This window comes from Ovis canadensis, chromosome 3 (genome assembly GCF_042477335.2).
Source record: "Ovis canadensis isolate MfBH-ARS-UI-01 breed Bighorn chromosome 3, ARS-UI_OviCan_v2, whole genome shotgun sequence".
In the NCBI taxonomy this organism is placed as follows: domain Eukaryota; kingdom Metazoa; phylum Chordata; class Mammalia; order Artiodactyla; family Bovidae; genus Ovis; species Ovis canadensis.
Genome location: NC_091247.1, coordinates 90,564,723 through 90,708,901, shown reverse-complemented (window position 1 = coordinate 90,708,901; position 144,179 = coordinate 90,564,723). Strand labels below are relative to the sequence as shown.

At 40.3% G+C, this 144,179-nt stretch overlaps 1 protein-coding gene across 10 annotated transcripts; it reads left to right on the top strand.

Moving 5' to 3' along the window:
- Nucleotides 1–27,398: 27,398 nt before the first annotated feature.
- Nucleotides 27,399–142,621, top strand: RASGRP3 (RAS guanyl releasing protein 3). 10 transcript variants are annotated; one of them, XM_069580484.1, is made up of 19 exons: nucleotides 27,445–27,710; nucleotides 96,457–96,589; nucleotides 101,247–101,281; nucleotides 101,372–101,562; nucleotides 102,789–102,891; nucleotides 104,713–104,775; nucleotides 105,522–105,653; nucleotides 107,213–107,360; nucleotides 108,840–109,013; nucleotides 109,401–109,517; nucleotides 111,492–111,767; nucleotides 119,380–119,457; nucleotides 123,743–123,856; nucleotides 127,633–127,748; nucleotides 130,493–130,640; nucleotides 136,254–136,290; nucleotides 138,466–138,591; nucleotides 138,931–139,295; nucleotides 140,836–142,621. In XM_069580484.1, the coding sequence occupies exons 4-19, from the start codon at nucleotides 101,493–101,495 to the stop codon at nucleotides 140,842–140,844; spliced, it is 2,076 nt and encodes a 691-aa protein (XP_069436585.1). In that variant the 5' UTR covers nucleotides 27,445–27,710; nucleotides 96,457–96,589; nucleotides 101,247–101,281; nucleotides 101,372–101,492; the 3' UTR covers nucleotides 140,845–142,621. The 10 variants fall into 10 exon arrangements, with proteins under 10 accessions (XP_069436582.1, XP_069436577.1, XP_069436585.1 ...); XM_069580479.1 differs by lacking the exon at nucleotides 27,445–27,710 and adding an exon at nucleotides 61,501–61,596 and having other exon boundaries at nucleotides 123,740–123,856; XM_069580481.1 differs by lacking the exon at nucleotides 101,247–101,281 and having other exon boundaries at nucleotides 27,399–27,710.
- The last annotated feature ends 1,558 nt before the right edge of the window (nucleotides 142,622–144,179 follow it).

The window sequence follows — 144,179 nt, the reverse complement described above, 5'->3', positions numbered from 1 at the left end:
GGGATAACTTGCACTTACTACTGCACAGGAGTGTAGAAGGGATCAAAATAAGATCATATAGGAAAAGCTTTAGAAAGAAAGATTCATTGTGTGCAGATAAGGAATGATTGCTCTTTGCCCCATGTCACTAAACACTTTAAAACCTCAACTTTTCTACATGATCCTTTTACTTCAGCAAATAATTAGTCTGGGTTTCTTCTTCTCTCTTCCCTTCTTCAGCTGCTTTCTTCCAAATCTGAGGGCTCCTTTGCATACACTTTTATTTAAACTCCGCGTATCTCTAGAATCTGGAAATGCTATTCCTAACCCAGAGACTGAAATGATTTTTTTGGAGGAAATTGCTGCAATGGAGCATCAGAAACAGTAGATCTTGGAGGGTCAAATGAGAAAAGTTATATGTAAATTTAGAATTCATCTAAACCTCCAGAGAAAAAGACATGGTGTAGCACAGGGAACTCTGATCAAAATTCTGTAATAGATGGGGGAATTTTCTAAAATGGGAAAAGAATTTTTTAAATAATACATGTATATGTATAACTGAAACACTTTGCTCACACCTGAAACTAATACAACATTGTTAATTTCAAAAAAGGCACGGGATTTTGGAGGCAGAATCAGTGTTAGTAGGTGTGGGAGAAAAGTAAATTGACTGCATGAGTTGGCTGTGTCATTTGAGAGTTTAAAGTATTTAAAAGTATTAAATGTTCAAGGTTTTCTTGGATCCTCTCTTTCCTGGAGAAAAATGGCCACGCTAACTCGTATAATCTCAAGTGTACCCAAGGCTTTATTCTCCCACCCCGAATGAGATCCTGAGGCTCAGCTAGGGCCCCTAGGAGGTTGGCCTTCCCATCAGCGTAGCAAAGTCCTGGTGACTGAGTGGGAATAGACCAGAAGCCCTGCTCCACCATGCAGCCACACAGAGCTAATGGGCAGGCAATTCCTGGATAGGTGATAGCCTCTGTCTAAGGGCACCCATCTACTTTTCCTGGGACACCCTTCTTCCCAGAAAGGCCATGACATTGAGTTCAAGGACTAAGAAACTGTATGAGAAACAACATGTTGACTAGAAAAGCAGTCAAATCATTCAGTCCAAGAGCCAGTTATGCTTTTCAAGCCCTAATTGCAAAATGACTTAGCTGGACAAGGGCTGGGACACCTGCAGACTACTTTCGCTTTTGGACATTGAATTGAAAACACTGTAGTTTATACAAATTGACTACAGAGTAGTTAAATCTCCTCCAAAGTCTTCCCAGCCTGGTTGATGGAGCAGAAACTCACTTCTTGAGATATATCACTGCTTCCCTCCTTCTCAATGCTTTCTCCACCTCCTCATTAGTTCTCTGGACCAGCACTATCTCATAGAACTTCCTGCCGTGATGGGAAGGTTCTACATCTGAGCTGTCCCGTGTGATATCCACTAGCCACATGTGGATACTGAGGATTTAAAAAGTAGTACAACTGAGGAATTGAGTTTTGGATTTTAACTGCTTTTAGTTAAATTTAAATAGCCACATGTGGCTGGTTGTGGGTAATACAGACCTAGGGTCTGATCATTCACTGGCCCTCACACTCTGAGATGATCCATTCTCTCCCAATTCTATTCCTCAACCTGTGGTTTCCCAGTGAAACATGGGAAGAAAGTTGTTTATGGCAAAGAAAACAATGTCATTGTGGCTACAACTGCCCTCCGAAGCAGATTTACAATCCATGTTCAAGAAAAATAATAAATGAGCACACATAAATCATCTTGCCTTACCTTCAGAGATCACTGCCTCCTGCCATATGTAATCAATCATCTTTGGCCCAGCAGCAAAGAATGGCAAGAAGAGGATTAGATTCCTGAACCCTGTAGTATGAGAGCCAGAGATGCCTGCCGAGACAGAGAAAACTCCATCTCTAGCTCTTCCGGCTGCTAGTGCCATAACTCAGGTGTTCTCCAAGTGTGAGCCCCAAACAGGGGCATTGGCATCACCTGGGAACTTGGTAGATACGCAAATTCCTAGTTCTACCCCATACCTACTAGATCAGAAACCCTGGGCTTGCAGCCAGCAATCTGTTTTAACAAGCCCTCCAGAAAATTCTGATGCATGATAGTTTGAGAAACACTGCCATAGATAACCCATCTGTTGGGTGCCCACCAGGCTCCAGAAATCGTGGGACTTTTTTCAGGAAGATGCCCTCCTATGCACACATATTGAGATAGGAGCTCAGTTTCATTCTCTTTTTCCTATTTTTCTTCCCCACTCCACCATCTTTTTGTCAGTTAACTGGCCTAAACTTCACCCCCCACCAAGTGGGCCTAAAATAAATACCTTTTTTGGCACCTCGTCCAATAGGTGTTTTATTTACTGATGCTCTACTAGAGCACACCATTAATTATTTTTCATACATTTCACATTTAATCATCGTAACAACCCTGTAACCTGAGTATCAAGAGGTGTTACTGGAGCCAGCTATTACCAGCTCATGAGAACTAATTGTGTATGTCTATTCCCAACCCACTGGTGGCTAGAAATTGGCCATGCTGAGAGTATTTACACCACAGAAATTGGCAAATGGAGAGTGAATTGTTAAGCATTTACCAGTGTACCACTGAATTAGCCTTTCTTATAAAAGAGGGAAATAGGATCAAGGAGGCTGAGTTGGCCAAGATTGCATATATAGGAATTTAAACCCAGGTCCTGTAACTCTCAAACCACCCTGTTTTTGGTACAAGGCTCTCCTGGGGATGCTTGAGTTTGCGTCAGTCAAATGGGAGTCGGGGGCATCCAGAAGGCACCAGGCTCAAAGTACCCTTGTGTTGGGCAGAAAGGGCTCTAAAGGCTCAAACTGATACAATTTGGTGGGGGTAGAAGGGGAAATCTATTAGTTAGAAAACAATAAAGCCCTGCTTTCGAGGACAGCCTTAACTGTTTTTCCAATCAGTCCACTTTAAGAAGGTCTTTTATGCTGAAGTTTTTCTTGGCTTCTCTCTTAGAAAAACTGGCCACACTGACCTGCAGTGATCTCAAGTTTAACAGGGATCTGCTCTCCCATCCTCAACAGGATCTGGAGACTTAGACAGGGATTTTGATAGGAATTGCACTGAAGGTGTAGATCAATTTGGAGAGCAAATTAAGTCTTCCAAACCATAACTATGAGACATCTTTCCATTTATTTAAATCTTTAATTTGTTTCAACAATTTTATGTAGCTTTCACAATGTAAACTGTACACTAGTTTGTTAAATTATTCTTAAATATTTTATTATTTTTGATGATACTTAAATGGAATTGTTTTATTAAGTTCAATTTCAGTTTACTTGCTACTGCATAGAAAACACAGTGTGTTTTACCTATTGACCTTATTGACCCTACTCCCAGCAAAACGCTTTCAGTCCCAGCACATCTGCATTAACTCTCCCTTTCTATGCTATCCACTTCTGATCTCCTTTTCCAAACAATAAACTTGCTATCTATTGATTCTTTGTTCTGTGTCAAGCCTGACATCCAATTTTCATGAGACTGTAACTCCATCTCCATGTTACAGATGAGGAACTGTGGTTTGGAGAGGTTAAAGAAAGGCCCAGGTATCCACAAGAATATTACCCAGAATATCACCTGTATTCCCAGGCCATAGTCCCTTCCACCATGCCTGAATTGCCCACAGTCTTGCATACTCTTGCTTAGAAGGAAAACATACACTTCTCAGTTTACAACAGGAAATTTAAGTGAGTGTAGAGGAGATTCTCCTGCAGAATCCCTTGTTGTTTAATCACTCAGTTGTGTCCAACTCTTTGCTACCCCATGGACTTTAGCCCACCAGGCTCCTCTGTCCATGGGATTTCCCAGCAAGGATACTGGAGTAAATTGCCACTTCCTTTTCCAGGGGATTTTCCCAATCTAGGGATCAAACCTGCATCTCCTGCATTGACAGATGGATTCTTTACCACTGAGCCACCAGGGAAGACCTTCAGAATCCCTTAGGACAAGTCTTCTATCAGACTCATGGTTACTTAGCATTAATGAGTCCCAGGTCACAAAGGCTGAAGCAGAAAGTCAGGCTCAAGTGTATATATCTTACTCATTCATTCCTTCAATAAATATTTACTGAGTACTGGTAGGTGCTGGGCAGTATATGAGGTGCTAGGATCCAGCTGCAATCTTATAAACAACATTCCTTATTTTCTTAGAACTTCCATTCTAGTGAGGAGACAGTAATATCAAGTATAATGTCATGTTAGTGAAACTCTCTAAGGTTAGGTGGAGAGTGATGGAGAGAGGCTATTTCCCATAACATTAAGGAAGGCATATCCTGGAATTATATTTGAGCAAAGGCCTCAGAGAAGTAAGGGCGTGAAAAGCCTGCAAATATCTTGGGGAAGGAACTCCTCTGTCTTAGAGGAAGTACAAAGAACGTCTGTTGTGGGAGTCTGGGGAACTTTGGGGCCAGCAAGGCCAGTGTGGCTTCAGTGGAAGGAGCGCTGGGTGGAGCAGTAGGTGATGGATGGCTTCAGAGAGGCAAAGGGAACTCTTATCCTGTAGGATTTCAGGCCTGGGTAAGAAAGTGTTCCTAAGGAAGCACCTAAGATTTTTAAAAAATTCTCCTTCAACCTGTAGGCATCTCAACTTTTCATCCCATTCCCAGACTCAAATGCCCTTAAATGATGAATCATTTTTCTGCTATTTGTTATCAAACTCCTCTTCCTCTCTGAAGGGGTGATCCCTGCTGGTTCCTTCCCCTGTGGCTTTAATAGTCCCCTACAGATTATTCTGAGCTATAAAAACCCTGGGGCCTCCTGGGGCACACACACAACAGGATGTCACGTTGCTCCTGAGCCCCAGGTGGAATGTCCCGCTCTTAGAAGAGAAAACAGCCCTTTCCTCCCACCCTTTGGAAACCCAGAGAGAAATTGCAAGGGGTGGGTCTTGGGAAACACACCCAGCAGGGTCCATTTTAGCCCCTTTCCTTTGAGAACCAGAAGTGCCTACCAGGTGGTATCCTTGAGGGGTTGTGTCCGTCTCCTCCACAGGTGGGCAAGGAACAGAGGGAAAGCAGTTGAAAGTGGGAAATGATTTGTATAGATTTTATCCACATAGAATTGGAATGACACTAATTAGCCTCAGCTAAGATTTTAAAGGCCAAAGAAAATTGTCATTATTTCATCTTTACAATAAACATGGGCTCAATGCTTATTTTACCAGGCACTGTGCTTGACCCTGGGAAGACAGACATGAGTAACTTGTAGTGCTTGACTCCACAGCTAGCTCAGAAGATGTGAGCCAAACTAACCGTGTTACAACAAGGTAAGTAATTCAGCAGAATCTAGACCGCAGTGCTGTGGAAACAAAGAGGACCCAATTGATTCGGCCTGCTATGCGGGTGGGGTGGGATGGTGTAGAGACTCTAGGCAGAAGATGAGCTGATTGGTATTGTACTGGCCTTAAATTTCACTAGGGACAAGAAAGCAACATCACAGCCACTTCACCTGCCCTTCCTTAGAGCTCTGAACTTGGAATCTTAGACTACCTTCCTGATCCTGATATCTGGCTCTTCCACAACCAACTACGAGACCTTGAACAAGGCTCTGTACCTCTTGTAGCTTTGTTTATTTCATCAGTAAAATGAGCTCTGAGGTCCCTACCATGTCAGAACTTGTCTAATTCTTTGATTTCGAGAACAAGATGGCAGAGGAGTAGGTGGACATGGAGTACATCTCTCTTCATGGATACATAAGGAATATATCTTTAAAAACAGAAGTGCGTGCAGAACACCAGCTCATAATGGACAGGAGTACCTGATCAGAGAAAAATAATAATATAGACCCACGCAAAACTCGAAGGACAAAGGAACTGGGTGGGGGGGGGGTGGCGGGGAGCAGGAGTGTTAGCAGGACTGGACCTGCCCTCAGCAGGTGGGGGAACTGAAGCAGGGGTCTGGTCCCCACATCGGGACAATTGTCTGAGTCAGAGGAGAAACATTTAAGGGGGGGAATAAAACAGCTGATCTGTGGCAGCCTAAATGGAATGAGAATCAGAAGTCCTTGCCACAGCCATACATACCCTAGACAGGGATGCAGGTCTCCTGGAAGGCACAGCAGCTAGGAGCTGGAATTTAGGGATCGTGCAGCAATCCCACAGAGAAGGCAATGGCACCCCACTCCAGTACTCTTGCCTGAAAAATCCCATGGATGGAGGAGCCTGGTAGGCTGCAGTCCATGGGGTTGCTAAGAGTCGGACACGACTGAGCGACTTCACTTTCACGCATTGGAGAAGGAAATGGCAACCCACTCCAGTGTTCTTTCCTGGAGAATCCCAGGGACGGGGGAGCCTGGTGGGCTGCCGTCTATGGGGTCGCACACGACTGAAGCGACTTAGCAGCAGCAGCAGCAGCAGCAGTCCCAGGGCGAGGGCTGCTGTTGACTGCTGAGAGATGGATCAAGGGGATATGAAGGAGGAGATTGTTGTGCAAAATGCCTGTGGAGGAAAGCCAGGCAGCCATGGAAGCAAGGCGATACTGCTGAGTCATGTAGAGGGGGTGGAGCCATCACCTTAGCCTCTCTCTCCCTACATGCCAGCACTGGCAGCTGAACAATAGAGGCTGGCCTGCCAAATGCCTGACTCTCTGAACTACAGAGTAGGACCCACCCAGGGTGCTTCTTTAAGTGACTGATGTGCCAAACTATAGAGTAGGACCCTATCTTTGATTTCCTTTTATCAAAATGCCTTCTGTTTCCCAGTCTGAGTTTTTGCTCATGTAAGGTGTGAGCACATCCAAGATTCCCTATTGGTTTAGAACACCTTAACCAATCTCAAGTAAAGTCGATAGAAAGCTGGGTGTTTGTATGCTCCATAGATGCATAAGAACAGGTGGTGAGTGTTCTAACAATACACGGGCATCCTGAAGATTAGACCTTCAACATTTAGAAGACTTAATCTGAAAAATATTGGTTAGATCCTAAACCCACAACTTTATGATGAAAAGTTTCAACTTTGCATTTGTCAATGTGAGAAAGGAAGAGCTTCTTTAAGTACAACTTAAAGGGTCAAATTTTTGAATGATTTTTAGAAGATTTAAACATTTTTGGCTATCTGTGCAAATTTTTCACTGAAGGTGACTGTTACAAGTCTGAGAGATCAAAGTAAAAGTCTTGATAAGAATTACAGGCAGTAATTTAAAAGATAAAACATGAAAGTTTGCAGCTGCAAGCTCAAGTTCCTCAGTGAAACTTTGAACAACATTTTATTAAGAATGGTTAGGAAAATTGTTCTATATACTTAATATCATACCTGCCACTTCATATTTTATCTTTCTTAAAATGAATACATGTATAATATAGAAAAATCCTAATGAGTTTTTTTTTTCATCATGCTCCACTTAGAGGCCTCAAATTTCCTCCCTCTTATACCAGAGTGCCAAATAAATATCTGTGAAATAGGCTTTTTTGCCATCATGTGAAAAACATTAGGAAGCATGATTGCAGGGTGTATTCTTGTGGATGGAAATGATCGTTTTATTTAATGGTCACCCTTCACCCCACTGATTTGCTGTGACAGCTCCGACACAGGTCAAGTTCCCACGATGCGTGGCTCTATTTCTGACCTCTCCATTCAATTCTGCCACTTTCAGTTTATCTCTGTGTCTGTGCCATAGTGTTTTCATTACTATAGCTTTTTCTTAAAGCCTTCATTTTTGGTAAAGTCAATTCTTCCACCTTTTTTTTTAGGAGTACGTTCACCTTGGCTTTTTTTTTTTAATTATTATTATTAATAGACTTTAGGAGCAGTTTTATGTTTATTGAAAAATCGAGAGAAGGACATAGGCTTCTTGTCCAGTGAATTAGTTAAGACCTCCAGTACAATATTGAACTGTAGAATGGTGGGAGCAGGCATCCTGATTTGAAAGAAAATCCTTTTTACTGTCATCCTATTTAATATGATGTGTGCTTAAATGTTTTTATGTATGTCTTTTATCTGGTTAATATTCCTTCCTATTCCTATTTGCTAGGGGCTTAATATGAATATACATGTTGAATTTTATTGAATTATTTTGCCACTGAAGAAAATATACCTTTTGGTTTTGTTATCAACAGAAACCTCATGCAACTTAGGAATAAATCTCTAAGTCTGAAATATGTCTGAACTGGCCTCTGTTTGGAAGGAATATTCAGTAGGTCATCCAAGAAATCCAGGTCCCATAGGATTCTAAAAATGTTCATTGATTGATTGAGATAATAAAATCTTTTATTATTCTTCCTTTAAGCAGGTAACTAAGTTAGCCAATTACTGGATGTTATAACTTGTCTTCTCAAACTGTATACAACTCCAAGTATGTACCTTGGTGCAAAATTAAAAGCATGATTACACTGCATTTCCAGAGGGGCTTATCTAGGAAATCTTCAGTTCAGAGGCATAGAACAGCCAAATGTAGTGTCCTAGCACCCAGGAGGCACAGAGGTACTTTATTTCCTCTGGCAGCATGTATCCTCCCCACACCATCCCTCAATGTACCCATATGAAAAATGAAACAGCCAACAACATAGAGAAGAAAGAAGGAAGGGCAGAGTAAAAAGCAGAGAGAGACTAGCAGCAACGAGATCTCTTAGGAGAAGAACACAGAGATACTACCTCAGAGCAAAGTGGATACTGTCCATCTAAGAGCCTTGCTGTAATGTTAGTGTCAAGCGTTTGCACTAGAATCCATTAATTTTTCTTCTGTTGTTTATAGCATACAGTCAGCCCTTCATATCCACAGGTCGTGTATCCTAACATTCAAAAGTTTAATCCTCTGGGATATGGGACCCACAGATATGGAGGGCCAATGGTCCTATGTCATTTTATATAAAGCGTCTGAACATCTGCCAGAGTCCTGGAACCAGTCCACTACGGATACAGAGGGACAACTGTACCAATATTCAGTGAAATGTTTTCTTTTACTGTAGGTATGAGTGTAAAGTGGGCATTCTTTCCCATTTATTTTCTTGTTTTACGTTTTGCACCAAATTCTTACTGACCCCTTTGGCTACTGTAAAGGAAATTATTCTTAAGTACTCTGTTTTGCTAGTTGATTTGTATTCGTTTGTGTAAAAATTTATTCAAATTTATTTCATGTTGTTGTTAACATTTGGTTTCCAGTATTTGTTGGAAGAGTGTATTGATATCCTTCTATACAGTATTCCATTTGAGATATGGGATTTCATTTACCAGTAAATTTGTTGTTTTATAGCCTACTCAGTACCAAATGTCACTGATATATTTCTTTTTAATTGTGTGAATGTATACTTTTTCAATTTTAGTAGAATATTCATGCATAATCAAAATCAATCATTTTCATCTATTTCTGTATATAGACTACTGTGGCTACAGAACCCCTTTACAAATCTTTTTAAAACAAGTGAGATGAAAACAGTTTCAATTTTTTCTCCCACAGTCCCCTCCACCAAATTTTATTGTAAAATTGGCATATGTCATCTGTCAGTAAATAAATGCATACTGACCTTTTGTTGTATGCCAACTTCTCGCTTAGGTCTTTACACCATTATGAATGATATAAGTGGAGCTTACACAGCATTCTCGGGAGGTGGTTTGGGATTTTTTTTTTTCGTCTGTTTGTTTTTTGTTTTTCATTTTTGAATTTTCGTCTGGGCTGGTTCCTGGAAGCCAGCTGCTCAAGCCTGTGGATATAAGCAAAGCCCGCTGTCTCCTCCAGCCCTTACCCACTGGCACCTCTACAATGGACTACAAACCTGCAGGAGAAAGGACACAGATCTGGGTGGTGCTTGTTTTTAGAGTCAAGGAATGACATCACTGCCAGTGATTATGACTTTGGACAAGCCAGTGTGTGGGCTTGGATTTACAGCACAGAAAGGTCAAACTTTGGTTAACAGGCCACATCATTAGCACACAGAGAGCACTATATGTAAGGTTTAAAAGTAGCAACATTAACACTTTTATGAGCTTCGTGTAAACTGGATGGTGTTCGTCAAGACCAAAAAGTTTGCTTTATATAAAACTTACATGATATGCTTAGGCCAATTTTTTTTTCTTTTATTCTAAATCTTGTGATAGCATTTCTCTTTTTTTTTTTTCCCTCCAGTGGGCAAAGGCTCTTGCTAGGTTAAAATCAATGAGTTGGGCTTTGGCCAATTCCCTATCTTTTTTCCCATGGGCTCAAAATAGTCGGTCAGGGTCTTCCCTGGTGGTGCAGTGGTTAAGAATCTGCCTTGCAATGGAGGGGATGTGGGTCTGATCCCTGGTCAGGGAAAAAAGATCCCACATGCTGCGGAACAACTAAGCCTGCACATGCCAACCACTAAGCCTGCATGCCTCAGCTAGAGAGTCTGTGCATCACAACAAAAGATCCCACGTGCTGCAACTAAGACTCAATGCAACCAAATAAGGAAACATTTTTAAAAAATAGTCAATGTAGGAGGTCACAATTAAAAGAGCACAGATAAAAGGATGACTTGGAAATGTCCAGTGGGACTGAAAAGTGAATCAGTGACGTTCACTCTCTGTAATGGTATGTAAATGGAGTGAGCTAGGGAGAACAGAGCAGGTGATTGGGGTGTTACCAAGGCAAGGTCTCTAATGGGCCAGATTCTCTCCACATTGAGCATACTCTCAGAGTAAACTGGTTGTTATGGAAGCTTATGAATTCTTAAGGACCACAAGAAGACAAAATGAACTTATTACTTTAAAATCAGGAAAACATAATACAAATTTCATGGCAAGTTAGCATTGCAGTTTAATCGCTAAGCTTGAATGAACGGTATTTGGGTCTTTGCAATGGAAAACAGGGATTAACGATGGGCTTTGAACAATCTTTGTCTGAGAGCATGACCACTGGATGGCAGTAACAATTCTTGGATGCCCCCCGCCCCCCGCTGACACCCTTTTTCCTTCTTTCCCTTCTACTCATTAGCTGGTCATTCTAGTCCACTTAAAAATGCCTTGCTTTTAGAGTTAACTTTTTCCACAACACCTTAATGTGATATGCTTGTGACTTACTAGGCTGAAGTTCAAAAATTTTTAAATAGAAAAAGGAAAGACAATTATGTGTATTATGGTCAAAACAGGATAAAGAAATCTGGATGCCAACAAAAGTCAGGCAATTTCTCCATCATTTAAAGTCAATATCCAGTCTCATTTAAAATATCAAATTATTTCAAAAGTGATGAGATATTGTTTATACGAGGTATCATAGGGACTTCAAACTTCTAAATGCTATGGAGAAAAAAACGGCCTCAAAAAAGGACACAGGAGTTATCTTTTTACTGGTTACCTTCAGAATTGAGCAAAAGGTTATACAGTCCCTAGAGTAGACTTTCAAAATCGGACTCGTGGGCCCTCAAAAGTCTCCATATCCAAAACTGAATTCATTATCTCAATTTACAAGGTCACCTATTGACTCATTCATTTACTAAAATATTTGTTGAATACCTACAGACTGGGGCTGAGTACTGGAAATATAATAGTACCCAAGGGATTCTGAATCTCTTGGAATGGTATTAGGTCTGGTCATTTTACTTTGGTATTTTTAAATTTTGATATAAATTCAAACTTTCAGAAAAATTGCAAGAAGTCTATAAACTCCATAGTTTTTACCCAGGTTTTCCAAATATTTCCATTTTGTCCTATTTTCTTCTTTTTCTCTGATCCTCCACCTCTCCGTGCACAATTTTTTAAAATCATTTGAGATTGAGTCGCATATATCATGTGCCTTCATTCCTGTTTTTGCCAGTGTATTTCCTAAGAACAAAAACATTCTCTTATATAAACACAATATATTATGATCAAACTCTTGAGAGTCCCTTGGACAGCATGGAGATCAAACCAGTCAATCCTAAAGGAAATGGAAAGACTGATGCTGAAGCTCTAAAACTTTGGACACCTGATTCGAAGAGCCAACTTAATGGATAAGACACTGATGCTGGGAAAGACTGAGGACAAAGGGGATGACAGAGGATGAAATGGTTGGATGGCATCACTGACTCAATGGACATGAATCTGAGCAAACTGCAGGATACAGTGAAGGACCAGGAAGCCTGGCTTGCTGCAGTCCATGGGGTCGCAAAGAATTGGACACGATTTAGGTATTGAAGAATAGTTAAAAAAAACAATTAAAACCATTTTTAAAAATCAGGAAATTTAACACTGGTACAATCCCATTATCTAATCAAGAGTCCATATTCAAATTCTATGATCTGCCCCGATGATGTTTTTGTAGTAGGTGGGTTTCTTAGGAAGCAAACTCTGGGTTGGATATTAGTGTGGAGAAATTTTTATAGGGAGCACTCTCAGGATTGGGCTTCCCTTGTGGCTTAGCTAGTAAAGAATCTGCCTGCAAAGTGGGAGACCTGGGTTCAACCCCTGGATTGGGAAGATCCCCTGGAGAAAGGAACTGCTACCCACTCCAATATTCTGGCCTGGAGAATTCCATGGACTGTATAGTCCACAGAGCCGCAAAGAGTCAGACACGACTGAGTGAATTTCAATCTCAGGATCAACATCATGGAAAGGAATAGAAGGAAGCAGAATTGGACCCGGGAAAAACTTGCACTGTGATGTAATCTCAGCAAAGGCTAGGCCAACCCTTTAGGGACCCTGAAGCTGTGATGCCCTTTAATGTTGTCCTGGAATAAGGTGAGGGATTTGGGTCTTTATATTATACATTGATTAGTTATCAGATTTGAGCTGCCTTGACAAAAGAAGCATGGGAAATTTGTGTAAGCAGAACTCTCCAGCTTATGATAATTTCTGATGACCATCAACCAATGGTGCCATCAGTAGCTGGAGGAATGTACTTCAGTCTTCTAGTGGACAGAGTGGCAGATCAGATCTTTCCCTACGGCTCACCATTTGCACTACTCAGATCCACTTCATATAAATTCTGAGAAGAGTTCTTCCAAGATTCTGTTGTATCTTTTTTCCTGGGGGAAATAGACAGACAGTTAGGGATAAATTATAGCCCTGGCTATAAGCAGTCAGAGCCCAAGCACTTGGGACCAGAACTAATATTCATCATATACTACCCATTCTAGATTGCCTCATTCTCAGCCACTGCCTTGCTGAGTAGATGGTTTCCCTGTTGGCATGACTCAGATCTTGTTTTGAGGCCTCTGTGCTCCTGATCTCCACACCTTTCTGATGTATGACTGCTGTGCTTATCCATTTATCATCAAGATGAGCAAAGGAATGTCAAGAGGCACTGCTTATGGATCGACCATAAGTACCATCACCTTCTTCTCTGTTGCATTATGTAGAGCAGCCCTCCTCCTTCTGATGATCAGGGTCCTCACTTTGAGATGGCTGGCAACTTCAGAATCCCTCATGAGCATCTGTTTTCTTGGACCACCCCTGCCACTACTGCAGGTTAAGTTTCCCAGGAAGCAGACCCATCACACGGGAACTGAACGGGGCCATGTTCTTGGGAAACATGCCTGTAGAAGGGAAGAGAAGAAGGTGTTATCAGGCAGGAGAAGAAAATGGATTTTCAATCTCAATAGACTTCCTATCTCCTTACAATCTTGTAAAGTTCTACTGTTTAAATGTTTTCAATCAAATTAATCACATCAGTGGCATCAAGTAGTATCATGGGCACTTCTAGCCTCAATTTCTTCACTACCTTAGCTATCCAAGGGATGAACACTGCAGAGATGAACATCCTTGTCAAGGTTTCCTAAAATCCTTATTTTATTCCTCGGCAGGAATACCTTCATTCTTCTGAATTCAGTGGCTCCACTTCAATGGGTTTCCCATAAAATCTTTTTTTTTTTTAATTTATGAAATCATTTATCACTAGGATAGCAATAGGATTTTTCAGTACTATATTTTAAGTGCCTCACCAAAAAAAGAAGTTCTTTGGGAATGTAACTATTGAAATGGAATCTAACAAGCACCATAAATGGAGACATGTTACAAACATTTGTACTATCACCCAAATGCATGGCCAATCCGTTCTAATGTTCGTTTCTTCGTATGTTCAGCAATGTTTCTATGTGACTTCCCTAAAAATGTGCTGACAAAGAAATGCTTTTGAATTTGTTGGTCCTTTGTTTTATAATTATTTCAAACAGTTTTTACTGTGGCAAGAACTAGAGACCCCGATGGTTCGTGACTTTTGTTCCTTAATTGTTAATTGAAAGGCCTCAAGAAAGGCTTCTAAGCAATTATTAGTAGGTTTCATGAGATTTGTCAAGAACTAGGTTTGTTCCATATAACTTTAAGTATCTCTGAAAAACTGCTGAAGTTTGTCTTCCTGTTCTGAATGCTTAGCTTTTAAATGTCTGGCTAATCACCGGAATTCATAGTATTACTATTTAATATCTCAGGACATAATATGCTAACCAACTACCATTAATGGAGAAGTCCATTAATATAAGTGGATGTAAACCATATTTCAAATGGTTTTCTTGAAAACTTTAGATTTGGAGGGATTCCTTCTTATATGTGCTCAGTCACTCAGTTTTGTCCAACTCTTTACTACCCTTTGAACTGTAGCCCACCAGGCTCCTCTGTCCATGGGATTTTCCAGGCAAGAATACTGGAGTGGGTTGCTATACCCTCCGCTAGGAGAACTTCCTGACCCAGGGATCAAACCCATGTCTCCTGCACTGATTCTTTACCCCTGAGCCATAGGACTATTCTAATTACAAATATTACTTCTTTTTTTTAAACCATAATGCAGCTGATTTGTACTCAAAGTAGAAAGGTTTGCTCTGCCATTTTCTTTAAGTTCATTTAGCCGTTAACCTTCTATTACCTGTTTCTTTTTTGAAGAAATATTTTAAAGCCATTTTTCCAATGTGAGTGTTAACTTAGTTAAAACGGAGTTATTAGCTGAAACTCCCCTTACTGGGCAGACATTATTGGAATGTCTGGAAACCTGCTAGAAGCAATCAATTGACTGAGCCAGGACTATCATCCCTTTGGCACTTCTTCCTCCCTAGGATATCTTAGAACCACTGAGTCCTGGGAATTAAAATTATAGTCATTAGCATACCCTGACTAACGTAACATCAACAGCAAGTTTGAAACTATGGGGTCCTGTTAAGCCATGTCTCCCCATTCTGAACATGTGCAACTGGGTTTGTTAACATCAGTGTAGAATTTTACTTTTGTGCCTACTCATTTCACTTTCTGTCATTTGTCCTTTTACTTTAGCCTATCAAGATCTTTTGAAATTCTGATTCTATCATCCAGTATGGTTGCCATCTCTTGTAAGCTTGCATACTTTCTACATCTTTATTCAAGATTTTCATATGTGTATTAAGAAGGATATTTCTTTAAGACAAAAATAAAACAGTACCAAAAAAAGCAACTTCCTTCTGCTCCAGTTGCTCAGCCCCTGGGGCTGACAATGGCAGGATGGTGTAGTCTGTATTCTCTACACAGGGTTTCCTGTCAAAGGACTTCTGCATTTCAAAATCAGGCAACCGAAGTCAAACAACTCTTCGAATTTTTGTTCTCAAACTCCTGCAGTTCCGAGCTAGAGTTCTTTAGAATTCTCTCTCCATGTTCCTAATCACCAGCTCCACCCTCCGTTTGCTCACAATTCCCTTCTAAGAGAGACATTTGAATATTATAAAAGTCTTTCCCAGATTTGCCTTTTAATGATTTTTTTTTTCCAATTAGGCAACAAAGCTTCTTTAATTCACTGGTATTCCACATAGATTCTCTAAGCGGTCTGAAGCCAGTAAGACAAAGGAAAAGGGAAAATTCTAGGATGACACCAGATTTCTGATTTCAGGGGCTGCTTTGAAGGGAGCTAGTGCTTCTCACCTACTTCCTATGAAAAAAAATGAATGGGAAAGAAATGGAATCCAATCTTAACATGATGAACTTGAGATGCCCAGGAATACCCATGTGGAGATGTTGAGCCTCCATGAGATGGACCAGTCTGGAGCCAAGATAGCCACCAGGATTAGTGCTCTGCCGTGTGCAGATGGTAATTCTGAAGACACGTTGAGTATGTGCTCTCACAGCTTTGGTCTCAAGGCAGTTCTGGTCCTTGCAGTAGACATGGTGGGCCAGAAAGGGACACAGGCAGAAACTGCCCTCTTCTTCAGGTATATCTCACTCTGTGACCACAGACAACATACATCAGGAATCGTTTTGCAAGCTGCCTTTGGAATTCATCAACCCCAAGTGTAGACAAATGGGGATTGCTACCAGAAGAGTTAGTTTCCATATTCAGCCTACACAGCTCCAGCGGCCAACTGTGAGCTACAATAGCTGGTTGTGGTCACTGCTCTCTGCTGCCACCTTCTGGTGGGCACGTTGTTGTTCAGTCTGTAAGTCCTGTCTGACTGCGACCCCAGGGACTGCAGTATGCCAGGCTTCCCTGTCCTTCACTATCTCCCTGAGTTTGCTCAAATTCATGTCCATCGAGTCAGTGATGCCATCCAACTATCTCATCCTCTGTCACCCCCTTCACCTCTTGCTGTCAATCTTTCCCAGCATCAGGGTCTCTTCCAATGAGTCAGCTCTTTGCATCAGGTGGCCAAAGTATTGGAGCTTTAGCATCAATCCTTTCAATGAATATTCAGGTGGTCACAGAGCTATTCGTGTATTGTACAGGGGCATGTCACATTACATACGGGTACTGGTCTGAGCAGCGCACATCTGCTACTGGGAAAATGAGACTGGCCAGCCAACACCCACACAGATCAGAACAATCAGTGCCCACCTCCAGGTTTAAGCCATAGTAAAATCAGAGACGTCTAATAGCATCAAATTTTTCATATATGATTTGGGAGTAGCAATTGAGTTGGGAGGGGGAGCTAGGGAGTCTCTCATTTAACTGCTTTTGTATAACAAGAATTCTATTTTTACTTAGATGGTATGCTCATTTGGAATGACTTTGGGTGTGGAGGCTAATAAACGTCCTGGGAGCTTAATGGCCCTCTTAAGACACCCTTTGTTTCCATGACTTGGACCATCACTCTGCTATGAAGGCCAGGCCATGGCTTAGGGAGCCCAATAACCTTTAGCCAAAGTTACAGACCTCTCAGGCTTCCATATACTTCCCAGACTTTCTTTTTCCTTCTCAGCCTTAAGATCCTTACCACACCCAATTTTTAGCAGGAGGCTTTGGTGGCTTAGATGGTAAAACATCTGTCTACAATGCAAGAGACCTGGGTTTGATCCCTGGGTCAGGAAGATCCCCTGGAGAAGGAAATGGCAATTCACTCCAGTACTATTGCTTGGAAAATCCCATGGACAAAGGAGCCTGGTAGGGTACAGTCCATGGGGTCGCAAAGAGTCGGACACGACTGAGTGACTTCACTTTACTTTTTTCATCACTGAGAGGAGAGAAATGCGCCTCTGCACCAGGAGAGCATCTTCTTGTTATATGGCATTTGACTCATGTCCTTGCCCAGTAGCAAGTTATTGTTAGAATTTGAGTATAGATAGGGAAATTGATATTTGGTTTAAAGGTCCTCCAGATGGTAAGCAGAAGTAGAATTTGAGGCCAGGTGCCTCTGGCTTCAAAGTATAGGATCTTTCTGCTTTTTCCATGCTTCCTTTCCTGAAGCAGATCTCAGATGAGCTTCAGAGCCACCCCAGCATATACAGTAGAAGATGTGTCTAGTCCTCCAGATTGATTAGTTTAATGCCTTGGAGGACACCTGCATATACCTTCTTGACTTCCCTCAGGGCATCTCCCAACCCTCTTGGATGCATGCATGCTAAGTTGCTTCAGCCATGTCCAACTCTTTGTGATCCCATGGACTGTAGCCCACCAGGCTCCTCTATCCATGGAATTTCCCAGGCAAGAATACTGGAGTGGGTTGCTGTTTCCTTCTCCAGGGGATCTGCTCACCCCAGGGACTGAACCAGCATTTCTTATATCTCCTGCATCAGCAGGTGGTTTTTTTTTTTTTTTTTTTTTTTCTTTTTTTTTACCCCTAGCACCACCTGGGAAGCCCCACCTTGTTGGATAATCATGGTCTGCTCAATCCATTAACCATGGCCCTTTATAACTGCTAACGGCTCTGTATTTAGACTACTGCCTTTGACATTTGGGCTTCCCTGGTGGCTCCGAGGTTAAAGTGTCTGCCTCCAGTGTGGGAGACCTGGGTTCGATCCCTGGGTCAAGAAGATCCTCTGGAGAAGGAAATGGCAACCCACTCCAGTACTCTTGCCTGGAGAATCCCATGGATGGAGGAGCCTGGTTGGCTACAGTCCACGGGGTCGCAAAGAGTCGGACACGACTGAGCGACTTCACCTTACCTCACCTTTGACATTTAATTCTACTGACACCTGTGCCAAGAAAGCAGAGACCCTCAGTGCCCTGGGGCCTGCCTCAGCCACTCCAATCCTAGTGAACTATCCCGGTGAGCTTTATCACAGATCTGCTTCTCTCTCAAGTCTGCCGCAAATTTTGGAAGTGGCAAATATCCCTTAGTCTTCATCCCTGGTCTTCATCCTCTGACCTTCTTCTCAGCTACTTTCGTCATAGCCCATTTGTTCCCCAGAGATGTAGGAGGATTATCGGGTATCTGACAGTGACTTCCAGGCGGTATCTGGCTTCGGAGAGCACATGTCTCTGGCACCCAACACCCATAAGCCAGAAGGCCAACCTGTATCAACTCACTTCTGGAAAATGCCTCTGCTTCTGCATCCATCTGTCTTTGCTTTGCTCCTTCCTTCTGCTTTATGATCTCATTTGAAAAACCTCATTCCTGGTTTTGGTGTTTGGATTCAACTCTACTTGCTGTCTTTTCCTTAAACCCAACACCGTCATGGGATCATGTTTTAAGAATGGCGACTTCATTTTAGAAAGCAACATGGTGGTTGCCAGGGCATGAAGGAAAGCAGAAAGGGGGAGTTGTTGTTTTAAGGGTGTAGGGTTTCAGTTTTACAAGATAAAAATTTTCTGGAGATCTGTTTCATGACAATGTGAATATATTTAACACTTCTGAACTTTATACTTAAAAATTGTGAAGTCTGTAAATTTTATATTAGGTTTTTTTTACTGCAATAAAAAAATGCAGAAAAAGAATTTTTTTTTAGTGCCCAGAAAAACCAAATGGTCTCTCCATCCTTACTTTTTCTGAGAAATACAAATTCAATTTGCTACCAGTAGGCACACACTGGGCTTCCCTGGTGGCTCAGATGGTAAAGAACCTGCCGGCAATGCAGGAGACCAGGGTTCTATCCCTGGGTTGGGAAGATCCCCCAGAGAAGGAAACGGCAACCCACTGTAGTATGTTGCCTGGAGAATTCAGTGTACAGAGGAGCCTGGTAGGCTGCAGTCCATAGCGTGGTAAAGAGTCAGACACGACTGAGTGACTAACACTTTCACCTTCAGGAACAAATTAGAACTGGTTTTAAGGGAATTTTATGCTGTAGCATGTATTCCATATGGAACCTTGATGTTGGCTACAACTGTAATCAGAATTCACACAGTAATTACATAACCTGACCCTTTGGGTCACTCTCTTGTTTTACTTAAAAATATGTTTTGACCCCTGGATCATGGGTTCTGAAATTTACAGACTTATTATATATGTGTATTCCATGGCTTACTCTAGACCTATGGAATTAGAAATCCTCTGAGTCTGAGGCCCAGAAATCTGCATGTTAAATAAACTCTACGTTACGTTGAAATAGGCTGTTACTGTATCACAGTTTGAGAAATTCTGCTTTAGAAGGTATGCTGCTTTTAAGGCAAAGACCAAATGTTTAATTTTTTTCTTCTGTAGGCTCAAGCTCAGAGCTTTGTACTCAGTAGGGACTTACATGTGGTTGCAAAAATACAGTTAAAAAAAAAAAGAAGCATTTTGCTGGACTTGTCCAAATAAAATACAATCTGGAGCATGTGGATTATTTCAGAATTAATTATGCATTAATATGTATTTGAGCAAGCCATATATAATAATAAGGAGCTATAATGTGAAGCTATCTCCAAAAATGTGGTTTTAGTGTTTTGAAATCCAGCCTCTCAGAGCCTCTGATCTCATAGAGCTCTAAAAAGTCATTTCCTTTTTTGAAATTTTTATCCCTCTTCAGCCTCTAGATGGAAATGAAGCATTCCTAGTTTCAACCTGACTTACAACTTTCAGTGTGTTCTCAATGAAGTGTTAGAGAACATTTATAATGTTCATTTCATTGTGTAGTCTGTCCACACAACTGTGAAGATACTTTTTAACTCCATATGTTTTAGAATTTAATGTTTTGCTGAAGGAAAAGTTTCATTTATCTAGTCAGCAAAGCAATTCGGAGTTGCCTCATTCAGATTAAATTCATAATTTTATTTTTAATAGCCATTTACATTTTGATATCACAAGTAGATACAATGGCAGTCTTTTCACTTAGAAATTAATAAGACAATTTCTTCTTCATATTCTGGAGAATTTTTGCCCATTAGATGGGTGGTTAGATAAACGTCTGTAAAGGATCTCTCTAACCCCTACTAAAGTCTGTGAATTTATATTGCCAAAGTAATTTTTTGATACACTCAGTATTACTTGGATGTAATTTGAAATGTAGTTTGTTCCCCAGAGAGAACATACTTTTAGCCCCAAGTTTGCCTGTACAAAAAGAATTGCCGATAGTTTTATCTTCATGTGTTTTTAGAATGGCATCATGCTTTAGAAATATAAACATCCAAATAGAAAATCAAAAATTAGATCAGATAGTAACCCCCCAACTGATCTATCTTTTAACTTTTCTAATGGACTAATCTATTATGCATGCTCTCTTCCCCCATAAGTCAACAGTAGTAACACAGCGGTCACCAAACACCTTGTATGCATGCAACCAGGACTTGTGGCATTCCAAAATGTCTTGAGAGGCTTGAAAGGGCAGGTCCAAAGTCACAGAAGCTTAGAACTGAAAGGACCTCAGAGATGGAGCACGGCTTCTGTGCTGGCTCAGATGGTAAAGAATATGCCTGCAATGCAGGAGACCCGGGTTTGATCCCTGGGTTGGGAAGCTTCCCCAGAGAAAGGAATGGCAACCCACTCCAGTATTCTTGCCTGAAGAATTCCATGGACAGAGGATACAATTCATGGTGTCGCAAAAAGTCAGACACGACTGAGCAACTAACACAGCAAACAGCAGAGATGGAGCAGGAAATTAATTAGGTTACTGAATTGCTGAATAGCGTATAATAGTGGAGAGATAACATGTTTCTCTCTTGAGGTAATGTATTTCTCACTGCTTTGAAGAAGGAGAAATTAAGAAATTGTTTTGTCAGGACTTCCCTGCTGGTCTGCTGCTGCTGCTGCTAAGTCGCTTCAGTCATGTCCGACTCTGTGTGACCCCATAGACGGCTGCCCACCAGGCAAGAGTACTGGAGCGGGTTGCCATTGCCTTCTCCACCCCTGCTGGTCTAGTGGTTAAGAATCTACCTTCCAATGCAGGGGAAGCAGGTTTGATCCTTGGCTGAAGAACTAAGATCCCGCATGCCCTGCGGCAACTATGCCCATGAACCGCAACTACTGAGCCCCCCACTAGGGCAGCCCATGCTCCACAATGAACGGCTTGTGCACTCAATGAAGTAAAAAAAAAAGAAAAAGAAATTGTTTTGTCCATTCTGCCTGTGAATGATACTGTGCTCACTCTGCTTTGGAAATCCACCTGGTATTGTGTCTACTTACTTCGTCTTTCTTGGTTCGGTATCCACTGTGGCAGACAGACTAGGGCAGCCCCCATGATCCTCGGCCTCTTGGGATTCACACCCTTTTATCCCCTTCCCCTGAGTAAAGTCAGAACTAATAGAATGCAGCAAAGACGACACGATATACTGGTTGTGTGTACGTGATGACCTCACACGTGACCATAAAACATCTTGATAATAGACCTCCTATAGCTTGCCTGGTCAGATATGGTTTAGCCCGGTCCACTGATTCAGAGTCTTACAAGGATCCAATCAAGTAATCAGCGGAAGCTTTGGTCTCATCTGAGGCTTGATTCTGGGGGAAGGGGCTGTTGACAGCTGCTCTGATTGTTGGCAGCCTCCAGTCCTTTGCATGCTCTTGGACCTAAGGCCTCTGTAGCTGGTTGTTGGCGGGAGACTACCTTGCCATGTGGTGCCCTCTAGAGGCACTCACAACGTGGCAGCTTGCTTCTTCAGAGCCAGCGAGGGAGAGTCTTTGGGTCGTACTGTATACAACCAGAAGACTCAGTTATTTTAACTTGCTTCATCTAACTGGGGTGAATTTGCACCTGCAATTTATGTTAGGATTCTAAAACTTGTGACTGTGTTTACCTTGACAACATCAATATAAATACAGTTTTTTCATTAATTGCATAATCATACAGTTCAGGGGATTATGGAGTACACTGACTCTTATGAATTCAAACTAACCTATTGTATAAGCAAGGAACCTGTATAAACTATTAAATCAGCCACCAACCTACCACTTGAACTTCCTTGGACCAGAGTGTCTGCCAAAGCAATAAATTTTACCTTGGAGGGGTAAATCAATTTCACTGCCATGTTCTATCTCCTACTTCCTTCCCTTCTTCTTTCCAAATGTTGCGCAAAAATGGTATTTGGGCACCAAATCTCTTGGGTCCCATGATAACCTCCTTCTGTCTTCAGAAGTGTGCTGTGCATGGTGCCTACACTGACCTGCATTCTTGTCTACACATGTTCCTCCCAGGGATGGCTTTGTTCATCCTGATTCCATCAGTGATCAGCTTCACAAACACAACTGACAGAAACCATAACATGAAAGTGTCCGTATTTTTAAACTAACAGAAAAAAACTTTACCACAACACCAATGAGAATTTCCTTTGGCTATTATGATATCAGATCTTAGCCTTGACAAAACTGTAAACTCCAGGCATTCATTACTGGAAGGGTTCAAGATCCATCTTTCTGTGGAAACTAGGGTTGCTTCATCTTAGGTGCATGGTGAACTGACAGAAGAGCAATCAAGGCCAAAGTCAAATTCAGTGAGGGAAGTCTGGTTTAGATTTCCCCACTGAATTTTTAACCAAAGCTGCACTTCTGCTTGGAAATATTGCGAATGGTTTGATTTGTGCCAGGATTACTGTAATTTTGCAAGGTAAATTTAACATTGTTAGATTAAGTAAAAATAAACAGCTGACGAACAGAATTTACAGAGGTTAATGGAAAAGGTTCACGTTTATCCCCTTAAATCTTATAATTCCTTCAAAGAGTTGTTGACTTTTCTATTTTATTTTCATAATGTAGAACTCCTTCCTGACTTCCCACCATCTTTTCAATATTCCTGCTAAAATGTATAAACCCATCCTTTACTTATGTTCTTTGGACTATTCATTCCAGCAGCTCTGATATATTTTTTATTAGTTTAATACAACAATTCAAGTCAAAGGAACACAGTTCCCCGCAATTTGATAGCACCTAGAACTTCACTTTGTGAACAAAGATAGAATACTTTAAGAAATACCTACAAGGCATCGAGACTCAGATCCATGCAATGCATTGGGTCATTTGAGAAATAATATGCAGGCTTTTTTCACATCTTCCCTGAGGACTTTTGTTTGGGTTTCCTTTACACGGTATACATTGAAATTCTTTGTAGATGGCTGCAATTTAAAAAAAAATGTATTTTCCTCCACTTGCAAAACCAGAAGAAATTGGCACATTACTTTTCCTCATGAGGTCTTTGACTTTCTCCCCTAATGCCTGTTAAGAGAGTCTACTGCTAATTTTAGATTAAGAGTACAGAGCTTTTCTGTTTCCATAAATGTTTTAATGCTTCATTCCCATAGACAGGCTATTTGGGGAGCTCTGTGAAGCTGTTCTTCTTGAGAAGTAAAATATTTCCCCACAAAAAGAGAAGGGAGGTTTCCAGTGAACAATGAAAGCCTGGTGAGTGTACTTGGAGCTCCTTAGAAGAGTTCATTCTCACATGGAGAATGGTTTGCTCCCAGAAACTTATTCCCTGCTTGCCAGTCCTTTTCCTGCCAATGTCAACGCGTACACCTTTCAGCCACTTCAATACACTGCAGCTGTTATATCCTGACCACCATGGACTTCCTTCTTCCTTTCTGCTACCTCAACGAGGTCATTCACTCCTTTCTCTCTCTCTTTTTAAAAGAAACCTTTTCCTCTCCATCTGTGCCTGGGATGCAGACACTCTTGCTTTTCCCTCATCACTTCTGGCTGAGCTCATTGTTCAATCTATTGTTTCTTATGGATAGGGCTTTGCATTAGAAAACCATAATCAAATCACTAAACAAAAACAGGGAGTGGAATGTTTTGTTTGCATTTAAGAGGCTTTTCATTTACTTTTGTCATATTTTCTTTATTTTGTTAACATTCGTATTTTCAAACATCCATATTAGTAAAGTCTGCTTTGAATTCGTCCATTTTAACTATGGGTGCCCACAATGAGACAGAGATTTTGTCTCTCCCTTAAATACCATCAGTTTGCTCTTTCCACTGCTTTTGCCCTGCTTCAGGTAGCTCCTCAAAATTAACTGGGAAATCAATTCGACTTTTTAACCTTTATGTGTAAAAACTCTTATGGTATTATTAATCGGAGTCACTGGTATGGTGTTTAAAGTTACCCTTATTTTTCCATAAAACGAAATCATTTGCCTCAAATCTTTTTATTTGTATTCATGTCTTATTTTAATTGAGGTATAATTGATATTTAACATTATATTAGTTTCAGGTATACTACATGGTTCCAAATAGGAGTATGTCAAGGCTGTATATTGTCACCCTGCTTATTTAACTTATAAGCAGAGTACATCATGAGAATCGCTGGGCTGGAAGAAGCACAAGCTGGAATCAAGATTGCTGGGAGAAATATCAATAATCTCAGATATGCAGATGACACCCCTCTTATGGCAGAAAGTGAAGAGGAACTAAAAGGCCTCTTGATGAAAGTGCAAGAGGAGAGTGAAAAAGTTGGCTTAAAGCTCAATGTTCAGAAAACGAAGATCACGGCATCCGGTCCCATCACTTCATGGGAAATAGGTGGGGAAACAGTGGAAACAGTGTCAGACTTAATTTTGGGGGGCTCCAAAATCACTGCAGATGGTGATTGCAGCCATGAAATTAAAAGATGCTTACTCCTTGGAAGAAAAGTTATGACCAACCTAGATAGCATATTCAAAAGCAGAGACATTACTTTGCCAACAAAGGTCCATCTAGTCAAGGCTATGGTTTTTCCAGTGGTCATGTATGGACGTGAGAGTTGGACTGTGAAGAAGGCTGAGCGCCGAAGAATTGATGCTTTTGGACTGTGGTGTTGGAGAAGACTCTTGAGAGTCCCTTGGACTGCAAGGAGATTCAACCAGTCCATTCTGAAGGAGATCAGCCCTGGGATTTCTTTGGAAGAAATGATGCTGAAGCTGAAACTCCAGTACTTTGGCCACCTCATGCAAAGAGCTGACTCATTGAAAAAGACTCTGATGCTGGGAGGGATTGGGGGCAGGAGGAGAAGGGGACGACCGAGGATGAGATGGCTGGATGGCATCACTGACTTGATGGACGTGAGTCTGAGTGAACTCTGGGAGATGGTGATGGACAGGGAGGCCTGGCGTGCTGTGATTCACGGGGTCGCAAAGAGACATGGCTGAGCGACTGAACTGAACTGAACATACTGGTTTGATATTTGTGTGTATTAGGAAATAATCGCCACAATCAGTCTAGTTAACAATCTGCCAACATTCATGGTTACAGAAAATTTTCCTGTTAAAATAAAATGTTTGTTTGAAAAATATGTAGTCCTAACACAACATTGTAAATCAAGTAGATTTCAATAAAGAATTTAAAATATGAAAAAAAAAAAGAAAGAAAATTTTCCTTCTTGTGATGAGGACTTTAAAGATCTACTCTCTTGGCAACTTTCAAATATGCAATATGGTATTAACTCTGGGCTTCCCTGGTAGCTAAAGAATCTGCCTGAAATGCAGGAGACCCCAGTTTGATTCCTGGGATGAGAAGTTCCTCTGGAGAAGGAACAGGCTACCCACTCCAGTATTCTTGGGCTTCCCTGGTGGCTCAGAAGGTAAAGAATCTGCCTGCAGTGTGGAAGACCTGGATTCTATCCTTGGGTTGGGAAGATCCCCTGGCGGAGGGCATGGCAACCCACTCCAGTATTCTTGCCTGAAAATCTCTATGAACAGAGGAGACTGATAGGCTACAGTCCATGAGGTCACAAAGTGTCAGGCATGACTGAGTGACTAAGCACAGCACATTATTAACTCTGGTCACAAAGCTGTAATCTCAAATACTTTTTAGAGGGTGGGATATTAATAAACAAAATAATTCTGTAGACTGATGCTTCTTATCCTTTAGTGAGCATGAGAATCATCTGGAGTTAAAACACAGATTGCTGGGCCCAGCCACGGAGACTTTGATCACAAAGTGCCACTGCTTCTTGAAGTGTTACCAGTGGAAACCAATGTAAAGAGAAGCTTGTTGAGGTGTTAAGTGTATAATCATTAACATGATAGGTAATTGAATCCTATGAATTCTATGTTACTACTTATTATTTAAATAATAGCAGTTTTAAAAACTTTATCCCTTAATAAGTTTTTAAAGCATGGCATACACAATATAAACGTTAAAAAAAGGCACAAAATATGTATATCAGAAATTAAACTGTTCCTTCTTTCCAGATCTCCACACCCACTTTGAAGAATCAAGCATGTTTAATATCTTGTTAGAGTATGTGCACTGAACATTTTGCAAGAAGCTGGGAACTGCCCTCTATCAAATAGTTTATGCCAGTTTCTACTTCCATCTACTATTATATGGATGCTTATTTCTCCACACTTCAATAGTATCGAACAATATCCAAAATTTTGATCTGCCAATGTGACATGTAAAAAATGGCATCTAATCTTTATTTTACTTTGTGTTGCATTAAATTATGGCAGAAGTTAAACAACTTTGAGTAGCAAGACTGTGGGCAATCTATTAATTTTGTGCAAAAGCTGATTGGTTTTTAAATTCAACTTCATGCTTTCATCCAAGCAAAAGTATCTGCTTTTCTTGTTCACCTCTGGTTGAATCTTGCTTCAAAAAGTGCTGCTTCACCTCCTTTTGAACATAAAGAACAACTATGGTAACCCTCCTTGTCTGCCCTTTTCCTCCTTTCCCCCAGGAAATTTGATTTTTTTTTCGGACAATCTTTTGAAAAATGAAGGCTTAGATGTAATTTTTTTATGGTCTGTATAGAAAATAATACATCTCCAAACCCAAGCCCTGCTTACGGAAAATGACAGCTGACAGCTAAACGGAGGTTATAGGAAATCAAAGAAAATGTTCACTATGGTGCAATGTACCAAAGCTGAATTTTCCTTAAATTGTTTATTGGTGCTCACTTGAAAGAAACACACGCACACACACCCCTAAGACTGCTTTTTGAAATCAAATGTATTTCCTGCCTTCTTCTTTCCTCTGGACTCTTACCACCAGCCTATTTATAGCCCAGGAAAGGAAAAAGCACCCCTGGAGGCAGGAAAACTAAGTTCAGAAAGAATAGGAGGAAGTGTGCCTGCCATTTAGCCAAACAACCTTTAATTCATTGAGCTCAAAGCTTAGCGGCTTCGCTGTTGTCGTGAGGCGTAAACAGCTCGCAAATTAGAATTTTTTTTCTCTCCCCACGTTTGAATTGGATTTGGGCAATGGAGATGAAGGCAGCATTTTAGAAGAGAGAACAGAAATCTCTAGGTGTTTAGACACGTGCAAGAGGAACTGGTGAGGGGTTGGTGAAGCAGACAGGAGAGGATGAGCTGGAAATGATTCCATGCCTGCGAGTTAAGGTAAGTGTTCTTTTCAAGGCAGTCTGCTGTTGCGTCTCCGTGCATATCAGGTGCTATGGAGATTAGCTGCGGATGGTGTGTATAATTTGAGGGCAGAGTCTCTTGAAGAGCTCATGAGCTTTGCTTTTATCGCTGAAGAAATGGGGAAATTTCTTTCAGCCTTAGTTGTGACATCTTCGGTTTTTAACAATGTTTTAAAGTTATTGTTTCTTTAAAATAGTTTTGTCTCCACTAAGTTTTCTTTGGTTTCTTTGTCACCAGAGGATTAAATAGTATAAATAATTTCATTGAAGGTCATTTTTGAAAAATCATTTCTTGATATTTGTCTGTTTTTCTATCCTTTTCAAAGTACCGATTAATATTCCACATACCAATTTTTTGGTTTTAGAATACATTGAACAGAGAAGCCCTCAATCAAAAGTGGTCTATTTTAGAAAAGTTATTTTAACTAAAATTTAAACTTTGTATAACATTCAGTGAAGATTGAATTTTTTAATGCAAAGCTTTTCCTAAACATGCATTTTCAGACTAAGGAAAACCCTCTAGAAGCATTAAAATAAAAAACCCAGCACTTAATAGCTCCAGTGATAGAAAGTGTTCACAATAATTACTTACATTTAAATTATTATTTCAAAATATTCATTCAACATATATTTTCTGAGTGACCTGAAAAATCGTTCCTGGGTTTGGAAGTGGAAAGGTCAAAAGGGAATGGATTATATCCAAGAGCAGCTGATGCCGCCCACAAAAACTTGGAAAGCTCCTAGGGACATTCCAACTCTTTTAACATTTTTTTGCCATCACACAAGTACATTTATTTAGATGATCCACCGTATTTGCATCCCCCACTGATTATATTCACAAATGTCCTGGAAAAACTTGATTAATGTTTCTATGATGTCAAACAAAGGAATAAGGTTCTGGTGGTTTATTGAAAAGAAAAAGCAGAAGGAAATGTGTCGCTGTTATTTTGGTTTATCCCCGTTTGAGATTGGTATGTTTAGAATCTGTCCTAAGAAGATAGCAAAACTGGAAGCCAGAAAAGCTGAGCCAGCCAGATTGAGACTAACGCAGGAGGCCAAGGCTGAGTTCTGTCTCGATGTGGATTTTATTGCCTGTTCTCCTTCCTGGAAGAATTTAAGGGTTATTTTCTTCTGATTAGAAAATTATAATTCATTTCATGGAAAGAGCAAAGTATAATATCCTTGAGTAGAAAGAGCAATATTTCTTAGTTAAAGCTAGGTAGTAAAAAATAGAGGGAAATAAAATTAATCTGGACAAATATGATGAGTCTGAAGAAACAGAACAAACTCTTAGCCCTTGTTTCCGGGACACTCTAATTCTGCAAAGTCCTGAATTCAGTGCTGAATCCATTTTATTATTTCCGCAACATAAAGTCTAAGGTAACCTAATTAATTGCCATTCCATGCGGGTCTAGTGATAAACACTGCTTACAGTGATTCTGATTTCTCTGTGTATGTTGAACTTTTTCTTCTTGCAATTTCAAAACAACATTCTCATTTGACATATTCGTATGTTTACATTATGAGAATAAAATTGTTATAAACACTGTTGAAGACTTAAATAATAAAACTATGAGCTATGTATTTTATTCTAAGAATATGTATCTTTTCCAATTTTAAAAGTTCTGTTTTTAGTCGTTAGTTTCTGGATGCCCATAGATGCTTATAAATGTATCCATGAAGTGCCAGCTATTTAAAATAGTTATCTTGAGAATTGCTTAATAGTTTCACAGTTTTCTTGATGTATTCTCAAGTTCCTGAGACTATAGTATATTATTGTTGTTTACTCACTAAGTCATGTCCCACTGGGACCACATGGACTGTAGCCTACAAAACTCTATTCCTGGGATTTCCCGGACAAGAATACTGGAGTGGGTTGCCATTTCCTTCTCTAGGGAATCTTCCCTACCCAGGGATTGAACTCGCATGTCCTGCACTACAGGCAGATTCTTTACTACTGAGCCACCAGGGAAGCCCATAGTACATTACTAGAGTTAGCTAATTCTGAAAACAAACAAACAAACAAAAAGCCAACTCTTTTAGCTTCTCTATTAATTAAACAGCCATTTATTTCTTGGCTTCCAGCATAACTCCTACAACCACTATGTGTTTACAGGTTACATAGTATAGCCACCACTTTGAAATGTAAATGAGATCAGATTGCTGAAGAGATAGAGTGGAGTTTTAAGAAAGGTAGATTTCGCAAAATCCACCACTTGTAATCCACAATTTGTAGGACGTATTGAAGGAGGACGTGGGGAGAAGCGTCCCACGGCCAGGCAGCCATACCCACCTGGCCTGATGCTATGGGAGCGTCATGGGTCTGTGAGCACCTTAAATCCAGATTAGTGACCTCTGGAGTTTCTTTTTCTCCTATACTCTTACCCCTTCACATCCTATATTACAGATCAGCAGTAGCACCACCAAAGCATATTTATTAAGTTCTTCTACTTATAATCTCTACCTTTGATAAACTCAACATTAACTTGGAGAGTTGGAATTATACAGAACACAAGGCATCCTGTATATGGAATCAAATGAATGATGTGGATAATGGTTACAGGTAAGGAAGTTCTGATCCTGGCAGGCTTCTTGGAGGGAAGAGGTTGAGCTGAGACTTGAAGGGCAGATCTGATGGGTATGGCTAGAGATAAAAGCCTCCAAGAATGGAACCTTGTGCATGGGAAGAGATAGGAGAGTACTTGGGTTGCCAAATGAAATATAGGATTCCCACTGAAATGTGAATTTCAGATAAACAACATATACTTTTCCTAGTAAGAATATGTACATGAGGTCTGTTGCATGATATATACAAAGTATATTTGTTGTAGGTCTGGTTCACATTTAACTGGGAGTCCTGTGTGTTTTATTTCCTAAATCTAGTCACCCTACCAGGGAACTCTGTGTCAACCAGCTTGATAGGAGCAGAAGCAATGCACATATGGAAAAAGTGAAAAGTGTCTGGAGGAGATTGAGGTCAGACTGTGGTGGGACAATAACGCTAGACTAAGGAATTTAGAATCTAATTTGAGGATACTGAGGAGACACTGAGGGTTTTGAAATGGGAAATGACATCAATAAGATCTGGTCATTCAAGTCAGGACCTGCTGGGGTAAAGAGAGCAGCTCACCGAGGTCTGGGTGCTGGTGACGAGAGAGAGAAAGAAACCAGTCACATGAAGACATGTTAGAGAACAAATCCACGTGTCTTGTAAACTAATTGGGTGTGGATCTGGGAGGAGAGGAAGTGTTAGAAAGGATATTATGTTTAATTTAGAGTCCATTCAGAGAGACAGTCAGAGATAGCAGCAGGTCAGGGAATTGGTGAGGGAGGCAAGGATTTTGGTCTCAGACATTAAATTTGAAGGAATGGTCGGATAATCAGTAAGTGAACACTGGAAATGGGAAGTAGCTTAGGAGAAAGGTAAAGGCTGGAAAGAATGACAATGCCAACACTGATGGAGATTTTCTTTATGACAAGCCTTTTTTTTTTTTTTAATATCCATTCTCTATTTAATGCTCACAACTACCTATGAGCAGACTCCATTGCCAGCCACATTGTACATATGAGAACACTGAGGCTCAGAGAGGTTAAGTGACTTGTCCACAATTGCCTGGTTAGAGACAGACAATAGAACCCAGGTGTCCATGTGCTCAAAGCCATGTTCCTGCTTATTCCCATGGAGAATGTTGAGTATCTTCTGTGGATTCACTTCCTCCATCTACAAAGATCTAAAGGCACAATTGTTCATGCTGTAACGCAAATCTTCTTCTTCTTTTTTAAAAGTTTATTTATTTAATTGGAGGACAGTCACTTCACAACACTGTGGTGGCCCCTGTTGCATGCACATCAACACGGATCAACCAGATGCCTGGTCTTTGTGGCTCACTGCGGTAGCCCTCAGGATTCTGCACCTTTTGGTTAATCTCTCTGAGGAAAAGGGAATAGCTGATACACAGAAAATTTATCATTTATTTATTTGTATCTTTATTACCCAAATTGTTTTTCCCTTCAGTGCCTTGTTTTTAGATGTTTCCTCGGTTGTTTGGTGAAATAAAATTTACCCTGAAGGGAAAACAGGACGAAGGGTGTTAAACTCCTCTCCCTGTCTCGGGCTGCCCTCTAGTGGCAGAATCAGGTAACAACGCTTAGCTCAGGTCTGGGTACCTTAGCTCCTTAGGAAACCAAGTCAGAGTTAACAGAAACATCTGTGGGCTCCTGAAAGGTTTGGAGGCTAGTTGTGCTAAGGGATTCTGGAAATGGACTTCATAGAGTTACTTACACCCTTCCGGATGGCTGGCTTGAAGGGTATCCTGTTCTGGATTTATTAAACTTGGTAATCATTAAAGGTATTTCACTTGTTTATCCTGTTAGGAAAGAAAAAGCTGAAAGTCTCTCAGCCATGACTGACTCTTTGAGACTCCGTTGACTGTAGCCTGCGAGGCTCCTCTGTCCATGGCATTCTCCAGGCCAGAATACTGGAGTGGGTTGCCATCCCCTTTTCCAGAGGATCTTCCCAACCCAGGGATCCAACCAGGGTCTCCTGCACTGCAGGCAGATTCTTTACCATCTAAGCCACCATCAAGTTTGGTTATGAAATTTTTAATACACAATTGTGCCTTGATTGTTAAGAAAATTTCCTAGACCTTTTATTCTAAATGTTTATTTAAAGATACGTCATATGTTTTCTATTAAAATATAGTCTATCTTTTAGGAATGTATCCTAAGGAAATATTCATATATTGAGACAAAAATATATGTAAAAGAAAGTTTGTCTACTTGAAACAGAAAAGTTTTGGAGAATATACAAAGTTGGGGAATTGACAAATAATAGTTCATAATATGGAATTACAAATAGCCATTAAATTACATTAAAATATTTAATGGCAACTGTAACTGTTTGTAGTAAATGTATATATGAAAAAGAAAAGACAAAAATGTTATATTCGTGGCACAATCCCATTTTCTTACAAATTATAAATGTATATATGAAAAAGAATTAAGAACTAAAAATCTATATACTAAAATGTTAGCAGTAAGAATCTCTGGTCAATGGGGGGAATGGTGATTTTTATTTTCTGCTTTCTCTCTGGGATAAGCATGTACTACTTTTATAATCAGGTATGAAAACCAATATGTTTTGAAACAGTGGAGAACTAAGTCCCGATGCTCTAATTTCTTGCTTTCATGACTGACAACCAGGTTTGTGCTAATTCAGTCCCATTTAGGCTTCTCTGCCCAGCAAGGAGCTGTATCCTGTTTGTGACAGCATAATTCATTGTAATGGAAAAGATTATGATGCACTAGTCTGGTCTATGACTTCACTGTATTCACTGGCAACGGAAACAAAGACAGACACTTGTTTTTTTTTCATAATTGTTTTAGCAATAATTGACAATTGGAGGAAATGAATGGCAGAAAACAATTATGGGCAGACAAGACGGTCAGCAAATCAGACTGGGGAAATGCAACGGGGCCCGTCTTAGTTCTATTTGTGCAACAATTTCAGAACATTACAAAGATATTATTGTTTTGTTTTCAGCCTACTTCTGAAATCACTATTGTTTTTAGTAGCAGTTACACAACTCTTTGCTGGCAGCAATGACCCCCAATGTGTTTTAAATTCAGCAAACTGGTAATCGCACATCAGGGATTTGGGACTGAATTTTTTATCTATGTTAATATTCAGGATCAGTGTGAACTTCTCAATGTGCACCATGTGTCAGTACTCCTATAATAATAACTAGCCCCCTGTTGCCCATACACAGGCTCTGACAAGCTTTATTTTCCAGTAAATTTAAAAAAAATCAAATTCGTGTTTCTATTTTCTGTGAAAAGATCGCTTGTCTTTGTTTTAGCAGCAATGGTGAGGGAAACAACAAAAAGTCAAAACAAATGAATTCTTGATTCACTGTCTTGTTTCCGTGCTGTGAAATGAGTACGATTAACAGAGACTGAGACGAAAATGGATGTGTTATCAGCTGGGAAGGGGCTTCAGTAAGGCAGGTATTACATACACTGCAGTGACGTTTATTTCAACCAGTGGCTTGTGTAGCTAGACATGACTTAACTGTCCTGTTGGGTATTATTAAATGTTCGGATGAAAACACTAAACATGAAGGAGCTGCTTTAACCTTTACTCCTTTACTATTCTCCTCTGATTAGTCTGATTTGGAGTAAAATTCTGCAGCAGCTCTGACTTCCAGTCTGAAAGACCAATTATTGGTCACGTGACTCAATGAGGCCGCCTCTAGACCAGACAGTGTCCACTAGAAATGTAAAGTGAGCCCCAATGTGGGCTGTATGTGCCGGTTTATGTTTTCTGGTGGCCACGTTAGGAATTTAAATCGAGTCAGGTAAAAATTAATTTTAAGAATCTCATTTGTTGAACCCATTATATCCAAAACATTATCATTTTGACTTGCAATCAATATAAAAGATTAGCAATGAGACACCTTACCTTCTTCTTTGGTACTAAGTCTTTGAAATCCAGGGTGTATTTTATGCTTGCTACAACTCTCAGTTCAGATGGGCCTATATCATGTGCTCAGTGGCTTCAGGTGCCCTTGTGGCTACTGTATGTAGTGGGCAGTGCGGATCTCAACAGCAGAGCTTCCACGGCTTCATAAATGGCCTGTGAGTTTTGGACTGTGAGATTCCGCTATCTGTTCAGGACTCATAGTCTTCTCCGTTCTGATGCACTCATTAGGCCAATCTTACATGTATCAGCTGAAAATGAATAACTGAAAAGCAAGCAAAGGATTGACACTTTCTGACTTTTGTCCTCTTAAAACAATCCAACTGTTTGTTGCATCAGCTGGAATGTTGCCTAACTATAGATTCCTCAATTGAGAATAAGGGTGAGAGGTTTTAAAAAACTCTCAGACTTTGAAATCTGGATTATGTGATTATAAGAAACTTTATTTTATCATGATGTTTCCAAGTGAATTTAGGCATGTGAACAGATGACATTACACAGCTTAAAATAAACTTCTAGAAAGCATTATAGGTACTCTCTTAATAATGTGTACAACAGGACAAAGAAAGAAATCTTTAGCAGTTCTCATACGCACGCATACACAGACTTCTACCATTGTGACCATTTCTGATGTCTTCTCTGCATTCTGCATTGTCTTATTTGAAGGGGAGGAAGTGTGCTTAAATAATCTTGTATAGCTACTATGCCCCGGGGACTCTCATGCCAGTCAGCTGGAGTGATAAAGATAGCCCTGTGTGCTAAGTATGGAGATGCAAAAATAGAACTGATGGAAGTGGATAGAACTAAAAGACACTGTAGTTTTTTAAGGCCCCGCCAACGGCAGAGACCTGGAAACAAGGGCTTCTGAAGTCCTGGCAAGGAGTCACAGTCAACTGAAACCATCATATTTTAGGTTCGTTGCTTATCCCATGAAGGTTTGGTTATGCAGTTAGACTTAAAACAATCAGAAAATTCTAAAATCATGATAAAAGTTAAAGACATTTAAAATATAAGTAGTAACCATCCATTGCATGATATATAAATCAGAAGTGTTTCAAAAGCATATTTTTTAAGAATGTTCTCGGTTCCCTGAATTGACTTTCCATTTTTCCCAAAGAAACAAAGTTACAAAGAGTGACTGGTATGTGCACCTAAAATATCAGATGGTTACCGTGAAATCATTACAGTGTATTTAGAATGTACTACATTAAATTATTGTGCTTTATTTCTCCAATGCATTTACAATGAAATATAATTATTAACATTTTGTTTCTACATTAATACATTATACCATACAGCACTATGTTGATAATTATCTTAATACAGTAATAATATATTAATAATTAACCCAAACAGGGCTTTCCAGGTGGCACTAGTGGTAAAGATCCCGCCTGTCAATGCAGGAGACATAAGAGATGTAGGTTTGATCCCTGGGTCAGGAAGACCCCTGGAAAAGGACATGGCAGCCCACTCCAGTGTTCTTGCCTGGAAAATCCCATGGACAGAGGAGCCTGGTGGGCTACAGTCAGTAGGGTTGCAAAGAGTCTGGGGTGACTAAAGCAGCTTAGCATGCAAACAGCAAAATAGTATATCGAATCAATTTACAGTCTCCATCTACCCAAAGCAAAAGCACTGATGGAGAATCTAGGAAGTGTCGGGAGCTCTGTCAGGTACCAGGACAAGCATAAGAGATAAATTGTATTTATTTTGTTTGTCATTGTCAGTAGGACAGCAGCTTCACTAGAGAAGAATGAGGAAATAGATGGAATTCTTTCCTACAGAGACAGCCTTGTTATCTGCGTTAGTCCTAGGTGGAGAAGACCATTTCATTTCTGTGTCTAATTTTAACTTCTTAACTTTGGATTTGCCTTTTTTTTTTTTTCCGTCCTTACGACCAAGGACCTCTCTTCAGGGTGTAGCCACAATTAGGAGCTTTTTTGGTTCCCATATAGGGCGTGATTTTCCTAAGTCACATTTGGCAGAGAGGTAGAAGAGACGAAGGTGAGAGGAAGGTTGTGGTGAAAGAGAGCATGGGGCCGCATGAGGAACAGCGTTCGCCAAACTGGCTTGGTTCTCCTTGCGGGGTGGGGACAGGGGGAAGGCAGAGGGGAACCAGGATTTGGATCATTCTGTGAATTTTCCTCTGCAGCTTCCAGAAGGGGAAAAGCAGGGGTGGAGGCCTGTGCAACTGACCTTTGCGTGTAGAGCGTGCTTTCCAAGTCAGGGTTTTGTATCTTGGTGAGCGCCATAAACTGCTGGATTCTGAGTACTGCCGTTGCTTTTGGTCATCACTAGCAAATGAGAAGCAGGTGCAAGGTCAGGGATTCACTGGCCTTTAGGTGAAGTCAAGGAGTCTGGGACGAGTGGGGCCACTGATTGTGCCCACAAACCAGCAAGAGAATTCAGGGAAGTACAGGTGAGTTGAGATTACCCCGTTCCTCCCTTCCCGTCAGCACTGCTTCTGTGTTTGCTCCTTTTCACAAGGACTCACTCCAGGGGACTTCCCTGGCAGTCCAGCGGTTAAGACTTCGCCTTCCAATGCGGGGTGCAGGCTTGATCCCTAGTCGGGGAGCTAAGATCTCATATGCCTAGGGGCCAAGAAACCGAAACATAAGCAACAGAGCAATATTATAATTCAATAAAGACTTAAAAAATGGTCCACATTAAGAAAAAAAGTCTTTAAAAAAAGGTGGGGGGACTCACTTGAGCTGATTTCCTTTCCTCAGAGTCTTCTATCCACAGGAGATTGGTTGCAAGACCCCTCTGAGGTACCTCAAGTCCTTTATGTAAAATGGCATAGAGTTTGCATTTAATGTAAACATCCTCTACTTTAAATCAACACCTCTAGATCTTGTAATACCTAATACAGTGGAAGCGCTGTGGAAGTAGTTGTTGGTTTGTGGCAAATTCAAGTTTTGCGTTTTGGAACCTTCTGAAAAAGTTTTTTTGAACCCACAGATACAGCATAACTGACCGGCTGTAATCTGTCTTGGGAGTTGTTGTGACTTTATTGAATTAACATTTGTTAAGTAGAATCCCAGGTGTAGGATGGTAAGCAAAACACAAGACCATAAGAGAAACTGAAGTAGGTTTATCGTGAAGATGTACATGGCAGGCCTGAAGGGAGAGGTCAAGGAAGGGCGCAGGCTCACGACCTGGGGCACAAGCTTTTATTAGGGTGGAGTCTGTGGGTACACTGCTTTGAGGTTCCTGAGCTAAGCTCAATCCAAACCCCAAAGGCAGGATTTTGGTAAGTTCCACGGGGTGTCTTAACTCAGTGACATGGGGGAGGGCTCTTGGAGGCTGGGGAGACTGCTGATCACAGGGGTAATTGGGGAAGTCATATGGGCTCCCTTGAAAGCTCAGTTGGTAAAGAATCTGCCTGCAATGCAGGAGACCCTGGTTCAATTCTTTGGGTTGGGAAATCTGCTGGAGAAGGGATAGGCAATCCACTCCAGTATTCATGGGCTTCCCTTGTGGCTCAGCTGGTAAAGAATCCACCTGCAATGCGGGAGACCTGGGTTCGATCCTTGGGTTGGGAAGATCCCCTGGAGAAGGGAAAGGCTACCCACTCCAGTACTCTGGCTTGGAGAATTCCATGGACTGTATATCCCACTGGGTCAAAAAGAGTAGGACACGACTGAGTGACTTTCACCCTTACCAGGAAGTTACATTTGCCTGTGGCTCTTTTGGCTGTTTTCTAGGGCACACCCTTGTGTGGGGGGCTAGTGTGAATTTAAGGCACCCTGCAGGCCTCTTTAGCCAAGCAAAATGGATGGAAGGCAGCAATACCATGGAGTAGCTTAGGTGAACACTTGCCAGAGGACAACACACTACCTGGGGTCTTAGCCAAGTTATGATGAATAGAAATACATTCAAAATAAGCTTTATTGGTTATAAGAAAAAAAGTGTACCTCACAGAAGCACAGGAAATGAAGCTGAGGCTGCCGGGGCCTCTACCCAGAAACCAGCTGACCAGGGGCCTGGGACCCGACAGGAGAGCTTGATGGTTCCGAACCTCCAGTCCTCCTGGGAGGTTCTGCTTCTCTCTCCCTCTGTCTCTCTCTCTCTGACTCCCTCTCTCTCTCTCCAGCTTTCCCTGTCTCACCAAGCACAGGGAGGAAGAGGATGTCCATCTGTGTGAATGTCCTCTGAATGTTCAAGCGCTGGTCGTTCTAAAGTGCAGACTCGCTTGTAAAAAAAAAAATCGGATTATCCGACTGGCCTATACTTGCCTCAGGTTTCAATATCTTGTCTAGTCATTGATGGCTTTGGGAGTGGAGGTCACAAGACTAATCCTGCGGATGGGGGCAGTTTTCAGCAAAAAGGGGCTTGAGCTGGGATGCCCCAAAGCTGTTACACACCTGGCATTGAGGTGTAACAGGGCTCTTGATTTTTTTCTGACCTCTCTCTCTCTCAGGCCCTAACCAATGTGTCTCCTAATTTTCCATGAAATTGCCATGTATTTTCCCTCTCTGTAGACTTTTCCTGTGCTGACCTGGCCAGTTAGGGTTATGCCACCCCTGTCCTTTCTGTCAATCCAAAGCCTCTGTCTGTTTCCAGACGCTGCACAGAATCGCTCTCTTTGATAAAACTATTACCAGTCTTATGTGACCTCACCCACTTTCAAAATACTGTATCACATGGTCTATTGTCTAATATATTTAATCACATGATGTTTACTGGTATTTCTTTCACTTATTCAGCTATTATTTGACTTATAGTTAACTTTCCAGGAATTTCTTCTCTCTTCAACCTAATTATGAATTCCTTTAGGTATGAGCCATGTTTTGTTTTTGCTTTTCTAAAACTCCCTCTGGAGTAGGTCAGTGTTCAGAGAAGCATAATTCACAATAGCCAAAGAGTGGAAACAACTCAAGAGTCCACCAATAGATGAATGGATAAACATATAATGGTATAAAATGTTTGATGGAATATTCTTCAGCCATAGGAAGGAATCAATTTCTGGTATATACTGCAACATAGGTGTATGTTGAAAAAAATATGCTAAGTGAAATAATCCAGACACAAAAGGAGAAATATCATATAATTTCACTTAGGTTAAATATCTTGAATAGGCAAATCATAGAGACAGGAAGAAGTCGTTGGAGGCTGGGGACAGGAATGAGTGGAGAATTATTCCTTAATGGTTGTAGAGTTTCTAATACGGGTGGTAAAATGTTTGTGGAAATAATGGTGGTGGTTGCACAACATTGTGAGTGTGGCAAATCCTACTGAACTGTAAACTTAAAAATGGTTAGGGTCAGAGTAGCCATTTTTTGTTCCATATATCTTACCACTATTTAAAAATAATAACAGTGCAATATACGGAAGTCAATGAGTTGTATGGTATTTAAATTATGTCTCAATAAAGCTATTTTTTAATAATAACTTCTGGGAACCAGATACTATGTATAATAAGTGAGTGCTTAAGTAACACTTGTATCATTTGTTGTGAGTTAACATAACATTATTATTTGCAATGTGAGATTCATTAAGACACAAATTTACATGTGATGGAGAGCAGGTGTATTTCCTCAGTTATATATACACCAGATATAACACGATTGCTCTGCACTTGGTTCTAAGGTAGGTGTTGAGACACATGTCAAGTGCTGTCCAGGTATGATTTGAGACCCTAAATTCTTTCAATCATTTTTACCTTTTGTGGAGTACCTGCTATAAGGGATTACACACCAATATATGAATTTTATGTTTGGTGAAAGAATAAAAATATTAACAAAGTATAAAGTAATAGAATTTCCACTCATACATATATATTTTTCTGCCACCAACCAAATATATATATTTTACCATCTCTAGGGATTCATTCTTTAGGGATGAGACATTGTTTTCCAAATATCTGCTTTTATGACAATATATTATAGAAGAAGTTGATTTGTGAACTAGGTTCCTGCTTCTCTAGTCTCTGGTCATTTAATAAAGCTTGTGTGGTTTCAGTCTCAAAAAAAGACTTATTGTTGGTAAGATGGAACATTGTGCAGCCATGGGAAAAGTCATGTTTTAGAGGAATATTTGATGACATTGGAATCTTTAAGAATATTGAATGATGTTGAAAATATTTATAATACTTAAAGAGGCAGACTAAAAAGCTATCAGTTCAGTTCAATCGCTTAGTTGTGTCTGACTCTTTACGATCCCAGGCACTGCAGCACGCCAGGCTTCCCTGTCCATCACCAACTCCCGGAACTTACTCAGACTCATGTCCATTGAGTCAGTGATGCCATCCAATCATCTCATCCTCTGTCGCCCCCTTCTCCTCCCCCCTTCAATCTTTCCCATCTTCAGGGTCTTTTCAAATGGGTCAGTTCTTTGCGTCAGGTGGCCAGAGTATTGGAGTTTCAGCTTCAGCATCAGTCCTTCCAATGAATATCCAGGACTGATTTCCTTTAGGATTGACTGGTTGGATCTTCTTGCTGTCCAAGGGACTCTCAAGAGTCTTCTCCAACACCACAGTTCAAAAGCATCAATTCTTCGGTGCTCAGCTTTCTTTATGGTCCAACTCTCACATCCATACATGACTACTGGAAAAACCATAGCTTTGACTAGATGGGACTTTTGTTGGCAAATAATGTCTCTGTTTTTTAATATGCTGTCTAGGTTGGTCATAACTTTTCTTCCAGGGAGCAAGCATCTTTTAATTTCATGGCTGTAGTCACCATCTGCAGTGACTTTGAAACCCACCAAAATAAAGTTTCACTGTTTCCACTGTTTCCTCATCTATTGCCATGAAGTGATGGGATCAGATGCCATGATCTTAGTTTCCTGAATGTTGAGTTTTAACCCAGCTTTTTCACTCCTCTTTCACTTTCATCAAGAGGCTCTTTGGTTCTTCTTCGCTTTCTGCCATAAATGTGGTGTCATTTGCATATCTGAGTTTATTGATATTTCTCCCAGCAATCTTGATTCCAGCTTGTGCTTCATCCAGCCCACCAATTCTCATGATGTACTACTCTGCATATAAGTTAAATAAGCAGGGTGACAATATACAGCCTTGACGTACTCCTTTTCCTATTTTGAACCAGTCCGTTGTTCCATGTCCAGTTCTAACTGTTGCTTCCTGACCTGCGTACAGATTTCTCAGGAGGCAGGTCAGGTGGTCTGGTATTCCCATCTCTTGAAGAACTTTCCACAGTTTGTTGTGATCCACACAGTCAAAGGCTTTGGCATAGTCAATAAAGCAGAAGTAGATATTTTTCTGAAACTCTTTTGCTTTTTCCATGATCCAGTGGCTCTTGGCAATTTGATCTCTGGTTCCTCTAACAGCTTGAACATCTGGAAGTTCATGGTTCAGGTACTGTTGAAGCTTGTCTTGAAGAATTTTGAGCATTACTCTGCCTGTTATAAATTTTATAAAACACAGGAAAGATATGTATTATTTGCCTGTCTCTATGTAACAAGTCACTCCCTAACCAAGTGCCTAAAGGGTGGGTTGCAATCAGGCATCAGGTGAGGCTCCAGTCATCCAAAGACTTGATGGGAACTTGAAGACCTACTTTTGAGGCTGGTCATGCCCATGGCTGAAAAGTTGCTATTTACTATTGGCTGGGACCCCCAGGTCCTCTCTTGTGGGATTTCTCTGTGGACTGCTTGGATATCTTCATGACCTGGCATGTGACTTCTGAGTGAGAAATCCTTGACTAAGATGAAAGCTGAAATGCTTTTTATGACCTTGCCTTGGGGATAACACTCCGCTATGGCCCTTGTATTCTAGTAGTCATGTGGGGCCAGCCCTGAGACAGCGTCAACAAGGACTACAGAGGGCATGTGAGGATCACTGGGACCATTGGCAGGTGACTGCAAATACACACTGAAATAAAAGTTTTAAGAATGGTTAGAATTGATCTTATTTTTGGGGGGAGCTTTACTTAAAAAAAAATTTTATGGTGAAGATACACAAGTTTTGGAATCACACACATCCAAATCAATGCAAGTTATTTTTTCAAGACCAGAACTATTCCAGTGAAGACAAGATCATCCCTGATACCTTGGTATAAAGTTGGGTTATCTATGCTTTTCTTTCTCTGATACAATCCTGTAATTAAGGAAAGGAAAATCTCTATCAAAAGAGGAGTAGTTTTGAAATATAGGGCACATGACTGGGAAGATGTGGCCAAAGTAGAGAGCCTGGGGTAAGCATAGCAGTACAGGGGTCCCAGAGCCAGAGAGACATCGCAGAGGGTTAAGAATATTATAAAGAGTGACAAGTGCATTGAAGAGACCTTGAGCTTGCAGGTAAAGGTGGGTTTAGCATACACTTTTACTTACCTCTGCTTCCTTCTGAGAGCCTGTTAAGGCAAGATCAAAGGATTTGTGTTTCTTAAAGTCACAAATACACTATGACAATATTTTGGAAGCTGGAAAGTAGATGATGACTAATTCAATAGTGGAAACCAGATAATCAACCCAATTTGCCCTGGTTGTGGTGGTGGTTTTAGTTGCTAAGTTATGTCCAACTCTTGCAACCCTGTGGACTGTAACCCACCAGGCTCCTCTGTCCATGGGATTTCCCAGGCAAGAATACTGGGGTGGGTTGCCATTTCCTTCTCCAAGGAATTTGTACTGGAGAACTCTTCAAAGACTTGAGAATTAGTGGCACCAAGTACTGTTAACATTGTAGGTGAAGGTGAGACTAAAGGGAGGGAAACTGGTTGAAAATCTTCCTAGGAAACAGTTAGATTCCCAGGTCCTCTCCCCTGCTTTACACAGTACCATGATACCGGAGGTTTACTCTCTCAAGAGGATAAAACATAGGTGTTTATATTGCGGGACCCTGGTCTTGGGATGAGGTCCAGCTGCAGGTAGACACATTCTAGGTAAAACCAGAGAATTATTTAAAAGTTGAAACCCAGCCCTCTTCTCCCACTTGACTCCCAGAACACAGTAGGCAAAGCAGAAAATATGATTGCTAATAGGTTCTGGGTTTTATATCTTAAGACTTGGCGAAAGAAAAAGAATGTTCTGGCTCCATGTCTGAAAAATATGGGGAAGGGATCCATTAGGTTGGGGAATCAATCTGCCTGAATCAGGTGCCTACCCCTGAAACACTCCAATTTGGCCAAAGTGAGAGAGGTACTATGACTAGCCTGGTTAGGATCACATGCCCATCCCTGGGCCAGTGAACCTTGCTCAAAAGATCAAGAAGTTCCAAAGGTCATAGGGCCAGATGGGTTTGTGGTTGAAGAGGGTGATAGAGAATGGGCATATTAGAGAGACAGTGTCCTAGATGACAACTAAAACTTCTCAGCCTCCTCTGTAGGAGGTGATGTCATGTAAGGAAAGGACCACAGCTTAAAATTCTTAAGTAGTGAGAAATGAGTACACTTTACATTTCTACAATACATTATGGGTTTTCAAAGTACTTTTTCTCTATATTTATTTCCTTTGTTTTCCAAAAAAATCTGTGAGACAGATATTGCTATTCCCACTTTCTTGATAATTAAGGGGGACTCATCATGGTAAAGGTGGTGGCCTCACTCACTATACCTTAACTAGATGAAGGCAGAGCTGCTATGAGAAATCCTGTCTTTTGATTCTTAGTCTTGAGCAGTTTATTTTTTAGCATCGCAGCGATCAGCCCAACATCACAAACTCCTAGATGACTGAGCAGGGAAGGACATTTGGAGATGCTATGTACGGGCAATAAACTGCAAGACTGTCCACAGTCTCCTATCGTCTGACCCACAATTCCCCTGCACATCAACCCCAACAAGTGTAAGATCAACAGAGGCTGGGAGAGTATAGCCAAATGCACACAGCTTGAAGGAGCCACATGACCTCCTTTTGGAACAAGACTAAATAATTAACTTCTGGGGAGAATTTTCCATCTGTTTTCCAGATAAGATTGATTAAAACGCAGTTTCAAAGATTCCATGAAAGGATGGATGAGCTGCGCCTTCTGGCCTGGTTAAGTTTGGTTCACACTCCTCTGCAGGGTTCCAGCTCCACCACACGAGGAAGGCCACTTCTTTACCTTCAGACCTCCTGGGGAGAAAAGGAGTGGAGGTCCCGGATGTGAGCCCTACCCTGCACTGAGCACTTTGCTCTAAGTAGGAAGGGTGGCACCTTTGCTGCAGACCAGCTGGGTAACAACATCATATGCATTTTTTTACCATTTTGATGAGGAAAGAGCAGGGAAGTGTATTTCTCTTTGCCAGTTCTTGTCTCCCACTTCACTCATGCTCTTTCCTCCTGATCTAGTTTTTTCAGTTCCCTTTGTTATTTTTAGTATAAAGAACTTTCATTCAATCACTTTTAAGGCTTCAGAAAAATAGTTAAAAGAAGTTGAGTTGGGGAGCATTGTCTGATCCTCTTATCTGTGTGTGTAAACTCAGTCCTGAGTATTCACTGGAAGGACTGATGCTGAAGCTGAAACTCCAATACTTTGGCCACCTGATGTGAGGAATTGACATTGGAAAAGACCCTGATGCTGAGAAAGATTGAAGGCAGGAGGAGAAGGGGACGACAGAGGATGAGATGGTTGAATGGCATCACTGACTCGATGGATATGAGTTTGAGCAAGCTTCTGGAGTTGGTGATGGACAGGGAGGCCTGTCGTGCTGCAGTCCATGGGGTTGCAAAGAGTTGGACACAAATGACTGAGTGACTGAACTGAACTGAACTGAAACACACACACACACTGTTGCACACACATATCCGACACCTGGGGAACTGAATGGATTAAAAATGGATCCATCTCTTGTTTGTTATTTAATGATAGTCTTTGCATTTTCATGGTGAATTCAGACAATTAACACTGTGATTCTTTAGGTATTTCTTATTTTCTGTTTACCATTCTTTTCCTTTCCTGCTTTCCTTTGGATTTTTCAAGTTTTCTGTATTCCAGTTTCTCCCCTCTAGTGTTTTGAGCATAATGTTGTCTATTTCTTTTCTTTTAGTAGTTATACTTAAAATTTTAAAACATATATTTGATTGAGCAAAGCCTAATGTGAATATCTTCATATTAACATCCTAACATCTTCTAAATAACATAAAGATATCTTCTGAATATCATGTCTTAGAAGCTTGTAATTATGCTCTCATGCTCCCATTTCTCATGTTATTACAGTTGAAAATTTTAGCCCAATATGAAAAACCAATTTTGTTGAGGTATAATGGGTATATAATAAATGGCACATAATAAAAATATACAATTTGATGTCTTGACGTGTATATATCCATGCTATGTATCACCACAATAAAGATAGTAGTCATTCACTTGAAAATAAAACTCTGATCGAGTTCACACACGAACTTACCTGGTTGCATGTAAACTTGTTTTACTTAAGGAGTTCTGTCACTTCTGAACAGAAGGAACTGAGATAATCACTGTTCATCCAAGCCCACTAGGCATTCTGCTAAATTCTTTACGTCAATTGTTTCTCCTTTTTTTCTTTCTTTTTCATTAAAAAACTTCTTCAAATTATGAAATATTATAACACATTTACAGAAGACTTGGAATAAATGGAACAAAGTTACATATAGTTCCACTATATCATTTCTTTATTGTCATTACTTTTTAATTATATAAAAAAGCAGGTTTAGTATAAGTGAATATACTCAATATCAAATGAATAGTATAAAAGAGGGAAGACTTGCAATCCTCTTTTTTTGTTCAGAATAGTTACATGTTTATTGCTGGTTGTTACTGTAGATATTTTCTATGCAGTTGAAAACACAAATACATTATGGAGATTTTTTTTGGCTTAAAAAATAATTTATGCATGCTGTTTTTATACAGCTTGCTTTTGTCATTCGTTACATCAAAGCCATCTTCCCATCCATCCTTCTCATGGCTGCATGATTTATTCAGTGTTGAATTAATGTATTGTGATTATTTTGATCAGTCGTCACCAACTCAATGGACATGAGTTTGAGCAAGCTCCAGGAGATGGTGAAGGACAGGAAAGCCTGCTGTGCTACTGTCCATGGGGTCACAAAGAGTCAGACTGAGTGACTAAACAGCAACAACCCCTTGTTTTTGGTTGTTTCCCTTTTATTGTTGTTATTATAGGTGTTGTATTAAACTTGTCTTATGTCTAGAGACAACAGGAGACTTCCCTGTAGCTCAAACAGTAAAGAATCTGCCTGCAAGGGAGGAGACTAGGGTTCGATCCCTGAGTTGGGAAGCTTCTCTGGAGGAGGGAATGGCAATCCACTCCAGCATTCTTGCCTGGAGAATTCTATGGACAGAGAAGCCTGGCAGGCTATAGTCCATGGGGTCGCAAAGAGTCAGACGTGACAGAGTGACTAACACATTATGTCTATCCTTGTGCATTTATTGAATATTTTTATAGGATAAAACTCTGAAGTGCAATGCATTATTCCAACCCACATAGCCACCCTTTGAGCTGGGTATTATCATTTCCTTTTTACAATTGAGGAATCTTACACAGGTCTTCCTCTGCTTACAATGGGGTTATGTCCCAATTAGCCCAATATAAACTGAGAATATCACAAGTGGAAAATGGATTTAATACACTGCACTTCCTGAACATCATAGTTTAGCCTAGCCTAACTTAAACGTGCCGAGACCACTTACATTAACCTACAGTCAGGCACAATCATTTAACACACAGCCTATTTTATACCCAAGTGTTGAGTGTTTCATGTAGTTGATTGAATAGTGTATGGAAAGAGGAAAATGAATGGTTGTAGAAGTTCAGAATGGTGTTAAGTGTATGGGTTATTTCCTCTTGATCACTCAGCTGGCTGGGAGTTGCAGCTCGCCACAGCAGCTCAGCATCACTAGAGAGTATCAGAGTGCATACTGCTAGCCTATTGTTGTTCAGTCACTAAGTCGTATCCAACTCTTTGCGACCTCATGAACTGCAGCACACCAGGCTTCCCTGCCCTTCATTATCTCCCAGAGTTGGCTCAAACTCATGTCCATCGAGTCGATGATGCCATCCAACCATCTCATCCTTTGTCACCCCCTTCTCCTGCCCTCAATCTTTCCCAGCATCAGAGTCTTTTCCAATGAGTTGGCTCTTTGCATCAGGTGGCCAAAGGATTGGAGCTTTAGCTTCAGCATCAGTCCTTCCAATGAATATTCAGGGTTGCTTTCCTTTAAGATTGAGTGTTTGATCTTGCAGTCCAAGAAACTCTCAAGAGTCTTCTCCAATACCACAGTTCAAAAGCATTAATTCTTCAGCACTCAGCTTTATTTATGGTCCAACTCTCACATCCATACATGACTACTGGAAAAACCATAGCTTTGACTATGTGGACCTTTGTCAGCAAAGTAATGTCTCTGCTTTTTAATATGCTGTCTAGGTTGGTCATAGCTTTTCTTCCAAGGAGCAAGCATCTTTTAATTTCATGGCTGCAGTCACCATCCACAGTAATTTTGGAGCTCAAGAAAATGAAATCTGACAGTTTCCACTTTTTCCCCATCTACTTGCCAAGAAGTGATGGAACTGGATGCCATGATGTTAATTTTTTTGAATATTGAGTTTTAAGCCAGCTTTTTCACTCTCCTTTTTCACCTTCATCAAGAGGCTCTTTAGTTCCTCTTTACTTTCTGCCATAAGGTCAAAACTTAGAATTCAAAGCATGATTTCTACTGAATGTATATAGCTTTCACAACACCATAAAGTCAAAAATTTGCAAGTCAAGCCATCATAAATCAGGGGGTGCCTGTACTTGAAGGGTTAAGTGACTTATTCAGCTAGTGAGTGACTGATTAGGGAATGAGCATCCTGATTTTCCAGTTCTCCAATGTGCCAAAATCCTCACCGCTCACTGTACTGCCTCTCCTCCTACTTTGGAAAATGGCTAAAAAAGAAAAAAACTTATTAATGTTGGAATTGTCAGGAGGAAAACTGGGGATTTTCAGCTAATAGTAGTCCTATGGAATTAGATTGCAGGGGACATATTTCAGGCAACTTAGAGTTTCACTTGGCCCCTCTGCTGAGGACACTAATGTCAGAGTTGCGGGGCTATTTTTAGCAGGTTACTTTTAAGCACCCCTGGAGGGGTTGTGAAATAACCTGTCTTTCACAGGCAGCTAGGAATTGCTTGCCTACATTTTTGTTCTCAAGGAAAGGACACAGATCATCTAGGCCAGTAAGTTGGGTCAAAAATTGGACTCATGCTTATTTTACTTAACAAATGTGTTCTTGAATAATATGAGTTGAATTTTGGTTGGTCGAATGCCATTTTTAATGAACCAGGGCACACACATTTCTTGTAATCCTGCAATGACTGGCTTTCTAAAACAAAGAATGCTTTGGTAATGTGAACAATTTTCCTTTAATTCATGTTGAATAGAACTTTTTTTTTCTTTCCTTTGGGCAAGGAACTCTATGCTCAGTTGCTGGTATCTTAAATTGTGTTGGCTGGTATAGCCATATTAGTTAATGGTCATGTGGAATATTTATGCTGTTAAAATACAGACTAACATAGTCCAAACTTTCACTCCAAAATCCCAAACCAGATGACATGGTGAAACTATACAATTTAGAAGAGGTGGTTTGTGATAAACATCTAATGCCAGAAAGAGTGTAGTTGTAGACCTGGGGTGCTCCTACTGTTCTATTTGGATTGCGGGCCCCATCCCTCCCTCACTGAGGTGGCATGTGGAAGAGCTGGCCCTTCAGTTACTAAGGCCACAGTCCAGAAAACAAGATAGAAATAAGTGAGGGCGCTCCTGACCCTTTTCCACCAAGTGCTAATTTCTAGTCCAACATTAACATTTATGTTCTTCCTAACATATCAGTTCATTTTTGCTCATACATTAAAAAAAATCAATCAGCAAGAGATTCTGCAACTGGAATGGGCTCTAGAGTTCATGGAATTTTTGGTGTATGCAGATAATAAGGGTTGAAGTGAAGTGAAAGTCATTCAGTCATGTCTGACTCTGTGACTCCCTTGGATTGTAGCCTACCAGGCTCCTCTGTCCAAGGAATTCCAGGCAAGAACACTGGAGTGGGTAGCTGTTCCCTTCTCTAGGGGATCTTCCCAACCCAGGGATTGATCCCAGGTCTCCCACATTGTAGGCAGATTCTTTACCAACTGAGCCACCAGGGAAGCCCAAGAATACAGGAATGGGTAACCTTTTCCTCCTCCAAGGGATCCTTCCAACCCAGGGATCAAACTGGGGTCTTCTGCATTGCACTCCAATACTTTGACTACCTGATGCAAAGGACTGACTCATTGGAAAAGATCCTGATGCTGAGAAAGATTGAAGGCGGGAGGAGAAGGGGAAGACAGAGGATGAGATGATTGGATGGCATCACCTACACAATGGACGTGAGTTTGAGCAAGCTCCGAGAGTTGGTGATGGACAGGGAAGTGTGGCGTGCTGCAGTCCATGGGGTCTCAAAGAGTTGAACAAGACTGAATGACTGAACTGAACTCAACTGCATTGCAGGCGGATTCTTTACCAGCTAAGCTATCCAGGGAAGTGAGAGAAATAGATTCTAACTCTTAACTTTGGCCAGTTTTAGTGATTTGGCTTAATATGCTTTGGTTTTTTTAAAAAAGTTATTATTCTACATGAAAATCAAGCAAAATATTCAACACAAATGATTTAGTTAATATGCCTGGTAGGACAGGATTCTGCAAATGAATAGTCTTGATCCTCTAAGTTTACAATTATCAGTCTTTTAAAGGCCTTGACCCTTGCATTGCTTTCAGTTTAGTCTTGGGAAAATAAATGAGAGTTCAGAGTAAAATGAATAACTTTGAAATCCCAATAATTCCATTCTGGAGATCTATACTTTGGAAATAAGAGCACCAGAAACTAAGATGTATGTGCTAGAGTGTTTAGTGCAGCACTGTTTATAGAGACAAAACACTAGGAGCATCTTTAGTGTTCAGCAATAAGGTGAATCGGAGAAGGTAATGGCACCCCACTCCAGGACTCTTGCCTGGAAAATCCCATGGACAGAGGAGCCTGGTAGGCTGCAGTCCATGGGGTCACTAAGTCGGACATGACTGAGCGACTTCACTTTCACCTTTCGCTTTCATGCATTGGAGAAGGAAATGGCAACCCACTCCAGTGTTCTTGCCTAGAGAATCCCAGGGATGGGGGAGCCTGGTGGGCTGCCATCTATGGGATCGCACAGAGTCAGATGCAACTGAAGTGACTAAGCAATAGCAATAAGGTGAATAAACTATATAATTACAGTATGAAGGAGTACAAAACTGTTAAGAAAATAAAGTATGTTACTGATATTGAAGCCAGTATATGTAACCATGGTACACTGTGATGGGGGAAAATCAAATTACAGATTATTTTTTAATGGACAAATAGAGCCCTATGTGTGTATGTATGCATCAGATGCATTTCTCATAGGTGTGTGTCATCTCAGTGAGAGAGAGGAGTTCTACAATAACATATTTTATTTATTTTTTGTAGTATTTCCCTTACATATATCTGTATTTATCTGTGATGGGCATTATTGCTTTTTTAAGTTTAAATATTTTGTAAGTTAAAAAATTCACACAGGCATCTGTTTCTCTTATAGTGTAAAAGGAAACAAGAGCATTCTTCCAAGTGATAAGGTAGTTTTCCTGACCATTAGAATATATATTTTTAAAAAAGTGTTCATAAGCATTCAAATACCTATTGAAGCCTCACCACTTAGGTTGCTATTTTCAGCTATATTAACCTATGCTCTCCTGCATTGATTGCTCACTACCATGTGTTTATTTCCACAAGCCAAGACGCTGTGGCTGACTTTCTTACTTCCTATGGTTCTATTAAGGAAACAGCACCCGCCTCTCAGCTCTGACCCTTCCCCTGTACTTGCCTCTCAGTTTGAGAGTTTACCACAACATAAATGGATCTATTGCCTTTCACTAATAAGAATGGCAATCACCAAGAAAAGCCCTGAGAACAAACACTCCTTATTTAATTAAAATATGAAGGTAAACTGGAACCGTTGCTACCACTTTTTAATGTGCTTCTAAAAGGGCTTTCTTAGTTGACCCCCTGTGATCTGCAAATAAGAAAATCCTATAGCAAGAATGTTAGATCCTCATTTCGCAGCAGGTTCCCACTCTTGTGGTTGCCTTTTTGTTTTTCCAGGAAGTCCTAGAAAGGAATATCTTATCCAAAGGCATTCTACGCACAAAGGGTATAAGTAAGCCTGAGATGCAGTCAAAAGTTTCAGCAAAGAGAGTGCAAGTAAATCATGGCAATATTTGATCAAGCGTATGATAAATGGAAATGAGGTTAGAAGCTCAGGCCTCACAGATTTAGAACCTACAGGTGGTGGTGGTTGGATTAAAGCTTGAGCAAGTAGTTTGGCACTAAAGACTGGAAAATAGGACTTGTAGTCGGCCAGCTGGGTTTGGGTAACATGGTAAAGTAAAGAGCAGAAGTGATTTAAGTAAAACATTGACACTGGTTAGAATTATGTATAATTTTGAGCAAATGGATTTGGTATCAAAATAGTACGGCTAATGTATAGTATAACCATGGTGTAAAAATAAATTCATTCATTCATTCCGAAAGTGTCCACTGACCATCATCTTCCAGCCCAGGCCAGCGGGCTGTGATGTGAACTCAGGACAGCTTAGCAGATTTACAGGAGTCCAGCAAGGGCAAAACAACGAGAGAGTAGACAGAAGTGGGTCCGAGGGGTCCTATAGTTTGCATATAAGAATAAGAGGATTTGGAGTTTCTAACTATGCTTTTCCTGTGATTCCTAGGAAGATCAAATTGTGCCCCACTTCGTGCATTTGGCTATCACATAACAAGAAAAACAAATAAATTTGAATATTTTCTTTGCCTCATTTATCCCTGAATCAGCTTTGTGTTTTATACTTTGATATAACAATGATGCTGACACAAATAGGAAGGAAACCATAAATGTGAAAACGGCCCTTTTATTATTTTCTACATACCAAATGGTTCTCAGGAAAATGCATTGGGACAGCCTTGGGGATTTTATCTATTTATATTTATTTATCTGCTTATTTTTTACTCTAAACAAATTTTTTCAAGAACTAAAAAAATTCTGGAAACTGCAGTGGCATTTTAGAAGATTTAAAGTTAATATTATCATTAATCTGTGGTATATAGTGATGAGAGCTTCAAAGACTGATGAAATTTGCTGTCAAGTCAGGGTTTTGAAAGAAGACTCTTAGTGGGGGAAGTTATTGTATAAGCAGTTATGCTAAGTAAGGTGTTTCGTGCCACGAATACTTAATTTTCCTTCCTGTGTTTTTTTTTTTTTAACTGAATATAGCTTTAGCTAGCATGGTCTAAGAAGCTACACTAAGAGATCCGAGAAGCTTAGATGGAGGGGAAAATGTTGCCATTAAGATAAATTTAAACAGATTGAGTTAATGCAACTCTACCAATATGTAATGTGTTTTTAAAAAGTAAATGAAATTTTATAGAAAAGAGGGAAAAGAGAGAAGAGATTGGCAGGAAAAAGAGATACTGAAAGGGGAAGGCTATTTTTAATCTGGATTGATTTGTACAGAAATTCCTCCTGGGATGGTGCGTAAAATGGGGGCACAGGGGATGAGGTTTGAGGGCACCTTCTGTTGAGGCCTCCTCTGCTAGAGACTGTCCTTATTCATTCTCCTCTTTGTTTTTCTACAGCCCTATCTCTAGTTTATGAATGGCTGGCTTCCAAAGGCTCACTTGTAAATCAGTTATTGGGAACTCAAGATATTTTCAACCCAGAGAAGTATTATGCACAGAGACAATGGTTTTAAAAAATATTTCTTTTCCTTATTTGGCTGTGCCAGGTCTTAGCTGTGGCACTCTGGGTCTTCACTGCTGCATGTGGGATCTAGTTCCCTGACCAGGGGTTGAACTCGGGCCCCCCTGTGCTGGCAGCATGGAATCTTAGCCACTGGGAAGTCCTAGAAGCAATGTTATAAATGCCACTCAGTCTAGCAGACCACCTCACGACCACTGAACCACTATCACTGGCTGAAATAGCACACGTTTGCAATGCACAAGGGTAGCAGGCTACTGTTGTGATGCCAATGATTAGATCTTAAAGTGCCATGCAGTTTACTTGGCTGTTATGCTTGAGGATAAGCAGGGTAAGCTAGAAAAGGACAAGCAAGTCTCTGAAAACTTCTCTGACTGCCAAATCATTTTGTGGGGTAAATGTGCAGGGTTTGGAGTCAGACGGTCACATTCAAAATGTCTCTTTCTTTGCTGCTTTCGGAGAAGGCAATGGCACTCCACTCCAGTACTCTTGCCTGGGAAATCCCATGGACAGAGGAGCCTTGTAGGCTATAGTCCATGGGGTTGCTAAAAGTCGGACACGACTGAGCGACTTCACTTTCACTTTTCACTTTCATGCATTGGAGAAGGCAATGGCAACCCACTCCAGTGTTCTTGCCTGGAAAATCCCAGGGACAGAGGAGCCTGGTGGGCTTCCATCTATGGCGTCGTGCAGAGTTGGACACGACTGATGTGACTTAGCAGCAGTAGCAGCAGCTGTGGGCAGGCTAGTTAATCTTGTTAAAGGTCCTCTGGGGATAATAGTATCTCCATAGAGCATTGCTGTGAGAATTAAAGGAGCATTTTAAGCACGTGATAATTTGTTATAAACTATTAACAATATTAAGAGATGCTGATTGTTGTGATAAATATTTGTTGTTATTCCTTACATATGGCTTTCTACATGTTCCACTTTTCTCCTGGAGGTATTATAAACCTTGAAGGTAAGAGATTTTTGTCACACACTTTGATGAATCCCTAAATGCAATGCACATTGAACACAAGACATTTTATTTTCTCATTTATTGACAATGGTTTACTTAGTTCAAGGGCTTTGGCAGTTAAAAACTCTACTCTGATTCTTCACAATTTCCTTCTACTCTGATTTTTCACAAGTTCTCTCTGTAACTGGCATGTAGTGTGCGTGGTTCTTACAGCTGATTGTGATTATCTATTTATTTTTACTCACACATGGTGAAAAAGGGGGGGGAAAAGGGAAGAACAAGGTGAAAGAAGATCCCCTATAATTCTTAGACAAACGGTGAAAGGGAAAAAAAGGAGATAAAGGGCCCCCAAAGTAAATGTATCTGAGGAAGCAATGACCAGGTAGAATTTACTAAACCCAAGAAATACAAGAGTAACATTGCATATGAGGTTCCCTGAAGATAAGGTGGGGTGAGGATGCAGCATGGCGGTGGGACCTCAGGTTGACCAGCAGGTGGTGTGTCACCAGCTTGGAGCAGCTTGTATGGAGCCTGGCACCTAGCAGATGGATGGGGGGCAGCTGGCAGGGCTGAGTAAGTAAGGGTGGTGGTGGTTCATGCTCTCTGATCTGGGCATGGGATGGATACCATCTGGGAATTTCTGCTTGTGGGAATGCCTCTAATAGGCACAAAGGCCCATCAGGATGTCTCTGAGAAACTGAATCCAAGGTGCTTAAGCCAGGCCATGTTTCCCTCCTCTTCCTTCATCCTTTGAACCTCCTTTGAAGTAGTTCCACCACTTCCGGTGACTTGCTGTCAGTTATTACATCCAGGAGCACCAGTTTAGAGAATCAAGTCTTAGTTGGGAGGAAGTGGCTGGCTTTGTTAATGGATGGGGAGGCTTTCCTGCTCTGGGTCCTTTCTTCTTAATCATGTTTCTTATCAAAGGCTTTCTCTTGTTCATGTAGATGATTAAAATACTTCAGTATGTTTATAAGCCTAGTATACTTTTTCTTATATAAAAAAGATCTCATTTGAAAATGAACAACTGCTACATATTTATCATGGAAACACTAGAAAAGAGCTGATAAGCAAAAGAAGGGGGGAAAACTGAATGTGACCTCAACTCCCAAAGATAATTGCTGTTAAAAATTGGGTGTCAAAAGTTTCAGTTTTCTACATGCTCACATATTTTCTTAGAAAAGTGACATCACACTGAATAAATTGTTTTGTAATTTGTGTTTTTCACTTAATCTATACCAAATATTTTCCCACATGAACATATTTTGACATTATCTTATAATGACTCCATAGTGCTGCATGTTATGAATGTGTTATAATTTATTCTACTACTTTTGGCACATAGATTGTTTCAAAATTTTCACTAGTAGAAACAATTTTGTTAAAAACACGCTTATATATGAATATCTATATTTTGGGGCTATATCTCTAAATAGAAACTGAAGAATTTTAAAGTATACATATTTTAAAAAGCTTTTGCTACATATCACAAAATTATCTTCCTCAAATGTTGTAGCAATTTATATTCTTGCCAGTAGAGTATGAAGGTGCCATTTTCTAAACCTCCTGCCAACATTGGAAAGTATCAATAATCCATCTTTGTCAAGTTTTTAGAAAATAAATGGTATCCTATTATTGTTTAGCTTATATTCATTTTTAGGAAACAGTATTTTTCAGATGTGTATTGGCCATTTATATTTCTTCCCTTGTGTATCATTTATAATATCCTTTGTCTTGTTGTTAACTATAAGTGCTATTCATACGTTAAGGCTCTTAACCCTTTAACATACAGGTTTCATTTTTTAATCTCATTTTGACATTTCTGATTTAATTTTGGTTATGGTGGGGTTATTTCTGATGTATACAAATTTTATTCATTTAAATAGTAAAATTTTTTTCTTTGTGATTTCTGCTTTTCTGATCATAGAATAATTTTCTTAATAAACATATTTAACCATGATTTACATGATTTTTAAGATTATAAAAACAATTACATCATTTTCTCCAAGTGTGTGGTTTTATTCTCATGTTTCACTCTTTGGTCCACTAGGCATTTACTTTGTATATGATGTGAGGTAATAATTACATCTTTATTTTTCCTAATAATTAACTATTCAACCATAATAATTTCTCCCCACTAAGTTTAAACACCATATTTAACAGATAGACATTTTATTATAGTGCTTGTATTTATAGTTCTGGGCTTTCTGCTCTGTTCCATTGCTCTGCCTCCCTTGGCATCAGTATCAAACTATTAAATTCCTGATTTTTTCTTGTTAGCCTATTTAATATCCAGGACACACCCCTTCATTGTTTTCTAAAAATTTCTTTACCATTCTGTATTTCATTCTTTCAAATAAACTTCAGGAGTTCTTTTTTAAGCTGTTTGAAAAATCTCTTTTGAGATTTTAACCAAAAATTAATTATATTTATAAATTAAATAGGGAAAATTGACATTTTGAGAATTTTGAATCTTCTGTTCCAAGAAAATCATATAACTTTACTTATTGAAATATTTTCTCAATATAGTTTTATAAATTTTAAAATATAAGTTATTCACTTTTTTGGTCATTTCTAGAAACTTTGCTGCTATTAAGCTTTTTTCCTCCATTATGTTTCCCAACAGTTTTTGTCTGTTTTATGGGAAGTTCTTTTATTTTGTGAATTTTTTTTTAACTGTTCACCTCCCTGACATTTCCAGTTATTTAAAAACTTTTTAAAAAGCTAACTCTTTTGAGTAAATGATGATAACATGTACAGTTTAGATAATTCTGTCTCCTGCTCTTTCATGATTCTTTTTTTAGTTTCTTTTTCTTATCTGGTCCAGAATAGTATGCTAAAATAAATGACGGTAGTGATAATGAGCATTCTTTTCTTGTTTGTTTCTGGTTTTAATGTTTATACTCCTAGTATTACACCTTGAGGTATGATGCCTGTGTTTGGTTTGGGATACACAATCTTTATTGTGCTAAGAAAAATTCTCCTATTCTATTAATTTAAAAAAAATTATATTTAGTTTTATCAAAAGACTTGTTATGATTATCTATTGTGCTAAATCAAAAGTTTTTTTCTGTTGACTTATTTATGTTACTATGCTAATACATTCCTTAATTTTGAGATTTTTTTTCATCTCAAAGGTTAACTATGTTTACACAGGAATTTAGCTGTGGTTTCCTTTATTATGTTCTATCAGTTTGTTTGTTTGTTTTTAAGTCAAGAGTATTATGTTAGCTTTCTGTTATTTTTGTCCACTTGAACATTTTGTAAAGCCTGGGAATTATCTGTGGCTTCAAGCCACAAGAGAACTTGATTGTATGAGTAATTTGGACCAAAAAGTTTTCTTGGAACAATTTCTTAATACCTTTTGCATTTTCCCATGATTATTGATCTATTGTTTTTTAACTTCTTCTTAAGTCAACTTGTCTCTGATTAACTCTTTTGCTTTGTGCATACTGTTTGATATGTGGTGTTCTCATTACTGAAATTTCTAAGCGTTCTGTAATTGTTTTTTCTTCTTTTCCAATCAATGATTCTTTTTAAGACAAATTATAAATCTTTCCAAGAGCTTGGCTCTTTTCTGGCTTTTGTAATTGTTTTACAGTTTTACTACAGTGTTGTCAAAGAATGTGGAGAAAATAATTTCTTTTGGGAGGAAATTGCTTAGGATGGTTTGATGAACTAATATAAAATCTATTTTTGCAAACTTGAAAAATTATCTTCTCTTAAAGGAATAGGCAGATGACCTTTCTCTTCAGTCATTCATTTATTTATTCAGCATGGTTACAGCCACATATCTGTTATATATCAGACATTGTACTAGGCATTGCAGGATGTAAAATGAGTAAGTTATACGCTTTCTCTAAGGTAGTTGAAGTTTGGATGCAACATAGACACGTGAAGACCTAACTATAACACAGAGTAAGAAATGAAACAGCAGTGGGAAATGCAAGAGAAAAATTCAAGCCCAGTCACAGGTTCTGGTAATATAAAGGTACCAAAGCCACCGCCATGGCCCCTGAGAAGCTTTTAGTGTAAAAACAATAAATAGACTGAAGGTAGAGACAGGCTTTTGAAGGAAATGCAACTAATTAGGAAACTGGTAATCAGTGAAGACACATGCAAGATGTAAGAAAACAGGAAGAAAGGAGGGGATTTTCACATTTAAGGGGCAAGTAGAAGAAAAGTCCACACAGGAGGCTGAAGGAAGCAGGAGTAAAATTTTATAGAAGTCACAGGAGAAAATTTTAAGGAGTGTTTGGTGAGTTGTGTCAAATACAGCTGAGAAGTTGAGTAAAATACAAGTGAAACCAATAACTTTGGTCTTTGGTGACTTGGGGGAAGATTTTATGTGTTATGTATGTTTTTACTAAAAGTGAAACATATGCTATTTTAATGTTGGAGAAAGATAACTGACATGTGTACTTAACGATTTGTTGTTGTTACATTAAAACTGTAGATTTGTATATTTATGTAGTTTCTCTATCAACATTCCTATTTATAGCTTTTTTCTTCTTGAGCTATATAATCTTTCTGTACTTTGGATTGTCTTGATTTGGTCAGAATTTTGATACATATTAGTCACTTTTAACAACTAATTTTATTTGATTTATATTATAAGCTTTTATAGTTTTTGAATACATCTAGCCTGCTTTCCAAGGGACTCTCAAGAATCTTCGCCAACACCACAGTTCAAAAGTATCAGTTCTTCACCACTCAGCTTTCTTCACAGTCCAACTCTCACATCCATACATGACCACTGGAAAAACCATAGCCTTGAGTAGATGGACCTTTGTTGGCAAAGTAATATCTCGGCTTTTCAATATGCTATCTAGGTTGGTCATAACTTTCCTTCCAAGGAGTAAGCGTCTTTTAATTTCATGGCTGCAGTCACCATCTGCAGTGATTTTGGAGCCCCCCAAAATAAAGGAGATCCAACCAGTCCATCCTAAAGGAGATCAGTCCCGGGTGTTCATTGGAAGGACTGATGCTGAAGCTGAAACTCCAATACTTTGGACACCTCATATGAAGAGTTGACCCATTGGAAAAGACCCTGATGCTGGGAGGGATTGGGGGCAGGAGGAGAAGGGGATGACAGAGGATGAGATGGCTGGATGGCATCACCGACTCAATGGACATGAGTTTCAGTGAACTCCAGGAGTTGGTGATGGACAGGGAGGCCTGGCGTGCTGTGATTCTTGGGGTCACAAAGAGTCGGACACGACTGAGTGACTGAACTGAACTGAGCCTGCTTTCCCTAAAAAAAAAAAAAAAATCATTTCAGTGAAACTGATGGAAGAAGCCAGACTGTAAGCAGGTTGAGACTTAAAATGGGATGCAAGACCATACAAGTATTTCTCCAGAAGTTTAGTCATGAAGGGGATGAATGGATTAGTGCAGGAGTTAAAGAAGCAAATGATCAAAAAGGATTGTTTTTAGGACACAGAAAACCATGAGCATATTTAGATAATGAGGAGGGTGAGAAGGTAAAGTTGTTGGTGAAAGCATCCTGAACAGGTGGGAGTTGCCCAGTGAGACCCAAATCCAGTAGGTAGATGGCCTCTGATAGGAGAAGGGCACCTCTCTTTGAGTTGAAGGAAATGATTGGTACCTGTAGACAATATGGGCATGGAGGTGGGATCTCCCCACTTCTCTGCGAGGCTGAAAGGTGTCATTGGAGAACCTTCCATCACACTCCTGGACCCTATTGGGAAGGCGTGTTTGCGATCCTGGTCTGCATCGACAGTTTGCTTCAAGGCTGTGACTTAGGGTCCATCCCTTTTGTTCCTCTCTGCCAACAGAAGGAGAAAAGTATTTCCTTCTTTTGTTTTTCTGGAGTATAGCTGCTTTACAGTGTTGTTTGTGCTTACCTTTCCTGAGGCTGTTTTTTCTATTGGTTATTGAAGGGTTTCTCTCTTTCATTGACCATGTGATATGCAATAGATCACCAGGACGATTAAGAAGTCAGTTACAAGTAAAGTAACTGATGGATGCCATCAGGTCACAAAAGTTTCTATAATGATAAAGTAATAATAAATCAAAGTAATATTTCACATGTTCAGTAGGCCTCCTTTTCTGTTTCGGGTTAATGATGGTCATATGAACACATGAGGAAAAATTGCTTATGAAGCTAACATGTAATTCAGCACATTGTATTCTGATGTCTTATTTCTGTTATTAACTTTGAACCCTTAAAAAAAGATACATTTTGAAGTTTAAAAAAAAATTTCATTTGGACTTTGGGCTCTCACATGTTGCTAACAAATGAATCCTCTGAAAGAATGGCAAAACTGATGGGTTTTTTTTTTCATCCTTTTCTGATTTTCTGGAAAAACATTTTATCTTCTGTACAGAGGGAAATTTCTGGTTTGACAAACATTGTAAATAATTATGAGACAAAATCCAGATTTGAAAAATGGCCTACACAGGCTCTTCTATTGAGTAAGATCTTTTTTATTAAAAATCAAGGTTGACAGTTTAACATACTCATTATGGTTCAGAAATCCCCTGGGGCATTTTAACCTTTTAAAAATCTTTTTTGGATGTTCACTTTGCCGAAAGGGCTGAATCGCCGTCATATCTCTCCTCTCCTCTGCTCAGGCACAGATTTGGGTAAGTGTCACTCTTACCACAGCTTGGGTCAGATGCCCAAGGTCAGAATCTGTCCAAAGTCAGATAGCTTAAAGGCTTTCTTTGCAGAGAGGGGCAAAGAAGAAGGGGGGTAGGGTGGTGGGAAAATCAGCCCAGGTGAGAAATATGAATTCAACAAAGCACTCAGGATGGTTTGCCACTTTTGTGAGCAACATAGGAAACAGCAGGCTGGTCCCATTTCCTGGCATAGCAAAGGGGGCAGCAGCACATCTGCAGAGTGCTTTGTGAATTTCTATGTCATTTCTGTTTCCACTCTCATTCCCTCACTGATAATCTCAACAGTGCCACCAAATGTTGACACAACCCAATAGATAACTATGCGGAAGTTTGGTCTCAAGTGCCTGAAATCATTTCCATTCGCTCTTTAGATAAAGCTGCATTTGCTATTCCTCATTAAGCCTCCACACATCTGCCCCTCAGCATCACGGGTGTAGCAGCCCTGTCCTTTAAAATTAAGCCTAAGCTTTCTTAGACTGCTAGTCTGCCCTCCTCGGAAGAGTCCACTCAGTTTGTGGCTCTTTCAACAAACTGGAGCCTGGGATGCTGAGAAAATAAAACCAAGATGGAGCAGCAGATGGATGTAGACTAGGGACGCGTGGAAGAAGAGCAGCCGCCACCAGCTGCACTGCTGGGGTCCCTTCCTCTTGCTGTTCAAGTGTCCCATTGAAAACCTGAGGGAGGTAAGAGAGCAAACGGACTGTCAGCCTACCCCCTGCCACCTCTTTCCCAACACAAACACATCAACTTTCCACTTGCAGTGACCTGCTCTCCAGGGTGAGTTATCAGCTGCTCGTGTTTTGTCACAAAGGAAAACAAATGATGGAATGTGCTGCTCTACATGCTAATGCACTGGCTGAGCCAGCGCACGGGTTATGAGACAGTGTGCGAATTAGGAGAATAATGATCTTCAGTTTCTGACCTCCTGGCACGTAGCGGTATTTATCAGGAGGTGCATGTGACTGGTTAAGACACAGCCACAGCTTGAAGGAAACAGCTGCTCGCCGAGTGCTCTAGCACTTGGCAGCTGAGCAGGCAGGGCGCTCATGTGAAGTATACGCTACCAACCATCCTGGTAAGTAACTGGAGAACTTTCTTCTGTATGTGTGTGTGTGCATGTGTGTGTGTTTGTGCACACACGCTCCTGTGTGTGTGCAGCTACACACATGTTTTGCAAGCCACTGACAATTTTTAATTTTGATTTCCCTCTGGTACTAAAGGAGATATTTTATTTCTACCTGTTGCTAATAGCCATTTGTGTTTTTACTAGTCTTTTTTTTTTTTAAAGAAACTGTTCTTTTCAGCAGCATTGTTTTCTAACTTTAAGGATTAGTGAGGCATATGGCTTGATTCCTATCTAGGAAAGAGCAAGTTTATTTCCTGGAATTTGTAATTTTAATCGTACATGACATTTAGTTTCAAAGCCAAGATTCAGTTTCTGAAGTAGAGACTATTGACGTGAGTTGATAACTAGATTGGATTTTCATCAGTTTTTACCACTGACGCTTGAGTCTTAGCATTGAAAATATTGTTTGAGAAACAGCTTGTGAATCAATTATATGTGCAACTGGACAGTTCTCAGTCAAAGTTGAAGACTGTCTCATGTAACTGTATAAAAATCTTCAATACAGAAAGCTAACAAAATAAGACTTAGATTAGAAATCATATTTAGATTTCAGACATGCTTTCTAATTCATGGAAAGATAAATTTTATAATTCTTTTAATTTTCATTACTTTACAGCTTTTCTAACTCACTTCTATCACTTTACAGCTAAAATTTTTAGTCGTCCCTAGTCTTCCTTATTTTAGATAAGGGAAAATTCCTGTGTTTTTGATGTAAACAGCCGTTCTTCCTTGTTTACGACCCAGATTACAAAAGTGTTTTCTGAAGCTAATTATCAACTCTAGGGGGCCTGGCATCCAACACTGAGAGAACTTGTTCTTTCTTTGGTTCATTTGGCAGTAATGGGACTTGGTTTCGGGAGGGCAGCGGAGCAGGCGCAGTCCTGAAACAAAGCTTCCGTTTCGGGGACTTGTCCTTGCCTTGTTGTCCCCAGACAGCGATTAAGAAAGGGAAAGGAGAACAGGAGAAGGCAAAACCTCTGGAAGTGCCAGGTCTCTGACTCAGACCCGTGGGGGCAGGTAACCAAAGAAGTTCCTTTTTCTGGATTGCCTGGACATTAAGGGGGGTGGGGGCGGGGGTGCATAGAGTGGTGTTTTGATTTGAATTCTGACCAAAGAGTCAGTTTTGCTTGTGAGAAACCCAGGCCACCCTGAAGTGTGTTTCTTTCCCTAAATGACTGGCAGGTTGTCATATAGGTTCAAGTTTTCCCTCAACCACCCGCACCCTCCTCATACACGGAGAATGGATTGAAAATGACACGCTGATTCTGCCCAAGCTTCCCTCAGTGCGTTTGGCCTTGAGTTGCCACATCAGCCAAAGACCTGGGGTGGAAGCAGATTCAGTCGCCTGGCTAGTCTGGCATTGGGAGAGTTCCCCCTTTATTTCTTTCGAAATATAGAAGGGTTCACAAAACCTGGAGTGTCCAGTAAGGAAACAATGTTTCCAAGTCCTTTGTTCCTCTGTTTGCCAGTTGTGCAAGGTCCTTGGGTCAGCGTGTGGCCACATGGCCCAGCGAGTTCTGTCTGACTCTGGGGCACAGGCTACCCAAGGAGCCATTCTCTAGGGAGTTTGTTTCTGGTGTAGTTCCCTTTTTCCGAAGACTGACAGTAGAAAGCAACACTCAGGTGAAGTCAGAGTTATAGAGCCACCCACCTTAAAAGTGCTGCTGCTGCTGCTGAGTCGCTTCAATCGTGTCTGACTCTGTGCGACCCCGTAGACGGCAGCCCACCAGGCTCCCCCATCCCTGGGATTCTCAGGCAAGAACGTTGGAGTGGGTTGCCATTTCCTGCTCCAATGCATGAAAGTGAAAAGTGAAAGGGAAGTCTCTCAGTCATGTCTGGACTCTTAGCGACCCCATAGACTGCAGCCTACCAGGCTTCTCCGTCCGTGGGATTTTCCAGGCAAGAGTACTGGAGTGGGTTGCCATTGCTTTCTCCGACCTTAGAAGTGAGGGGTATCTAAATGGCAGTCTGATTATTCTTTGAATTATGAGTGCTGAATTTTTGAAAGCCTACAAATTATTGTATAAACCAATGATATCTTGACTTTCAAAATAGTAATATCAGAAAAATAGAAATAATTATTTTGCATGAAGACAGTATGTCCATAGAACCAAAGTTTTGTGTGTCTCTGTGTGTGTATTTAGTTAGTTAGTTTTTAATCAGAGCATAATTCCTTTACAGTGTTGTGATAGTTTCTGCTACAACAGTGTGAATCAGTTATATGTGTACATATTTCCCCTCCCACCTCCCCATCCCTCCTCTCTAGGTCATCACAGAGCACCAAGCTGAGTTCTTTACACTAGACAGCAGTTCCCACTAGCTAGCTATTTTATAAATGGTAGTGAATATATGTCAATACTGCTCTCTCAGAACCAAAGCTTTTAATGTGCAATTTAATGCCTTCATTTCCAAGATGAGGAAATTGTAGCACATTTATCTAGGTTCCAGAACTAGTCAGGGGCAGAGCTTGAAAAGATGTCAAGGCTTCTGCTATCACTACCGTCCTAGTATTAGCACTAATAATTATAGGGCTTCTCAGGTAGTACTAGTGGTAAAGATCCCGCCTGCCAGTGCAGGAGATGTAAGAGTTGTGGGTTAGATTCCTAGGTGGGGAAGATCTCCTGGAGGAAGGCATGGCGACCCACTCCAGCATTCTTGCTTGGAGAATCCCATGCACAGAGGAGCCTGGTGGGCTACGGTACATGGGGTCGCAAAGAGGCAAACCCAACTGAGCCACTTAGCACACACAGTACAAAAATTATAACATAAATTTATTGTGCACTTGTGCCAAATATTGTGGTGAGCAACTGTGTTTATGTTCATATAATTCTCACAGTAAGTCTACGTGCTTTATATAATTATTCCAGTTCTATAGACAGAGAAACTGAAGTTCAGAGACTGTAGTCACTTGGAGATACATGATGCAGGCAGAAGTGATACCAAGATCTGACTCCAGAACCTGCACATGTTAAACAAACAAAAAAAAGGGCAGTTCATCTGCTAATCTCACACACTGAAGCGTAAACCTCATGAAATGCAAATGAGACTATTTCAGCACAACACGATTAGACACACAATGTGCGTTATGGCCTTTTCGAACTCTCCATGGCAGGAAGGGTGAGGCTTCCCGTTGTGACAATCCAAGCACAGGCAGCGTAGCAGCTCTGACTGGCAGCGTGTTTTTCTCCAGGAGAGTGGTTCCCTGATGGCCCGCGCATTGGTCAGAACAGCCACTGGGAGCTTTATTATTACCCAGGAATGCACTGCTCCCGCTGCCCTTGCTGGCCTTTTCCTCCGTTTTTCCTGTCACTCCTTTCCTTTGGGGGACAGCCACTCCACCCCTGCCCCACCCCAAACAGCCAGCTTAGTGGTCATAACGCTAGTGTCAGTCCTGTTCATTGTGCGGCTCAGCCTGGAAGGCGGGTTGTTCAGAGAGTTCAGGACTAGAAGGCTGTTCAGGACTAGAAGCAATGCAGTTCTTCCCTCTCTTTGCTCCATTTGGAGGGTGGGGGAGAGGAGAGAGGTGCTTGTCTCTGCTGATTGGAATGCTCCCTGGCACCACCATTTGCCCGAGTGCACACTCCTCCCCCCACCTGCCCCATTTCTAAAGACTGACCTTCTCACTTGTGGCCCATGAACCTGTGGTTTTCCTGGGTCATCAACCAGAGACAGAGCCCTGAGAAAAACCTGCTTCTCAAACGTTTCTGAAAATTTAACTCTCCATATCCTTCCATGTGGTTCAATGTCAAAATGAGGGCTGGTGATGAGAAAGATCACTGAGTGAGGAGCAGAAGGGTCTTTTGGTTAAGCCGGAGGAAAGTGAAGTAAGCAGACCACTCAGGCGTGTCTTTGAGAGAGTCGTCAATGTTTTTTTCAAGGTGGTTATAACAAGATTATATCTTTTGAAGACCAAGCTATTTGTAACAAGAAGAGGGAATTTTTCACCTACTTCTCACCTGCCTGATCCTTCTAAACCTAAGGCCAATTCAAGAGCAGTCAGCAATACAATCTGCTAACCCAGAGCCACTGGAAATCACCTCTAGTTCTTAGCAATTGGTGTGGTCTGGTGGGTGCCACATGGGGACTCCTGAGATGAACTTAGAGGTGCAACAGAATATGCAAGTCACACTCCAGAGACCTGCTTTGAAGCAAAATAAAGTGATTATTTTCCTGGGGTCTTTTACACAGAAACCAGTTTGGTGATGCAGTGCTTGTTTCGTCTTTCTCTTTCTGTCTCTCTTTTTTTGCCAGCTTGTGTTCCAAAGAAACTCTTCCCAAAGAGTTAACGCCCTTGGATGCCATTTCCGTTTGTATTGGTTGCTCATTTGCCCTCCCTGGAGTTGTTTAGCTGTTTGTCTGTCACATTCACTTTGTTTTTATGGATTTGAAAGTCTGGGATTTTTGCTGCTTTAATGGATCACAGTGGCGTATGTACCTCTGGAGTCTGGTGTTATGCGGATTCCCTGTGTTTGCCTCTTCTTTGAGGGGCTTTGCTGTATCGAGAAGGCAAACTCCTGCATTTTAATGGAAATCTTCCAGCACTAGACACTTTTCTTGCACTTTGCCACAATCCTATGAAAGCAGGGGTGGGCACCATCACCGCTGATTACAGTGAGGAAACCGAGAATGAGAGAGAGTGAGTGACTTGTCCGTGGTCACAGTACCAGTAAGTGACCAAGCTCAACTAAGTCCCCCGTCTTCTGACTCTGGATAGTATCCATTGTTCTTTATAATCATAGGAATATAGCTTGTGCTGTATTCTCATGGGTGGAAGGTAAATGGATGACTGATTCCTGATGTGCCATTTAACACATGTCAATGATTATGTTTCCAAAGTCTTTGGATATGTGGCTTCGGCAACAGGGTCAGCTTAGTTACAGACACAATAGTGTTTGTTTTGGTCGTGTTTTTTAAAGGAACTTGGTGGTCATTTTCCTACCCTGCAGACCCAGTGTGGTTAAGGTAGAGTCATATCAATTATAGGAGAAGGCAGTGGCACTCCACTCCAGTACTCTTGCCTGGGAAAGCCCATGGACGGGGGAGCCTGGTAGGCTGCAGTCCATGGGGTCGTGAACAGTTGGACACAACTGAGCAACTTCACTTTCAGGCATTGGAGAAGGAAATGGCAACCCACTCCAGTGTTCTTGCTTGGAGAATCCCAGGGACGAGGGAGCCTGTGGGCTGCCGTCTCTGGGGTTGCACAGAGTCGGGCACAACTGAAGCGACTTAGCAGCAGCAGTAGCAGTATCAACTATGGCTTGATGTCATATTCAGCTTTTAGGAGGGCTCTTGTTGTTTTTTAGATTAAAAAGTATAGTCTGATGTCCGCTAGGCACTCCCTTTACCCAACGAAACATCAGCTTTCTTGGAAGTTCTACCTGGTTATATAGTACCTTTATTCTCATGAGAAAAAGATGTACTCTGACCACCAGGCACAGTGTCCCTGTGATCATTTCCTTCTGCCCACAACTGAGAGAGTCTTAGCTTGTTAGACTCAGTGAGAATCCTCACTACTAGTTAATTTTCTGTGATAGCAATCCAGTTCACTGTATAATCACTATGTTTTCAAGGTCTTAAAAATGACAGTGTATGGTGTGTGATGACTTTACAGCACAGCTCTGCATTTTGATGGCTTGAGCTTAGAGGCAGAGGATGGGGAAAACGAGTGAACAGCTTTTCGACAGTAACAGCTATTATGTCGTTTCTTTCCATAGTTGCTTTTTAAAATTATGGGTGTCAAAAATAGCCTTCCTCAAATTAAAACATCCTGAAAAACATTTAATTCATAAACTGATTCAAGGATATTTTTCCTTGGTAACTATGGTGTAATACTCAATTTTCTGTACCTTTCAATAGGAGGAAAGGGGAAATTTTGTTTTCAAGAAAAGAAAAACATGAAAAAGTTGATTTAAAGGCTTACATTCTTGGGTTACAGTCTATGGACTCTGAAGTAATATATTGATATTAATAAACCTTATGTATATTAGTAAACCTTAATGCTCCTATTGTAAGTGATGAACTTAAAATATTCAACTCAATATATAAATGACATATGTAGCTGCAGTTATTCCCAATGTATTTTATGTTTCTACATGGTCAAATAAGTCGTTTTATTTTCTGAAGACTTCTTTATGTGCCAACTGCTGCCCTGTCTTTGCCTTACTTAGTGTTGCTTTGGGTGAACCTGTCCCTACCTCACAAAATGTTCCAAGACCCTTGCATAGATCATTAGTCCATTGGTTGTCTTTAGTATCATAAGTATACTTAGAGTTTCGTCTTTGAATGTGTTCCAGGTATAATCTTTATTTTTTTTAGTTGAAGGATAATCACTTTACAGAATTTTGTATAATTTTGTAGGTACAATCTTTGATCGAGAACTAATAAGGGAAAAAACTAAGTTCACAGTTAATTACAGAATTTCATTTTAATCACCACTTTACTGATGGTTAATTGCTGCCAAAGTGGCGGACAAATAACTGCATTTGAATGTGTCTAAGTGATTTTAATCGGTTCTCTTTTCCCCCTCTTGAGGTATTTGTGGTAGTGACTTTAGCGGTTGATGAGCAGGCTAAAAGGAAGGAGAAGAACTCAGGGAAAGAGTCCATCAGTCGGGCATGGGATCAGACTCCTTTTTTTTTTTAATAAAAAAGAAAAAGGGACTGTTTAGTTATACCTCTGATTTGTTTTGAGAAAGTAATATTCTTACTTTCATCCAGCAATTCAAAATGGGCTGAACCAAATTTCTGTGGAGTCTTTTGCTTAACTTCACTTTCGGAAGATTCCACTTAAAGGATTCCTTTTTAGGAACTGATGTCCTGGTTTTTTAGAACTCTTTAGACCTAGGATCCAAAGAAGGCAATGGCACCCCACTCCAGTACTCTTGCCTGGAAAATCCCATGGGCGGAGGAGCCTGGTAGGCTGCAGTCCTTGGGGTCGCGAAGAGTCGGATACGACTGAGCGATGACTGAGCGACCTCACTTTCACTTTTCACTTTCATGCCTTGGAGAAGGAAATGGCAACCCACTCCAGTGTTCTTGCCTGGAGAATCTCAGGGACCAGGGAGCCTGGTGGGCTGCTGTCTATGGGGTCACACAGAGTCGGACAAGACTGAAGTGACTTAGCAGCAGCAGCAGCAGCAGCAGACCTAGGATCAAGGAGCTAGGAAAAATGAATGTTATTTTCCAGCTACACTCTAAAAACTTGCCTGTGACTTGGAAGAATGAATGTTCTCAAATCTCAAGTTACTGTAGATTTCTGAAGCTCACAGACTCCACAGCAGTTTAAAGCAGCTTTAAAAGAGAAGAACTGAGTATAATTTCCTTATTTGGTTCTGGAAAACTCATACCATGAGTTCAATTTGACTAAACTTTGGATTCTGCTCCACTTACAATTCTGCTTTTTAGAAGTAGAAAGAATTTCATTTATGCATGGAACCACTGCCATTCAAAATCCTGTGAGCTGACAGAATATTTTAGAGATCATTATTTTCTTATGGCCAGGATAGGGCTCAATCTGAATGGTGCTGTTCGAGATTTCTCTGTAGTCTCTTTCCAATCATGTCACTCTGATTCCAAGATGAATCTGTACCTTCCTATTTTCCTCAGTAGTAGGTATTTAAACTGAATCTGCTACTGCCAGAAGAAAGAACCTGGTGTTTATTTTCACAACACCCAGAGGTAGATAGTATTGCTGAGACTTACAGAAGAGAAAACTAAATTTCAGGGAGGCTGAGGACCTTGTGCAAGGTCACAAGGCAGTGAGCAGTAAAGCTGGAGGCCCCAGTCTTCCTAGAAGCAAAGTTCATGCCTCTTTTTAATCTATCATACTGTCTATATCTCTATGTTTATGTTAAAAACTGATGCTCACTGTGGAAAAGGCATCCATTCTGGAGGGTCCAGGTTCTGCAGTTTTGGTCGTGCCCAATGCATAAGTATTTCCGTTAGAAGCATGCTGCAGGACAAAGCAACATCCTAGTAGTCTGGATTCAAGCTTGCGTTCTGCAGTCTCATCCTGTTTCCGTTGTTGAGGTATTCCCGCAGCTGTGGTGCTCTGTACCTCGGGCAGGGTGCCCTGCAGAGCTAAGCCTCTGGTAACACTCAAAAATCATTGTATAATCTCAGATGATGACAGGTTTAAAATAGATCATGACCACAGGACCTAGCTAATTAACCAGCAGTGACAGTCTGCTTTACATGATATTTGGTTTTTACGAGAAATGACATAATATTGGCACCAAGAGGGGCATTCATATTCACTCTATAAATTGTTTCTTGGGGCCATGATTACAAATAGAGAGAAGGGCCAAGCAGAACTTGAAGCAGGACCTGTGGAACACATAATATCTCACTCTATTGTAATTCTCTAAGCTTTAGCAGAAATACTACCTTCAAATTCTCTTTGGAGGACGTACGTCTCTCTGATGGACGTAAGCCGCTGATGGAGTTATTGTGTCAGAATCGAGTCACTGTCTTTTTAGCTACAAGGATGGCCAAGAAATGTGTCAGGCATTAAATCCTGCAACTATTTGGAATATTCTTACACATCAAGCTTGTGGAAGAGAGGCTAAGACATTTGAAAGATTGTGTAGAGTTGTAATCCTCACATTTGGAAATTTCACTCAACTAGAAGTTATCAAAACATGACTAAGAACATTCTAGTTTATGGGACCTCTTATGTGAAAGTCAGAATCCACATCCGGATAACAAAAGTAAAAGAAAAATCAAAGTGTGTTTTCCTGTGATTTATTTGGCAAGTATTTTTACACATATGCTTTGCGCTGCATATTGTACAAACATACATAACAGCATACACTTTACCCTACAGGATATTACCACCTAGTATAGCAGACTGATATTTTTAAAAAATTATTCCACCAAACATCTTACAACACACAAATATTTGTTCTAGAAAAGAGGTTTCCACAGAGTTCAATAGAAATCTGGGAAAAGGAGATGACTATATCAGATTAAGTCAGGGAAGGTTCCTTAGGGTTAGTGACTTTTGAAGAGGGTATAAAAGGATAAGTAGTCATTGTTCAAAAAGGAAAAAAAAAACCCTATATTTTGAAAGACTCCTTTCAGGAGTTATATTTCCAATTTTTCAGTTATATTTCCAATTTTCAGTTATATTTCCAATATTTCCAGGAATAACATGGAACTTGGTAGAGCTGAATCATAGGGTATGTGTTGGAGGAGGAACTGGATTCAAGGCTCAGAGATAAGGTAGTTCCAGATGGTCAAGGGTAATATTTGCCCTTGTGAAGCATTCAGATAGTTTTGAGGAGAATTTAAAGTTAAAAAGTATTTTTATTATATAAAATTTCCAACATTACATAAAAGTAGGCAAAATTATATGATGAACCTCCATGTGTTCATTATTTCATGTTAACAATTTTCAATGGCCAATCTTGTTTGATATATATCCCTACTCATGTTCACTCCTTCTTAGTTTTGAAGCAAATACCAGACATCTCATCATTCTACCTGTAAATATTTTAGCTTATATTTATAACAGGTAAGTTTTCTTTTGAAAAAGCCACATTATCATCAATACATCTAAACTAAGTGACAAAATTGAAGCTTGTCAATAAATGCCAAAGACCAATAAAAGGCTCCAGAGATAAGTGTGAATTAAACTAATGGCGAGGATGGAAGAATTTTCAGAATGTTTAAAAAGTAAAGTTGATAGTTCCTGAGAGCAATTGGATATGCGGGTGAAGGAGGGGAGGGAATTGAGAAAAAAAATTTTTGGCCACATGGCATCTGGGATATTAGTTCCCAGAGCAGGAATCATATCTTAACCACCTGACTACCAGGAAAATCCCTGAGAAAATTTAAACTTGTATTAAACTTGTGTGAACCTGGAGATTTTAAACTTAGTGCAGGAGACACCGGAGACAATGGATTGAACCCTAGGTCAGGAAGATCCCCTGGAGGAAGAAATGGCAATCCACTCCAGTACTCTTGCTGAGAAAATCCCATGGCAGGCTACAGTCCATGGGGTTGCAAAGAGTCAGACATGACTGAGCATACGCACACACACAATCGGCGTATGAGAGATGTGAGAGCTGGTCCACAGAAAAGGCTGAGTGCCAAAGAATTGACAACTTCAAATTGTAGTGCTAGATATATTTCCTAAAGGAAACCAACCCTGAATATTCATTGGAAGGAGTGTTGCTAAAGCTCCAATACTTTAGCCACCTGATGCAAAGAGCCAAGTCATTGGAAAAGCCCCTGATGCTGGGATAGATTAAAAGTAAAAGAAGGGGGTGGCAGAGGATGAGATGGTTTGATTGCATCACCAACTCAATGGACATGAGTCTGAGTAAACTCCAGGAGATAGCGGAAGACAGAGAAACCTGGCATGCTGCAGTTCATGGGGTCACAAAGTGTAGGACATGACAATGACTAAATAACAATGATCAGCATATGAATATGCCAATAACTGATACAGTTTAGGCATTCCATGAAAAGCCATTTAGACTGATTCTTCATTCACCGGAGACTATTGGAAACAAATACAAAAATGTTTTCCTATTACTCTAAAACAAAGCTTTGAGACTTGGAATATTTGGAGTAATTTTGATTGCTTCACCTTAAGAGAATCATTAGCAAAAATTAGGAAACAAGAGAATAGCATCTAAACTGACACCTCTTCAGTTTATCTATGATTAATAGTTATAATATCATAAAGACTAATGTATGTGACTTATTCACCAAATCCCCAAACACTAAAAGTTTGAAAGGTGTCAATTTAAAATAATGGGAATACCTAAAAAAACAAAAGTTTAGGACCAGACAACTTCACAGGTGAGTTCTACCAAACATTTAGAGAGGAGTTAACATCTATCCCTCTCAAACCATTCCAAAAAATTGCTAAGGAAAGGATACTTTCAAACTCATTCTATGAGGCCAGCATCATTGTGATACAAAAACCGGACAGCAGTATCACAAAAAGAGAAAATTAGAGGCCAATGTAACTGATGATCACAGGTGCAAAAATCCTTAACAAAATATTCAACAAACAAGTGGGATTATCACAGGGATGCAAAGGTTTTTCAATATCTGCAAATCAATCAATGTGATATACCATATTAACAAACTGAAGAATGAAAAGCATATGATCATCTCAAAAGTCGCAGAAAATGCTTTTGGCAAAAGTCAACATTCATTTGTGATAGAAACTCTCCGGAAAGTGGGCATAGAAGAAACACACCTCAAGGAAGGCCATCTAAACAAACATATGTAACACACCCACAGCTAACATCATATTCAACATTGAAAAGCTAAAAGCATCTCCTCTAAGGTCAGGAACAAGACAAGGATGTCCACTCTAGCCACTTTTATTCAACATAGTGTTGGAAATCTTAGACATACATAGCATTCAGACAAGAAAAAGAAATAAAAGGAATCCAAATTGGAAAGGAAGAAGTAAAACTTTCACTGTTTGCAGATGACATGATATCATATATAGAAAATTTAAAGATGGCACCAGAAAGCTACTAGAGCTCATCAATGAATTTGGTAAAGTTGCAGAATACAAAATTAATATACAGAAATCCGTTGGATTTCTATACAATAAGAAAGTGAAATTAAAGAAACAATTCCATTTATCATCACATTAAAAAAAAATACCTAGGAATAATCCTACCTAAGGAGGTAAAAGCCCTGTGTTTGGAAAACTCTAAGACTCTGATGAGGGATATTGAAGATGACACAAACAGATGGAAAGATATACAGTGTTCCTGGATTAGAATCATGAATATTGTTAAAATGACCATATCACTCATGGCAATATACAGATTCAGTTCAATCCCTATCAAAATACCAATGGCATTTTTTACAGAACTAGAGCAAATAATATAAAAATTTGTATGGAAACACAAGACTATTAGTGGAAATGTAAATTGGTACAGCCACTGTGTAAAGCAGTATGCAAGTTTCTTAACAAATTGAAAATAGAACCACCATATGATCCAGTAATTCTACTCCTGGGTATATATCCAAAGAAAAGCAAAAACACTAAGTCAGAAAGATAAATGCACCTTAATGTTCATAGCAGCATTATTTACAATTGCCAAGAAGATTTGGAAGCAACCTAAGCGTCCATCAACAGATGAAGGGTAGAGAAAATGTGGTGTGTGTGTGTGTGTGTGTGTGTGTGTTTGTGTGTGTACATATCTATACATGGTGGTGGTGGTTTAGTCACTAAGTTGTGTCCAACTCCTGTGACCCCACGGACGGTAGCCTGCCAGGCTCCTCTGCCCATGGGATTCTCCAGGCATATAGATAAATGGACTATTACTCAGCCTTAAGGAGGAAAACATTTTGCAGCAACACAGATGGACTTGGAGGGCTTTATGCTGAGTGAAATAAGTCAGACAGATAAAGACAAATACTGCATGACACCACTTATCTGTGGAATCTAAAAAATACAACAAACTAATGAACATTAAAAAAGGGAGCAGACTCAGAGATATAGAAAACAAACCAGTTGCTACCAATGGGGAGAGGGAAGAGGGGAGGGACAATACAGGGATACAGGATTAAGAAGTACAAACAATCATGTATAAAATAAGCTATAGGGATATATTGTACAACACGGGGAATATAGGCAATATTTTAAATAACTATCAATGGAGTATACCCTTTAAAATTATGAATTACTGCATTGTACACTTGTAACAATATTATACATTAATATTACATATCAATATAATATTATCCCTTTTTTACTTCAATTAAAAAATTAGTTGACTGTAAAAGACACAAAATAAAGTATAAAATAATGGAGAGAATTTTTCACATTTTATGATGACAATGTTCAAACAAAAAAAGTTGGAAGAATGGTATAGTGAACATCTGTGTGAGTGTGTTAGTCGCTCAGTCATGTCCAACTCTTTGCAACCCCATGAACTACAGCCCACCAGGCTTCTCTGTCCATGGAATTCTCAAGGCAAGAATACTTGAGTGGGTTGCCATTCCCTTCTCCAGGGGATCTTCCCCTGCCAATTCAGTTTTACCATTAATAATTTCCTAGGTTTGCTTTTTCACATATCTACCCAAATACTCATTCCTCTGTTCATCCATTGGTCCATCTTTCCTTTCCAGTGTAATTGTAGACAGCAGTTCACTCCACTCCTCAACGCTTTATCATACATATCACTAATGGGAGTTCAGTGTTTGTTTATGCAGAATTGTATTTTACACAAGAGATATTAAGCTTATACACTTGTTTTGCCAGAAGGAAAGGCTGTGATTCAAGAAGGATTAACACAATTCATGGCTGATTGTTCTTGGGTTATTTATAAAAATGAAAATGCTTTGAGAACCTCTTGATCCTCAAAAGTTGTTGCCGTATGGATCAGACACACCCTCCCACAAAACAGCCTTTGAGGCACTGTCAAGTATTGACTTGGCAAGAACACCTGCCTCTTAGTAACTGTTAATTGGATTTGAATGAAAAAAAAAATGACCCCCAGAAGCATAAGCTATTTTCCAGTAACTGACAGAGCTGGTAGGAGAAAAAAAAAATAGTTCTAATAGTTCTTCTAATAGTTTCACATTGAGCATCACTCTCTGTCTGAAACAACTCTGCAGAGTAACAAGGCGACAGAGTAGATGATTTATAAGTAAAAACTGTAACACAAGCAGTGCATTCTATGTAGCGTCATTCTGAGAGTATTCAAGGGGAATCAGTACTGGGACAATGGGAAAGGAAGCCAACTGTTCTCATAAAATAGAATTCTTTATTCACGTATTGAAAAAAATGCCTTTGTTCATAAATGTTTATCCTCTGATATCCTCCAAAAAGAATTAAAACAGCTTATGATAAGCAGCAAAAATAAAATGAAACTGAAAACGATTAACATAGGAATAAAACAAAGGCCAAAATAATGCCAGTCTAAACCAACCTAGATAGCATATTCAAAAGCAGAGATATTACTTTGCCGACTAAGGTCCGTCTAGTCAAGGCTATGGTTTTTCCAATAGTCATGTATGGATGTAAGAGTTGGACTGTGAAGAAGGCTGAGCACTGAAGAATTGATGCGTTTGAACTGTGGTGTTGGAGAAGACTCTTGAGAGTCCCTTGGACTGCAAGGAAATCCAATCAATCCATTCTGAAGGAGATCAGCCCTGGGATTTCTTTGGAAGGACTGATGCTAAAGCTGAAACTCCAGTACTTTGGCCACCTCATGCAAAGAGTTGACTCATTGGAGAAGACTCTGATGCTGAGAGGGATTGGGGGCAGGAGGAGAAGGGGATGACAGAGGATGAGATGGCTGGATGGCATCACTGACTCGATGGACATGAGTCTGAGTGAACTCTGGGAGTTGGTGATGGACAGGGAGGCCTGGTGTGCTGCGATTCATGGGGTCGCAAAGAGTCGGACACGACTGAGCGACTGAACTGAACTGAACTGAATACTCTTAATGAAATACCACTGTGTCAACACCAGGGCAAAAATGAGATACAAAATGACTAGCCCTTCAGAATAAGGTTCAGGAAAAGCCAAACTGAGTGGTTCACAACACAAGCTGACAATTAGTGATGTATCAACTTGTCTGTCTACTTGTGTGTGGTTGGTTTCCTTCGGTAAACAGTGCACTCCACTGGTCAAAGATCTGGTCCATTTCATTCATCACTGGATACCCAGGCCCCGGCACAATGTCTGGAAGGTAGAGGTGTGTATTCAGTTGATATGTGTTGAAGCAATAAATAACTCAGAATTTGGATATTGAACCTAAACAAACATTCTTTTTTCCTGACAAGCGTCAGGTCCTTATGCAGTTAGAACCATACTTTTAATTAGATTAAAAGACAACATTTAAACATCAGTGGGGGGAGGATGGGAGAAAAAAACCCTGAAGATATTTAATAAATGTGTGTTGATTAATGGATAGATTAACATTTACTTAATTTATTTTATTCTAATTTATTTAGTTATACAGAAATAGCACTATTAACTCTATTTTTACAGAATTATTTTATAAGGCAAAGTTAGATTATTGCCTTTTAATCTCCTTTGAAGAAAGACATTAAATATGTACAAAGCCTCATTTAAGATGGTGCACAGGTTACATGTACTATCAATTTTTTAGCCTAAGAACTGCATTCCACTAATGTCTGAACTCTTGAGGTTTGTGAGCTGACAAAATGTCATTGGTCTAAATTGTTATACGCCCCATTTGAAAGGACACCATTTGACAGTGTTTTTGTGAAGTGGCTGGAATTATATCATAGTGTATGCAGCCTTAGAGCCCTCTTCTCTGCTGCCTTGCCCTGTGGGGAGTGTCCTGTGAAGCAGGTGGACCCCCAGCACAGAGCCCACCCCCACTACCCTGGCTGATGGCGTCTGACCAAGGTACTGAAGGGTAACAGAAGTGAGCGAAGTGGTGAAGGAAGCAGCTTCACAGAGAGGAGTAGAGGTAGTACTTCTAAACCTTGATGGGGCATAGACGCTTCTGCAGAAGGAAACCGAATGTTTTTAAACTGGATTCTAAGCCTAAGGTTGCTCGTGGACTCTTAGGAGAAGGTGAAAATTTCTACTAATATACCTCAAAGTTTTGTGACTCTAAAAAGCTGGTGGTGAGAATCAGGGAATGATTTTGTGTTTTCTCTTCTTTTGCATTGGACAACTCAATCTGTTTTAAGATATAAAAGATGGCATCAGATGGTGGATCCTCAGGGAATATTGATTTTCCTGTGTCTTCTGAAATCCTCTGGGCAATCAGTCTCTGTGTGTTTGAGCAGTGATTCTTAAACTTTTATTGATCAAAAGCCCCTTTTAAAGCTCATGGACAAACACAAAATTCTACATATGATGCCAGAAGTTTTATAGATCTCTGATTCTTGGTTAAGAGCCAAGAATGGACTGAATGTGTGTCCACCTCAAATTCATATGTTGAAGCTCTAACTCTCATTGTAAGTATATTTGGTGATGGAGCCTAGAAGAAGGTAATTAAGGTTGAATGAGGTAATAAGCATGGGGGCCTAATCAATAGGGCTCTACCCTTATAAGAAAAAGGTCCTCTGTCTACCATGTGAGGACATAGCAGAAGATTGCAAGTCAGGAAGGGAGTCTCACCAGGAATTGGACTGGCAGCATCTTGATCTTGGATTTCCTACCTTCTAGAACCATGAGAAATTTCCTTTTCTTTCCCCTGTTTAGTCATACTACACAGCTTGTAGAAACTTATTTCTCTAGCCAGAGATTGAACCGGTGCCTCTGGCAGAGGAAGCATGGAGTCTTAACCACTGAACTACCAGGGAATTCCTAGAACTATGAGACCTTTCTGTTTAAGCCACCTAGTCTGTGGTATCTGTCATAGCAGTACAAGCAAACTAAGACAAGTCTCTATGGTAGAAACTGGTTTTCCCCTCAAAATGTCTATAGTCACTGGTCCATGAAGGAGTGGGCTGGGGGAGGGGGCCTCCCTAGGGAGCTCACTTTCTGTGTGTGGAAGAACCACACTTTGGGGTGTATGGAAGAGGCCTGGACGCACAGGGACAAGATCAGCTGGCAGCACCATGCCTGGCTCTCTTTGTGCTCTGGGCTTCATGAGTCCACACTACAGAACAAAGTCCAAAGGCCATGCAGAAAAATGACAAGCTCATGCTGGGTGTGGGCCTTTTCTGTAGGCGCTCCTTCATTTCACTGGGCATGTTGTCCATCTTAGCCCAGCAGTCTCCTTGGATTTCTTTCAGACATTTCATGAGGCAGGTATCCTCCTGAATACAACAATCTCATTTTGTAAAGTAGAGAAATCTTTTTCCCCAGAGTTAAATTTGGGATCTCCTGAGCCAGGAACAAACTGATAGGAATGTGGGAAGCATTTGCTTCTTTAAAGTCCACTTGCCTTGTCATCATCCCTCTTGAAAAAATCTGCTGCTATCTGCTGTGAGTGGAATCAGAGGACAAGGACAATGAGAGCTGTTTGGTCCCAAACCTGGGAGAGCAGAGACAGTCTCAAAGCCTGTCGTGGTGTTGAAGGAGTGAGTTTAGACTAGAGGAGTAGAGCATGTAGAGTTCTTTTCTGGAAGAACTTGAAAAGCCAGGGACTTCCATGGTAGTCCCGTGGTTCAGAATCTACCTGCTAATGCAGGGGAAATTACCTGGTCTGGGAAGATCCCACATGCTGCCGAGCAGCTAAGCCTGTGTACCACAACTGCTGAGCCTGTGCTCTAAGAGTTACAAGCTGCTACTACTGAAGCCACTGAAGTAAGAAGCCCCCGCATGATAGTGAAGAGTAATCCCCGCTCTCTGCAACTAGAGAAATCCTGCATACAGCAACGAAGACCCAGCAAAACTAAAATAGATAAATAAAAATTAAAATGAGAGAGAAGCCAAAGTTTGAGTGACCAAAGGTAACCAAGAAAATACATGGGGTTCCATGTGATAAGAGTAAATGGCTGGACAGTGTTCAGGATCAAGGCATCAGAGCCAGAGAGCCAGCTGTTTGTACCAAGATGAATTTTGAGTTCCAAGACTCCACCTTCTCAATTTCACTTTCACTACACATGTTTACACCTGATCTCTAAGGTACCCAGAACTGCTTCTGATGTCCGGTAGCCACCAACTGGGGATTTTAGCTTCCTACCAAAACCCCCACATCATTTTAGACCCCTGAATACAAAAACTAATTTCACAAAGGGAGACGATTACATTGGAATAGTTTTTTGCAAAGTTCAAGTGTCAAATTACCGTGAAATCAGAATGGTGAGCAGAAATTCCACAACTCACAGCAACATCCATGCTGATTCGTTTCTTCATATCGACATGGCAAAGAGCTGCTTCTTATCAGAAAACTCACACTTTCTTAAGCAGATACATTAGTTTAAAACAGCCTCTGACGCATGTACTTTTTATGTCCCAGAGAACCCGACTCACTATGAATCTGGATTCTATGGAAGCTCTGCTATGATGGTGTCTTTTCCTTTCTCTCATTATCTTACTGTTAAAACTTGGGTGAATTGTGCTATCTTTTTGACCCTGGGCTTCTCCTTTATAAAGCGCGGTCATTAACCTGATAAATAAGAGGTTACCTTGAAAAGTGGAAAAACATGCCTCTGTCTTTCCTGCACCACAGTCTATTTCTCTATTAGAACTAGAGAGTTTCTCTGAATAGACAAAAAAAAAAAAAAAAAACAACTCTCTCAGAAGACTTGAATGAGCAAGATGAGGAAATCAGGTGTTTAGAGGTCAACCCTTGCAGCTGCACTGACTAGTAAATAACCCTCGCCCGGTTGCTGGTTTCTCTGTTTAGAATCATAAACAACAACAAAGGAAGAATACCAGCTCAGCTTGTATCATCACTAGTTATCCAGGTGATTCATTATCTAAGGACTGCAAAAGATCTTGGAAATTATCCACAGGAAATTATCTGAAAAGTCTACAGTGACCTGTGAGTTACTCAGATCTGACAGGGAGGAATACGCCGTTGCTGGTTGTAGTCAACAAATCCAAAGCAACAGAGAGAGGAAGTGGGAAAGAGTGAAACTGGATACTTGCTATAGTGTATGGAATCTGAAAATGCATTTGCCTCTAAGCATGAGTAGATACATAATTTTTGTATAGATAGCCCTGTATACATTCTATTTTCCTGTAATCGTTCCAGAATCTACAAAGTAAAGTGTTGAGAGGCCTTGGCACCAAGTTGCCATGCTCTTTGGGAATCAACAGTGTACATCTATTTTGTTGATTATGAGAACTTTTTGGTAAAAGAAAATCATAGAAGTCTGACAGGACTTCTCTGAGTTTGGTCCCTGGTCAGAAAGAAAAGATCCCGCATGCCTCATGGCATGGCCATAAACAAAAGAAAGAAATAAAAACACAGAAATCTGAGGAAATTGCCAAAGTTGGAGGTAATCTAGATATTTTAAGCACATTATAAGTGAAAATAAAGAAGATTTTATTAGCCTGACCACCCTTGACAAATGCTGTAGAAATCCCTAAACTTTTGTTTGGGCAAGGATTGTCTTGCAATCTGAACTTACTTTTTGAATGGAAATAGGCCAGAAGGCATAGGAGGTGTCTTGTGATTCTTCCTTGTCCAGTCCACGAATAGGAACATTCTAGAGTCCTTCTTAGCATCTGTGATGTCAGTGAGTAGCCTGGTGAGCCTGAGATGGGGACTTGCAAAGGCAAATGTGTGCAGGGCCAAGAAGGGACCAGAATGAGTGAAGTGGATGAGGGATAAAAAGAATTATTTCTGTCTGGGACAAGTGGTATTTCACTTTCCTCTTAAATGTCTTAATATAGTGGGAAGATAAATGGCCGTGACACTTGGCCTCAGTTTGAGGAGATGGTACAGGGTAGTGGGAACTTTAGGGAACTTTACTCCTCAGCTCCAGCTACATGTTGCTTGGTGGGAATGCAGCCCTAAAACCAACAGATCTGATTTTTCCATAAGAATTGAGAAAACTGGATTTTTTAAAGTGAAAGTCTGGACTTGTACATTTTTACAACTAATTCAACATATTTGCAACTTTGTGAGAGCCAGTCCTGTGTGCGGAAGCCTAACAAAACTACACCTTCCAGTTAGATCTCTGTAGGAGGTCACTGTTTTACAACCTGCTGATGCTGAGTGATTAAGAACTTGTTAATGCACACCATCTTCACTTTGGAGGAAGAAAGCCTAACACTGTGGTTTATTATTTACATGTCTTTAAGTAGGTTTTTTATAGGTAATGAGAAGAATGCAAAAGAGAAGGGCATTTGAGGGACTTCTCTGCTGGTCCAGTGGCTAAGACTATGCACTCCCAGTGCAGGGGGCCTGGGTTCGATCCCTGGTCAGGGAATTAGATCCCACAGGCCACAATGAAGATGGAAGATCCCATGTGCTAAACTAAGATCTGGTGCAGCCAAATAAGTAAATGTAAAAAAAAAAGGGGGGGGGGCATTTGAGAACAATATTTATAATGTGGATATGGCCACTATACTATCATATTTACTTGTCATAGCATCAAAACCAGAGTTATTACAGAAAGGATCATTTTCTGTTAGAACGTGCAGGCACATCTATGTGAGATATTGCTGATGTCACACATGGCACTTGATCAGTCACTTTGATGCTAGTATGAGTCTCAGTAAAAAAAAGAAAAAGACTAAAAAACTTACTGGAAAGACTCAGTTTCTTCCACAAAATATGGAGATTTAGATACATCTAGATGACAAAAGGAATAGTAGATGTTTGGCACTCTGTAGACAACACATTATTGATTTAAAAAATTCTTGTTCTTATCCAAAATCAAAATTAGATATTTGGAAAGAAACTATAATACCTAAAAACAAAGACACTTTTTATAAAATCTGGGCTTCCTCCACGTTGTTTTAGATGCATGAAAATAATACATTTTGGGTCTTGAGCATTCTTTTATTTTTCAGTGAGATACTGCTTCAGACATTCCAGTATTGTCCCCCAGTCAATGATGGGTTTTTGCCTTTATTTCCCAAACTAAGTGTTACTACATTATTATGAAGTAGTAAGTTAATGAGAGATTTAACCATTTTATTCTGTATTTTTCTGTTTAAAAAATTCCATAAATAATTTATGTTGCATTTAATAGGGAGAAAGTATCTTTTTGCCTAAGTTCTTGGTAAATACCTTCAGGTTTTATGTGATTAATAGTTAAAGAGTGTCTAAGATAAATAAATAAATACATGTCCAGCTTCCTGGACTAGTAATAAGAAGCAAGTGTTGAAAAAAGTCACTGAGTATGAGATATTGTGGTGAGATAAAGATTAACAAGTGCATAAAACTATGTGAACACGCGGACTTGTGAAATCCCCACAAATTACCACAGAAGCTGATGAGGTTCTCGTTCTAATTTTAGCTCCCCGCTTGGTTTCACTTACTATTTCAGCTCTTCAGCACCCTTCTTGTGATAAGTAGATCCATCAGCAAAAGTCTGGGTGGAAATGTTTTTGTGTAATAGCCACTCTCAAGAATTGTTTTTAAGGAATTAGTAATCCAACATTTATTTCCATTCTGCAGAAGAATGAATGCAGTGTGAAGACCTGGGTCCCATTCATGACTCTTTGGTACATGCAAGATATTGCTGGCATTTCTATGTGTGTCTACTAAACTCTCCTGGCTCTTTGGGGACATGTATATATCTTTGTGGGGATTGCCAGGTGGTGATAGTGGTGAAAAACCCACCAACCAATTCAGGAGATGTAGGAGTCATGGGTTTGATCCCTGGGTTGGGAAGATCCCCTGGAGGAGGGTATGGTAATCCACTCCAATATTTTTGTCTGGAGAATCCCCTTGGACAGAGGAGCCTGCCGGGCTACAGTCCATGATGTCACAAAGAGTTAGACATGACTGAGCATGCGTGGACACATTTGAAGCCTACACAGACATACAGAAAAAGGCTACATTAGATTATTTCACATGGACCATCAGAGAGGCTTTTAGTTCTGATCCTGAGAACATGGTATTCTCTCTCCCTCTCTCCATGTTTGTTGAGTGAGGAAATAAGCACATAGGGACTTTAACTCCAGTTTTAAGACCTCACCATTCTGTTGGCATTCCTGCTCTTTCCACACCTATCTGCTTTTTTCAATGTCCTTTTCTCTGCAAACAGTGCTGTTTTCTCTGATCAGTGAAACCTCACTTATGCTTTAAGGCACAATTTAATTCTCTGAGTCAGAACTTGTTTTTACTTCTCTCGTGATTCTTTCACAATGCCCTGTGTCATAATTTCTGTTCATGTGTATCCCCTCTTTAGACCCTATGGTCTCTGTATCTGACATATACTTGTACCTCTGCCATGGTGTTAATCACACTGTCTGGCACAGAAGTAAGTATTTATGAACTAGATGAGAATGTGACTGGAAGAAATATTGGGTGTATTTTTATTCTCTCTAACATAAATCTGTACTACTACAAATCTGGAAGCATGTCTTGAAATTTCATTACGGGCATGCTAATATAAAAGAAGTAAATTCATTCAATAGTCCAAAGAAAAATCTTGAGACAAAAGTAAGATTAGAGAAGAAAACTGGAGAAGAAACAAATTTGAAGCTTAGAGACCATGTTGGAAGACTATGATAGCAGAGAAAGATAACCATATATGTTATCAGACATGCTTCTGTGTTGGGGGCTAGAAAGGCAAGAAGACAGGGCCTACTTCTTAAGAATTACTGGGGAGACAGAACTACTGAGTAACATAAACCATACAAAGCCTAAAGGAAGTCAGTATGTTGGATGCCATAGTCTGCCTGGAAGAGTTGGGAGGGAGGAGGAGAATTCAAATAGGCATCTGAAAAGTGAGTTTGTGATTGCCATGCAGACATACTTGGAGGAGGAGAGCCATTCTAAGAAAAAACCAGTATGTGAAAAGCATGATGTTTTAGTTCAAGCTGCTGTTAAACCATGTCTTAGACTGTGAGGCTTAAATAACAAACCACACTCATGAGTTAATTACCTCCCAACAACCCCATCTCCAAAAACTATCACTTTGAGGATTAGGGTTTCAATATATGAATTTGCTGGGGGATTCAAACATTCAGTCTCTATCACATGGGCATTAGGAAAAAGAAGTTCATTTTACAACAAAAGGTAAAGTGGAGGTGAGGAAAGAAGAGTGAGGGAATAGGTGGACAGAGTGAGGGCCATTCATTAAAGGCTTTGTATACCAGGGCTTCCCTGGTGGCTCAGAGGTTAAAGCGTCTGCCTCCAATGTGGGAGACCTGGGTTTGATCCCTGGGTCGGGAAGATCCCCTGGAGAAGGAAATGGTAACCCACTCCAGTATTCTTGCCTGGAGAATCCCTGGCTTCTCCATGGATGGAGAAGCCTGGTAGGCTACATACATTCCACGGGGTCACAGAGTCGGACACGACTGAGCAACTTCACTATTCACTATACCAGGCAAAGACTTTTTATTGAGCAGATAGGGAATGGTGGAAGAACTTTGAATAGGGGAGTTATGTCGTCAGTCTGATAATTTGGAAAGATTGATTTGGCACCAGTAGAAAGGAGAGAGAAACAGGAGGTAAGAACTGATCTAGAAGCCTGATGAGGAAGCTTTCTGTGGACCAAGGGAAAGGTAATGACAGCTTGAACCCAGGAGGGGCAGTGGCGAGGAGAACATGTGGAGGTATATGAGAGAGCGTCTGGAGGTACATGATCAGTCTTGGATATGGAGGGATGATGAAAGGAGGCACTAGGCAATCTAGGGTGAATCCCAAGTTTCTGGCATGGAATACTGGAAGCAGGTGGAGCTATAAATCAGGGAAGGAAACACAGGAAATACAGCAGTTTAGGAAAGTGAAGAGGACATATTTTTAAGTAATTAAAAATTAATTGGTATAATTCACATACCGTTAGAATCTACCTTTTGTTTTTTTGTTGAAGTATAATTGTTTTGCAATGTTGTGTTTGTTTCTGGTGTATAAGGAAGTAAGTCAGCTATGTGCATAGGTACATCGCCTCCCTCTTGAGACTCCCTGCCAGCCCCCGCCCCGCCTCTCTAGGTCATCATAGAGCACCAAGCTGAGCTCCCTGTGCTAGACAGCAGCTTCCCACCAGCTGAATCTATTTTCTAGAATCTACCTTTTTAAAGTGCATTTTTAGCATATTCACAAGGAATTTAGAATATTCCAGAACATTTTCATCACCCCCAAAATGGAACCCTGAAGTCTTCTCTGTCACTCCCTCCTCCTCCTTTCCCAGCCCCCGGCACCTGCTATGAATGGTTTACTTTCTGTCTCTACCTGCTAGATTTGCCTATTCTGGACATTTCATACAAGTTAAATTTACAGTATATGGCCTTTAGTATCTGGCTTCTTTTACTTAGCATTTTATTTAGGTGGTTTATCCTTATAACTTGTATCGGTACTTCACTTCTTGCTATGGCTAAATAATGTTCCATTGTATAGATATACCTCATTTTGTTTTTCCATTCGTCAGTTCATGGACATTTGGGTTGTTTTTACTTTGGGGCTATTGTGAATATTACTTCTATGAATATTTGTGTACGAGTTCTTTGTAGACATACATTTTCAATTCTCTTGGGTATATACCTAGGAGTGAATTTTCTCGACCATATGGTAACTCTATGTTTACGTTTTTGTGGAACTGCAAAACTGTTTTCCAAAGTGGCTGCTTCATTTTACATTTCCACTGGCAACGTATGATGGTAAGAAATGCAAACTTACCCTGAGGTTAAGTAGAACTCTCCTGGAGTCACTCATTAATAAGGAGCAAAGCCTAGATGTTACCTCAAGCGTGCCCCTCTCCAGAGTCCCCTCTGTCCTCTATAGGAGGTGTCCCCAACCTCTGGGATCCGATACCTCTTGGCCCGAGGTGGAGTTGATGCAATAATAATAGAAATGATGTGCACAATACATATAATGTGCTTGAATAATCCCCACACCACCCCTCCCACCACCACATCTGTGGAAAAATTGTCTTCCATGAATCTGGTCCCTGCTGCGAAAAAGATGGGGACTGCTGCTGTACAGTACACCACATAGCTGGAGTCACTGATGCAGAGGTGCTGGCTGAGCCTTGTGGTTGTGGATGAGTTTACATGGAGAGTTTCAGGCAAAATGGAAAGGCATGGAGACTGCAAACCCCCAGCAGTAGAAGATCGTGCACATCAGACTGGGAAGGTGTGACCAGAGGCATAGGAGGCAAATCAGGGAAGAGGAGATGGCAGGAAAATCATCCAAGGGGAGAATTTCAGGGTGAGTGCCGTCAAGAGGTAACACACGTGAGACAGCAAAAGAGACACAGATGTATAGAACAGTCTTTTGGACTCTGCGGGAGAGGGAGAGGGTGGAATGATTTGGGAGAATGGCATTGAAACATGTATACTATCATATAAGAAATGAATCGCCAGTCTAGGTTTGATGCAGGATACAGGATGCTTGGGGCTGGTGCACTGGGGTGACCCAGAGGGATGGTATGGGGAGGGAGGTGGGAGGGGGGTGTAGGATTGGGAACACGTGTACACCCGTGGCAGGTTCATGTTGACATATGGCAAAACCAATACAATATTGTTAAGTAAAAATAATAATAATAATAAAATTTTAAAAATAAAGCATAAAAAAAAGAGGTAACACATGGTAGCTGAGCCTTGCTATAACTTGTGACAGAATGGACTGACTTCTCTACCAGAGTGTTTTTGGAGAGGTGTGGGGGTGGGGAGTGGAGGGAGAATTGATTTTGACTGGCTGAAGAGGGGATGAAATCAAGCCAGCAAATTCTACTTGGCCGTGGAGGATGGGGAAAGAGGAGAGATGGCCAGTGGAAAGCTTGTGTTCTTTGAGGCTGGGAAAGACATTTCATGTTTACTTAAACTGCTAACGATTTAGTTCCAGTTCATCAGTTCCTCTCTTGTTTTATAACTGTGCCAACAAAATCCTTACTCCCATTTCTTTGCCTCTTCTAACTCTTTAACAGTGACTTTGTAAAAAGCTATCTTCCTCTCCCTCTCTCTTTCTTTCCCCTCCTTTGTCTAACTAAATATATTTATCATTTTCATGTTTCCAGAAGTTACACAGTTTCTGAAGGTTGATTTGGCATACGGAGCTTCCCTTGTAGCTCAGTCAGTAAAGAATCTGCCTGCAATGCAAGAGACCTGGGTTCGATTCCGATAGGGAACCAGTGCTGTTGACCTCTAAACTTCTTGAGAATTCCAAAAGTTCTTTTTAGTATTTTTGACAGATCCCCACCAATCTCCTTCTCCCCCATGTGTAAATCTACTAGTAATCCATTTGTGGTATTGTTCTAAGGTGGAAATACATTCTAAATTCTGAATAACACCTTTTCAAATATAGCTTAGGACATTTCATAATTTTAGGACTTCTTTTTTTTTCCTGTTTTGTTTAATGCCCTTAAAATCTTTTCAAATGAAGGTAATTTTCGGTCTGATGGGGAAGGCAGAGTAATGTTATTTCTCTCATGTTAGGGATGATGAAAGTGAACCTTAGAGAAATTAAGTGGGGCCAAAGATAGGACTGAAATTTACTGTTCACTTATGTTTTCTCTTTTGTTGGTATGTACTGAAATTAGTTAATGTCTTAGATGGGAGGAAGAGATATCACCACCTCTTGAGATTTGTTTTTCTTTGACAGAAAGAAAGAAACATTTACTGTAGCAGAAAAATCTGAAACAGAATCATTAAGTCGTGCCTTATAATTATGGGCTTCAAGCTGTTTATATTTGATTGAGAATACAGAAATAATTCTTTTAAAAGCATTTTGGGGAGGTTGCAATAGTTTAGTTTTAATTGGTTCCAATAAAAAGTGTACCTCCAAATCCTTGATTCGGGAATAATTTCAAACTGAGACTTGGAGAGAGTGGGACAAATTAAGAGAAGAGCATAGAAACATATACATTACCATACATAAATAGATAGCAAGTGAGAATTTGCTGTGTAAAACAAGGAGCTCAACCCAGTGACAACCTAGAAGGATGGGATGGGAAGGAGATGGGAGAGGGGTTCAGGAAGGAGGGGATATGTGTATACCTGAGGCTGATTCATCTTGATGTGCGGCAGAGGCCAACACTAAAGCAATTGTCCTCTAATAATTGTATTTTGTTCTATACTTCTTAATATTGTACAATTATAATCTTTGATAATTAAAAAAATAAAAATAGAAGTAAAGTTTTCATAACACTAAAAAAAAGAATGCTATAAGCATATGAGTTTCTGAGCAAGTGCAAAATGTTTTCACTTATATACATATAGCTGATTCACTTTGCTGTACAGTGGAAACTAACACAACATGGTAGAGCAACCATACTCTGATAAAAATTAATTAAAAAATAAATATAAACTAAATGGAAACCCACTCCAGTATTCTTGCCTGTAGAATGCCACGGACAGAGGAGCCTGGCAGGCTACAGTCCATGGGGTCACAAGAGTCGGACACGACTTAGCGACTAAACCACCACCACCAAAGTTTTAGAAGAAAGTTTCACTTGTATGAGAACATTGTACAGTTCACTTGAAAAGGAGAAATTAACACTCCATCTTCAAGTAGGTCTGTATCTGTGTAAACAAAATTAGCATCAAAATGGTATACGAAATCTAGTTTTTAAAGCTTATCAGTGTAAGTAATAAAATTAAATGAATAATAATAATGATAATGATCAAACGTTGTACAGTCCCTATCTTTTTGTGGTACAGTCATTACTTATATGTTTTTTAAATCTTCAAAATTCAACTCATACCTGCCCAGCCTCAATCATTTTACTCTTAACAGCTCTTATTCCAAATACTGTCTTCTGTGTGTTCTTATTCTCTTTTCATGTGATGCTAAGTTTTGATAGCAGATTGGTAATATCCATCTCCTGCCCAGTTCTAAAATCATGCTCGTAATCCTAGCCACTTTGCTATCTGACACCAGTGAATTTTGCTGGTGTTTTCTGTTTTCCTTTTGTGACCCATAAACTTAGTACTCTCTGGTGTCCCCTCTTTGAGGAAGCCTTCCTGAATCTCTCTGGTTAAATTTGGCCCAATTCCTAGGCTCCTATAATGTCTTGGGCATATGTTTTTGATACTGGGCTTAACACTGTTTTATAATAACCAGTTTATAATGGGTCTCCCTTACAGGGATGTGGGTCTTTATGAACAGCTCTTTATACCTTCAGCCCATAGCACAGTGCTGAACATTTAATAGGTAAGTAGTAATCACTGGCCTTTTTGCTCAATCAAACACATGCCTTTCTGTGAAAGCATGGAGACAATTTGAAGGCAATATTTCATTGTGTTATCTTCTTGCTGCATTCCTTTGTAACAACTTAGGACTCAGGTTTTGAAATCCTCTCCCAGTCCCTTCAGAGACAGGCAGCTTCCACTCCCACCTTATAGGTAAGAGAGAGATTTTGTCCTCCAGGCCGTGTCTTCTGTTCACATTCTCTTGCTCTCAGTGGTGGTCTGTGCAATGTCTTCATTCCTTTGGAGGCTCTTTTGTATAGATTCTGTTCCCTGAGATTGTCAGTTGAGTCCTAGTGGGAAGATACCTGAGTTTCACTTAACCCATGCCAGTTATTGAGAATGTCCTCCTGCTCCTGGTGGGTTCACAGGTATGAGGATGTTAGTGTTGGCACCAAGTACTAAATGGAAGTTAATAACTAGCTCAGAGCTCACCCCACAAGACCTCCTTGCATTTTCTTTTGGTAACAAATAACAAAGTTTTGTTGTTGTTGTTCAGCCGCTAAGTTGTGTCTGACTCTTTGCCACCCCATGGACTGCAGCATGCCAGGCTCCTCTGTCCTCCACTATCTCCTGGAGTATGCTCAAATTCATGTCCACTGAGTCAGTGATGCCATCTAACCATCTCATCCTCTGTTGCCCCCTTCTCCTTTTGCCTTCAATCTTTCCCAGCATCAGGGTATTTTCTCAGAGTCAACTTTTTTTTTTTTTGGCTGCATTTTATTTATTGCTGGATTTCTGTGGTGGGGCCTGGCCTTCGAGAATTCATTGGGTAAAGTGCTCAGCTCAGTGACTGGATTGTAGTACCCAAAAAGATGACTTCCTCTTCCTCTTCCTCCTCCATCGTCATCATCATACACTCACTCTAAGGTAAATAAGCAATTAAAGGGTAAGGGAATATGACTTTATTTCAAGGCATTTGGAACCAGGTCTTTCCAAAGTACTAGTGCCACAGACAGGATTGGTATGAATTATTGGCATCTTTAGGAGAAGAAAGTATTGATCTTCAAAGAAAAAACCCTATTTTCCCAAAGTTTAAAGTGTTAACTTCTGAGCTAAGCATCTCCTATTTCTGGGTCTTATTGGGGGGATATTTACAATCTGAATACTAGAGTTGCCACGACCCTTCTGTGTGGGTGAACATGTCCATCTAGAAACCATCTGACTGCAAATGCCTAATATGTGTATATATTAATACTCTTCCATGTTCGTCTACAGCCAAATGCAAGGAAAATACCCCCTTGGTTTGGACTTTGGAGTTTACTGCATTTTTAAAAGTTTTGGTTTTTTATTGAAGGATAATTGCTTCACAATATTATGCTGATTTCTGACAGACATCAACATGAGTTAGCCATAGGTATACACATATCCCCTCCCTCTTACCACCGTATCCCACCCCTATAGGCTGTCGCAGAGCCCCGGTTTCAGTTCTCTTCCATTGCGTTTATTGCTAGAACTTCTTCAAGACTTTAATTTCTCATTCAACTCATGTCAAGTGGCTGCAAATACGTTAGTCTGGTTGTCAGTACTAAATACTGTTAACCAAGAAAAATAAATAAAATACAGTTTAACCTTTTTACCAATACTTATTGTCACAGAAAAATGCTATGAGGTCTTGTGAGATGAGCTGAGATGGTCATTGACTTCTGTTCGGTGTTTGGTACCAGTGAGTCCCTAAATTGTCGAGCTTGCTGTAATAATGATTGTTATTCATTTTCAGACAATAGTGCCAGCGACAGAATGCTTAGAAGCTAAGCAAAGGGAACAGTAAACGTTTGTTCTAGATAATGCCTAAAAATGGATCTAATAGGCAAGCATTAGCAACAGCTAACATTTGTCTGGATAGTGAAAAGAATATAAATTTTTGGAGTCAGATGGACTTATCTCTGCAACTTAACTAGTAATATGATATGGACAAATAATTTCACCTCTCCAGGCCTCAATTTCCTCCTGTATGAAATGGTTATAATAATACCTAGCTTTCAGGGTGTTATAAGATTTAAACCTAATATAGGTAATTTCCCCAACATTATGTCTATCATATTATACACTCCAACAAGTAGTATTTGTATAAGTTATTATTATTTTGCTTTCTAAAATCCAGGGCAACACTGATTATTAATGCTCCATTAATTTAGTAAAAGCTCTTTGTAGGAAAAAAATAAACCAGCAAAACAAATAAAAATTTAAAACCCAGGAAAATCTCATTGTGACATTAAATAAACCTATCTAAGTCAAAAATGAAAAAAATTGCTGTTATATCTGAGAGATTCAATATTATCCATGACTATTGCTTCTGGTCAGTCTTTAATAGAATTTAAAGGAATATTGATCCACTATCTGTAAATGTGGGATACTTTCTTCTATGGGTCATCATTATGGCCCATTTGAAATGCTTTAACTTTGCTATTAGCACTAGGCTCATTTTCTAAGCTCATACTATCATACTTTCTAAGTTGCTTTATGATAGAATCAACCCTGACCATGCTGGCAATGAGACTTTAACAGAGCACTCAAGGAAAAGTAACTGATTGGAGGAAATAAAGTAGAAAGATAAGTTCCAAGAACTCAGAGTTGACGTTGAAAGAAATGAAAAAGAAAATTAAAACAAGACCAGCACAGAAATAACCAAAGAATGCTAAATCTGAATAGTGAGCAACAGTAAATTAGTCTTGTGACACTATTACCTTTTAAAAATAATGTACCCCCGTGGTGGATTCATGTCAATGTATGGCAAAACCAATACAGTATTGTAAAGTAAAATAAAGTAAAAATAAAAATTAAAAAAATTAAAAAAAGAAGTGATTGACAGATATAAATAAATAAAAATAACAGATAATGAAACCACTGGAGATTGTGCATGGTGGGTCTGAGACACACAAATCTTGACTAGAAAGGTAGAGAACATGGGAATGAGTGGCTGAGGTTGAAGTTGCCAGAATGAAATTTCCTGGAGCAAGTCAACGTGTGGTAGGTAGATTATTTCTTTATTATAGTTTCCTTTCCAATAGTATCTGTCTCCATCTTCCCTGTTGTAAGCAAAGCTAGGTGAGATGAGAGCCCCATGCCCTCATGTGGAAACCATCCAGAAAATGCCAACCATGCTTTAGCTCTGAGGTTCATACTTACAGAAACTTATGTGACTAGATAGCAGTAGAAACCCATAATTGCCTGCTACATACAGAAGATGATCAATACTTGATCTTCTTGTATTGACATGAGTAAGTAATGTCACCCAAGGAACAAGGAGCACTAAACTTCCTCTCAAAACAAACTCCAGAAGAGAAAATCAGCCTTTTCTTCTTGATGAAAATAATCCCAATACTTCTGGTTTCTTTCTTCTGATCTTATACAGTATCTTTTGCTTATTTTCTCCTCTGGGTAAACCTCAAATCTGCTTCCGTCAGACCTTCCAGTGGATGACCTTTTCTCCTTCTTTTAAAGTAAATAGAAGTCAGTAGACAGGAACTTCCTTGACTTCCTGCTATCAGAACTGTATCTATACCTGTTTTTTCCTCTTCCATGCCTTTACATTGAAAGAGGCAACCTTCTGTTTTATCCAAGGTAAATCCCTCCACCTGGGCACAGTCCATCACTGTTGTCTTCCCAGAGACCTTGTTATATAAGTTCTTTTTCTCCTGCCACTTAAATTTCCCTTTCCACTGATGCTTAGCACTTAAGCATGTAACAGATATCCAGAAGCTAACTCAACATTCCCCTTAGGATGTCTCAGACATCTCTAACTCAACACATTCAAAAATGCACTCATTGATTGCTGCCCTCTCCATGAACTTCTACTCCCTCCCCCATTCCTTAGTTTCTCAGTCTCAGGGAAATGGCCTGTAACCCAACCAGATGTCCAGCTGGAAATCTGAAAATTATCCCTGATTCCTCCTTTCTACTCATTCCCCATGGCCAACAGATCAGCCAATCTTGTTGGATCTATCTTCAAAATATGCTCTGTGACCAATCACGTCTTTCCATTTTCACTGCCACACATTGGTTTAGATAACCTCTATCTCTTGCATGGATAGTTATAACTGACTATGAACTGGTCATTAGTGTAGGTCTTTACTAATTTCTCCTCCATATTGCATCTGGAAGAATCTTTTAAAAAATCCAGATTTGATCATACCATTCTCCTACTCACTTTTAAAACAATGGATTCTCATTACCCTTCAGATAAAGCCCAAACTCCTTAATATAGCTAACAGTACTGTTCATGAGTTATTCCTATTGACCTTTTTAGGTTCATCTCTTGCCCCATCTTCAATACATCAGTCATTCTAAATATCTTTTAACTTTTCTTAATTGCTATCATCCTACCCACACTCGGCCTGGCTAAACTGGCTAAAACTCCTCTGACTCTTAGACTGTCTTAATGCCCCAGCCCTTCACAAGATACTTAAATTTCTTATTTAATTCTTTGCTGGAGTATAAGAGCAAGAATTTGAAAAGACCCTGATGCTGGGAAAGATTGAGGGCAGGAGGAGAAGGGGATGACAGAGGACAAGATGGTTGGATGGCATCTCTGACTCAATGGACATGGGTTTGGGTGAACTCCAGGAACTGGTGATAGACAGGGAGGCCTGGCATGCTACGGTTCATGGTGTCACAAAGAGTCAGACATGACTGAGCAACTGAACTGAAGAGCAAGAATTATTTTTGTCTTGTTTATCAATTTATCCTTCCTTTTGCTTGTCTCCAACTTTTTCTACCAGCCACTCAAGTGTACCTTGCTTGGTATCTGGTGTCTAGTAGATACTCAGTAAGTATAGGGTTAGCCACAATATTCATTTGGGTTTTTCTGTGCAATCCTACAGAGAAACCTAAAAGAACTTTTGAGCCAATGCAATATTTGTCATGATTTCCCTGGTGGCTCAGATGGTAAAGAATCTGCCTGCAATGCAAGAGCCCCAGGTTCAATCCCTGGGTCAGGAAGATCCCCTGGAGAATCCCCATCCACTCCAGTATTCTTGCCTGGAGAATTCCATGGACAGAGAAACCTGGTAGGCTTACAGTCCATGGCGTCGCAAAGAGTTGGACACAGCTGAGCAACTAACACTTTCACACTTAACACTTACTTACAATATTTGTCAAATAAATTAACTATCTTTCATAGTTTTGTCATTTCTCTTATTGAACTCAATAATCTTGATTCTACTGTGGAGTCTCAGTGAATATAATCACAGTACTTTTAAAATTTCATGTCTCTGTAGAGAAAGGAAGATTAAGCTTGAGTGTTGCCAGAATTACAATTGCCGTGACACCTTAGTTGTTAAAACTTAAAGTGTAAAAGTTTGTAATAACTACTGTTCGTTTTAGCAAAGGATTTAGGCTTTTGGAGCAATTCCCTTGTCTCCATATGAAGGTCATGTGAGTGTGGGAACATACTTATGGTTACTTATATATTAAGACCATATCTGCCATTAGGAGGGAAGAATCTTCAAGAGATTTCATTTGTCTTTTCTTGCAACAGAAGTAGTGCTATAGACAAAACTGTCTTTGGAAGTTCTAATATGGCCAATATAATTGCAACACTATTCCTTGAATACTTACTAGATGTAATATTTCACCTTATAAATTCTGCAATCCTACAGCTACAGGCAACCAACCTTTGCTGTTATTCTGGCATGTTTCCTAGACGCTGTCTGGGAGTTTAGTCTACCACATCTTTGACAGTCATTACCTTACTTTAGCTTCAGCACTTTCAGGAATGGGATTCCGTTGCTGATGAGGCCACCTGCCCCTGGATGCCCTAGCATCACAGTATTTTTTTTCTCCTGTTTCCTTCTCCTTTCTCTAAATTAACATCTTTCTTCCTGTACTTCTAAACATTGATCTTCTATAATACTTCACATTAAGTCCTCAACTTAAATGCTTTTCAATATGAGAAGGGAAGAGGAACTGTGTACAAAGGGAGACACCTTCTTGAGCACCCAGTTTTTGCAAGATTGACGGCCTTTTATGTTACTAAACTTCTAACTTCTAACTAATGGCATTTCACTCAGAGTGGTAATTACATTTTACTCAAAGTAGTAAAACTCGCCCCATTTGTCTGATATTGAAACATGATTTTGGAAAACTAAATGCTCTGAGTCAAGAGTCTGGGACTCTTAAGATCTGTCCATGTATAGCTTCATGGAGTTGGCTCCTTTGCACAGTCCCTGACATTGAGAGCATCATTCTTATTGCCCTAAGCCACCTCACAAGGATTTTTTGGGTCTTCACAAGTCACATTAATGAAAATCTTTTGCTGAATGAAGACATCATGGCCTTTGGAAATCACACCCAACAGAAGTCTATTGTTCTTTTGAAGTGAGACTTTCTCTCTTAGAAAGAATTCAAGCTCTGGGGAAATTTTGACTTACTGTGTCCTTTTCAAACTTGTGAAAAATGTTTATGCTGGGGAGCAATAATTTTCACTGAAGCCAGAGAGTACCTATCAACACAAAAGCAAGTCCAAAACCATCAGAAGACTAAACAACATGGAATAAAATAACACTGACATTCTCACTGAGACTGTCAAGAGTGATTTAGAATCAGTTTCATGATTACCATAACAAATTGTTTTAGAGATTTACTAACATTCAAAAGTCAATGTTTGGAAATTCTTAATGAGTAACCTACCCATAGATGTATATCTGAAATAAAACAATATTTCATGTTGGGCATAAATTTTGGTTTTGTCACGCTTTAGGTGTTTTGGGCTGCATAAGGTCTTAGTTGCAGCATGCTGGATCTTCATTACTGCATGGGCTTCTTTCCAGTTCCCTCAGGGGCTTAGTTGTCTCATGGCATGAGAAATCTTAGTTCCTTGACCAGGGGTTGAACGTACGTCCCCTGCTTGGAAGGTGGATTCTTAACCATTGGACCACCAGGGAAGTTCTCCATACTTGTAGCTTTTAATTGGCTGGAATTTATTTTATTTTTAAAAAACAATTTGATCTTAAAAATATCATGGCACCAAATAACTACTTCAAATGTATTGTCTTTTTAATTAATTTTGTGGGTGATGTTTAGACAAAAATCTCAAACCCACTTATAACTGAAGGGTTTTGGAGATGCTTTAATGCAATGGATTATTTGGGGCTCCTATTATTTAACTCTGGGGATTTATTTCTGTTCTTTTATCAGGTTCTCCAAAGTACTTGTTATTTGTGTTGGATAAACCAATTCAGCAGACTGCATCCTCAATGCATTTGCCAGTGATGAAAACTGCCCTTAATATTCTTTCAGGTCTGGATATCTATCTGTGTAAGACCAATAGGTAAGTATTTCTTTAAGCTACTGTAGATTATGTAAGAAACTTGCCAAAATAATTATGAGAGGAAAAGCTGAAAGAAACAGTTGTTTGGATGATGAAATTGTGGATAGTGATTTTTCTTTGCTTTTTCATTACTGTCCTATTTTAAATGATGAATGTATATTGCCTTTGTAATAAAGAAACTTTACTTTTGAAAAAACAGTTGTAGACACAATAATATCCACACGAATGAAATGAGATCTCAGGTACGTATGCAGGTGATAGAATTCTAAACAGGGACACAGACACATCTACTGATTGCAGAAACAGATTTTAACTGGAGAGCCTTGTCCATCTGGCTTTCATGTACTGATTCTTCGCAGATCACAAATATAACTCCAAATATGGTGACAGGTTTTTTGGTGCCAGATTACTTCTAACCCTCTGGGGAAAGTCAATACCTTCCCCAGACAGATTAGCTGAATAATTTTGGTTTTGACCTCAGAATTAGTTTAATTAATCTAGGTTGCTTGGTTCTAAGTAAAATATTTGCTCTTCATTAGCAAGCATTAACAAGATAAAAGGGAAAAAAGCCTGTTTATTGAGGGCAGGAGGAGAAGGGGACAACAGAGGATGAGATGGTTGGATGGCATCACCTACTCAATGGACGTGGGTTTGGGTAGACTCCAGCGATTGGTGACGGGCAGGGAGGCCTGGCATGCTGCAGTTCATGGGGTCGCAAAGAGTAGGACATAACTGAGCAACTGAACTGAACTGATACAGGAAGGTAATCAAACTTGTCAATTGTCCAGTGTTGACTTTTTGTGGGTTTGACAGAATTTGCATTAAGAAAATCAGAAAAATTCTGCTGCAAAATGTCCTGGAAGAGGTACCAAGTTCTTATTATCAATGGAGTATAGGCAGATACTATCATGTCTAGAAAGCTGCAGAAAATCTAGAAAACTTCTGTTCCAGTAATGTTTACTAAAAGCTGCTACTAAACTAGCTATAGTTTAGTAGCTTTTAGTACTAAAACAAACTAAAAAACAACCTCTTAAAATTTTATGGTATCCACTCTTCCAAATATATACATATTCAAAGACCAGCTTTTTATCATTTTTATTTTACTCTTTCTTTATGCATCCATTCACTCATTCATTAATTCAGCAAATTCTTTTTTTGAGAGGTAAAGTCTTAGGAATTAGGGAAAACACCAGAGAACTAAGACAAAAATTCCTGTACTCATGGAGCTTATGTATACAGTGCTAGAAAGATTTAAATGCAGATGAACAAATGTATAGCATCTCAAATGGGGGTACATGTTATGAGGAAAAATAAACCCAGGAAGAGAGATGCTGCTGCTGCTGCTGCTGCTGCTAAGTCACGTCAGTCGTGTCTGACTCTGTGCGACCCCACAGACAGAAGCCCACCAGGCTCCTCTGTCCCTGGGATTCTCCAGGCAAGAACACTGGAGTGGGAGATAGGGCATGCCAATTGGGAGGTGGGCATGGAGAGAAAGTGTTGTGTTAAATTATGGTGTTCGGGAAGGGTCTTACTGATAAGGTTACTTTGTTAAGAGATGTAAGAGTTGGTTCTGCACTACTTTAACAATCCCATTTCACAAACCCTTTGAGTATCAAAGTGGCTCAGCACTGAACCAGTGTTTCTGTTATTTTTATGACATGTGAAATGATTCTTTTGATGCTCTAAGAGTGGTACCTTTAGCACAAGACTGTGTTTCCACTGGATTTATTTAGCTGGTGAATAGACTCATTCAGATGCCAGTCTTCAGTGGCATCGTTGGACCTTAGGCTTGTTTTTTTCTTTTCTTTTCATTCATGTGTTTGCCTTCTGAAGTTGACTGTGGGCCCACCGAAGGCAGGGATGAGGTGATGACGAGTTCATCTTGGTAGCCACAATGCCTTGCCTAGTGCCTAGCAATTGTCAGGTGCTCCGTGACTACCAAGGAATAAATAAACTTTGAGAGTAAAAGAGACATTGACTTTAAACAGTTCAAGAGGTGAAGCCCAAATGGCCACATTTACCTGCTAAACTGTCCAAAGTGGATAATTGTCTTACATCATGATGACGTCTCCATTTCTCTAAGCCTTGTATGGAGCTGGCATCAAGGACTTGCTCTATAAAATAAAATGATGGTGTGTTTCCTACAGGGACACTTTTGGCATAAGCATCTCTGAGAGGTTGTTTCTAATCCCACTTTCCCCATGCCATTGCTATAAAATGGACAATTCTCAGGACCACGTTTTCCTTCTACCTCTGTGACAAATAACCTGGTTTATATCCTCTTTTTGAGATGGTATGGAGTGCTATTTTTCACACTAGATTGGGGGGCAAAATTATGACAGCTCATGATGTCCGCACTTGGGAGAGCAATAAAAGGGACAAAGGGAAGCCAAAAACTATTTTATAATGGAGTTCTGATTCAAGGCTTTAATAATTGTATGGCTTTAGACCAGCTGCCAAATTTCTGTGAATCCCATGACCTTGTGTCTATACTGGAAATCATAATTACTACCTTATAGTATTGCTATGAAGGTCAAGTTGGATAATATATGCAAAACATCTGATATAAAACCTGGTACATAATGTGGATGTTCAAGAGATTATTGTTAATCTTGTTATTATTGTTATAGTATTTTAATACTTTTAATAACACTATTAGAAAAGTTATGCAAATTACCAGTTGTTCAACATTTACATGATCACATTTATATAATCCTCATTAATATATTTGTACTTTAAAGTTTATCTCTCTATATATACTTGTAGGGGCTTCCCTGATAGTTCAGTTGGTAAAGAATCCACCTGCAATGCAGGAGATCCCGGTTTGATTCCTGGGTTGGGAAGATCCTCTGGAGAAGGGATAGGCTACCCACTCCAGTATTCTTGGGCTTCCCTTGTGGCTCAGCTGGTAAAGAATCCACCTGCAATGCAGGAGACCTGGGTTCGATCCCTGGGTTGGAAAGATTCCCTGGAGAAGGAAAAGACTACCCACTCCAATATTCTAGCGTATTTAATTCCATGGACTTTATAGCCCATGGGGTCGCAAAGAGTTGGACACGACTGAGCCACTTTCACTTTCATATACTTGTAATAAAATTAATCCAAGTAATCAGTGAACCATGAACTTCCAGATGTTCAAGCTGGATTTAGAAAAGGCAGAGAAACTAGAGATCAAATTGCCAACATCCACTGGATCACCGAAAAAGCAAGAGAGTTCCAGAAAAACATTGATTTCTGCTTTATTGACTGTGCCAAAGCCTTTGACTGTGTGGATCACAATAAACTGTGGAAAATTCTGAAGGAGATGGGAATACCAGACCACCTGACCTGCCTCTTGAGAAACCTGTATGCAGGTCAGGGAGCAACAGTTAGAACCGGACATGGAACAACAGACTGGTTCCAAATAGGAAAAGGAGTACATCAAGGCTGCATACTGTCACCCTGCTTATTTAACTTATATGCAGAGTACATCCTGAGAAACGCTGGACTGGAAGAAGCACAAGCTGGAATCAAGGTTGCTGGGAGAAATATCAATAACCTCAGATATGCAGATGACACCACCGTTACGGCATTAAGTGAGGAAGAACTAAAGTGAAAGAGGAGAGTGAAAAAGTTGGCTTAAAGCTCAACATTCAGAAAACGAAGATCATGGCATCTGGTCCCATCACTTCATGGGAAATAGATGGGGAAACAGTGGATGACTTTATTTTTCTGGGCTCTAAAATCACTACAGATGGTGACTACAGCCATGAAATTAAAAGATGCTTACTCCTTGGAAGAAAAGTTATGACCAACCTAGACAGCATATTCAAAAGCAGAGACGTTACTTTGTCAACAAAGGTCCATCTAGTCAAGGCTATGGTTTTTCCAATAGTCATGTATGGAGGTGAAAGTTGGACTGAAGAAAGCTGAGTGCCGAAGAATTGATGCTTTTGAACTGTGGTGTTGGAGAAGACTCTTGAGAGTCCCTTGGACTGCAAGGAGATCCAACCAGTCCATGCTAAAGGAGATCAGTCCTGGGTGTTCACTGGAAGGACTGATGTTAAAGCTGAAACTCCAATACTTTGGCCACCTGACGTGAAGAGCTGACTCATTTGAAAACCCCTGATGCTGGGAAAGATTGAGGGCAGGAGGAGAAGGATGAGGATGAGGATGAAATGGTTGGATAGCATCATGGACTCAATGGACATGGGTTTGGGTAGACTCCGGCAGTTGGTGATGGACAGGGAGGCCTGGCGTGCTGCGGTTCATGGGGTTGCAAAGAGTCGGACATGACTGAGCGACTGAACTGAACTGAATGTTTATTATAATATGCTCCTGAATGTCTTTATCACTTAAGAAAATAAAGAAATTGAAAAATGTTGTAAATTCTTTTCAACTGAAAAATAAGATGTTATTTAATAGGGACCATTCCCATAGTCTGGAGAAGGAAATGGCAATCCATTCCAGTATTCTTGCCTGGAGAATTTCATGGACAAGGGAGCCTGGTGGGCTACAGCCCATGGGGTAGCAAAGAGTCAGACATGACTGAGTGACTAACACACACACACATTCCCATGGTCTCAGAGCATTATACATGCTAAGGAATAGTTTAGCAGGCATTTTGCCATCATGGTGATTCACACAATCTCTTATCACTTTGATAATTTTCTTGCAGAAATACAGAGTAAATGGAAGTCATTATCTTTTCAGGTAGGAAAGCCATACTTTAACTCTAGTTAAAGATATGTTAACTAGTCTGGCAGAACTCTAGTCTGATATTTTTTTCTTCTTGTTTTTTAGATCCCTGAGACTTTAGGACGGAGACCACCACTAAGCACAGACATCACCCGCTTGCATAATTATGGAGATGATCTGTATGATGTTGAAAATGCCCCTAGTTTTTTGACGGCAGCACATAACCATGGGGTCAAGCGGACTTGGGAAAGCAGCAACATTAGATGAGCTGCTGAGCACTTGCATTGAGATGTTTGGTACGAGCCTTTCTCCCTTGTGTACATCTTGCTACTCTACCTCCCCCAGTTCAGTTGCAAGAGTTGCTATGGAACAGAAGGCAATCTCCATACATTGGTATTTGGGACTTCCCAGGTGGTGCTAACTGTAAAGAACCCACCTGCCAGTGAGGAGACGTAAGAATCGCAGGTTCGATCCCTGGGTTGGGAAGATCCCCTGGAGGAAGGCATGGCAACCCACTCCAGTATTCTTGCCTGGAGAATCCCATGGACAGAGGAGCCTGGCAGGCTACAGTCCATGGGGTCGCACAGAGTTGGACCCGACAGAAGCGACTTAGCATGCACTCACACACCTTGTTATTTAAGGCCTTTTTATTAACCCCAGTCTGTCTCCCCAGTATCATCGCCCCATGCGTTTCCTTCCTTTTACTGTCCACAGCTAATACCCAGACATACTATTCACTTAATGTTTCTGGAACATTCCCTGAATCTTTCTGCCTTTCTGCCTGTATCATACTCCTTCACTGAAAGTCTGCTTCAGGCCTCATTTAAGGTGTCATCTCAAATCTTCATAGTATCATTTCTGTACTCCCCAGTCAGGAATGCTGACTGTTTCCTCCACTCAGCATAGCCCTTTGCGATTTTTTCATGGACATGGTACATGCAGCTGTGATCCTTTCTTGGTCCTTTGGCTTAGACATGTGTGAATAGCACAAATCTCCTACATTCATCTCCTCCATAGTTGTAGACTTTACAGCTATCTGCTTTTCATGTTGTCTGACTACCTTAGCATTTTGGATTATTCCTTGTACAAACAGAATCACAAAGAAGTTGTTTGTTGAATTGATTGTTTTAGGAAGAGTTAAACCAGACAGAGTAGGGTTGCCAGATAAAATACAGGATGATCAGTTAAATCTGAATTGCAGATGAGACACATTTTTGGTATAAGTATGTTGTAAATAGGGCATGGGACATACTTGTACTAAAAAATTCTTTGTGGTTTGCCTTAATTCAAATTTAACTGAATCTCCTATATTTTTATATGTGAAACTTGGTAACTGTACACCAGAGGAAGGATGAGACCTACCCACTTAATTTTCAAGGAAATACCAGAAGTAGGAGGAAAATGATAATTGGGTCTACAAGAACTTTTTGACACTAATGGTTCACTACTGATATTAGAAAAAGAGAAAAGTAGTATGTGCTATTGTCTCCTCACCTCTTAATCTTCTTTTATTTTTTAACAGATGACAATGGAGAGCTGAATAATAGTTATTTGCCAAGAATAGTTCTACTCATGCACCGATGGTATTTGTCTTCCACTGAATTGGCAGAAAAACTTCTCTGCATATATCTTTTTAACTACTGTGTAATTTTTACAATCATAAATCAAGTTCTGTACTTAGATGAGGTGTCTAACCAAAGCCAGTAAATTAAGATGAATAAACAGTCTTCAGTCAGTTATCCAGCTGTTTTGTGAATATATATAGATGTCTAGACAAAACATCTGGATGACTGACCAAATAGCTGATTATCCATCTGAATGTTTTGGCTCTACTTGAAAATAACCACTTGATATGAAATGAAACAGGAGCTGTAGCCTGAATGTTTCTAACTTGTCTTAAACATTTCTGCTGTTAGTATAATGAAAGAATATTTAACACTGATTCAAGAGTTACTTTATTCCTTTTAGGAAGGCAGAATGGTGGACCTAGAGGATACAGTTTAGACACATGGACATGCCGGCCAGAATAATATGATCTGGCTCAGGCATAAACACCACCTAAATTTTCACATCGTCCCTTGCTGGTGAGACACAAGGAACATTCTAGCAGGTTTATTATAATCTGTTGATTGACATTCATTTTAGATTTTCTTCTGATACAAAGGCAAAGGAAAAAACCATAGTTAGAAACCCCATTCTATAATAAGGACTTTTAGCAATCCACCACTTTTGTGCATGGTACAATTCCTAAAAGGTGGCTAAAAGCCAAATGACTGAAAAATGGCTACAAAATAGTCACATACTTATAGGGAGGTTTTAGTCCCTGAGATCTAATGTTTATTACAGGTTCCTATAGTCTCTGCCTGCTGCAAGCCCAGGGGTCCTGCAGATGAGTGAGAAGCATGGCAGGGCAGGGAGAGCCTGAGAGGGTGTGGGGCCACTGAGTGTTACTAGGGCTAGCGGGCCTTCCATCTGCTTCCTTAAGTTTCCTCCACTTTCTGCTTCTTCACTCCATCATCAACCATCCCCTCAACCTCAGACAGGGAGTAGGTGTTAGAGATGAGAAGGGAACATTCACCCTGAACAGAGGTCCCTGGAAATGAGCAATATCTTAGTACCTTGTGGTCCAAGGATTCCACAGGTCCTGCTATTGAAAGGTGGTATGTAGAGAAGGATGGAGGGAACTATTTTAGTCTTGCCCCATTCCCTCCTTAGGGTCCAAACACTGTCCACAAAATGTGCCCACAGACAGTATTCTCATCATCAATATGTCCACTGCTATATGAAACACAAATAGAAAGGGGTATTTAGATACAGTAAAGCTTAATATCTGAAGGCACAGATTGTATGAAAGTTGAAACCACCTGTGAATTTACATTTCTCTAGATTTTCCTCTCTTTGGATTCCCTGCTCACTGCATATCCATGGTACTTGGCATTTGCATGAACTCAATAAATATTAGCTAAAAAGTATGAATAAATAGACTTGAGACTAAATAACTGCAAGATGCATATATTAATATACCCCAAAATGACGTTTTCAAATACTAAAGAAATTAGAGTACTTACATATGCCATTAATCCTACATATAAAATCTTTTTGGCTAAAATGGTGTTTCTATGTACTATTCATTTTAAATTATCTATAGTTAGTAGTATATTTGTCATTACAGTTGACAGTCATCATTTGGCAAGTGCTCAGGAAGGTAAAATTCACTTTATAAGTGGCCTCTCTTCCAGACCAGAAAGATACATCTCAGAGCAATAATATGTGGTGCTAGTTATTTAGCACTGATGTCATCAGAACCCACTTTTCTCCCCACGTGAACATCCACGTCACCCTAATAGTATAGTCCTCTTCTTAAGAATTCATCTAAATTGATTAAACAGCCACAGATCTGTGCAAAGGAAACAACGTGCAAGGATTTTTTTCCTTAACTAGTGTACCTATCGAAATGCCAGTGGAGAAAGCTGTGATGAATTTCGATTAAAGATCTGCTACTTCATGAGGTACTTACAAATTTAATTGTCTTGTTTCTGGTTCTGGAATTATTGACAGTTTTCTTTTCCCAAAACTACAGACCTAATCTGACAGTAAAATGGACTCAAATCCCCCTTTTGTTGATTTTATTAAAAATGGCTCTCCTCTGTTGCTGGTGGCTTCTCTGATGGCTCAGACAGTAAAGAGTCTGCCTACAATGCGGGAGACCCGGGTTCAATCCCTGGGTCGGGAAGATCTCCTGGAGAAGGAAATGGCAACCCACTCCAGTACCCTTGCCTGGAAAATCCAATGGATGGAAAAGCCTGGTAGGCTACAGTCAGGGTTGCAAAGAGTCAGACACGATTTCACTTTCACTTTCTGTTGCTGGGGGCATAGAATTTATCTTTCTTTTGGACTATCAAGCAGTGGTCAGTGTGTTTAGGGGATGAAAGCAGCTCTGAGAAAGAGTGCATTCATTTTTTTCTACTCCCTTGCTGTACACATTCCCACCTACTTGCTATGAGTTGGGAGAAGGGTTTCTTCTCAGCTGTGGTTCTAGAAAGAAAGAGACTCTCAAAGTAGGAGTGGGGGACTTGGGTCCTTGATTGAAGCAGGGAAGAGCAAGACTCAACACGATGGATGGGGGATAAGAGATTGCTAATTTGAGGTATGGTCTTGAAGCATTGTTAAATGTAATCTGTAAAATGACACCATAGTTTCCACAGAGATCTAGCTTGAAATCTTCTGGTTGTCAAAAATACTTGATGTCTTTCAGGTACTGGATTGTGAAATTTCCTGCAGAGTTTAATTTGGACCTTGGTTTGATCCGTATGACTGAGGAATTCCGGGAAGTAGCTAGTCAACTGGGATACGAGAAACACACCAGCCTCATCGACATATCCAGCATGTAAGAATGGTGCAAGCTTCTTTCAAATATGATGAGTCTGCTTTTGGGGGGAGGGAGTAGTGATGATCCCACTTGACCTCCATCCATACCTGTTCAGAATCAAGGTGTGCTTCTTTGAGGAAAGCTTTGCTGCAAAGAGCACAGTCCCGCTGGACATAGTTTATCTCTCCAAGCTTCAATTTCTGTGATTGTGAAGTAGAAATTGTACCTTTCTCATGGGGTTATAACCCACTCCAGTGTTCTTGCCTGGAGAATACCAGGGACGGGGGAGCCTGGTAGGCTGCCGTCTATGGGGTTGCACAGAGTCGGCCACGACTGAAGCGACTTAGCAGCAGCAGCAGCATGGGGTTATAATGAGCATCCAAGAAGTACATGAGATAATATGAGAAAGTATTTGACACCTAATAGATGCTCAGTACTTTGTTACCGAATCTCGTCTCCTATGCCCTTGCCACTGTGGATCAGCACTCTTGCCACTATGCCCTTATTCTGCGGATCAGCAGCTCTGCATTACCAGGGGGTGGGGGCTCAATAGAAACATAGAATCTCATGCGCCACCCTAAAGCTGCAGAATTGGAAGCTCCATTTTAGTAAGATTCCCAAGTGGTCCATATGCTCATTCAAATTCGAGATGCTCTGTACCATGGTGCTTCTCATGTCAGCCTGAGGCTGTGCAAATGTGGACCATAGCTGTGCCATGAACTGATTAGCTCAGTAATTAGGAACTTGGTGCTAATTAGGCTAGCATTTCATATTACTAGCTAACTTTACAGATAAAGCTATTTTAGGGTTTTAAGTATTATTATCCATATGGAAAATATACATACTTTTGTGTCCTAGGCATTCATACTCTAGCCTCTTTTCCTAAAATGCTTCTTCAAGAGTGATCCATGGTGAATGGTCCTGGAATTATTAGGGGTGTTGTTAAAAATATAGATTGTTCAGCCCAACTCCTCTACTTACCAGCTATGTAAGCTTGGATAAATTTTTAACTTCTTTGTGCCTATATTTTCTCATCTATAAAATGGGAGTAATAATAGCAATACCTGATAGAGTTGTGAAGATTTAATGAGTTAATACCTGTGATCATAGTGGTGCCTGGAACATCAAGTGTTTGTTTGGTAAACATTGATGTTAAAAAATAGATTATTCAGATTATTCATTCCTAGTAAATCAGAATGTCTGGTTCTAGCCCTCTGTTTTTATAACAAGCTTTTCAGATAATCTATGTGTTGGGGACCATATGGATTTTGGTGGTTTCCTTCCCAACTACATATTGACAAAATCCCTCATGATTCAGACCTTACTGCTCACAAGAAAGACCAAGTAAGAGATTCTGGATCAATCCATGCAAACCAACCCTGTCTGGAGAAACAACTCGAAGATTATGTTCTACTGGCAATGGGTCAGTGGGTTTCTCTTCAAACACGAAGGATAGGGCATGTATTTTGCACAAGCCCCTGGAAGCAGGCAAAGGGTTAGAGAGTCAGTAGGTTAATAACTTCCATTGAGTGAAATGGGCTTTCAGCACATTGACCAGACTTGCTTTTCTTTCATAGTCCTTCCTATGACTGGATGAGAAGAGTCACACAGAGAAAAAAAGTATCCAAGAAGGGAAAAGCCTGTCTGCTGTTCGACCATCTGGAGCCCATTGAATTGGCTGAGCACCTCACTTTTCTGGAGCATAAATCTTTTAGAAGGATCTCAGTAAGAAACTGGACATTTATTCTTCCAAGGATAACAACCTCCATGCCAACTTTCCCAAGAGCTGCATCTTCATACTCTGAAGTGTTGGCAGCCTCTGTCACTGTGCTCCTCTGGAAAAGTGCCCTTAATTCATAGGAACAATCACTTTTAACCAAAGATAAATATTATCCTGTCTTTCTTTTATGGCTCAGGAGCTATATTTCTGTCGCTATTTTCAATGTCTCCTTTCATAGGATTAAAGCATGATTTTCTAAATACTTGGTGGAGATTTAACCATTCAAGGTTTATTTAGCTCCATTGATGTCTCCCAAGTGAATGCATTTGGCTGGGCCCTTCATTTGGGGGGTGGGGAAGAAATATTTATTTAGGTTGGGATTTGTATAAATGGCTAATTATGGGTATAGGTTGAAATTAGGAACTGTAAGCTTCCTGAAGAATCTTAACATTAGGCTGTTTCTTTCTCAGGGATGGAGATCCTGGATTAAATATTTCTTTCTTACTTTGTCTTAATAGAGTTCCTTCTCTACGACCCCTTCCTTTCGACTGTGGTCTCTTCCTAGCCACCTAATCACTTACTCATTTTCCATTTGTTATACTATTTCCGCAATTAGTCACAAATAGCCTTTGTCTTTGTCTCACCAAGCTTTGGGCATGTCGCTCCTTTTCCAAGATGCCAAAGAATGAATTACATTATTGCTTGCAAAGAAGAACATGAGGTCGGATTTCTGAAAGACTGATTCTTTTCACTGAGTAATCCTCCTTGGAGAGGACCTTTTGGGGCCCCACAGGCAGGCCCTGAGAGGAAACCTTGTGCTCTGTTTATATGATAGGAGGCTCTTGTGTATTAATATCTGATGACTCCCATGCTGACTTCGAGAAAATGTGTCTGTTTTGCAAAAGAGTGGCCTTACTTCAATTACTATTTTTTTCTCTTTTCTTGAAAACAATTTTGCAAACTTATTCTGACTTGAAATTATGATCGTTATGTTCATTTCCTCTTCTTTAATGCATGCCATTGTATCTCAAACTTGCCCAACCACTGAAATTACCAGTAGTGGTGAAAAATGGAGATTCTTAGATTATTCCTCTGGAACAGTGATCCTTTAGGTCTAACAAGTTTCCTGAAACTAGTGTTTTAGCAAATGCCCCATGTGGATCTTAAGACCCAGTAAATTTTGGACTCACTGGAATGTGACTTTGAGTCTTGTCCCTTGCCCTCCCCATCGACACTATGGTGTGTAATAATTGTGTGTCTGTGTATGGGAGAGTGAAATGCAGTGAAATAGCATGTAAAAGGTACAGATATAGTCCTTATTCATAGTATATTCATATGTGTAAGATGCCATTATAAGTGTGAAATGAAAGAAATAGTGATGTTGTTGGGAAACATTGTCTCATCTATGTTCCGTGCAACATTCTAAGTTATGATTTTTCAAAGACTCCATTGTAACTCAAAGTCTCTGAATCTTCCTTTACTAGTTCACTGATTACCAAAGCTATGTCATCCATGGCTGCCTGGAGAATAACCCAACCTTGGAGAGATCTATTGCTTTATTTAATGGAATCTCTAAGTGGGTCCAGTTGATGGTTCTTAGCAAACCAACTCCTCAGCAAAGAGCAGAAGTTATCACAAAGTTTATCAATGTTGCCAAGGTATGTATGTCTGTTAATTAGACTGGGATTCTTAAAGGATTCTAGATAGTTGTTCACTTGGTTGAGAAAAGTCATTGAAGAAATTTGGAATTCACAATGTAGAAGGCAATTAAACTACCCATAAATGTCTAATGAACAAATATACTTCTCTCACGCAAGAAGATTGCTTTTAATTGGCAACACTTGGAAGTATTTAATGTAGCTATTTTCTGTGAAAGGATTGGTATATTTTTCTAGTGAGTTTTGTTTGTATTTCATTTTGAATTGATATTGTTTTTCCTACATCCTTGTTATTAAAATTGTATATAACTTCATCTGTACCACCAAAAGGTGAGAATAATTCAAAAATTGTTACACAGTATTGAAGTTAACATTTTTTAATTGCAGAAGCTCCTTCAGCTCAAAAATTTTAACACCCTGATGGCAGTGGTGGGAGGCCTTAGTCATAGTTCCATTTCCCGGCTCAAAGAGACCCATTCTCATCTTTCTTCAGAAGTTACAAAGGTACAGTGAACCAGATCATAATCCCAAGTAACAAATTTGCTTGGAAATTGTTTAGAGGTGGGATGATCCTAACAAATGTCACTCAGAAGGGGAAAGTTTTTTTTCTTAGACAATAGGAGGTTATAGCCATACCTCCTGGAAAAACAGAATAGAAGTGACAGCAAGCGTTCAATACAAATGCTTTTAAACCCCATTAACATATTGTAGTTGTAAATATTCAAAAAATATGTATTTGGTGCTTACTATGTGATCGGTATTATGAAATACATGAAGGTTATAAGGCAAATAAGACAGATATCATTCCTATTATCCACTCCTCAAATGAAGTCATTGAACACTTGCTCTCTTCATAGCACTGGATTCAACATGGGGGAAGATGCAAAAGAAGAGGGAGGGGACCGAAAGAAATCTTTTGTATAGAAAGCCTTCAGATTTATAGCTGAGTTTCCAGGAACAAAAATAATTTAAAGCAATGATTGTTTCCCAAACTGAACTTTTTCCAGACCACAATTAAATATTTCCTTATGAAGCAAAAAAGAACATTTCATCCTTATGAAAATATTTCTCTGTAAAAGTGTACTTTGCTGTATCATTAAGGACCCTTTCAGCTATAAGTTAAAAAAAAGAATCTTGGAATTGTCTAAATAATAAGGAAATGGATTGTGTCACATACCTGGGAAGTCCAGAGGCAAGGCCAAGTCCATGCATGGGCTGATCGGAACTCTGGCTCAATTGCTCTGAATTCCGCTTAGTGTGAGGTTGTTGTTTTTGTTTTCATCGGACTGATTTCCCTCCTGACTGGGTTGTCTGCAACAGTGGAAAAATTTTGCTCTTTTGTTTATGAAAGTTGGAGGTAGGGAAAACCCCTCTTTAGCTTTGTCCCCATGGAATAAAGGCCTTTTTTTTTTAGGCAGATTGGACCATCTCAAATCACATGCCCACCCCTGGGCCAATAACAGTATCCAGAGGAATGTAACATGTTGATTGGCTTAACTCTTATTCCTGAACCAATCATAAACCAAGGGGATGAAATTATGATGATGGTAGATCAGAACCTATGCTTGGACTTGGGCATGGAAACAGCTCCATCTGAGACACATGGGAAAGAGTATACTAGTCACCTTAGGGTCTGTTAGGAAGGTCTGGTTGCTGTTAGACAACCAACAATAACTTGTTCATATGAACAGGAGAATTTAAGACACAGAAGCACTGCTGACTGACCTCAAACACTGTACTCATTTCAAGTATAAAGGGGCTCATTATGTGTTTCATTTTCCTTTAGATTAGTACTGAATTTCCAGTAGAGAGCAAAACATGTTTTAAATGTGAAAATAAGAACTCAATGGAAAAAAAATTGAAAAAAAAAGATAATTCAATGGAGGCTCATAGAGGCTTGGAACCACCAGTGTATATTGAAAAATTTTTTATTCAAACTCCTCTTTCTTGCAGAAAAAGAAAGCTAATGTCCCTAAAAGTGAAGTGACTTGCTTAAGGTCACCTTCTTACTTAGTGGCAGAGTCCAAAACCACAGCTATCTCACACATCAATATGACTGTTCCTGCCCCTGTCCCTGTCCTGTCCCCTTCAAGTTATATCTCAAATGCAACTTTCTTGGAACTAGGAAATTTTAATATACTGCATATGTTAATATAATATATGCTTATTTTTCGGATTGTAATATTTCCATGAATTATTAAATACTTATATACTGATGCCATTTAACATCTCAACATCCCTAGTAGGTAGGCAGAGGTGTGGGCTATTTCTGGTTTGTAGCAGAATGGAACAGGCTGTGCAATTCATAGTCAGGTTTTCTAACTTTCTTTTTCCTGGTTAGTATCTCCCTGCATCAATGTTGGTGCAATCCATACTTCTCTTGGTAGCAGAGGAATTTCCTAGCCACACACTGTTGGGCCTGGTGGTGGGCAGAAGGGAAGGCCGTCTGAAAAATCTACTTTTCCATCTGTTCCCCAGAACTGGAATGAAATGACGGAACTGGTCTCCTCCAACGGCAATTACTGTAATTACCGCAAGGCTTTTGCCGACTGTGACGGCTTCAAAATCCCAATCCTTGGCGTCCACTTGAAAGACTTGATAGCAGTCCACGTCATTTTCCCAGACTGGACAGAGGAGAACAAAGTCAACATTGTGAAAATGCACCAGCTCTCCGTTACCCTGAGTGAACTGGTCTCCCTGCAGAATGCCTCCCACCACTTGGAACCCAACCTGGATTTGATCAACTTGCTCACGGTGAGTTCAACGGGCTGGAGCTTGTGCTCCAATAGACCGGAGCTTGAACCTCACCTCCCAGGGGATGCAGGAAGATCCACGCCAGCAGTTCACAATGAGGGCAGGGGAGGGGTTGGATGTGGGGTCAGTGGTTGGGAAGAAATCTCAAAGGAGGAAGGGTGGGGAAGCTACACCTATAACCTGCGTAAATTCAGACTGTTAAATATGGTCTCCAAGCACAGAAAATTCCGTTTGCTTTGAAGGTCCCAGTCTCTGCCCCCACAGCTCTGGTTTCTGGAGTTCTTAGAGAGGCCCCCCAGCTCTGTCCTCAGGGCTTCACAATCCTGCATCACACTATTCTAATTCATCAGCCCCTTCGCTATGCCCTCAGCTCACTGGCTTCTCTGGATCCTCACCACATTGCTGTAGCTGAAGCCTGGAGTAAAGCAGGAACCTCCTCCAAGATCTCCCTGCCCCGACTCCCACCAGCCTCCCCAAATCACCAGAGGCACTTCCCAGTCTGGCCCTGGAGGCCCTTCCGGACTTGCTTTCTGACTCTTAGTCTCTCCTCGTTTCTGATCACCTGATCCCGCATCACACCTGCCTTTGAGGAGTATGGGGCTTACACTTTCCACCAGTAATTGCTGCCTTCTACTTTCTGGCTACTGCATTTTCTTGGAAAATTCTTTCCTTACCCCTCCATCCCACCCCCTACCCCGCACCCCATGACTAGCTTAAATTTAAATGCCTCTCTCTTTATTTAGATGCTCTTGGGGAGCATTCTGTTTCCCTCCAAAGCAGTAATGCATCTGACACCTGTGTTGCCCTTGCACTTTGTACTTTCTTATCTATAGGAGGTACCACTTGACATTAGATTTTTTTTTCCTGTCTACTTGCCTTATGCATTGCATGTCCCCAGCACCTTTCATAGTACCTGGCATATGTAGGGGCTCAACAGATGAACTGAATGCTATAATTAGGAATGATGTCGGTTGGAAGAAATTAACCCACTTCTCATCATTTTGGGCATTAGTGGCACACACAGTTAGCTGGTCTCTAGGTCCTAGCACTTTTAGATACACAGGTGTGTAGAAGAGAATATTTCCCATTGGCTGCTTCTTTGTCAGGGGGGAAAGAGGCATAAGCAAATTCTCTCAGCTTAGCTGAAACAAGTGGAGGAGTAACTTCCTTGTTTGGGTTTATGACACTGTAACATTTGAAACTTGGCTGCAATACTGAATTAACTACTTCCTTCCAATGGCCATAGGAAATGAAAACAACAATCCCTCTGAAGCTCTGAAGGGCTAAATCCTCTAGGGCTGCTGCACTGGAACAAGAGTATGGTTCCTAGACCTTCTCACCCACTGTTCCTAGAACACATAATTGTCTACCAAAGAGTTGACCCCCTAGGTGTAGGCAATAATGGCAGCTGCCTTCTTCGTATAAAGCAGAAGTGGTCAACACACAGAAACAAATCTCTTGGGGTTCAGATTGTGTGACAAATAATAAACACACAGACATTCTCACTGGGTGTGGGGGGAACCTCACAATCATCCAGGCACCTGCATTTATTAATCATTTGCCATGTAAATCTGTTTCTATGAATAAGTGACCAGAGTTGCAGCCCCAATCAGACTGTGTAAACCCCCATACACAGGTGATGTCTGCAGACCAGTCTCAGGGTGTAGCCGAGGTTTCAGGTGTCTGTGTTCAGACTGTCTCCCTGAGGTAGAGGATAGCTTCACATAGCAGGTGCCTATACCTGGGCAGATTCTCATCTGGAAGAAAGATAATGATAGAGTAGGGGAAATAATTTTTAATTGTAAATGCAGCAAGCAACATCATGACAGAGAAATCTTAAAGGATTTTGAATGAAATTTTGGGATGCTGATGGAAAATCTGAATTCCAGAAGTAAAAGCTAAGAAATAATTGGATTTTTGCTGAGAAGGAAAGAAAAAAGAAAAAACCTCAATCTCTAGTTATCTCTCTCTCTCAGAAATTGAAGGAAAATTTAGAAGCCACCAGGCATCATATTTAGTCAGAACAGTGGTAGTAGAGTGTAGTATCCGGGCCAGAATCTCTGATGGGAGATAATAGCTGTTGACCTTGCCTCTGCAGTTTTTTAGCTTTGTCTCCTTCTAACTGACTTTGGATTTTTTTCCTAAAGAGTTCTGTGCTCATTTGTGAGGTCTCACCCAGTTCTAAACTTCTGTGGTTCTAGATGTAAGGAATGGTGGAGCCTTGGGACTAAGGAACCAAATGTCAGCCTGATCCCATGGTTCCAGCCCAGCACGCATCAGGATAGCAGATTTCCAGAGATGAGCACAATCATCAAGTCAGTTCCTACCTAGAGCCAAGAGCCTTACTCTCTCCCCACAACCAAGGAGAAAGTTCAGTGAGTTCATTCTTCCTGGCCATAGGCAGCTTAATCTCCTCAGAATCAGGGTGGAGGAGGCTCCCAGGAGGCGTTCACTGGAGCCCAGTGAACATTTCATGAACCACATTCATGTTGGGATGAGAACCGTATGATTGATCGTATGATTGATTGGCAGCTGCCCAAATGCATGTGAGGTCATTCTTAGGCACAGCATTGAAGGAGTGATTCTTTCTGCTCCAAGACCCTAGCTCAAGTTTCTGCCTGAAGTGACTGCTTCTAAATATGGCCCCTGGTGAGGAAGCTGATATCAATTGAGAGCTCCAAAATAAGGAAAAGTAGAACTTTTAAGTTCGTCAGCAATTCCTATGTATCTGCCCGCTCTATGTATAGCAATGCTTGAACTTTCTGTAGTAATTGATTCCAGTTTTCACAGCACTTTTCACATATATTGCCTCAATAGATTCTCACACACACCCTGTGGGTATAACATCACCCCTGCTCCTTCCTGTTTTAGAAATGAAGAAGCTGAGAATCATAAAGGACAAAAAAGCTTGCAAATAACCAACTTCTGAATCCCCAGTTTGGATGTTTCTCTCTCTCACGCTCTGATGGACATTTACTCAGTAATGTGGGAATATTGCTGATATTTATTTTATTTTGCATCTTTGAAAATTAAATAATCTCTCTTTTCATAGGCTTCAGTCATATCCAACTCTTTGTGACCCCATAGACTATACAGTCCATGGTATTCTCCAGGCCAGAATACTGGAGTGGGTAGCCTTTCCCTTCTCCAGGGGTTCTTCCCAACCCAGGGATCAAACCCGGGTCTCTCGCATTACAGACAGATTCTTTTCCTTTTTTAATATAAATTTATTTATATTAATTGGAGGCTAATTACTTTACAATATTGTGTTGGTTTTGCCATACATCAACATGAATCTGCCACAAGTGTACACATGTTCCCCGTCCTGAACCCCCCTCCCATCTCCCTCCCCACACCATCCCTCTGGGTCATCCCAGTGCACCAGCCCCGAGCATCCTGTATCCTGCATCGAACCTGGACTGGCGATTCATTTCACATATGATATTATACATGTTTCAATGCCATTCTACCAATGTAGACAGATTCTTTATCAGCTGAGCCACAATGGAAGCCCAAGAATACTTGAGTGGGTAGCCTATCCCTTCTCCAGGGGATCTTCCTGACCCAGGAATTGAACCTGGGTTTCCTGCATTGCAGGGGGATTCTTTACCAACTGAACTGTGGGGGAAGTGTGTAAAGAACAAGTTAATTACAAAACAAAATCTATGTGAGCAGGGACTCTGTCATTTTTTTAATCATAACTTTAGCCCCCCAAACAGCACTGGGCACATGAAGGAAAGGCGACCATACCACCAAACTGCTGTGATTTGGCTTATTCCCTGTTTGAGGGAAGATCTAGAGAAGACCCTTTCCATTGTGATCCTAATTCATGTAACCAGGAGCTTTCAGACTGAGGCTTCTTGTTTCACAGTACATGAAATAGTCTGATTTTTTTTCATAGTATTTTTAGATCTATCAGTTACATTTACCATTCTGAGTATATGCAAATAACTGGAAAGCCCCTGTATTTTTACAATCGAAGAAGAAGAAAAGAAGAAGAGGAGGAGGAGGGAGAGGAAGAGGCAGAATTGTAAAAATTGTGAATGGAGATAATTTGATGATCAAGTGTGTGTTGTTTTACAATTCTCCAGTCAAGGCAATGTCAATCCTAAGATGCAGACTAAATCCACAGCTATCTCTGCTGATAGGCTTGGATGTAAAAGCAACAACCTGAAACAGTGACTCAAAACATTTTTCAGAAACAACCAAACTTAAAATGTTAGATGCAAATAAAGATTTTTGAAATCCCATTGACAAGCTGCCTCTAGTATTAAAAAGGTGTGTAGAAAGTAGAACAGGGCCATAACACCCAGCGGAGATCCAAGAAAGCAAGTAAGGTTGTGACTGGGAAAGCAGAGAGATGGCAAGACTGACCCAGATGGCAGCTCTGTATTCGTGGTTGAACACTGTGGCATTTGGCTGCTATAGTGATTGGAAGCCAAACCCTGCAGTTCCCTTCTGTGTGACCCTCTAAAACAAACCTCAGTGGACACATACTATCTTGTTTAATCTTCCCAACAAACCTGGGAGGGAACTATTATTGATTCCCATTTTACAGATTGAGACAGACTCTAAAGGCTAAAACTAACACAACATTGTTAATCAACTACACTCCAGTAAAAAAAAAAATAAAGAAATAAAATAAAGAAAAGGTATTGACTCTCTTAGGTTCATACTGCCACTAATAAATGGAAAGCAAACCTTGGAAGAAGACCAAAACATTTCCATCATGGAGTCAGGTATCTGTTCATTGACACAAAAAAATCCCCCAAAGTGTTCTGTATCTTTTGAAAGAGCATCTCCCCTACTTGGTGTGTGGCATATTTAGGTTTTTGGTTGGATGTTCTTGCACTGCCATCTTCTCTTCTCCAGCAGATGCCAGTGCCATCGTTAGAGGAGGAGTCAGAAAGACAGGAACATACTCATTAAAGCCTGGGTTAACTCCTGATATCAAGTAATTCAGAAGGAAGAAGTCACTCAGTTTTCTAGGTAGCAGTCACAGTGCAAGGTAGCAAACTAGGACAGGGATTATGCGGGTAGAAAAGACAGGTATGCTGTTTGCTTTCATGAGGCTTGAAGATCAGGAGAGTCTTCTATTGTGGAATTTATAAAATGGTCAGCGACTTTTCATGGCAGATGTGCTTTATTTGACCCACAAGAATCATAAAAAATTTTTTATTATTAGATGCCAGTGCTTAAAATGGGAGTATTTCATATAATGGTCCAGATTTGTGACTTCTTTTAATAAATTGGAAGACGTGGCAGTTGTTGTCAGACTGATGACAATTTGCCTTAGCTGAGTAGTGGCTGTCTCCCATTCATTCATCAGAGTTCACACCCGCGCCCTTGCTTCCCTAACCCAGAGATCCAGTATCAAATTCCACTTATCAGCACAAATTTTTCTTATTGTTGGGCTAAGAGGAAAGATCCCCAAGTTAATCACATTGCAAAACTTTGTTGCCAAATACTCCATTGTACCAATGTCTCTACCATAATCTCCCTTTCACACATCTTCTTTCACTCAGTTATATAGTAGTCTGGCTCCTAATAGCATTTGTGACATGGGGCTAGTTCCTCTCCAGCAAAAACTCAGGGCCCCTAAAGGTAGAAGTGACTGCTTTTCAGGGGAAGGTGAATACAGTGTGCATTCTTTGTGAGCAGGATTTTCCTGATCTGAAATGATACTAGGGTAATTTTGTAGTAAAGTCAATTGTCAATTTTATTATGCTTGGAAAAAACTTTTAGATGACAAAGTTTAGCTAAAGCAATACATGATCAGATGTGTGAAATTCTTAACTTAAATGTTATGTTTAGTAGGTAGAATAGTGACTAGAATGGTCCTCACCATGTATTAGGCAGCAGATAAATATTTGTTCAATGAACGATGCAAGAATGCCGTTTTATAATGCCAGCTGCTTCTTTTTTTTAAATGAGATAAAACAGAAAGATAAATTCTTCAAAAATATCCTTTGTCTCTGAGTTTTCTCTTGCTTCCTTCTTCTTTCTCTTCCCTCTCATTCCATACCCGTACACATTAAGCCTTTATCTAATTTATCTAAGCCTTTTTAAAATTGAGTTTTTAACGTTTGAATTTTTTCCTAAGTAGAAAACTATATAACTGTTTTGGCTGTGTTGGGTCTTAGCTGTGGCACCTGTGGGATCTTTCTTTGTGGTGTGCATCTTCTCAGCCCAGGTGGACTCTTTAGTTGTGGCGTGTGGGCTTAGTTACCCCACAGCATGTGGGCTTAGTTACCCCACAGCATGTGAGCTTAGTTCCCCAACCAAAGGTCGAACCTGCATCCCCTACTTTGGAATGTGGATTCTTAACCACTGGACTACCAGGGAAGTCCCTAAGCTTTTATTTTTAGATGAAATATATTAAAGGAAAATTTCATGCTTAAATGGTCAGAGAAAGGACAGGGCACATGGTTCTCTTCCCTGATGATGCCATCCATGGTAGGATTCATCTTCCCAGTGAAGGGCATGTATGGGAATTATCCAGGCGTATTTAATTCTTATGAATTCTGTTTTAGGTGAATGAGACCATGCATTTTAAGGTTTTGTAGATTTTTATCTGTATTCTTCAGTCTTGGTGTATGTTGTCATCCTTGCCTACCCTGTTTTTTCTCTGTATTTTTCTAAGTCTTCCCTGGAAGGTCCCAGTTTACAAATTCCTCTGTGAATCCATTCTGATCTTTTCAGCCTTCAGTGGTCCCTCCACACAGTAACAAGAGTAGTTTTAGTAGTTGTAACAATAACAATGACAGCGACAACATCAGATTACCTTTCCTGAGATTTTACTGCGTACCAGGCCCTGTGTGAAGCCCTTTACCTGCAGTATTTCACTTGATCCTGATAAAAATCCGATTAGATAAGGGATTTTTGTGATCTTTCCCATTTTACAGAAGTGGAAACTGAATATCAGAGAGAAAGTAACTGGCTCAAGGTCACAGAGTTAACCAGAGACAGGCTTAGAATTTGAGCTCAGATCTCCAAAACCTCTCCGCCGTGCTTATACACACTGCTCCATGAGAACTTCCTACAGCGCTTGGGGTGCGACAGCTTCCTCGCATTTAGCTTGTGTTGCCTTTTGTTGATATGAATATATCTTTTTGTGTTCAGGTCCTAGTTATTCAAATAAAGTGTCAGGCCTTTGAGGGCATAAATGACTTTATACCATTTTGTATCACCAGAACCTAGCACAATGCTCGGAAATAATAGAAACCTTTTCGTTGCTGCTTTATTTCTACAGTTCTCTAATAAAACCTCTAAGACAGCGCTGATTCCATTTCCAAGTCTTATTTTATGCACTTGTCCTATTCTGTGATATCAAGGATTCCTGACCTCTGGCTCTGAGGAGCTTGGTTCTTAGGAGCTGCTCAATAATTATTGAGAAATTGAGTCCATGGTTCTTATATGCTGATGACCACACTAGGTTTAACTTTTTTCTTTTTGAAATTTCATTTTCCACCTCTGCCATGCTATCTTTTTTAATGTTCTACATTCAGCTCTCTACATTGACCCCAAGCATTTGGTTTGAAGAAATTTCAGCAATGTGAATAAGTAAATAAATAATTCAGCATTCTGATCTATCCCTTTTAATTTGTTGTAGCTTTCTCTGGACCTCTATCACACAGAAGATGATATTTACAAACTATCACTGGTTCTGGAGCCTAGAAATTCTAAATCGGTAGGTATTGTTTTCTCTCTGAGGATTGGTGACAAACACCATTATTTGTCATTTACAATAATTGCCCATTACAATAGTGCTATGTGGTCTAAAGATTGAGGAATTTAAAAAATCTATATTCTCATTTTACCAGTGGACAGCTTAGCCTTGACAGATAATTATTTCTTCACTTCACAGGCTAACAAAGAACATCATTTCCAATTACTCTGTTTTATTCTTGATCTTCCATGTTCCCTCTGAGAACTACCAGCATATAGGGCTAAAAAAAAAAAGTGGTAACAATAACTCGACTTAATGTTAAAGATCATTCTGAGCCTTCCAGGCTCTTTTAAAAGCCTATTCAACATAAAATTAGATTTAATAAATTTTAAATACCCTAATCATAATTCACAAATTTCTCTACTAATGATTGACCCAACTCAGAATTTCAATATCTTATTTGGATAGCGCCTCACTTAATTGATAGTTAACTCTTAGTAAAGAAACATTATACAGTGAGTTGAAGAAATTGCATTACTGAGTGTACGCTGCTCATTACTTTTAGCAAGAAGACTGTAGCTCAGCTATGTTTTACACCCGGAAGAAAAATATCAGGATGAATATGAAATTTACAGTAAGGATGAGGTTTGCATGATGAAGAAAAAATTTCTGTTTGTTTCTTATATATATATATCCTGAGATCAGTTTTCTTACAAATGTCTCATTCATTACCTCCATGCCAGTTGAGTTCTGTGGTGTGTTGCCAGCAACTCTAGGCTCTAAGTCTGTCCATCTATTAATACCCACTACAATTCTGAACCACTGAATTGAAAGAGGCAGAATGACTGTGAATGCTGTTCACAGGGAAGGCCAGGTGGGAGAGCATACACTTGAGTCTGAGTCAGTTGGCCTAGTAGCATCTGTTCTTAAAATAATGAGTGGTGTTTCCATCACTGTGTTCCTCTCACTGCCAGTCCCAAGAGGCTCATCTTCTGGGGACACTGCAGAATGCAGCCTTATGGGAAGATACAGCAGAGACAAAGGGAGGGGTTAAGGCCAGACCCTTCAAAATTAGCATGATAAAGAGAGCTCAACAGAAAGGTGAACTTCCCAGGTGGTGCAGTGGTAAAGAATCTGCCTGCCAATGCAGAGGACGAAGGTTTGATCCCTATGTGGGGAAGATCCCCTAGAATAAGAAATGACAACCCACTCCAGTGTTCTTGCCTGGGAAATCCCATGGACAGAGGAGACTGGCAGGCTACAGTCCATGGGGTCACAAAGAGTCAGATGCAACTGAGCGCAAATACAAGCAGGAAAGAAAAGTCATGTTATTGAGAAAAGGGAATTTGTACGCTTCTCTTTCATTGCATAGCTCTGGTGTGATGAAGCTGTCCTGTACATGCACACAGCATTGCTGCCTCCTGACACCTTCCTTTAGCTGTAACCGGGCATCTTAATTGCTGCCTGTTGGTTGTTGAATGCCTGGCAGGTCATAATATGTATGTTATCTCATTGACTCTGTTAAGCAAACAGAGTCTAGTGAGCATAGGTATGTTTGACACAGCCAGTAAGCGGGAGAATTTGGATTCCTCTCGGGACTGCCTGGCTTCATCGCCTGTGCTTTTTCCTATGATGCTTCCCATCATTTCCGCACCATCTCTTGTTCAGAAACAGGGTAGGAATGACCATGTTGCCATACAGGCCTGATTTGTGCCCTTTAGATTTACTTTATTTTCAGTCTCAAGTTTTGCCAATTTTAGGAGATATTTCCATACAATATAAAAAAAATCTTTAAAAAGTATTCATTTATTTGGTTGCACCAGGTCCTAGTTGTGGCAGATGGGATCTTTAGTTGCAGCACATGTGATATAGTCCCCTGACCAGGACTATATAGTCCCCCACATTGAAAGCATGGAGTCTTAGCCACGGGACCACCAAGGAAGTGCCAAAAGAGTCTTTTTATCTCTTATCAAAGAAGAAGCTTTTGAAAACTTTCCCAAGTGCTAAAACCCTATTGTTTAGTCGCTCAGTCGTGTCCAACTCTTTTGTGACCCCATGGGCTGTAGCCCGCCAGGCTCTTCTGTCCTTAGGATTCTCCAGGTAAGTATACTAGAGCAGGTTGCCATTTCCTTCTCCAGGGGAATCTTCCTGACCCAGGGATCGGACCCGTGTCTCCTGCATTGGCAGGCGTATTCTTTACCACTGAGCTACCAGGGAAGCCCGCTAAAATGAAAACTCTATGAATTCGCATTTCCCAATCCCTTTCTGTCTCTTCTCTAAGTGGAATGTCACCCTATTTGTATTTAGTGTTTGACGCCTGTTGGGAACTAGAGAACAATTTCCATCAGGATTATTACTGAGAGCCTGTGGCTTTAGCGTGCTTGCAGCTAGAGCCGGCCGACCTCGCCTACTTAGTCTCAGAGCTTCTCGACCTTTTTCTGTTCACAGTGGCATCCTTTGTGCCTCCCTATTTTTTGTGTTTTACTTCGTGCCTCAGTTTTTTCATGCTACCTCTAGGTCAAAAGAAATACCTAACATTTCTGCTTATAGAATAGTTAGGTCCAAGCAACTAAGTATGTATAAATATTGATATTCTAATGACTTAGTACCTGCTTGAAAAATACACACTGAAAAAGATATTATTTTTATTTCATTCTTAAATAACCACAAATACTAATGTGCGTTCGGCATTGTACAATGTCTTAAATCTTGGAATCATGTTGATACTGTCACCTTTATTACTTGTTGCAAATTGATTTTTTGCTTCACAAAGATATGATATCATTGGTAGAAACATAGAATGATTTAATGGGTGAACTTTGTAGTTTCTGTGGAGTCCGACAAATATTGAGTATAGCTATATTTCCCTTGGAAGTTTGAAATATCTTCTGGTATCCCTCTGAGTTTATGATAGTGCTTTGAGGAGATGGGGGTGCTTTACAAAGTACCAAGGGAACCAAGGGTTTAGTCCTTTGTCATATCAACAAGAGGAAAGACTTGACCGAAAGAGCCGAGATGGGAGTGTGTGTGTGTGTGTGTGTGTGTGTGTGTGTGTGTCAGAGAGAGAGAGACTGTGAAAGGGTGACCATATTCAGATGGCAGATATTTTTTGTTTTATTTGTAGCCCACGGGATATCAGAAACACCCACCTTACAAGTTTAATAGAGGGGTAAATCCATATAGTTACACCTCAGCTCCCCTTGCAAGAATGTTTATTCCAAACTCAGTGTCCAATTAAAAAAAAACAACTCTGCTAATACATGTGTGTATGTAGGCACCAGAAAAAATATTTCACTGTGTGAGAGTCCAAGGGAGAGGACACAGTGTGCACAGCACTCTTGGCTGGTCTCCTGATAGGACTGTGTTTTGTGCTTGTGTTGTATAAACGTGTTATGCATTATTGCCACCATCCTCTCACATTCTTAAGTGAAAATATCTCGCAAGAACGTAGTAACACCTGTGGAGAAAACAAGTTGCACTGAAGAGGGCTCAAGGGAGCCAGTGATTATTCAATCCATCAGGAAGTGATTAAGCATATTGAGAGAGATGCTGGCAAGATGACACAAACTTGGCTGTGCACCGCTGCCTGCTTGCTGCACACACCTAATTTATCACTAGCACTGAGTATTAAAGAATTAGATAACTGGTGTTTCATAGGCTTTCTATTATACAAAAAAAACCAACCCTAAAACTATATGGAGTGTTATAGAGATGTTTACCAGTGTTTTAGTATTATTTAGGGAACTTGGGTAGGATTTTTGGATGAGCTGGATGAGTAATGTTTTTTCCCACCTAAAATAATGCAATCTAGGCTCCTGCTAAACAAAATGCACTATCCAAATATGTATTTGGTTACAGATTAGATTCTACCGACAAAATATTCCATTAACATTTTCACTGATGTTTGTTTCAAAAACATTTAAGTGCTACACAAATATAACTTTCTACTGATGTGAACATGAAAAACGTAAATGTCTTTCTCAGTGTCCCTGGTCCAAATTGCTCAAAGTCCCAGATAAAGTTGAAAAATGTGTGTGTTTTCCATGTGTAAAATAGATAGCTAGTGGGAAGCTTCTGTCTAGTACAGAAATTTAGCCTGATCCTCTGTGATGACCTAGAGGGGCGGGCTGAAGGTGGAAGGTGGAAGGTGGGAGGGAGCCACAAGAAGGAGGGGATATATGTACACATATAGCTGATTCACGTTGTTGTACAGCAGAAACTAAGACAACACTCTACAGCAGTCATACTCCAATTTAAAAAATAAATTAAAAAAAATTTTTTTAATGTGTATGTCTTCTGTCAGCAGCCTACCTCCCCTACAACGCCCACCAAGCCTGTGGTGCCCCTGGAGTGGGCCTCAGGAGTGATGCCAAAGCCAGATCCTACAGTCATCAACAAGCACATAAGGAAATTAGTTGAGGTAAGTGAGCACTAGGAGGCCCCTTTCTCTTTCCAGAATGTTCTCTGGTACCAGCCTACGTATCAGCTGGAGTCCATCAAGACAGCCCTCTGGCAGGTAGGAGAAATTCAACAGACACTTAGTTCTGCCTGGCCATGGCTTCTGGGGGAAGAATCTCTCAGGAAGGCCCCCTTTCCCCTTTCTTTCTGTGGGTTCTCACTTGTCCAAATGCTCATGGCTACTTAGAACTCCTGTCTTCCCCAGGCATTTGATACATTTGTCATTGCCCCTGCAATCTACTCACTAAAAATCCACATGGGGGGACTTTCCTGGTGGTCCAGCAGTTAAGAATCCACTTCCAATGCAGGGGATGCAGGTTCGATCCCTGGTGGGGGCACTAATATCCCACAGGCCGCAGGGCAGTTAAGCCCATGTGATCTGTAACTTCTAAGTCCGTGTGCCACAATGAAGACCCAATGCAGTCAGAAAACAAACAAGAAACAACCCACGTGGATCATAATAAAATGCTTGATAAATTGGTTACCTGAGGCTAGGAGGAAAATCCTGCAAGTTAAATAGTCTCTTCAGCATTGTATGTTTGGAGGTCTGTGATACAGCAGCACAATGCTTTAGGTCATAAACATCACTTAATGAAGGGCAAGATGATGTCAGAGTTTTCCATGTAAAAAAAGAGTAGATGCACCATTGTGGAAAAGATGGCAAGCACCTTTCTCAGGCACTAGAAACTGATTATTGATTACTCATCTACCTTTGAGGATCAGTATCTCCTCAGGTGCAGTAGAAACAAGTCTTTGGTATATAATGTACTCTTTGCTGGGAAAGAGTGTTTACAGAAAAGAATGTTCTACATCTTGGCTCATCCACAAAACCATGAGGTGCTGATAGAAAAGTTTCATGGAGCATGTGCGGCAGAAAGGGAGGAAAGGGTGAGGGAAGATGATGGGAAAGCCAGAAGGTCCAGTGGGGGCCATATGATGGTGTGGTAGTGACAGACCCCACCTGGAGCCAGGGACAGTCAGCAGAGGGTCCAGGGACACGGAACTGTGGCTCAGGAAAGTCTAGAATCAGGAGATAAAAGAGGTATTCTCTCTCCTACTCTTAAGTGGTCACTGCATTCTCTGCAGACAGGCCTTCTTTGCTGCAGGAGTCTATTTTGCCCCTCAGTACTTTATCTCTTTTCTCTAATTCCAATTTCATGGGGGAAGGTTGACCCAGTTTTGATAGGTTAAGTACCACTAATTTAATCAAATAAATGGCTGGGTTTTACATGAGTTTTATTCCACAAAAAATCATATACTCTCAGTATAAATATGGGTATTAAATGATAAGTTGTAAGAACTCCATAATAGTTAAGTTTTAAGCAGTTTTGATTTGGATAAGTATTGAAAGTAAAACTTACAAAAATAGTTCAGTTATCTATGGATAAACTTATAATGACTGTCATATTTTAATGAAGTAATTTGTTCATTTATACATTGCCTACTTCCCAAAATACTCCTGAAGCAGCCTGTAACCTAAGGCAATACAGATAAAATATAATAGACACCACAAGGGAAAGAGAGATAGATTCATTACAGCTAGACTCGAAGTCAAGTATGTGCATACATGTGTTTGCAGGGAGAACTCACAAATTTTTTTTAAATCTTAAGAGGACAATAGAAAATTCTTTTTTATTTTTCTCTGATTAGAAGGAAAGCCAGGGGAATTCCATTGGAAGTCCAGTGGTTAGGACTCAGCACTCTTACTGGCCCCAGGTTCAGTGCCTGGTTGGGGAATTAAAATCTCATAAGCCACGCGGTGAGGCCAAAAGAAAAAAGGCAGAAACGTTGTGAATATTAATGCATTACATAAAACACAGAAAGTAGAAAGTTTTACTTTCAGGTCTTGGTATTTCTTCTGCCTAGGGATAATCACTGATAACTTGTAGATGATCTTGTAAGACTTTATTCCACTCCCTCCATACATACACACACACGCGCGCATATATACATATCTTTGAGCAACCTTGTTTGAGAATTCTGAATTCTTACATATATATATATATATATATATATATATATATAAAATCTGTTTCTAGACTGTACTGTCTCTACTAAGTTATAATAGCATGTTGTTTTGGCTAATGTAGCTTTGATTTCTGATAAGGTACACTGTCTCTCATTACTCCCCTTTTTTTATTTGAAGTATAATTAACCTTCTAGGTGTTCTAGGTATTTGACATTTCTACACATTATAAAATGATCACCATAATAAGTCTGGTTACCAACTGTCACAATACAATGATATTAAAATATTATTGACCGTATTCCCCAATCTGTGCTTTCCATCCCATGTCATTTGCAACTGGAAGTTTTCCCCTCTTAATTTCTCTTGCCTATGCTTTCATCCTCCCACTCCCCTCACCTCTGGCAACCACCTGTTTGTTCTCTGTATCTATGAGTCTGTTTCTGTTTTATTTTGTTCATTGGTTTTTTGAATCCTACATATAAGTGAAATCATATGATATTTGACTTTCTCTGCCTGACTTATTCCACTTAGCATAATATTCTAAAGTCTTTCCATGTTGTCAAAGAATGGCAAGGTTGCATCCATTTTTTATGGCTGAATCTATTCCAGTTTATTCATAGGTCACATCTTCCTCATTCATTCGTCTCTCAATAGACACTTAGATTGCTTCCGTCTATTGGTTATTGTAAATAATGCTGGAATGGACACAGGGGATGTATACATCTTTTCAAAAACAAATATTTTTGTTTTCTTTGGAAAAAATACACAAAAAGGAATTGATGGATTGTATGATAGTTCTATTTTTAATTTTTTGAGGAACCTCCTTACTGTTTTCATAGTGCCTACACCATTTTATAATCCCACCAAAACAGCACATGAGGGTTCCCTTTTCTCCACATCCTCAACAACAGTTGTTGTTTGTTGTCTTTTTGATAATAGCCATTCTGACAGGTGTGAGGTGGTATCTCATTGTGGTTTTAATTTGCATTTCCCTGAGATGAGCCATGAGTGATATTGAGCATTTTTTCATATGTCTGTTGACCATCTGTAAATCTTCTTTAGAAAAATGTCTATTTAGGTCCTCTGCCTTAAAAAAAATTTTTTTGGTCGGTTCTTTGTATGTTTTGAATATTATCCCCTTTTAAGATGTATCATTTGCAAATACCTTCTCCTATTCAGTAGGTGGCCTTTTCATTTTGTTGACATTTCCTTCCCTGTGCAAAAGCTTTTTAGTGTGATATAGTCCCAGTTGTTTGTTTTTGCTTTTGTTTCCCTTGCCTGAGGTCATTACTCCTCATCTTTAACAATTTTAGGCTATTTTCAACATGTTACTTCTATCAGAACTTTATAATTAACTTGTTCATTTAAAACAAATTCCCACTTGGATTTTTATTGGAATTGCATTACATGTATACTTTAATTTTTGAGATGATTTAACATTTAAAGTTTCACTTTCTATTGTCATGATGTTGGTATTTGTAAATTCACCAGCCTCACTCTTACTCAACCCAGAGGTCTCGGTTTAGACCTTGCTTTCTTCAGGAAATATTTTAAAAATTCCCTCCCCATCTCCCTTCATAGCATTCTGCCTTTATCTTCAGCACTGCACTTACTCATTATACCATAAAGGCTTCTCAATTTTGTTATCTCCCACTAGATTTCAAGCTCACTGATAGAAAAAGTAATATGCTAATTATGCTTTCCCAATAACAAGTTCAGAGGCTGCCTCATAAGTAGTAATTCAATAAACATTTGTCTTTCCTTTGCAGTCTGTGTTTAGGAACTACGACCATGACCATGATGGGTATATCTCCCAAGAAGACTTTGAAAGTATAGCTGCCAATTTTCCCTTCTTGGATTCCTTCTGTGTGCTGGACAAAGACCAGTAAGTTTAATTTGGTTATATTATAATGCAGCTGTCCTGAAGCAGAAAATTACTATCAAAGGAGAGTAGAGAACTCTATCTCTAATTTATATCCTGAAAGCATTGATCCTAGTGATTTGATGAGATGTGTCTAACTTTTTGCTGATTTTTTCTTGGTGTCCATGAACATGACTGGTTGGATGGAATCACAAGTTAGTATTAAGCAGAAGTTCACTTGCAAATTAGCCAAGCTCTCCATTTCACATATTACTGCTACTACTTAGCAGATGAACTATCATCACCCAAAACCTCCATCAAAAAAAGAATAGAGGCTAATTATAGTTAGGTCTAGGATAGTAGAGTCTTCATCATCACTGGACCAGGGAGTAATCTTAAAAATCATCAAGTAAGTAAGATTTTTTTTTTTTAGATTACTTCTGGTGTTCAGCTGCAGGTGACAGGTACAAATAGCCAGAAAGTGTCCCTGCTTTGTTTATTTCTTTGCTAGCTCAAATGCTGTCTTGAGAAACAAAGGAAAAATATGTTTCTCTTTAGCTTCAAACGATTTGTGAGAGATTAATTAACTTTAGTGGCCAAAACCTGGATCATTAATTTAAAAAAAAATGGCAAGAAACTCTGACATTAATAATATCATCACTTCATTTTTAATTATGTGAAATTAGTTCCTAGTTTAAAAATCATCTGTAATGAAATATTGGATTTTATATTGTCTAAATATCCAAATTCTATCATATTAAAAGCCTCTAATATTTGTGTTGATGTGAGAAATTTTTAAAAAGTTGAACCTGTAAATAATTCAGCACAAGGAAAGCCTTGGTAATTTATTATAAACATCTTAAAACCTTAATCTATCTTCACTATATAACTAAATCAGAAAAATACTTTAAAAATACTTATATACTTTTAAAATAAATTATTAGAAACATAAACTTCTCTTATGAAATCAAATTTAAATTATCTGCTATCTACTTCCTCTCTGTTTCTGTCAGTAACATGTATGTAGAATATGAACTTAAAATCACTTTCTAGTCTTCATTTTCTTACTCTGCCATTCTTTAAATGGAACTGAGTCTGTCCCAGTAAATACATATAGTTTTTCCTAAAAATAGAATGATCTTCCCTAAAAATGAAGGTTTAAAGTGTCCCTACATGATTTCTTGCCAGACATGCTTAGATAGTTGATTTTGAGAGGAAAGTGGACCATCCAGGAGAAGATTCTAGCAGGTTGTTGAAGATATGGCAGCAAGATTCAAGAGAACAGTCAGGGCCGGAGACATAGATTGTCAGGTCTTCAGTCCAGTGGTGTGAGTTAGAGTCCCAGGAGTGTGAGCACATTCTGATGGGAAAGTTTATTATTTTAATTTTTTTAAAAAATTCTTATCTTTGGCCCCACTGCACAGCATGTGGGATCTCGTTCTCAGACCAAAGATTGAATCCACACCCCCTGCAGAGCCAGCACAGAGCCTTAACCACTGGAACATCAGGGAAGTCCCTCTGATAGGAAAACTTAGAGGAACATAAGCATGGGGCCTGGGAATGTGGCTTCAGGGACGCCTCTTCCCACGTGCAGAAGCTGAAAGACATGGATCCTTCAGAAGAGCTAGAGAAGGAGGAGCAGAAGAGGCAGAAGGGAGCCATGGCTATATGGAATCACCGGAGAGCATGGAGAAGGGATGTCAAAAGCGGGGAATCCTGTCCCCATGACATGCGCTGCCAGGAGGTCAGCAAGTTCAAGGAATGAGAAAAGGCCACTGAGAATGTTACTGTGACAGCTTCAGTAGAATGGTGAATTAGAAACCTGATTGTTTGGAGGAAAAGAGTAATTGAAGGAAATGGGAAAAATGTCTACTGAAGACTCCTCCAAAAAACTTCAGGAGTGAGAGGACAACTTCAGGAGTAAGAGAGAAGACAAGTGTTGGAATGGAGGCAGGAGTAAGGAAAGACCTTTTTAAGGAGGAGAAGTCCTGAGTGTATTTGTAAACAGAAGAATGAGTGGCTGACAAGATGGAGCAGAACTTAAAAAGAGTAGTGTCCTGGAGAGTGGGGGTCGGCAAGGAGGTGGAGGTGGGAGAATGACCCCAAGAAAGGACAGATGAGAGATAAAAGAATTCTGAATTGGCACAGAAAGATGTGATCTTCAACACACGCTGATGTAGCGAGAAGGCAATATGACGTTCACCTATGTCAATGAATTTGATGGGGTCTTTTGGTAAACAAGGAGTCAGGGTGTGCAGTGGTAGGTGGAACCAGAGGTTCTGTGTGAAGAAGATCTGGGAGAATCACTCTAGTGAATGGTCTGTGTGCCAATAAGACATGAATGAAAAAGTTACCAATGGTAGTGATCTGGACAACATCAGGTGGAAAAGTCTGAGAATGGTGGGTTCAGTTATCATGGTTTTCTGCCTTTCTCCAGCAACAAGATTCTTGCAAACCCTGTTATGAGGCAAAGGCTAGAAAGGAGATGTCCTTCTGGAAGCTACTATTGGTAATGAAGAAGACTTTCTGTGCTACAGTGCACAAGTCACCCTGCCCCACACCCCCTCCACACACATGTTCTGTTTACTAAGAAAGCCTTGGCACTGAAAGTTGTCCTTTGAGGTCCTCTCCTTCCGGATGTGAACATGTGAACAGGATAGTTAACATTCCTGCTTTGGTACAAAGGTTTAGGAGGCGAGTGATTTAAGTGTGGTGACTGCTGAGCGGCATGTGTTTAAAGAGCCCTCTGTTCTTGGTTCTCTTCACAGGGATGGCCTAATCAGTAAGGATGAAATGATGGCTTACTTCTTGAGAGCTAAGTCCCAACTACACTGTAAAATGGGACCAGGATTTGTCCATAATTTTCAGGAGATGACCTATCTCAAGCCAACCTTCTGTGAACACTGTGCAGGATTTGTAAGTCTGGTTTCCAGTGTTTTCACTTGGATGTAGTGATTTGTGCATATTCTGAGAATGTGGGAAAATGGCCCACTAACAGAGTCTATGGTCTGTCTTAGAGCATGTAAACCACGATGGCTCCCTGAAATGAAACAATTGATTAAAAGCAAGATCTGCAGGTTTAGCTACACTCTTTCTAGGAATGCAGGGCTGACAAAGACACGGAAGGTTGGTGAGGCCTATTAACTCGAGAGAGCAGTTTGACTGTTCTTACCTGCCATGGAGATGTTCTGCCCAGTGAGCCCTGGCATTCATCACTAAGTGGGTACAACTAAGTGGGGTATTTCTCATAGCCAGCTCCTCCTAGTTCTTGTTTTATATGGTGTCAATCACTAGAAATCGATCATGACATGGCTCAATAATTCATAGCTCAGAAAGGAAAAATATCTTTTCAAAGATAAGATGTTTATAATAATAAATAATATTTACTTGGCATTTGATAGGAATGAACTATTTAGAGACATTAGTGTAATTGATCCTCATAACTAGCCCACGAGGTGGGCATTTTACTCTCCCCACTTGTATGTGAAGGGAGGGAGGTCCAGAGTGGATAACCCAATTCTCCCCAGATTTCACAGCCAATAATGACTAGCTCTGGGACTCAAATGCAGGTATTCTGGCTTACCTACACCACTGCAACAAAGGAAGGTTGTATACATCATTTCCCACATTTGATGATTCTTTGGCAATTAAGATCAGGTTTGGCCTTGGTATTAAACAAAGACCCTTGAGCTCTGAACGTCTTCTAGTTGATATCCTAGTAATAAAAGATGGAAAATGTGGTACCTACACGAGGGTAGCCCAGCAGCCAGGTGAGTGGCATTTGTTCAGGTGCCAACTCAGTTTTGTTAGCTTCATTCAGCAGTCACGTCCCACTGTGGACCCATATGAAATTCATAGCTGATATCATATAAGCTCCCACTAAATGATACTTTTCCCTTTCATTCTTTTTTTAAAAAATAGTTTAATATTAATTTATTTGCTTTTTGTCTGTGTCAGATCTTGGTTGAAGCAGGCAAGTACTTCACGCCACATGTGGACTTCTCTCTAGTTGTACCGCATGGGCTCAGTAGTTGCAGTGAGCAGGCTAAGTTGCCCTGGGTCATGTGGGATCTTAGTTCCTTGATCAGGGATTGAAACCTCATCCACTGCATTGCAAGGCAGAGTCTTTAGCACTGGACCACCAGGGGAGTCCCTCCCTTTCATTCTTGAATAACTGGCTTTGAGGAGCCGAAGGGCAGGAGTTTCTATTCAAGCATCCCTCTGAGAATGGATAAATTAGAGGCAGTGGGGTTACATTAAAGATGGTCCCATGTGATCATAGCAGCTGCTGTGGTCAAGGGGCAAGGCCAGCCTAACAGCTCTCTCCACCCACCCCAGGGAAAGAGAGGTTCTCCTACCAGCTACGCCACTGGGATTGTGTCACCTGACCACTTGATCATCAAACAAATACGTCTCCTTTTTCATGTTTCTGTCTTCTGAGGGGGACTTTTGCCTGTGTCTAGACCTGAAAAATGCTTGAGTGGGATGGTGCTGTGTGCAACTCTCTGCTGCAGAGGGAGGCCCAGGGAATTTCTTTGGCCAGGGCCAAAAGTCAAGTTGAGGCTTCTGACCCTGGCATGGTGTGAGAGTTGGTAGGTCCTTATCAGATCTCAAGGTCTTATCTCTGCTCCCAAGTGCTTCTGGATGTCTCTCCCTTCCATGGAGCCACAGGTTCTGTAGAAGCAACAAGGTAGGATTCTTGGAGCTTCCACACTTCCCTCCTCAACTCATCACAGTGCATTTGCTGCACTAGGTTTTAGATGCAGCTGTGATCAGGTAGAATGCTCTGGACTTGGAGTCCAGAACTCTGAATCTCAATTCTGCCTTTAACTCTATGTCCTTGACCAAATTATTGATCATCTCGGAGTCTCTATTTTCCTATTTGTAAGAGAGGGTTAAGACTTACCTGTCATGTTGCTGTGATGATTAAATGATATCAGACATTGCATGCCACAGAGCTCAAAGTGAACCCTTCTCTCTTTGTTTTTTAGTGTGCCTTGATACTTTTGGAGTTTAATTGAAATGAACTCATTTATAGTTTTAATAGCCCTTTTTACTTTCCAAAATATACTTAATTTCATTGCTCCAATGAGTTGATCTTTACACAGGCATATTAAACAAACAAACAAACAAACAAACAAAAAACCTCATTGGTTTTCAAAGGGATTTATAAAATATCATGTTCTAGATGGGCTTTGAAGGGAATTATGGGGGAATAGAAGGAAACATTTTTTAGTGCCTGTACCACATACTTTTGAAATAAATTCCATTTTGAGGGTAAGGAAGGCAAACAGACACTGCTTGAAATACATTGATTTTAGAATTAGAATTCCAAAGCTGAAAGAGTTTTGCTAATTCCCTTACTTTGAACTCCGGAGAAGTTAAGTGACTTCCCTAAGGTCACATGGATCATGAGCAGCAGAATCATGACTCATATTCAGGTCTCCTGATGCTCAGTCCAGCACTCCTTCCACCACAAACAGTCACTCCTACAGGAGCCTGAGATCTCACAGGCAAAGGGCTATGGGAAGTATCCTCTCCTGTCCTTGGCTTGTATGCTGACCCAGAGCCTCTTTCTGCCTCGTGTTGTCTCCTGGTTCTTAAGTAAGCATTAGCAAGCAATGCTCTGACTTACCCTCCTCATGGGTCTCATGCTTGACTTTATCTGTTTCAGCAGTTTAGCAGTTTCTGCAGCTGTGCTAATAACATGCTATAGCCAGATAATCAAATGCTTCTTAAACCTTATCCTCTCTTGTCCTAGCTCAGTGGCTTTTGCTCTGGTCTCATGCAAAACACCCAGGATCCATGGCATCCTGTCTTTCCTCAAGTGACACATTCTTCACCTTCTTTCCCTACTGATTAGCTATGAGATCTTGTCAAGTGACTTCACCTCCCTGTAGCTCAGTCTCCTCGTCTATAAAAATGAAAAAATTATCATTACCTATCTCATAAGGATCTGGAGGAGGGCATGGCAACCCACTCCAGTATTCTTGCCTGGAGAATCCCCATGGACAGAGGAGCCTGGTGGGCTACAGTCCATGGGGTCGCAGAGTCAGACATGACGAGCAACTAAGCACAGGGATATTGTGAGCATAAAATGAATTGCTACACATAGCTTACTCATTACTCACTCACTTTGTGAAACTGCCTTTTACATAGCAAGAGTTCATTCAATGCTGTCACTGTTATTTTTGTTATTACAAAGACCAAGGGCTCTGTGAGGAAACATTTTCTCATACCCACAAAGTTTCCCAGATGTGGGACCTTGCACATTATTTGACTTCCTGCATCATGACACTCGCCTTTTATAAAAGGGAAGAAAACTTGATGATCATAAAGATCCTTACAGCTCTGAGAGATGTGATTGGCCTACCTACCCACTTCCTTTTCTGCAGTGACACCTCCCCATCCCTCTTCCAGTCATCCGAGACACCTGAGGCCTTGCTTCCAGTTAGTTGTCTTAATAATCCTTCCTGTCTCCGAGGCAAAATGTTACCTTGTCCCAATAGACATTTGTGATGCTTTCTGAAGGAACAAATTACTTTTAAGGCTCAAAGGAATCACTCTCCACTGGTGGGATTTCCTTGTCAGAAAGAGTAAGGAGCAACCTTCCTACCGCCTTGAATCAGCAGCTATGTACTCTTCTCCTAGGGCCATGATGCCCACGCTCAGGGCATTGTTCTATAACAACATTGTGCACGACACCCCCGTCAGTGTCAATAGCCCCTACCAGCCCTGTTTCTATCAAAATGGTTTTATTAGGTAGATATCAGTCACTCAGCCTAACCACGAAGAAGTTAGGAATGGAGCTTCTCCAACTTTAGGGCTAAGCCCATTTAATTCATCCACGTTCCCTGCTCCTGAAGTCCCTGGTTCCTGTATGCAAGTGCTGCAGGAGGCCTGAGAAGGAATGTGGGAAATGCCCTTCACGGAGGTTACAGCGAGGCAGAGGCTTGTGAGAACACTGTCACCACGATGATAATCTTCAACTGCCTGGGCAGACACTCCCTTGTCACTTCCTACATCGTACTTTTACCTGGGTTGGCACAGCCCTGGCACAGACCAAACACTGGGCACATGGAGAGAATAATGACATGAACAGATGCAAGATCTTGTCCTCTTTTGTGTTCCATCAAGGCAGAAATGCTTCCCAGAAAGTAACCAAGCAAAATTCAAATGCTTTAGTAGGATGGTTTGCTTGGGTTGCTTAATTTCCTGTGCTGTGTGCTTTGCTGTGCCTAATAGTTCAGTCGCATCCCACTCTTTGTAACCCTGTGGACTGTAGCCCACCAGGCTCCTCTGTCTATGGGGATTCTCCAGGCAACAATACTAGAGTGGGCTGTCATGCTCTCCCTGCGGGATCTTCCCGTCCCAAGGATTGAACCCAGGCCTCCCCATTGCAGGTGGATTCTTTACCGCCTGAGCCACCAGGGAATCCCAATACTGAAGTGGGTAGCCTATCCCTTTGTCGGGGGAGCTTCCCCACCCAGGAATTGAACTGGGGTCTCCCGAATTGCAGGTGGATTTTTTACCAGCTGAGTTACCCGCTGCTGCTGCTGCTAAGTCGCTTCAGTCGTGTCGGACTCTGCGACCCAATAGACGGCAGCCCACCAGGCTCCCCCGTCCCTGGGATTCTCCAGGCAAGAACACTGGAGTGGGTTGCCATTTCCTTCTCTAGTGCGTGAAAGTGAAAAGTGAAAGTGAAGTCTCTCAGTCGTGTCCGACTCTTTGCGACTTCATGGACTGTAGCCTATCAGGCTCCTCCGTCCATGGGATTTTCCAGGCAAGAGTGCTGGAGTGGATTGCCATTTCCTTCTCCAGGGGATCTTCCCGACCCAGGAATGGAACCGGGGTCTCCCGCATTGCAGGCAGACGCTTTACCGTCTGAGCCACCAGGGAATCCCTAATTTCCTGTAGGGGGCGCCAAAGCAGTGTGAATTGGAAGGGTGGGACTAGATGTGTGTGCACTGCCATGTGTGAGACCTACGGCTGATGGGAACCTACTGTACAGCGCAGGGACCTCAGTTCGGTGCTTTGTGGTGACCTAGTTGGATGGCATGAGGAGTGGGGATAGGAGGAAGGCTCAACAGGGAGGGGATATATGTATAAATATATAGCTGATTCACTTCGCTGTAAAGCAGAAACAAGCATAACTATGGTTGTAAAGTAACTATACCCTAATTTAAAAAAAGAAAAGGAAAGGAAAGCAGAGAGATCTAGGGCTTCCAAAGGCAGAGGGACAAAATCTTTCTGTGAATTTGCTGAGAGCGCATTACAAAAGAGTCCAATACATTCACCAGTGTCAGCTTCCCACCCCAGCTCCCGTTTGGCTCCCAGAAAAAAAACGGAAGCCAAACTCCTGTTATTGCTCCAGCTGCAGTGGGCCGGGAGAGGGTCCTTCTATCTGACAGGAAGGGTGTCAGGAGCAGCTACATCCTGTTTGTGCGCCACCAGTCACCACGCTTCCCAGGACTTCCTTCTCTGCGGCGTTGTCAGGTTCCCTGACATTCCTTTGTCTTTTTGTTACAGCTCTGGGGCATAATCAAGCAAGGATACAAATGCAAAGGTACGTAAACATTATTTTGTTAAAATTTTTAAATGTGACATTTGGGGCAGAAGTCATAATTGTCTGATGGAAACTTTAACGCGTTCGGCATCTTGGAGAACCAGGGGCTTTGGGGCTACTGGCAACTGAAGAGTTAATGTGCCCAGGAAAGGACTCCCTGACATTTCGTTTCCGAGAGCCCAGGCTGGAATTTTATCCCAAGCAAACTACACTCATCATCCCACACACATCTAACCTCTATCTCTAAGATGTCCTGCTCATCATTAGCACACATTCAAGGTGGGAATTCTGAGGAGAGCAAGCCCAGCGGAAATACTGTATATAAGAACTTAGTCCTTCAAGGGAAAAAAAAAGAACCCATGCTCATTTCTGTAATACATATACATCTCTTTCGTCTCTCACATAGCTAGTCTTGTCTCTACTAAATCACAGATGACGATGAGAGAAGAGGAGACACTTTTGCCCTTTTCAATGAATTTGTTCATATACTCCCCCCATTTAATTGAAAGTTATAGCAATTGCATAAATATATATTTAATAAATACAAATTGTAGATACTTTTGTTGCTACTTGTAGATAAAAGATTATTACATAATATTATGTAATATGTATTATGCAGACTGTTCATACTGGTTCTTTTAAGAATCTGATAATGCTCTTGAAAAATATAATAAAACCACAAAAGGAAATATTGTAATCACAAAATGCCTTCAGATTAATAATGTTCCCTGTGATGCCTTTTTTTCTCTAGCTGTCTTTCAGTATTTGGCTCTCATTTTACAAAGAGTAAACCTCTTTGGGCTTCCTTAAACCTCTATGGGAGTCACCCTTTAGTGCTCAGGGAAAAAAAATCCCTTTAGTTTTCTGAATCAGTTGTCTTAGTCTAACTCGAATTGTTCCTTGATTTCAAGCAGCAAAGATACTGGTTTCTCCCCCTTATGCCCTAGACAGACAGACACACACACATACAATTTTATGAAGATGAAAACCAATTAAACCCTAAGATCTCTGTTCATATGGTATTTTCTCTTAAAGATACGTAGAGTGAAAAGTCTAATTAAAACAGACCAAACATCATTACAATTTGATCTTTCCATGATATCATTACAAAACCATTTGAAACTAGACCACTTAGGACTGGAGTCCCCAGTCTCCAGGCTGCAGACCAGTACCTGCTGTCAGATTAGGACAGCATTAGGTTAGAAATAAAATGCACGGTAATGTAATGTGCTTGAATCATCCTCAGACCATCTTTCCTACCCCTGGTCTGTGGAAACATTGTCTTCCATGAAGAAATTGGTCCCTGGTGCCAAAAAGTTTGGGGACCACTGATTTAGAGGGAAACGGTTTTGAAAATAATGAGAAAGCTCCTTTTTGGTGGTAAGAGAGAAATACACCCTTTAAAATGATCGTATCTGTCCAGTGATTCTAAGAGGAATGTAGAACTCTCATCCTAGGAAATAACTGTGCTGTTATCTTCCAAAATGGCCAAAATTTTCTACCCCAAGTAGCAATTAACATCTACTTTCTTAACTAAAGCATCTCATGGGACAATCACAGGGTCTGCTGCATGCCATTTCCAAGCCGCAGCCAATGAAACATGTTTATTGAGCATAAGCTCACCTTGTCTTCTGTTTCTGTGCCAAGCAAGGAAGTGAAAGATGAAATCACCTGCTCTGAAAAAGGTTTGGGGACATGAAGAAGAATAGAAAATGCAGACAAATCCTGAATGGAGGGAGGCCTTGCTATTAATAATGAGAGGCAGCAGTAGGTCCTGGGAGAGAGTAGACGCTAAGGCTTCTCACCCTCGTTCTGGCTCAGGGAGTGCATTTATGGAGATGGGTCTTGGTCTGGAGAAGAACCCCAGTCCCATGTAATTTACAACTAGTTTGAGGACAAAGGCAACTCCTCCCCTCAGACTGCCCCTGCTTGTTGCTCCCTAGCACTTCAATGAACTGTGTAGAAGAAACAACAGAACAAATAAAAGAGAACTTTAGGAACCCCAGGAAGGGCCCTGTTACTGCCCCTAGACACACCCTGCGGATGTGAGATTAAACACAGAAACAAGGGTGGGGGAGGGGAGTCCCGACAGCCCAAAGACCACCCTGGAAACCTGGTCAGCACCCAACACACGAGGTTCACACTAATCACCTGTGATGCTTTGGGTTGTTTCAGATTGTGGAGCCAACTGTCATAAACAGTGCAAAGATCTCCTGGTTCTGGCCTGCAGGAGGTTTGCCCGGGCACCCTCCTTGGGCAGCAGTCACGGGTCACTGCCTGGAAGTCCCTCGTTGCCCCCAGGTAATGTCCTCTACTTTCTTTCCTACTGTGCTTTCTCTCTGCTCACCTTCCAATCCTGCACCTTGGTTGGGTTTTAGATCTAAAACTGGTCAGAGCCATTATTATAAACACAAAGGTCTTCTTCAGGATGAGCAGCAGTGGCTAAAAACCCTTGAACCCTGCACGCTCTCTCTGCTTTCAGGTCTCAATAACCTGAGGCCAGTTTCACTCCGCCTCTGATCTGTTCCTCTAGGACCTTGCCCTTCGGACTCCTGTTGTCTGCAACCACTTTGACCGTTTGCTATGAAGCAGTTGGATGTCAAATAATCACAATAATCACAGTAAGCTTTCCCCTTCCAGTGCAGGATGAGGTGTTTGAGTTCCCTGGTGTCACTGCTGGACACCGAGACCTGGACAGCAGAGCCATCACACTGGTCACAGGCTCCTCCGGCAAGATCTCTGTGCGGCTGCAGCGGGCCACCACCAGCCAGGCCACCCAGACCGAGCCTGTGTGGTCAGAGGCTGGCTGGGGGGACTCAGGGTCCCACACCTTCCCGAAAATGAAGTCCAAGTTCCATGACAAAGCTGCAAAGGACAAAGGCTTTGCCAAGTGGGAAAATGAGAAGCCCAGGGTGCAGGCTGGTGTGGATGTTGTTGACCGAGGCACCACGTTCGAACCTGACCAGGATGAAGCAGACATGGATGAGACCAAACAGGATGGTGAGGTCAGTGCTGGTCAAACCACAAAGAAAATCAGAAGAGGGAAGCAGAAAGGGACTGAGATGAGCGTTATAGCGAATCCACAAGGCACCCTGGTAGTTTTGAAAGCAGAGTGGTTGGGAATGAAGATATATCACTTTTGTTTTTTTAAAGACATATCACTTTTAGTCTTGCTGTTGGTTAATTTTGTGACTCTGGACAAATGGTCTCTTCTCCTTGGACCTCAGTTTCATCATGTATAAAACTGAACCAAGGGACTTCCTGATGGTCCAGTGGTTAGAATTTCACCTTCCAATGCAGGGAATGTGGGTTTGATCCCTGGTCGGGGAGGTAAGATTCCACATGCCTCTTGGCCAAAAAAACAAACATAAAATGGAAACAATATTGTAACAAATTCAACATAGGCTTTGAAAATGGTCTGCATCAAAACAAACAAACAAAAACAAAAAAATACACCTGAACTGAATGGGTTCTAAAACTCAGTGAAGACTTTCTTGTCTGTGTACTGATTTGATGTCCAGGGACCCTTGTGTGTCTCCAATGTATCAGTACACTATACCCACCAGCTTAGTTTTCCAACTAGAATCAGGGCACAAACTCAGAGAAGGCAGTGGAAGCAAAAAATTTGTAGACAGAGGAGAATTGGAAACTCTTGCTCCTACTTAAAAAAAAAAAAAAGCCTTTTGACAGCATCATGGGGGAGAGGGTGGTGAATATCAGAGGTGTGAGGGCTTCAGGATTCTATAAGAGTCTTTGCCTCCACACAAAAATGATGTTCAAATCATCCAAAGCAAATTGGGAAGCATAGGGAATGTGTTACAACAAGCTGAAAATATAATTTGATTCAAGATGGACTTAAATAAATTTATTAGTCAACAGTCTTTAGTATATTAAGAAAAGGATTTGAGGAAATTGGTGCCATATTCCTAACCTTTAAAGCAATGTCATGGAAGGCAGCCATTGCCTCCCTACTGATTCATAAACAGAATATTAGGTTAGGCAGAGATCCTACTGGATCAAGCCGATGCTCTTTATTCTTATGACTGGACCTCCACATTCCATTTGTCATCAGATCTCAGCACAGTCTCCATAGTTATCTATGATGAGAAAAATGTCAATGACCTTTATCCAAAATTCCTTCCTCATTGAAGACAGTAAGGTTGCTACACATGATCGTCAGTCATATGAAGTTTATTGTAAGTTCCTGCTGAGCCATTGTTTCCCTCTTATAACAATAACTTTTAAAACGGCTTTATTGAGATATAATTTATATACTATAACATTTCCCCATCTAAAGTATACAATTCAGTGGGTTTTCGTATATTCACAGAGTGGCACAACCACCACTACAATCTAATTTAAGAACATTTACACCATGTGCTGGGTGGACTACATGATCTTTTAATTCTCTCTAAATCTTGAGAGCACAAAATACTGGTCACTTGCGATGTTCCCTCAAAATTATCTGATAAATTGCTTTCTGGGGATAGTTTTATTTTACCAAGAGAGATCCCGTGGTACAACAGGTTCTGATTCATATTGCAGGATGGCTGACTTCAGCTGAGGACACTGAAGGCAATTGTGTTGGCATTTGGAAGGAGCAAGATAAGAAACTCTGAAGAACACTCCAACGCTCAGGAAGTTATCTGAAAAGATACCTGGACATTCATTGGCTTGTGACACTGTGGGATCTATGGCTGAACTATGGGCCAGAGGATTTACCCTATGAACTATTTATTTCCTCCTCCCCTGCTCACAGACAGATGTGTTATATCGTTGGTGATTTCCTCTCCTTTCTCTGGAGCCATTTGTATACGGGTGAAATGGAAGCTTTTGGGCATGTACTTGATATTCATTTTCTAAACTCAGACTACATTTCTGTGAGAATGTTACTTCAGTGTTTTTATAAACTTCTGAGGTGGGTGTTTAATGAGGAGTTGATTTAATGGTCTTTTTGGGTGCTTTTCGGACAGGACCAGGACTTAACATTTTCTTGAGAGACAAGGAAGCTCTTCCAGGCTTGGAATGCAGTGGTTCTTCTCATAATGATCTGTTGCAAGGAGAAGCTGTTTACATTGTTCTTACCATACAATGTGCAACAAACCACATTTTTATAATCATTTGTCTTACCAATTCTGTATCACTAGGTAGCCATGATACATCCATGAAAACTCTCCTAATATTTATAATGGCCATGGGGAAAAATTCACTAAATACTTGTCCCATCTGACTAGGTGTAGTCATCTTTCCTAAGACTGCTATTAATAAGTGTCAATAGCAATTTAAAAAATCAATTCAAGTTTTCAGCAATAAAATTAAGGAGAAAAACAAACCATCCCTCCAACCACATACTGAAATATTTTTAAAACTCAACCAGCAATTTTTAAAACCTCAAAATAGTTTTAAGAATTTTGTTTGTTGAAAAAGAAAAAAAATTTGGTTGTGAAAGAGAGCTGGCATGTTCTTCCTAAGAAATTGCCATCCATGGTTAAAAAAAAAAGAGAGAGAGATAGAAAGCAAATCACCACAAACTGGTTCTGATTAACATTTCATTTAAACTTTTAAAGTATCAGTATTTTGAATATCTTCCTTTGACTCAGCATTACTAGACACAGGTCTATTTCTTACATGATGAATTAGGAGAAAGCACTTGGTTCAAGATATTGAAAAATAGAGATGGGTTTGAGCCTAGGGGTGAGGGGAATGACCTGCTACAAAGTGACCAGTCAGAAACTGGATCCACAGAGGCACACTGGTCTGCATCTGGGAGCAATCCATGTAAGACTGAGTTTCTTTGGGGGCAGTCGCTTCAATAAAGAAATGCCTTTCTTCTCACTTTCCATTAGGTAAATGAGGACAGTCCTGTTCAGCAAACATTTGTTGAGTACCTGCTCTGGGCAGGTCCTGTGTTAGATGCACAAAGAGGAGCACCCCTTCATCTCTCCCCTTGGAGATGAGAGTCTGTGCGTGTTAAAGCAAGTTGATGCTCTAAAATATGTTTCAAATTCGCTAGAACTGACTTAATTAGGCCAAACAGATCCAGAGATCAATTTGCAAAAATAATGCAAGTTAAATAAAGTTATTAGGTGAGGGCTTGTGATTAAGCTAGAAAATAGAAGAACTCACCATTTGCAAGCACCTCAGAAAGCAAACAGCCATTCTCAGCATTGGTTCTATGTATATGCACTCTCTATTCCTATTCATAAATGCAATGAAATACATGTTATCAAAATTAATAACAGAAAATGGCAATTTAAGTACAAGAAAACTTTCTTGTGTGTATATCTTGTGTTCTTGTTAAGGAATATTAAAATTTATTTTTCATCTCAAAGCAGTTATTTCACTTGCCATTTAGTTTGGGTTATTTTTGAGATTTCAAATATACAGAAAGTTTTACATGATCAGCCTTCCTATGACAAAAACACTAAATGAAACTGGAGTGAAAACAAACCAAAAAAAAAATAAATAAATAAATAAACAAGCATATTTGTGTGTATGCTGCTGCTGCTAAGTCACTTCAGTCGTGTCCAACTCTGTGCGACCCCATAGACTGCAGCCCACCAGGCTCTTCTGTCCCTGGGATTCTCCAGGCAAGAATACTGGAGTGGGTTGCCATTTCCTTCTCCAATGCATGAAAGTGAAAAGTGAAAGTGAAGTCGCTCAGTCGTGTCCGACTCTTAGCGACCCCATGGACTGTAGCCTACCAGGCTCCTCCATCCATGAGACTTTCCAGGCAAGAGTACTGGAGTGAGGTGCCATTGCCTTCTCCGATTTGCATGTATATATGTATATAAATTGTTTTGTATATGTGTGTTTATATATATACATGGCTAGTGGGTTAGGATTCAGCACTTTCACTGCTTCCATGGCCCAGGTTCAGTCCCTGGTTGGGAACTGAGACCACTCAAGCCGTGTGGCAAAAACAAAAACAAAACCAGTGAGTATTATTAGATACCAGTGAGCTTCCCTGATAGCTTAGCAGGTAAAGAATCTACCTGCCATGCAGGAGACATAGGAGACACAGGTTTGATCCCTGGATCAGGAAGATTCCCTGAAGGAGGAAATGGCAACTCACCCCTGGAGGGCTACCATCCAAAGGGTCACAAAGAGTGGGACATACTTGAGCAAACACACACAAAGGAAATATTAAATATAGCAACTGATTCTTCATTGAAAGATGTGCAAACTGGATTGATGCTTTTCCAGATCTGTCTAAACAAGAGTGATCCTAATTGATATTTTGAACACTTTATGTGGAGTGACTATTTCCTGAAGTAATAATGTCCCCAGATTTCCATGGTAACAGAGTCTCCAAAAATCAAAGAAGTTTGTTATTTGACAATGAAGGGAGGACACCTACAGAAGGAAGTGCCAAACTGTTACTGATGGCAGGAAGCTTAAGCATCCTGAAGATAAATATTTGGATTTTTGACTGAGGAGGTAAATTCAATCAAATGAGATTCCACAGCACACTTTTGGCATGCAATCCACAGCCAGATTTAAATCCCATCTCTGCCAATTGTAGTCGTGAGATCCTGGGCAAGTTATGTACATATCTTTGAGCCTCAGTTTTCACATTTGAAAAGGAGAGATTTCACTACCTTCTTCAACTATCTGTGTATGTTCAGTTGCTCAGTCATGTCCAATTCTGTGACCCCATGGACTGTAGCTCTCTAGGCTCCTCTGTCCATGGGATTTTCCAGGCAAGAATACTGGAGTGGGTTGCCATTTCCTCCTCCAGGGGATCTTCCTGACCCAGGGATCAAACCCTTGTTTCTTGCATCGCAGGTGGATTCTTTACCCCTAAACCACAGGGAAAGCCTTCTACCTTACAGAGTTTTAAAGCTCAAGTCTAATAATACATGTAAAAGTACTTTGTAAAGACCTTA

Bases quoted from the DNA above. Each gene is read 5' to 3' on its own strand.
- RASGRP3 (XM_069580476.1), top strand. From the start codon at position 101,493: ATGGGGTCAAGCGGACTTGGGAAAGCAGCAACATTAGATGAGCTGCTG. The intron at 109,518-111,491 runs GTACAGTGAACC...TCTGTTCCCCAG, and splicing joins TTTCTTCAGAAGTTACAAAG to AACTGGAATGAAATGACGGA. The intron at 127,749-130,492 runs GTAAGTTTAATT...TTCTCTTCACAG, and splicing joins TGTGTGCTGGACAAAGACCA to GGATGGCCTAATCAGTAAGG.